Source organism: Schistocerca piceifrons, chromosome 4 (assembly GCF_021461385.2).
Source record: "Schistocerca piceifrons isolate TAMUIC-IGC-003096 chromosome 4, iqSchPice1.1, whole genome shotgun sequence".
Classification (NCBI taxonomy): Eukaryota; Metazoa; Arthropoda; class Insecta; order Orthoptera; family Acrididae; genus Schistocerca; species Schistocerca piceifrons.
In genome coordinates, this window is record NC_060141.1 from 428,842,892 (window position 1) to 428,987,070 (window position 144,179).

Genomic DNA, 144,179 nt, shown 5'->3' on the forward strand with positions numbered 1-144,179 from the left:
AGTGTGAGATGAGCAGACACAGAGAAGTAGGAAGAGATCGATAGAGAGAGGGGGAAGAGGAAGAGGACAGAGAGGGAAGGAGGTAGGAAAAGATGGACAGAGAGTGGGAGATATGGATAGAGAGAGGGTATAGGAAAAGATGGACAAAAATGGGGGAGGAGTAGATGGTCACAGATAGTGGGGAGGTGGAGATTTATAGAGTGGGAAGGAGTAAATGAACAAAGAGAGAGGAAGAGGAAGAGATGGACAGAGAGAGGGGAGAGTAGGAAATGGCAGAGAGATGGGGAGTAGAAAATGGACAGGATGAGTTGGAGGAGGAGATGGTCAGAGACAGGGGAACTAAGGGATGGGCAGAGAAATGATGAGGAGTTGTTCCGAGAGGGGGAGGAAGTGATGGACAGACAAAAAGGTGGTGGAGGAGATGAAGAGTGGTGGCAAGTAGATGGGCAGCTACACACACACACACACACACACACACACACACACACACACACAAACACGCACACACACACGTTTAAATATACAGTAGACATCCAAGTACACTGAAAAGCCAAAGAAATTGGTACAAGTGCGTAGTATCATGTAAGGCCCCCACAAGCACTCAGAAATGCCACAACATGGCATGGCATGGCATGGACTCGATTTATGTCTGAAATAGTACTGGAGGGAACTGCCACCATGAGTCCTGCAGGGCTGCCCATAAATCCATAAGAGTATGAGTGGGTGGAGGTCTCTTCCGAACAGCACGTTGCAAGACATCCCATATGTGCTCAATAATGTTCATGTCTAGGGAGTTTGGTGGCCAACGGAAGTGTATAAACTCAGAAGAGCGTTCCTGGAGTCGCTCTGTAGTAATTCCGGACGTGTGGGGTGTCGCATTGTCCTGCTGGAATTGCCCAAGTCCGTAGGAATGGACAATGGACATGAATGGATGCAGGTGATCAGACAGGATGCTTGTGTACATGTCACCTGTCAGAGTCGTATCTAGATGTATCACGGGTCCCATATTACACCAACTACACATGCCCCACACCATTACAGAACCTCCACCAGCTTGAACAGTCCTCTTCTGACATGTAGGGTCCATAGATTCATTAGGTTGTCTCCATACTCTTACACGTCCATCTGCCCAATACAATTTGAAAAGAGGCTCTTCCAACCAGGTAACATGTTTCCAGTCATCAGCAGTCCAATGTCGATGTTGACAGGCCCAGGCGAGGCCTCATTGTGTCACTGTAGTTTGCACGCTGACACTTGTTGATGGCCCAGCACTGAATTCTGCAGAAATTTGCAGAAGGTTTGCACTTCTGCCATACTGAACGATTCTCTTCAGTTGTCGTTGGTCCTCTTCTTGTAAAATATTTTTACAGTCGCAGTAATGTCATAGATTTGATGTTTTAACAGATTCGTAATATTCATGGTACACTCGTGAAATGGTTGTATGGGGAAATCCCCATTTCATTGCTACCTCGGAGATGTTGTGTCCCATGGCTCATGCGTGACTATAACACCATGTGCAAACTCACTTAAATCTTGATAGCCCGCCGTTGTAGCAGGAGTAACCAATCTAGCAACTGCGCCAGACGCTTGTTGTCTTATACAGGCATTGTCAACCGCAGCGCCCTATTCTGCCTGTTTGCATATCCCTGTATTTGAATACGCATGCCTATACCAGTTTCCTTGGCGCTTCACTGTGTGTATATATATGGATATCACATAGCATTTATTGTTCTCACCATGATGCCAACAAGTATTGAGATTTGCTGTGACTGTGTTGTGTGGGTTTGGGTGTCTAAGGTCATATGGGTGAATATCGTGTTTTTGCTAGAACTTGAAAGCTGGTGTGAATACTGCTTACTGTCGCATGCTTCTATGCGCCACTCACCAGTCTACTATAGGTGAGTCGTTTCCTTTCCTTTATTTTGTGTATTAATCCATCTAGGAATTTCTATTGTTGTTATATACACTGGCAGACCTGATAATGCTTCACAATTGCTTGATAAGTATGGGAAGTCGATATACATCCATATCTCCTTTCACTGCATATCTGTGTTCATCATCACTCCCCCTTTCCCTCTCTCTGTGCATCTCGTCCTTCCCTCTCTCCGTCCATTTCCTTCTCTCCTCCTGACTATCTTCTCTTTCCCCCTCTCTGATCTTGAATCTTGTTTATTGTTATTGTAAACGTAACACTTAATGTGATTTTAAATCGTTTAAAATGAGTGGAAAAATCGGTCGAAATCATTATGAGAGCGAGAGAGCTCTCCAGCTGCTGAATCTGTGAGGATAGTAGCGTCAAAGACATAGCATAGTTTTAATCTGCAAACATGTAGGATTACTAAGTTTTGGACAATTCAGATTCTGTAATAGTACTCTAATCATAAGCCAACAAGCCATAACCACAACTTTCCTATATTTCGTTAAAACCGACTGTATGGAAGGAAACAAAACAGTACATTGCTGTGTATACATTTTTTAAGTTATATGTACTGAAAAAATATACATGAGAGAAACTATTTCTGTAATGTTTGAAATGGCCTGCTACTGTAGTTAAAACCAACTATGAGAAATAAAAAAAACTATGAATATTTTCACAGCACAGTGCTGCATTTTTCTTCTTGCAGTCAGATTTAACTAAACACCTACACATTTTTGTTTAATACAGTATCATATAAAAATCTGAAATCTATATATATGTGCATACACATATTACCAAAGCACACTGGTGCAGGAAAGATATTAACAGAGTGCTGATGGTCAATATTAAAACTCAATGTATTAAGATAAATGCTTCATAAAATTCTTTTAAATGAATATTCAAGCATAACATTCCACAACGACATACACAGCTTGCGCATCATTTCACTTGGGACATATCGAAAGGCTTACATACTTTGGCACAAGTGCCACACTAAACTTAACATGTTCACAGAAAACCCTTCATAAGAACATACATTATGTACGTCGCTTCAATTGAAACACATCGAAATGCTTGCATACTGTCGCACAACTGGCGCACTATTCGTTACATATTCACAGAAAGCTCTACAGAAGAACATACATGGCAGGTCCAGAAGTTATTTTGAAACATGTGGAAATCTTTACATCTCAATAAAGCATTATAGTTCTCTGCAGCACTTAAATACATGATTACAGACATAAACACATGACAACCAAAACTTAACACTAATTTTAACAAAAAGAAGCGAACGAAAACTAAACTTGACATGTCATAACAGGACGAATGACTTATGCGAACTGACGTACAGTTTAACGAGTCACTAACTCTTCTGCAGTACGCAACACCAGCACAGTCCATTAACAACACGCACGTGATATACACTGAAGAGCCAAAGAAACTGGTACACCTGCTAAATATCGTATAGGGCTCCCGCTAGCACGCAGAAGTGCCGCAACACAATGTGTCATGGACTCGGTTAATGTGTAAAGTAGTGCTGGAGGGAACTGACACCATAAATCCTACAGGGCTGTCCATAAATCAGTAAGAGTACGAGGGAGTGGAGATCTCATTTGAACAGCACGTTGCAAGGCATCCCAGACATGCTTAATAATGTTCATGTCTGGGGAGTTTGGTGGTCAACGGAAGTGTTCAAACTCAGAAGAGTGTTCCAGGAGTCACTCTGTAGCAATTCTGGACGTGTGGGGTGTCGCATTGTCTTGCTGGAATTGGCCAAGTCTGTCGGAATGCACAACGGACATGAATGGATGCAGGTGATAAGACAGACGTGTCACCTGTTAGAGTAGTATCTAGACATATCAGGGATCCCATATCACTCCAACTACACACGCCCTACGCATTACAGAGCCTCCACCGGCTTGAACAGTCCCCTGCTAACACGCAGGGTCCATGGATTCATGAGATTGTCTCCATAACCATACACGTCCATTCACTCGATACAGTTCGAAACGAGAATCGTCCGACCAGCCAACATGCTTCCAGTCATCAATTGTCGTTGTTGACAGGCCCAGGCGAGGTGTAAAGCTTTCTGTCGTGCAGTCATCAAGAGTACACAAGTGTATCTTAGGCTCCGAAAGCCCATATCGATGATGTTTCGTTGAATGGTTTGCACTTATTGATGGCCCAGCAATTTTGGGAAGGGTTGCCCTTCTGTCACGTTGAGCGATTCTCTTCAGTCGTCGTTGGTTCCGTTCTTGCAAGATCTTTTTCCGGCCGCAGCGATCTGAGAGATTTGATTTTTACCGGATTCCTGATATATACGGTACACTCGTGAAATGGTCGTACGAGGAAATCCCCACTGCATCGCTACCTCGGAGATGCTGTGTTACATCGCTCGTGCGCCGACTCTATATTTTGCCTGTTTACATATCTCTGTATTTTTTGAATACGCGTGCCTATACCAGTTTCTTTGGTGCTTCCGTGTAGAAGACAGCTAATCCCCCCACCCCCCACCCCCCACCCCCCACCCCCCAAAAAAAACAACGCACGGCTGTACGAAGCATAATGACCGACAGAACGACGTTGCTCACCACGTGATTGTCCTGTAGCAGCCTCAGCTGAGCACCAGATTAATGTTCCGAGGGCGCCGTACTCCAGAGACACAGCAGCAGCTCCTGGTGAATCCACAGCATCCATCTGGCACATAACGATAGTCCTACAGCCTCCTGCCGATGCCTGTTGTTCATCCACATGACCCCCATCCTCTGTGCCTCACCGAGAAGTGGCAGTTGCGCTCAATGAAAACATATCGTGTGTACCCTCAATGCTCACTAGCGATGGCCACACCCCAAAATACAGACCAGCCGTTCACCAAGGCACTTCAGGGTACCATATGCTTCCTTCCTTGATCGTAGCAGACTCGTGACTGGGGCTGTGCACAAGCCGACATTGCTCGACTCCCGCTCGGCCACAGATTATCAGCACCGAAATGTGCTTACAGCAAAACTCTGTGATATCACTTGCCAGGGACGCGCAGGCATGGCTCACCGTCCTCTGTCCACCTCAGTCTTCACCCAGCCAAACACATCTCCACTCGTAGCGCCTGAAAAACATGTCGATGAAGCAGGGCAATACTACTCCCACAACATCTCATCCAGCGGAAACAATGTTCCTCCAAGTTGAGCCATAGGCTGCGAAAGATTAATTTTGATTTGATATTTAGTAAGGAAATCAAGCCCGAGAATCACATAATACTCTCATCTCATTTCTGGCAACACCTCCATATCCTCAAAAAAAAAATCTTAGCCCCAACGGTGAAATTTAACTGTGTTGTCCCCAACGAAGCTACACCGTTGTTACCCACTCCAGGTAATCTATAATGAGGAGCTCCTAATCTCCTTCTACCCAACAGATCTAGTGTGATGGACTAGTAAATGCACCCTTGAATCAATTAAAAACTTATGTTCCTTGCTGCCAGCAAACCTCACAGTCAACATTCTGTCTCTGTATCAAACTGTGCAGGCGCGCAAAACTACATCAAGAACCATATTTTCAGCTTGTCAGTCTAGCACCATATTCACTTCTTCACTTCGTGTCAGCTCATATGTCTGAATATTGAGTCTTTGGATCCTATCGATGAGTGATCTCACAGACTTCTGAGTTAATGTGTTTAATTTTTTCCTAAATAAGTGAGTATTGTTCTGTTTCCAATACCTCTGCCATAACCACTCAGCCAATTGTTCAAATGTTTGTCCATCTCGCAAGATTTCCTAGTGTGTGATATACACTTTAGCATCCCCAATCAGTCATAAATTGGACATACAAAGGCATCTTTCGTCAGACCAATCACCCAGGTTGGCTGAAGCTAACATGTCACTGACAATTGCCTTTATGTCCTGTGTTGACTTGCCAGGATGGTTCAAATGACTCTGAGCACTATGGGACTTAACATCTATGGTCATCAGTCCCCTAGAACTTAGAACTATTTGAACCTAACTAACCTAAGGACATCACACAACACCCAGTCATCACGAGGCAGAGAAAATCCCTGACCCCGCCGGGAATCGAACCCGGGAACCCGGGCGCGGTAAGCGAGAACGCTACCACACGACCACGAGCTGCGGACACTTGCCAGGAGAAGGTGTTAAATTTGCTATTGCAGACTCGATAGAAGGAGAGGGTACACTCTTCATGATATTGACATCCTGAAGTTGTCTCGGTATCTGTTCCTCGTCAGCCTGCAGTGCTTCTGCCTCGATTCTGTAATGTTCAAGTTCCCCACTTAAGCACATCTTCCAGTATAACAATCTGTTCCATCATAGCGGCAAGAGAATTATTATCGCAACGTGTTTCCATCGGCATATTGCTTGCTCTACTACTGCCTAACCAAAGAAATATATAAGGGACTTGAACACCAGGTTCAAATTATAAGAGACACAATACAAAAGAATTACTCTAATTCTTACGGCATATCATAGCCCATATACAGTACATTCATTACAGTCCCATGCCTAATGACCCCAACGTCAGCAAGTAAAACATCTGGCTGGGACAACCTTTGCGCACAGCAACTCGTACCAAGAAATATTACAAAATGTACGCCTGGCAGGTGTCAAATGCGATTTGTGACAACTGTCTCAAAACTTGAACACGTCAGGAGGTTCACAATGCTATACTAGAATTACTTCCAGATTGAAATGAGTGTCTCTGCGATCTGTCAAGGCAAACAAATTATACAATGAAACAAAAAGGTCAGCTGCAAGGTAACCAAACAACTTTCACTCATCACCCTTCATTCTGAAGTGCAGATGCAGGACGAGTAAGCCTGACTGAAGCGATGTCAATGTGACGATCAGTTGCCGCGCGGAGTGGCCGTGCGGTTAGAGGCGCCATGTCACGGATCGGGCGGCCACTCCCTGCGGAGGTTCGAGTCCTCTGTCGGGCATGGGTGTGTGTGTCTTGTCCTTAGCATAAGTTAGTTTAACTTAGTTTAAGTAGTGTGTAAGTCTAGGCACCGATGACCTCAGCAGTTTGGTCCCATAGGCATTCACGCACATTTGAACATTTTTTGACGACCAGTTGTAACGATGTCGGGAGTCGTGAAGACCACTTATGACACCAGTTACAACAAACAACCCTGAGGTCAGGAGGTTGGTGGGCGTGGCGGTTGGATAGGTGGAGCAGTGACTTTATAAGTCTCGCAGGCCAAGCTTTGAGAGCTGATGAGTGCTTCGGTCTTATGCCCAAAGATGTCAGTTTACCAGCGGTATCTCTAATAACATTTTATTAACGTGATTGCTACAATGAATATTGCCTTCTTGGGAAGACATTGGTGTGGAATGCTGGACATAGCACTCCCACAGCTCACATAGCTTGTAATAGGTTGGTCACACTGTGTGATAGGGAGGCAGCACAGCTTGTGGTAGCAGTGGCCAGCGGGGTGGCCCTTGAATGTGCCTCAGTGGATACGATGGGCCTCAACACTCTCAGAGATGGTGTGCAGGGAGACCTGTACCCAAAGCATCTTCCCGATGGTGGTTGTCATGAAGGTAAAAGCTCTCCCTCGCTACACGCAGCATACAGCCAGGAAGGCGATGCACTTACAGCCTCGGAGGTGGCAGCTTGCAGTCACTCAGTTTGGTCCTTCACTAGAGAAAGGCCCAATAGGTCCGCATCTTCTATCAGTCACAGCTGTGACCCGTCGGTAGCAGCTTTGTGGAGCGGTGAAGTCCAACCACAGCCGGCAGGCTGTAGTCTCGTAGTTGGAGTCTCCAAACCGGCAGCAAACAGCACTTCGCAATTCACCAGCAGCGCTAACCTTCACCTAGCGAGACTGTCATTTCGCCGGGAATGGTGATGCAAACGGAATGATCAGACACAGAAATCGAGATATTTGAAACTAGGGTATTTACAGCCAGATATCACGTCATTGCATGTTAGGCAGCCATTTGCCCTCTTTTAACCAGAGGTGCCAGCGGTCCTGTCCATACTGTGGTGTCTCAATTACGGACGATTTTCCCTGCCTCTGCATTTCTCATCAGCACTAGAGCACCTTGGAGTGATGGAGCTTGGAATTTGCATGTCATTAGTCCATATTGTAGAGTTTGCAGAACGGCACTCTTCGTGTTGTCCCACTGCACCGTTTGCGCTCCTTGCTGCGGCTCTGCCAGCTGTGTGGCAATGAGCTACGAGCGTTGCCCAGCTTTAGTATTACTTGCACTTTTCGCTTGCTCTAGATTATGATTGTGACAGACAGTCTAATCCAGACTTTGTTCTTTCACTGTCTGTGTTGAGCAGTAGTTTCGAAAATTTATCAGTTCAAAAAATGGTTCAAATGGCTCTGAGCACTATGGGACTTAACATCTATGGTCATCAGTCCCCTAGAACTTAGAACTACTTAAACCTAACTAACCTAAGGACATCACACAACACCTAGTATTTATCAGTGCACCGGGGAATAGGGTTGCTGTGCAACAGCACTCCCTTCTTCAAAAAATTTACCCCGAATTTACTTTTAGCAGTTACTATGTAACAACTCACGGGAATGGTTGTTAGTGCTCATTACCACTCCGTTCCTTAAAATCTTATTTTTCTCTCTAATTCTATAAGCTGATAACAGTTGCTACGACAGGAAAGTATAGTTCTTATTTTTTTACATGTGGTGTCAATCCATTCTATGGGAATCTGATGCGATGGTAGGGGTCTGAAGAACTGTCAGCCTCACGCCTCAGAAATACAAGTTGCTGTAAGAAAGTCGGCTATACCAGTAGTAAAAACATTTATAATAATACCATCCCAACGATGTTGTTTTCGAAAATTTTGAATATGCCTGACGACAATAATACGCTCTTTTCCTTTCGTGACTAACTCATCAATCAAGTGTAGGAGTTCTAGATTCAAGATGACGTCAAGAAAGGTTAGATTCTAGACAGGTAGACTACCCAAAGACTTATATGGTCGGTACAGCATTGGTGCTGACAGCTTAATCATGGTCGTACCAGTAATCGTTGCTAGTAAACGATAGTTACCCCTTTTTGTATCACAAGTCGTGTCATTGATCAAAATACCACTGTTCTGTAGTTCCATCCTTTACATCCCCATAGGTTGCCCATCCTCATAACAGTTGATTATTACAGTTTCTGGTGAACAGACTGAGTAAATCTGTGGGTTCCTATTTTCTGAAAATGTTGTTTGGATTCCAACACTTTTCTGTGACACTGTATTGCGTAATGTTCGCCTCTGAACAGTTGTACCTTGCATAAACGGGTATCGTCCGACAAACAGTAACACTCCCTGTTTCACACTATCACAAATCCTTTATCGCCATCAGAGTATGTGACCGCCTCGGTCCGTAGTTATAAATACTTCTTTGGTCCGTAGCCACAGGGTGACAGTTATTGCACTATATGAAAAAAAACGTAAATTAGTTACAAACTACAGCGTGCACACACTTTATTCAACATGTAAACGTCACTGCAGATATTCGGATTCATGATACTATATGTTCGACATGCCTGCCATCGTTGGCTGCGATGTGATGTAGAGAAATAGCGATACTCTGCATCATCCTCAGAAGCGTCGGAACATTGATGCTGTCGATGACCTCCTGAATGGCTGCTTTCACTTCAGCAATGGTTTTGAGGTTACTGCTGTACGTCTTGTATTTAATACACCCCCACAAAAAGGGCTCGCATCCGTTCAGATCCGGAGAATATGGCGGCCAATCGAGGCCCATGCCAGTGGCCTCTGGGTACCCCGGAGCCGGAATGCGGTCTCCGGAGTGCTCCTTCAGGACATCAAACACTCTCCTGCTTCGATGGGATCGAGTTCCGTCTTCCATAAACCACATCTTGTCGAAATCAGGGTCACTTCGGATAATGGGGATGAAATCATCTTCCAAAACCTTCACGTACCGTTCGGTAATCACGGTGCTATCAAGGAAACATTGACTGGACATTGCACACCACACAGTCACCCGTTGAGGGTGAAGAGACTTCTCGATCGCAAAATGCGAATTCTCAGTCTTCCAAATGCGCCAATTTTGCGTATTGACGAACCCATTCAAATGAAAGTGGGCTTCATCGCTAAGCCGAACCATAACGCGTATACTAAATCCTATCATGCCCCGCATCCAACCGTGCAGTTTGAACGTCCTAATGCAAACCGTTCAAAGTTATCACAATTTTACTTCGTATTGTTCAGCAATTGACACCCTGTACATCTATTTATTGGTTCAAATGGTTCTGAGCACTATGGGACTCAACTTCTGAGGTCATCAGTTCCCTAGAACTTAGCACTAACCTAAGGACATCACACACATACATGCCCAAGGCAGGATTCGAACCTGCGACCGTCGCGGTTCCAGACTGTAGCGCCTAGAACCGCTCGGCCACCTAGGCCGGCTCCATCTATTTATTTATGGTTTCCCACTTCATTGGGCACGGATGAATGGTATGACATTGATAAGATACGTTTTGACTTAATCCCGGAAATCGGAGCGATATGAGTGAACTTGGCTTTTCCGTTGTAACCTCAACATTGACTATGTTACAAAATAACGCTTAATTCCTTTGTGTCAATTCGACTCCTTGCTGAAGTTATTTCGGGAAGCCTCCCTGCCCTTGACGTAATCCTCCAAAAGTTGTTGTTGCGGCATTAAAGACGAACTTATTTGCCCACGTACTGCATGATATACAGCTTCCTGCATTTCAGCAACTTGAAGTCTAGAGTCGTTAATACCGTTTGCCAGTACCCGTAACAGTCTAGCGATAGACATCTCCCCGTCTAAGGTACTAAAACTTGTTTAAACGACTGCTAGGTTATTACTGACTGTTGCTCCTGCATTACACACGTATGCCGTGAGTTCATTAGCTACCTCTCATATCACACTCGTATTGTTCAGTACATTACGTTCTAGGTTCGTTAGTAGAGTGGTATGCCATTCCACTGTCTTTTGCGCACATTCTACTGTACATTGCACCTTACTTATCATTGTATTAGGTTCTTGCACACCTTCTTCGTTTGCTGTCCCAAATGAGTTTTTAACCACGTCCCATCTGTGTTAAGTCATTCACCCTTTCTATGTATAGCTAGCTAGCTATCTGAGGTGTCCTGCCCACTCATATCTTATAGGGCACCTAAAGGATGTTGCTTTCGCAAATATCTTTACAACAATTCAAACAAATCACATTAATGGTTTTTATTACAACAAAGTTGATTAACAATACTTAACTTTGGTTTACAATGTCGTGTCGCAAGCTATTGGCGACATGTTAGTAACCAATGTCTTTTGCTATATAGAATGTCCATGTAAGTAATATATATGGATCACAAGTAACAGCTCTTCTATTGATCTCTTCTAGTCCGGGTCTCCTAATGTCCGTCTTCTACTGTCTGCCCTAGGCTGGCACAAGCGGCGCTTATATTCTCTCCGCCTAGAGGCCGCTCCTGTCGTGGTGCGGTCCTAGTCAGCGAACTATTGGCTGACGTCGTCTCACAGCCTTCTCTGCGGTTATATTCTTGACCTGCTTGTCGTTACGCCAGAACATTCCTCCCCCCCCCCCCCCCAAAGCGACGACCGTCCTTGTGTAGGGAGTGCGATCATGGCGGGGGAGGCAGGACCGTTGGCGCATCGCTGGACCGGAAGTTGTAGCTGCAGGGGACTTCAAGCTTCTGGTCATACCCTGGAAAATGGCCAGAAGGGTGCACGTCTACCTCCTGATGCCATGAACCAGATGAAGAAGGCGACGACTGCTGTGGTGTGGGTGGGTCCAGCTCTATCGGTAGGACGAAAGGAGGCGGAAGAGGCGAAGGCTCTATCTCCATGGGATCGTCCCACGGCGTCGTGATGACATCCTCTGGCGGCTGCTGTGGCCGCGCTGTCCTCGGGATCAGTGAATCTGGGAGAAGAGACACTGAAAGATCATCGTGCACATGACAGAGGCGAAGTTGATTTTGAAGCAGCGCTGCAAGCCATTGAAGCATCCCCACCTGTCTTGTGGTTCCCTTTTCAGGTACTCCACGTCGACGTCTGCTGGTAGATACGTATCGTCTGAAGGCTTTCCGGCTTTACTTCCCTATGTGACAGCGACGACTCTCCAATAAGGTGTGGGCCTTCAGTTTTGCTACTACTGCGAGCCTTGTAAATATCGCTTTTATTTAGTAATTAGCGCGGCTAAAACTCTCTCCTTTTATGATTAAGACAGCCTGCGCCACCTTTCGGAGGGAGTGGGGCGTCAAAGAGTCACAAAAGTTCATATTAAGCAGTCCGTGAAACACGTAAACGTTCACTTGAATTAGCGTGTTAGTTAATGCCTACGCTTTCCGCTAGATGGTGCTGACTTACTGCTGAATAGCTTTGGTTCCGTAAAACCTTCACTGATTAGTACTAGGTAAATGAAATAAGTACAACACTTTTGTATTTCACTTGCACTCTATATTCAAGGATTAAGATGGTGATGGATGATGGTCTATTTAAAAGGTTCCTAGCCTGGAGGTATCTAAATAGTCTGCAACTGCCGATATGAACGCGCTCTACGTCCAGATTCGCAACTAATGGCACACGACACTATCAAAAGTCCACACGTTAATACCTGAATACCGGTACCTCTGAATTCACTCGTATCAACAGATAATTTGAGTTTCTGTCGTCTAATATGTCCGTAAACTTCCAATCTAGCACTAAAGTCCTAAAATCCCCTTAATACTCCGTTGCTGCCAACAGTCAGAGATCGTACACTACATCACTTTTAATCTCCGTAATATTTTAACAGTTTATCGTGAATCTTAACACGATAAAGTCCAATCTAATTATTGTCTCGCTGACTGACACGGGTTCCCCGCCCTTTAACGAAACACTCAAGGAAGAAAAGGCAGCAATAATGACGATCAGGTCTTCTTATAGGTTTTTCATCACAAGAGTTTACCGTCACTGCCTTCTCCATGACGGAGCTTCCGTGGCTTTGCTGTACTTAGACGTTAAACTATTCCTGCAACTACCGAACTCTGATTCTACACTATTTTCCCCTCTTAAAATTCTATTCTTAATTTTAAATTATTCTTTCTATAGCTTTTATCACTGTAAACTGAACCGAGGTGTTACACCATCTGGACCTGAAATAAGATACACGGGAGCTCCAAGTCGACTAACGATCTCGCCTCGCGCCCACTGTCTGCTGCCGCTAAAAACCCTGTAAAAGACAGTATCATGTGGCGCGAAGCGATACTTGCGGCCTTCCTTCGGCGCCGGATGCTGTGGAGGGTGGAGCAGGTGTGCGGCGGGCCGTGGTCGATCTTTTGCGTTTTTGTTAACGCTACCGCTCAGTCCACTTACCTCGATAGGATTCTTGCCGATGTCCCTTCACTCTGTGGTGGCAGATACGTGCTAGGCAGTGTAAAGCAGCGTTGATGAAACCACCACCTAATACCTACTACACAGTGGCTATGTAACTCTAGTTCAAAGTCCGCTCCTGAAATTTCATGATAAATAAATCGGGCGTTCGGGATCATCAGTATTCTTGCAGAAAAGCGTCCAAAATTAGATTAACTCTGCTTTTTATTCATATTGAAACATACGAAATGGCTATCAAGTCCGTATATAATATCTGGTACAGCACGCCGCGGAATTTCAATCCGCGCCAGACGTCATGGACGTCGAAGACCCATAGAGGTCTCTGCACCATCGCGCCGTAAGCTGTGGCGGGGCGCGCCTCCTGGCCCGCTTTTAGTCTGAGGGCGCCACAGTGGAACACGTGGTCCCAGTGGCCAATAGCAGCGCCCCCGATAACCTATTTAAGCGCCTGCACTCAACTCAACAACAAAGCGCACAAAGCCACAGCGGTGCCCACACAACACTAGACTGGTTTCCCCCCAGTCGTAACATAAAACTATGGGAACCTTAGTGCCCTTAACACCGCATTCGCGGAAAGGCACATAAACAGTACATTACATGCAAAGTACTCGGGGGATAGGGCCTCACTGTACGTTGCCACAGACAACGAATATAAAGATCTTCTGACCTTCCTCAAAGATCGGAAGATCGAACATTACACGTACAGAACGCTGGACGAGAGAACCCAGCAGTACGTGATCAAGGGAGTGGATCCCAGTACCCCCAACGAGACAGTACAGGCGGCACTTTGTTATCTGGGATTCGACTGTAAAAGTGCCTCCCGGATGACAGGGTTCCGTACACACGCACCGTTACCACACTACATAGTTGAGTTAGCCGTCCTGCAGATAAAGAGCTTTCTGCGGATGGACGTACGTGTAGAACTTAACGAACCATCCAACGTCCCCCAACAATGTAACAACTGCCAGCGGTTCGGCCACTCGGCCCTCCGCTGCGGCCTGGCAACTCGTTGCCGCGGATGCGCTGGCAATCACAGATCCAACACTTGCACACAAACACAGCCAAACCAGCGACGCTGTGCCAACTGCGGTGGACCCCATGCGGCAAACTTCAGACAGTGCAGTGCATACAAACAGGCGCTGAAGCGTAAACAAGACAAGAGCAGGGTACAGTACGACATTCCACGCCCAAGGCCAGCGCCGAACCCAGTAAGGAACGGCGTAGCGTTTGCCACGGTTGCACGCCCTGGCGGAACGGCACAGGCCGCGGAACCTCAGCGCCCTTCACACACACGCGAAACAACCGCTGCAACAGCTACACAACAGCCACAGACAACACCTGAAAACCAACAAGCATCGGTACCAACACCTATGCCCCTAAACAACACGACCCCACTCCCGGAAATCACGCGTTGCGAAGAAACGCACCATATACAGGAAAACACATCCACACAAGAACCCCCAGAACCCCAAGCCCAGAGGAGGAATAGACGTACACGTAAACACAGGGCGGGGAACACGAAATCACCACAACAGGCCACGCAGCAACAACAGATCAGCAACACACAGGAAAACAGTCAACAAGACACCGAGACTGTAACTCACACTACCATCCCCCTCGCCACAGACGTAACACAAGCGCCACAACCTCTGTCACAGAACAAAAACACAAATGCCACTCCTAACAACACACCAATACCCGCACAAGTGGCCGCTAACTCCACAACAGCACCTCAGGCTGCCACACCCAACACCAACACATCACCTGGGGGAACACTGGAAACACAATTCCCTCGACACACGGCCGTTCAAATCCTTACCAAGGTACTGACGTCCGTCACTACACTCATCACCCAGCTCACGAGCGCCGAACCCGGGCAATACTGGGCTGTCATACACACTGCCGTCACAACACTCTTTCACACTCTTACATGAATAATATACCACACCCGGCCCATAACGCAAACCCGCACACACTATCACAGATCCTGTTCTGGAATGCAGACTCGATCCACAACAAAAGGGCAGAATTTGCCGCGTTCATGGAGCGCAAGGGAATCCTTGTCGCGCTACTTCAAATGGTTCAAATGGCTCTGAGCACTATGGGACTTAACATCTGTGGTCATCAGTCCCCTAGAACTTAGAACTACTTAAACTAGGACATTCATGCCCGAGGCAGGATTCGAACCTGCGACCGTAGCGGTCACGCGGTTCCAGACTGAAGCGCCTAGAACCGCACTGCCACACCGGCTGGCTGTCGCGCTACTGAGCGAGACTAACAAGGGGAGGCCGCCAATTGTGAAATTCAGATTCGATTCATACTGCGCATAATAAAAGCTCATGGCCAGAGGTGTAATGTGGCAAAGCACCAAGATGCACTTCTCAGCCGTTGTCGAGAAAATTGACAGTTAAAATAAACCGTTGCGGTGAAATGCCCTCTACGGTTAATAATTTTATACAGCGTCGTGGCGCAGCGGTAAGCGCTCGGGTTTGTAATCGGAAGGTCGCCGGATCGAATCTCACGCAATGCAACATTTTTTTTGTTATTAGGTTTTTGTAATTCATATATATATATATATATATATATATATATATATATATATATATATATATATATAAACTATTAATGAATTGCTTACGCATTTTGGTGAACGCGGATAGCTCTCCAATTATACCGCCTCCATTTTTCCGTTTGTTTAACAGGGTGTACCAAAGCTCTCACGTCCGCACTGATTTTCGACGATGTTATAAGTTGCGCTAGGGACCGCATCTACCTTCTTTCGAAGTTAGCAGGCAACTACGCTTTTATGCGGCGGCTCGTTTCGGCCCATTCAACATCTGTCCTTCAAGTGTAACGAGCGAGTAACGGAGCTTATATTTCATACCTGCCACAGCAAATTTGTGTTCGTGGGGTTTCTATTCTAATTCGAACATTTGACTTACGCTATACGTATTCGTTCTGGAATATCGTTTCTACGTCTTCCGTTAACTATACGTGGTTAACATTATGAAGACAATTAATAACATTTGTGAAATACAACTTTGTTTGCGGAAAACATAATGATGTTCGAAGTCGCCAGTTTTTCCACGACAAACGACCTTCAACAACTTATTATATGCATAACTGGTGCAACTGATTGCCGGGAATTATATATATATATATATATATATATATATATATATATATATATATATATCTGTGTGTGTGTGTGTGTGTGTGTGTGTGTGTGTGTGTGTGTGTGTGTATAGACACATTTGAATAACAAATACTAAAAAAAAAAATTGCATGGCGCGAGATTCGATCCGGCGACCTTCCGATTACGAACCCGAGCGCTTACCTCTGCGCCACGACGCTGTATAAAACTATTAACCGCAGAGAGCATTTCACCGCAACGGTTTCTTTTAACTGTCGATTTTCTCGACAACGGCTGAGAAGTGCATCTTGGTGCTTTGCCACATTACACCTCTGGCCATGAGCTTTTATTATGCGCAGTATGAATTGAATCTGAATTTCACAATTGGCGGCCTCCCCTTGTAAGCTTAAACCGCACAAACAATTAAACTTTCCTGGCTACTGTGTCTATCGTACCGACCGACCGGGCGACGCCATGGCAGGTGGAACTGCAATCGTCATACACAAAGACATTGAGCACACAAACATAGAGCTCCCTGATCTGGAAAAAATCGAGGCTACGGCCGTCAGAGTCAAGTTCAACGGAGCCTACACCACACTGATATCGGTATACAACAGTCCTGTAGGCATTTCAACACGCGATATCAGCACATTACTCAACATTTCACCGCGAGTAATAGTCACTGGAGATCTGAACACAAAACACCCAGAATGGAATTCACGCATACGAAATCCCAACGGCAAAAAACTGTACGAATATTCACTAGGCAGAAACTACATTATACTAGCGCCGACTGAACCGACGCACATTCCCTATCAGAGGGGACACAGGCCAGACGTGATAGACATGGCCCTCATCAAGGGCATTACATCGACACTCAACGTTGCCGTTGAAAACGATCTGTCCTCAAACCACCAACCTGTAATACTATACATTGAGGGAACACTGCAGCACATGGAACAACGCAAGATGTTGGACTACGGGCGTGCGAATTGGACATTTTTCAAGCAAACGCTCGATAGCCACATCCCACCTATACACGAAATTAATGAAACAGCACAAATTGACGAGGCAGTAGAAACCCTCACTAACGCCGTCCAGGACGCAATGGCAGGCGCCATACCTGATCGCACCTCAAAACAACGAAGTGCGGCCCTGCCCCATGAAATCCTGGGCCTAATCGCAATGAGGAATCGCCTCAGGAGACAATGGCAGCGCACCAGGAGTCCGTACTTCAAACGGCACATTAACAGGCTACAGGGCATCATACACGATAAAATACAAACACATAGAACACAACAGTGGAACCAAAAACTCGAAGGGCTGAACACCGCACGACCTGTCGTGTGGCAACTAGCCCGACACTTCACCAGGGAGAAAATATACACCCCAACGCTTCAAGGGCCTGACGGACCTGCATACTCAGCGGAAGAGAAAGCAGAACTAATGGCCCGAACACTCGCAGCGTCATTCACACCGAACCTGGTACCATCAGATCCAGTGTTCACACTTGCTACTGACCAAGAGGTTACACGCATTTTAGCCCAACCATCGCGCGACGACATTCGACATGCTAGCACAGCCGAAGTCTCCTGGGCTATAATGCATTTCGCTGCTAGGAAAGCCCCTGGTCATGATGGCATCCAAAACCGTGTCCTCTAGGAGTTCACGGATAAAGCAACTGAGTACCTAACACACATAACGAATGCCATACTAAAACACCAACACTTCCCCGCCTTTTGGAAGACGGCTAAGGTCCTGATGTTCAGGAAGCCGGGGAAAGACCACAGCTCCCACAAAATTATCGACCCATCAGCCTTCTGAGCTCGCTCAGTAAGATTGTTGAGAAGGTGATTCTCAAACGTATCACCAGGCACTGCATAACAAATGACATCCTGAGACCAGAGCAATTCGGCTTCAGGAATCACCACTCCACAACACAACAACTCCTACGGGTCGTTGAACATATAACATATGGCTTCAACCTAAACAAAGCTACAGAGGCGGTGTTCCTGGACATCGAAAAGGCTTTCGACTGTCTATGGCACAACGGCCTCATCCGCAAACTCAGCGACGCGGGATTCCCCGACGGGCTGCTGCGTCTAATACACTCATACCTCACAGACAGGAGTTTCAACACTGACATGTAGGGAAAACAATCAACACGACACGGTATACACGCGGGAAGCATCCTAGGGCCCCTACTGTTTAACCTCTACTTAAACGATCTCCCAACCACACAAAACACAGCGATGGCAATCTACGCGGATGACACAACCATCCTTGTGCAAGATTGGAAACCATCAAACATTACGTCACGCCTACAGACTGCACTCAGACTGGCTGAGCCTTTGTTGGAGAAATGGCGTGTTAGAGTAAACGTCGACTAGTGCGAAGCCGTTCTGTTCAGTAGAAGACCGAAGCAACTGCGCAAGCACCGCTACTGCAGACTAATAACTCTACATGCACGGCCAATACGTTTCCGCGAGAAAGTCAAATACCTCGGTGTCTGGCTGGACCGGAAATTACTCTGGGGGGACCACATACAACACATGACCAACTGAGCTAGCGCGAGGCTCAGACAGCTCTATCCTATGCTCAACAGGCGTAGCACACTGAACAGAAGGGTGTCGAGGTCCATGTACATGACACTTATCCGACCCCTGATGACGTACGCTGCTCCTGTCTCTGGATGCGCTGCGCCTACACGCCTGCGCCGTCTGTAGCTCATACAAAACAAAGTACTCAAAATCATAAGCAATGCTCCACCACACACACGCATCGCGGACCTTAACCGGGAATACCGACTTGAGACTCTCACCGAGGTAATCCACAAACTCACCACAAGACTATAAAGAAACTCCAGACATTCGCAGAACCCGTTTATTCTGAATCTGGGGAACTACGACCACAACCATAGATGGAAACATAAAAGACCAAAAGACATACTTGTAAGGACATAACATCTATGGCCAAGCATACGCAAACATAACGATACAGGCGGGCCCCTGCTAATCAGACGCCATTACTGGATATCCAGCTGAAATACACTGCCGAATAACTGGCACCACACAGGGAAGCCGTACCGTACACTGCATGTAGACAAGCTCCACACATCCCCCACACAGTGAGATGATCTATGGCCGATCTCCCACTACTGTATAATGATCTTGATTGTTCCAGGAATGTAGCAGCTGCAGCAACTGGGATACATCGCCATCGCTTGTCACGGTAACGATGCATGATACCTATACTAACAAATCCAACCTTGCATGAACTATCGCAGCTAGTAAGCCACTACTGCTCTTACTACCCATCCCACTGTCGCAGAGGTTTTTTTCCCACGGCACGTGTCATGGCACTTTTTTCCCTCTGCTCTTCAAATCGCTACCCTCACTCGCGTTTCGTCCACTATCTATCACCTGATGGACCGTGTTAATCCGTAGTCTTACCCAGACGCACGGACAACATCACAGCCCAGCATCCTGTGATCCACTTACTAGATAACTAACATGTTTACGGAGGTGACAGTAGAACTTTTGGTTTGGTCACCACGTTGGTGCGGGCGTGGAGGGGCCCCATCTCTAAACTCAGCCAGCAGTCTAACATCGCGTGCGTCTCAGGACATATCGCCTCTGACAGCGTATTGACTTTCGTGTTTCTATTCCAGTGGACGTGGTTGTCTTGTTTGGTTCGTTACTCTGTTGTCTGTTCTTGTTGTGTCATAACGTCCTTCGTTGGTCGTGTCCGTTCCCTCCCGTTGTGTTGTTGTTCGCGGGCCGCTCCGCGGGTCCTGCCGCGTTTCCGTCACTACTACCCTGTGACCGTTCCGGTCGCCGTTACAACATAATATGGTGACTAGGGCCTCCCGTCGAGTAGACCGTTCGCCGGGTGCAAGTCTTTCGATTTGACGCCATTTCGGCGACTTGTACGTCGATGGGGATGAAATGATGATGATTAGGACAACACAACACCTAGTCCCTGAGCGGAGAAACTCTCCGAATGGTAAAATGCTATCATTTAAAGTTCACTGTCGGTATAACAAATATTCACTCGAAAAGAAGACAAAATTTTAGTAAGTCCGACCCGACTAATTTTCACATTCTACCAGTCACAGACCCACAACTATTCGCGAGTTAAACATTCAATCGTTTCAGTGGACTTCTCTGTAAGAGGTGCTCGCCAAAATATTCGGTACAGGGCACGAAACACGCCAAGCGGAGTTGTTACTACGACCAGAAAGTTCACACGCTCATATCTTTCAAACTATTTAATTTAGAAACACCAAACTTTCATTAAAATGTTCGTAACTCCAGTCGCTCCAGTCATGATATGTTAGAACAGAAAATAGCTCACTATTTCCTCACCTTACAGAGTATTTTTAAGGAGCGATCTGACATCGTGTTATCCGCAGACTGGCTAGCAGGCGACTGCTCTCGAGGTACTCTCCCATATGCCCGCTCCTCTTTTCGCGCGAGAATAGCTTAATTCTAATTGGCTGTTGATCCAAACGACCAATCAGAACGTTCCTTCCACATCATTCTCGCGGGAAATCTTGCCTTATCCAATCAATAATTTGATAGTAATTAATGTCAGCAAAACTTCAAACTCTTGTATTTTGTTTAATCAAAATAAACGAAGTGCAAAATATTCTTCAAATTGATAAATAAACTTATTCCGCCTCTAACTTCCATTCTGCCTACTTTTATACAAAAGCAAGCACACACCGACATACATCACCTGAATCGTGGTTGCAACATAACTTTCCCATGGTTCGTTTGTACAAGGTTTTAGGTAAAATGAAATGAATTTTAACGTATGTCCCACATACACTCTCCCAATCATTCTCACGGACTCACACGACAAAATACAATCAAATAATAATTTTGACCGATTTACGTATTATGTAATGCACAGTGACTAAAGTTTTAAAAATAAAATTCCAGTTAATTTTTTTTATGCACTTTAAACTTTGGAATGGCTTCAAATGATAATGAAAGTCAATATGTTATTGTTCCTAACTTGGTTTTAAAAAACAAGCATAGATTTTAGGACTTTTAGTAGTTCTCTTTATCTCCAGAACGACAATAAACAAAAATCTGAAATGTTGACAACTTCATTCCATTAATAACAAAAGGCTGTGTACCAAATTTGAACAAAATCGGATAATAACTAATATGGATTATTTAGATTCGTAGAGGGTATGAATCTTCGTATCGACTGACTGTTAAGCTAGGCGGCTCTCACGGCAGGCAGCGTCAGCTGTGCTGTGAGCAAAGCGAAAACATAGCCATCCTGCACCCACCGCACTAGACGACTGCGTGCCTTACTGCAACGAATGTCATCTCGTAATAACTTGCTGCATTACAGGTGGAGCAGAGTCTGATGGCGGCGGCCGTGAAGCAATTCCGCCGGCGATGGTCCATTTCGTGGGTGCGAACGATAGGAGGCGCGAAAAACAGTTGCAGTGCTTGATCCCTGGTGTGTGCGGAGAGAAATTTGACCATCTGCTGCATGAAGTTTCTGACAAAACATTCTGCTTCGCAGTTTGGCTGGATGGAACGGTGCACTAGTTAGATGCTGTATGCCATTGCGTTCATAGAAAGTTTCAAATTCATTTGACGTGAAATGAGGTCCGTTGTCTGACACTGTGACCTCAGGTAAGCCTTCAAGGAAAAAAATAGAGGACAACACCTGACTTGTGCTACGTGACGCTGTCGAGCACATTGACACAGCAAAAGGAAACTTGTTATATGAGTCAGCCACAATCAACCAACGAGTATTCCAAAAACGTCCCGTAAAGTCTATGTGGACACATTGCCATGGTGATTGCGGCTTAGGCTAAGCAGAGAATTTTTGCGGCGGAGCTGTCTGATTTGCCGCACATGCGTGACACTATGACGTCATCTGTTCTATTTGGGTGTCCATACCCAAGTACAGTGTCGACGTGCTGTTTCGTACGAACAATCCCCCAGTGTCCTTGATGAAGTAACTGCAGCACTTCTTTTTGCAAAGCTTTAGGGATCAACACATGTGACTGTCCACTGTCATTTTGAACAAGAATCACACCTTTCTGTACCCAAAAGCTATGCCGACGGGCAAAGTATCGGCGCACTACAGAGTTCTGGAAGCTATGCAAGGAACGAGGCCAAGATGTGCGAATGTATGTTGGCAAAATGTTCAGATCTTAATCAGCGTCCGTGGTCAGCGGAGGAGGCTGAAGCAATTCAGAATCTTGAGCATCGATGTGACAACAAGACGCAGCAGAAACGTCAACGTCTGTATCAGGACCAATCGGAAAACGTGAAAGTGCGTCCGCATTACCATGTTGAGCCGTCGGACGATACACAATCTCGTACTGGTACTGAGACAACAACAAAGTACATTTTTGCAATTTTTGGGCAGTTCATACAGGAATCGTTTACGTCGGATGAAACAAGGATTGCAAAGGCTTGTGATCCGTTACTAAGTAGAATTTTCTGCCATGCAAATACTACTGGAATTTGGTGACACCATACACAATAGCCAAAGCCTCTTTCTCTATTTGTGAATAGTTACACTGAGCTTTCGACAACACTTTTGATGCGAAAACAATAGGCCTCTCTTCATCACCAATTCTGTGCAAAAGCACTACAACCGATTCCGTAAGAGGAAGCGTCAAGTCGCAACACAACTCGTTTGTCAAGATAAAAGTGAACTAAACGTCGATCACTGAGCAATGCATCCTTAAGTTTTTGAAAAGCTACTTGGCACTCATCTGTCAAAACAAAGGGGACATTCTTGCGATGCAAGCGATGCAATGGAGCCGTTATTTGCGCAGCATTTGGTATGAACCGAATATAATATTTCATTTCCCTAAGACTGACTGCAATTCTGTGACATTGCGAGGAACTGGCAAATCTCGTATGGCAACAAATGTGACAGAAGACGATGTACACCATGACTGCTTATGACATGACCAAGACACTCAACTCAGGATTTAAAAAAATCACACTTGTGCAGTGTGCACTTTAGTCCTGCAACAAATAACACACGAAACAAAGCACGTAAATTTGCAATATGTTATTCAGGTGAACGACCTGCTACGACAATATCGTCCAAATACTTTGAACAATTTGGTACTTGCGCAGTCAGCTGTTCCAAATACCGTTGGAAAACAGCTGGTGTGGAAGCACTGCTGAAAGGCAAAGGCAGATATTTAAACAAACCCAAATGAGTTTTCACTACACACACTTTTTGAGATTCTTCGTCGAGTGGTATTTTAAGATACTCGTCACACAAACCAATTTTTGAAAAATAGTGTCTTGAGCCTAATCTGCACATGAGATCCTCTGGGTGTGGCAATGGGTAAGTATGAACCACAGTTTGCAGGTTGACTGTAGACTTAAAGTCAACACAGAGGCGAATGCAACCTGAAGGTTTGGGGAACAAAATTAGTGGACTTGCTCACTGACTAGCTGATAAGAGAGTAATAACTCCGCTATCTTGCAATTCTTTAGTTGCTTTCACTTGGCGATTTCGTCGCCGCGATTCAGCCGCGCGATTCGGTCGCTGCAATGCACGAGTATCGCGCTGCTGAACCGTGCGACTGAGTCGCCAGGCACGCGGCTCAACCGCGCGGCAGCAGCTCTGTGGTGGGAGCTGTCTGTGTGCATGTGCCAGCCAGTTCTGAAATGGACTCTGACGAGGAAGTGTTGCTTTTCGCTCTGTTGTTGTAAAGGAAATACAGACGCCGCCGACGTCAAAGAAAATACTGGATTCATCCTCTACTGCATACTCGAGAGAAACACGGACATTTTTTCACAATTTATTGCAAATTAAGAGAAAACCCTGCAAAATTCATGAACTATTTCAGAATGTCTGTGACTTCTTTTGATGAATTATGTGCTATGCTGAGGCCAAATTTCACAAAGCAAAATACGCAAATGAGGAACATATTTCACCAGAGGAAAGAATAATGATTACTTTAAAGCAAAGAAAATGCTTATTTTACATATACTTTTATTTTTAAATATTAATTTGCTCCAATTTAATAATTTGCTTATTTTACATATTTCCTCATTTTACATATTTGCTTATTTTACATATTTGCTTATTTTATATATTTCCTTATTTTACATATTTGCTTATTTTCCATATACCTTTATTTTTAAATATTAATTTGCTCCAATTTAATAATTTGCTCCATTGTGTAATATTAAAATACAGTAAGCCAAACCTGGGATATTTCGCTACCCAGAGAATAAGTCAGTGACCACTGATGAATCAGATGATACAGGTGAAAATGTGGCATCACGGTTTGATGTACATGGGCTTGGATTATATGCAGGTACAGCTATGGGTGAATTTGAGTATACAGGCATTGGTATTTGTGAAGTGAACTGAAAATTATAGTTGTCTAGTGAACTGTAAGACCTGCTGTACTTCCTTAAAACTGACATTATTTCAAATTTAGCGTCCATTTTCAAATGCTGTGGCACAGATTTCAAATTATCTAATAATGATAGTAGAAAATGTTCGTCAGGGTCATCTACTTCGGCCATTGACGCGTTTTTTTTTTCTTGATGTTTGCTGCAAGCACCTGAAATAATTTCTCCTCGTCTGTCATCTTTTGTCTCTTACGGGAATTGGAGGCAACTCCATCCTGTACATCAGAGTTATTTGCCTCATCAGTATGTGCATCAGCTTCTTCCAACTCTGGTGGTTTAGTGGCAGTTACAGGTGATAGGAAATTAAGCATATCGAAATATACATTTTTTTTTTTTTTTTTGGGTTTCTGCAGGAAACCACTTTTTGAGGCTTTTCTCTTGTTGAGTTGTCTTGTGTAACAGTCCACTTCTTCTGTATCTGTGTTGCTGAAAAAACAAAACTCTCTGATTTCGGGTACCTTGCTACAGGCTGTACATTCACAGAGCTACATTATTCCTTCAAATGTGGCATTTCAACTATATCAAAAATCGTGCGAGACACTTGACAGGAGATATGGGATAATCTACAAAGCGTATGCATGCCACCTGCATCAGAAGAAGGTTGGATTAATACAGCACAAAAATTTAAAGTGTATGCTGATTTTCCGAACTGTCTTGGTGCAATTGATGGAAAGAATGTAAGACTTGTTAAACCTGAACACAGTGATTCTCTATACCATAACGACAAACATTTTTCTCAGTAGTGTTACTAGCAGTTTGTGATGCTAATTATTACTTTACATTCATAGACGTGGGTTCATATGGCAAAAGTGGGGACTCACAAATTTACAAAAACAGTGAACGTTACAAAAGAATGAAGGACAATAATTTAAATTTGCCAGAGCCTCGACTTTTGACTGACTCGGGTGAGCCTCTTCCATTCTGCTTTGTTGGAGATGAACCATTTGCACTTGAAGTAAACATGCAACGTCCATACAGTGGAAAAAATTTAACAGAGAAAAGAAAGGTTTATAATTACCGGTTATCGAGGGCGCGACGTTACACTGAGTGCACTTTTGGAATCCTATCCAACAAATGGCGATTTTTTCATCGCCCTTTAAATGTGAATTAGGACTTCTGTGCAGTAATAATTCAAGCATGTTGCGTTCTGCACAACTTCGTTCGCAAAAGAGATTTGTTCAAACTGGATGAAACTTTAGAAATAATTGGGTTGGATGATGTACAGAGCACCACGCCTGTAAGAAGCCACTATTCCGCGAGTGTACAAGACAAATTTGCTGATTATTTTGTCAGCAGTGAAGATGCTCTTACTTGGCAAATGAGCAAGATATAAAATGAATTCCAATTTTTATAAAAAACAGTCTAGAGTGTAAACTTTTTAATTTATTAGCAACTAGTTTCAATCCATAGGTGGATCATCTCCAGCCATTACCACAGTTGGCGTGGAGCGGAGCAGGTGCTATGGATGCCTCAAGGTGCTGTTACTGCTTATGAAAATCGAAACAAAGTTTGCTCTCTAGACTGTTTCTTATAAAAAATCTAAGAGGAAAAGAGAGCTGTTTACCCAAAATGTTCCCCAAAATATAAGATGTATTCTAATGAGAAATAAACAGAATAATACATACCACTTTCGTTTTTCTCCAATACTGTTTTATTTTCGAAGTCAGGAACAAATTTCTTACTCATCTCCTCCCAAATATTACGTTTTTCGATTTTATTACTGTAATCCTTCTTTCTTGAATCCCAAATTACAGGGCGACGTTCTACTTCAATGATGAAAAGCTCCACGTCGAAAGTCATTTTTGTAGCAAAAATAGCACAGTAGCACGCTAGTCGACAATCACACTGGCGAGGCGAGGCGTCAGCTGTTTACCCCCTCACCAGCTGCGCAGCCACGCTGTCAGATCGCCGCGTGTGCAAGAGTCAAACGCGGCTGAATCGCCGCGATTGGTCGCGGGGACCGGCGGGCGCACAGCGGGTGCGCGGCCAAATCGCCAGTGTGAAATGCCTTATGGGAACTGCGTGTTAAAGGACGGACAGGGTTCCGCCTAGCGGGCAAGTCGTGCGACCAAATCGCCAGTGTGTAAGGGACCTTTAAGTTCAGCCACGACTTTGCCCTGTAATGCAATGGGAACAGATCTGGCCCGGCAAAATTTCGGCTGAGCATTGTCTTTGAGAGTAATATGTGTGACAGAATTGTTAGCCTTGCCTAAACCTTCAGAAAAGAGTTCGGGGAATTCTTTTAGCAAGCTAGCTACACTGTCTTTTGCTTTGATGCAGACACTGACAATGTTAAAGTCAAACAAATCAAATGAATCAAGACCAAATATGTTCGCCAAATTATATGCCTTGTGCAGTGTCGACAAGTTCCATACAACTGCATACCACTGGCAGAGCAACAGACTTGTTCAACATTGACACTGTACACTTAAAGCGGCTATCATATGCCACAGCAGCTCCTGGTCAGAGGCCCTACTGTCGGTCTTAACATGGAATCTGCTCAAATCACAAAGACGACCTGAATGACTCCCTCACTGGTATCCTCTATCACAAGCATCTAGTGTTACTAACAGAATTCAACGAGGACACTGAACTCCCATCTCAGGAAGACATTCCTACTCTAGTTGAGCACATCCACTTGCATATCGCTACTATATGCATGCCAGCCCCGTGTCCTCACACCATGCCACAGGTGTTCGTACATAGTGATCTGGCACATGACGAGTTTGTCATGCTGCATGATGATATAGTCTGTGTGGCATTTGAATCTCTGTACTTCAGTCTGCATAGCAGCCGAGCAAATAATACAATGGACATCCTTCTCAGAGGAAAACAACAAACAGTTTCTATCAACAGGGTGAAACCAGCTAGGACACTGAACGAGTACCCTCCTACAACCCCAGATTCAACTCAGGAACAGACACATGAAGAGGTTCTTGCTGCAAGCAATGATGACTCTATCCAATCTTCTACCCCTCCCACTGCACAATGCAACACAAATATGGCAGAGATAAATCAGGCTACACGATTCCCCTGTGTCCTCCTGGCCTTTACAGTCGGCCTCTCGGATTTCAGCGTCATAGACTTCTCTATCCACCTCCACAACAGCACAATCTTCATGTTAACCACTCCCCTTCAGCCTTATGACGACTTGTCTACCACCGACATTATCCTCAATCATGCCTTTCAGATGCTGGGTGACACCAATGAGGACAACTTACAGACACTGTCAACGAGGATGGCAGTATGTCTATTACTGTCACACTACTTCCACCCCAGTACTGCTAAGCACGCCCACCAGAGGTCTTCCTTCCCTGCAAAGGCCGATGCCTGCACCCCTCCTTGTTGGCTACAGGACTAACATCCACATCTCCAACTTCAGCTAACATCCACATCTCCTACTTCACGCAGTCTCCAAGAAGTGGTTTGCAGTCATGCCTCCCTCAGGGACTGGCCATGAGACAGCTCACCATGCAACATTGCACAGTGGTCCCATTAATGTCGTCTGAGCATCCAATGCCTCCACATGCCTTCCCATCAATTTTGTGTGTACTTCCTCTTCCCCATGATCTGCACTGCCAGTGGTGGGGGGGGGGGTGGGGGGGGAGGGGAGGGAGAGGAGCGGTGGGGCGTCTGTGAAGACTATCAATAACAAAACAAACTACTCCTATGATGAGCTAGATCTTTGACTTCAGTCTCTGTTCTCATGTGTTAATTTTGTCATGTGCTCCTGTTTACATGTTACTTTTCTTTGACAGTAAAGTAATTCTATATCTAAAGTGATGTCTTCTCATATCTTCATCGAGCATAGAGTGAGATAATCCGCAATGTATCCAGGGTTGTAAGTTCTGTAGTCCTGACATTATTCCCTTCTCAATTTATATAAAGGGCAGTACACAGCACAACCAATTTTCATCATGCTGTCAGTATAATCCTGTCGCCAACCACCAGCATTAACAGGTCCTCAGTTCTTTATATTGACCCTCACCAGTCACTGTAAGCTTAAATTTGGTAACACTACACCGTTTCTGGCATAAACATCATCATTGCTACCAAATTTTTCATGCCCATAGCCAATTCAAAGTTGGATATATTATTTCTTTGTTTTATCTTTCAAACCAGGAACTTACTCAAGACCTATGTTAGCCAATAGTTTTTAATCACTGCCTTCATTTAATTTGTAATCTGAAGTAATGTATGAGTTGTCTTATACCTTTATAAATCTGAGATGGTCAGTTTTGCAAACATCGCTATCAGTTGTTCAAAGAATGTAACACAACTCAGTTGCATAACTGAGGTTGGAATTCGAACTACTATTTGCAGATTTAATAATCACATCACAGTCTTCTTTGCCAGTACCTGGTATCTTTCCCCATATAATTCTGACCACAGATGACATTGGCAGGTGTTTACTTGCTTTAAAAATAATGGTTTCATGGTAGTCATAAGTAAGGGAGTTCAGTGCTAGTACTGCCATTCCTCTTCTATGACTACCATCTAATGAAAAGAGTGTCATAACGTTCTTAATCTTGCAATTTTTAGCCTTATCTTGTATTTTCTGTCATGTACTGTCAGATTCCTGTTGAATCTGTAGGGCTGTATGTATACTTTTACTCACAATATCCAAAGCATTGTAATTACTGGACATGTTTAGAGTGCAACCATCAGCCCTTTAACCTTTCAAGAGCCTATCTTGAACTTGGTTATAATCCACACATCTGTTTCAATCCTAACACTACTGTTAAAAACTGTAGCTTAGAGAAATGTTCCTACAGGAAATTTGCACAAGCATCCCCAAATATATTCTTCAGAGGCCAGTAGGTATTTCCATCTGCACATTCAGAATTTCCCCAGGCACAGTTTTCAAGATAGTGTCAACTGAAGTGATTTTTGGATGCAATAATGTTGTTGTGTGCCCCCCCCCATGAACCATGGACCTTGACGTTGGTGGGTAGGCTTGCGTGCCTCAATGATACAGATAGCTGTACCGTAGGTGCAACCACAATGGAGGGGTATCTGTTGAGAGGCCAGACAAACGTGTGGTTCCTGAAGAAGGGCAGCAGCCTTTTCAGTAGCTGCAGGGACAACAGTCTGGATGACTGACTGATCTGGCCTTATAACACTAACCAAAATGGCCTTGCTGTTCTGGTACTGTGAGCGGCTGAAAGCAAGGGGAAACTACAGCCGGAATTTTTCCCAAGGGCATGCAGCTTTACTGTATGATTTAATGATGATGGCATCCTCTTGGGTAAAATATTCCGGAGGTAAAATAGTCCCCCATTCGGATCTCTGGGTGGGGACTACTCAAGAGGACATTGTTATCAGCAGAAAGAAAACTAGCATTCTATGGATCAGAGTGTGGAATATCAGATCCCTTAATTGGGCAGGTAGGTTAGAAAATTTAAAAAGGGAAATGGATAGGTTCAAGTTAGATATAGTGGGAATTAGTGAAGTTTGGTGGCAGGAGGAACAAGACTTTTGGTCAGGTGAATACAGGGTTATAAATACAAAATCAAATAGGGGTAATGCAGGAGTAGGTTTAATAATGAATAAAAAAATAGGAGTATGGGTAAGCTACTACAAACAGCATAGTGAACGCATTATTGTGGCCAAGATAGACATGAAGCCCACATCTACTACAGTAGTACAAGTTTATATGCCAACTAGCTCTGCAGATGATGAAGAAATTGATGAAATGTATGATGAGATAAAAGAAATTATTCATGTAGTGAAGGGAGACGAAAATTTAATAGTCATAAGTGACTGGAATTCGAGAGTAGGAAAAGGGAGAGAAGGAAACATAGTAGGTGAATATGGATTGGGGCTAAGAAATGAAAGAGGAAGCCGTCTGGGGGAATTTTGGGCAGAGTATAACTTAATCATAGCTAACACTTGGTTCAAGAATCATGAAAGAAAGTTGTATACGTGGAAGAAGCCTGGAGATACTAAAAGGTATCAGATAGATTATATAATGGTAGGACAGAGATTTAGGACCAGGTTTTAAATTGTAAGACATTTCCAGGGGCAGAAGTGTACTCTGACGACAATCTATTGGTTATGAACTGTCGATTAAAACTGAAGAAACTGCAGAAAGGTGGGAAATTAAGGAGATGGGACCTGGATAAACTGAAAGAACCAGAGGTTGTAGAGAGCTTCAGGGAGAGCATAAGGGAACAATTGACAGGAATGGGGGCAAGAAACACAGTAGAAGAAGAATGGGTAGCTTCGAGGGATGAAATGGTGAAGGCAGCAGAGGATCAAATAGGTAAAAAGACGAGGGCTAGTAGAAACCCTTGGGTAACGGAAGAAATATTGAATTTAATTGATGAAAGGAGAAAATATAAAAATGCAGTAAATGAAGTAGGCAAAAAGGAATACAAACGTCTCAAAAATGATATTGACAGGAAGTAGATTAGATTAGATTAGATTTACTTTCATTCCAATTGATCCGTAGTGAAGAGGTCCTCCTGGATGTGGAACATGTCAGAAAAACAACAATACATGACAAATATTTACAACTAAAACAAATAAGCTAATGTACCATTCCACAGGTCCCAAGTGGAATGATCGTCATTTTTAATGAACACTAAGAGTCATTTTACAAATACTAATGCACTGAATTTAAAATAAAAAACGTTTTTTATTTATTTATAAGGTAATAAACATGTAATACAACTACTGTAATACTTATTTACAATGAACACATTACTGCACTGAAATTGTGCAGAAGTTATGTTGTACTTATATACAAATCAGTTGGTTTTACTAAGAAATTCATCAATGGAGTAGAAGGAGTTGGCCACCAATAAATCCTTTAGGCTTCTCTTAAACTGAATTTCATTGGTTGTTAAGCTTTTTATGGCTGCTGGCAAGTTATTGAAAATGTGTGTTCCTGAATAATGCACACCTTTTTGTACAAGACTAAGTGACTTTAAATGCTTGTGAAGATTATTCTTATTTCTAGTATTGATTCCATGAATTGAGCTGTTGGTTTGAAAAAGTGATATATTTTTAATGACAAATTTCATTAAGGAATAAATATACTGGGAAGCTGTAGTTAGTATCCCTAGTTCCCTAAACAGGCTTCTGCAGGATGTTCTTGAGTTCACACCACATATAATTCTTACTGCACGTTTTTGTGCCTGGAAAACTTTAGCTTGGCTTGATGAATTACCCCAAAAAATAATCCCATATGACATTATGGAATGAAAGTAAGCATAGTATGCCAGCTTTTTCATTTTTATATCCCCTACGTCTGACAAAATTCGCATTGCAAACAGAGATTTGTTAAGACGCTTCAGCAGTCCTGTGGTGTGCTCCTCCCAATTGAATTTATTATCAAGCTGTAATCCCAAGAATTTAACACTGTCCACTTCTTCTATCTTCTTGTCATCATATGTTAGACATATACTCTTGGGACACCCCTTACAAGTTCTGAACTGCATGTAGTGTGTTTTTTCAAAGTTTAGTGACAAAGAATTGGCTAGGAACCAGTGATTAATGTCCACAAATATTTTATTGGTTGATCTTTCTAAGACTACACTTGATTTGCTATTTATTGCAATGTTTGTATCATCGACAAACAAAACAAACTTGGCATCTGGTAATGTTACTGATGAAAGGTCATTGATATACACAAGAAAAAGTAAGGGCCCCAAAATGGAACCTTGTGGGACCCCACATGTAATTAGTTCCCAGTTGGATGATACCTGATAGACATGTATCAAGCTCTTTCCTAATAACACCCTTTGTTTCCTGCCAGAGATATAAGATTTGAACCATTTTGCAGCATTTCCTGTTACACTATAATATTCTAGTTTACTTAAAAGCATATTGTGATTTACACAGTCAAATGCCTTTGATAGATCACAAAATATACCAGTTGCCTGCAATTTTTTGTCTAATGAATTAAGCACATTTTCACTGTAAGTGAAGATAGCCTTCTCAATATCAGAACCTTTTAGAAATCCAAACTGTGACTTTGACAGTATGTTATTTGAGATAAGATGGTTATAAAGACGACGGTACATTACTTTTTCGAAAATTTTTGAGAATGCTGGTAACAGTGAAATTGGACGGAAATTTGATGCTATTTCTTTATCTCCCTTCTTAAACAGTGGCTTAACTTCAGCATATTTCAGCCATTCAGGAAATATTCCACTGATAAACGACTGGTTACACAGATAGCTTAATATGTTACTTAGCTCAGAATCACATTCTTTAATTAACTTTGTTGATATTTCATCATACCCACTAGATGTTTTTGATTTTAAAGATTTTATGATGGACATTATTTCTGTTGGGGTAGTGAGGGTCAAATTCATATTATGGAAATTACTTGAAATGTCTGGTCTAAGGTAATCCATAGCAGCATCTACCGAACCTGACAACCCCATCTTTTCAGTAACAGTTATAAAATGTTTGTTAAAAAGTTCTGCAACACTATACACATCTGTCACCAATGTATCATTTACTCTTAATGCTATTTGTTCCTCTTCATGTCTGGTCCTACCGGTCTCCTCCTTCACTATATCCCATATTGTCTTTATTTTGTTATCTGATATGACTATCTTTTCCTTGTAATATATTTGCTTTGACATCCATATTACAGTCTTTAATATTTTGCAGTATTTCTTATAATGTGCTATAGCATCAACATTGGAAATGTTTCGGATTGACAGATACAGTTTTCTTTTTGTTTTACAAGATACCCTTATTCCTCGAGTAATCCATGGCTTCTTTGTAGATTTTCCTCTAACCTTGGTAAGTTTTGGGGGAAAGCAGTGTTCAAATAAGGTAAGCACTTTATTAGCAAAAATGTTATATTTTTCATTCATGCCATGAGCACTGTAAACATCAGTCCAGTGAATGTCTCTGAGGAGTGTCCTAAAATAATCAATTTTTGGCTTACTGATTACCCTCTTGAGCTCAGATTTAACAGATTTTATATCCTGTTCAGTATTAACATTTAACAGAAGGAACTGCATGTCATGGTCTGAGAGGCCATTGGCTATTGGTTTTGTAATATAATTTTGTTCATTAGACTTTTCTATAAAGATATTATCAATGGCTGTTTGTGAGCAAGTGGCTATCCTAGTGGGGAACTTTACTGTGGGAATTAAGTTGAATGATAGTGTTACTAACTCAAATAAGTTCTTATTCGGAGAGTCTTTAAGGAAATCTACATTGAAATCACCAGCAACCACTATTTCTTTGTTTTTGGTTATTAAATGGGCCAGTACAGCTTCAAGGTGGTTTACAAACAGATTAAAGTTACCTACAGGTGCTCGATACACACTTAATATTATGAAAGATTTTTTGTGAAAATCTAATTCTGTTGCACATGCTTCCATATGCTGTTCTAGGCAAAACTTATGAATGTCTATGTTCTTAAATTTATGACAGTTCCTGATGAATGTGGCAACTCCTCCTTTCTCCATTTCTGATCTACAAAAGTGAGATGCTAACCTAAACCCTGTAACACTTAAAAGTTCTATACCAGTGGTCACATGATGTTCAGAGAGGCAGATTATGTCAGCTGGGTTTGAAGACTCTAATTCATCTATGCAAAATGGCTAAGCAGGGATGGCTAGAGGACAAATGTAAGGATGTAGAGGCTTATCTCACTAGGGTAAGATAGATACTGCCTACAGGAAAATTAAAGAGACCTTTGGAAAAACGAGAACGACTTGCATGAATATCAAGAGCTCTGATGGAAACCCAGTTCTAAGCAAAGAAGGGAAAGCAGAAAGGTGGAAGGAGTATATAGAGGGTCTATACAAGGGCGATGTACTTGAGGACAATATTATGGAAATGGAAGAGGATGTAGATGAAGATGAAATGGGAGATATGATACTGCATGAAGAGTTTGACAGAGCACTGAAACACCTGAGTCTAAACAAGGCCCCCGGAGTAGACAACATTCCATTAGAACTACTGACGGCATTGGGAGAGCCAGTCCTGACAAAATTCTACCATCTGGTGAGCAACATATATGAGACAGGCGAAATTCCCTCAGACTTCAAGAAGAATATAACTATTCCAATCCCAAAGAAAGCAGGTGTCGACAGATGTGAAAATTACCGAACTATCAGTTTAATAAGTCACAGCTGGAAAATACTAAAACGAATTTTTTACAGACGAATGTAAAAACTGATAGAAGTCGACCTCGGGGAAGATCAGTTTGGATTCCGTTGAAATGTTGGAACACGTGAGGCAATACTGACCTTACGACTTATCTTAGAAGAAAGATTAAGGAAAGGCAAACCTACGTTTCTAGCATTTGTAGACTTAGAGAAAGCTTTTGACAATGTTTATTGGAATACTCTCTTTCAAATTCTGAAGGTGGCGGGGGTAAAATACAGGGAGCAAAAGGCTATTTACAATTTGTACAGAAACCAGATGGCAGTTATGAGAGTCGAGGGGTATGAGAGGGAAGCAGTGGTTGGGAAGGGAGTGAGACTGGGTTGTAGCCTCTCCCCGATGTTGTTCAATCTGTATATTGAACAAGCAATAAAGGAAACAAAAGGAAAGTTCGGAGTAGGTATTAAAATCCATGGAGAAGAAATAAAATCTTTGAGGTTCGCTGATGACATTGTAATTCTGTCAGAGACAGCAAAGGACTTGGAAGAGCAGTTGAACAGAATGGACAGTGTCTTGAAAGGAGGGTATAAGATGAACATCAACAAAAGCAACATGAGGATAATGGAATGCTGTCGAATTAAGTCGGGTGATACTGAGGGAATTAGATTAGTAAATGTGATACTTAAAGTAGTAAAGGAGTTTTGCTATTTGGGGAGCAAAATAACTGATGATGGTCGAAGTAGAGAGGATATAAAATGTAGACTGGCAATGGCAAGGAAAGCGTTTCTGAAGAAGAGAAATTTGTTAACATCGAGTATAGATTTAAATGTCAGGAAGTCGTTTCTGAAAGTATTTTTATGGAGTGTAGCCATGTATGGAAGTGAAACGTGGATGATAAATAGATTAGACAAGAAGAGAATAGAAGCTTTCGAAATATGGTGCTACAGAAGATTGCTGAAGATTAGATGGGTAGATCACATAACTAATGAGGACGTATTGAATAGAATTGGGGAGAAGAGGAGCTTGTGGCACAACTTGACGAGAAGAAGGGATCGGTTGGTCGGACATGTTCTGAGACATCAAGGAATCACCAGTTTGGTATTGGAGGGCAATGTGGAAGGTAAAAATCGTAGAGGGAGACCAAGAGATGAATACACTAAGCAGATTCAGAAGGATGTAGGCTACAGTAGGTACTGGGAGATGAAGAAGCTTGCACAGGATAGAGTAACATGGAGAGTTGCATCAAACCAGTCTCAGGACTGAAGACCACAACAAAAACAACAACAATGTTGTTGTACAGGTTTTAGCTCGAGAGATTATAGGAATATCAACAAAGAAAACTCATGTCTTAGTCTGGATATAAAACTAGATTCCCCTTCGAAATCTCTTGTGTGTTTCAAACAAGCTAAAAGAGAGTTATTGGCAAGGAATGAAGTAATGGTTGCAAATCAGTTTTGAATGAGAAAACTAATTTGTATTTATTTGTCTATACAAAAGATGTGTTAAGTTTAAAGTAATGGCTAGATATTTGGCAACTATCATTTTGGTATCCTTGTTTCATTAATAAAGGCTGTTTACAATACTGTGAAGGTACTTCCTAAAGTAAGGCTCTCATCTCAACAGTTCTGTTTTATTTTTACTATCAGTCAGTGTTCTCAGAGGCCAGTGATGTTGTAAAAGTAACTATTTCTACACTTAATTTGGTAACAAAACTTTGTATGATGGCGCAGACTAGTTATCACTCATTGATTGCAGCCACTACCAACAGTGTTATATTTGTATGGACTTTTATTTTAGATCAAAAGCAGCTTCAAATCTCTTGAATGTAATATATCCTCTCAGTGACTAAAGCAAAACTTTATTATCATTAAAGTAATATCAGATTGCCTTTAATATATTAACATTCCAACAGTAAGTTAACACTGTAAATTACAATACTTTTTGAATATGCTTCATTACTGCAAATGATGTTAAATTACTTCAGTACTACTCTGGGATCAAAGGGAGTTGCTGAAGGCTGGAATAAGAGTCCTATCACACATTTTAATAACATTTTGTCACTTAACAAACTATTTATTTACATAGGTGAATACGAAGTTCATTTTGGTCATGATACTAACCATTCATGAACGAACAAAAATGCAAATGTAGATCTACCTAGCGGCTGTTCTTGAAGCTCTTGGATGGTAATGGTTTGTGGAGTGGAGGTTTATGAATCCGGTAAATTAAACAGCCTTTAAGCTTTGACAGTCATGTCATCTAGCGTTCTCACTTGTCAAAATGAAATGGGGAGGAATGAGATGTCAGCATTAAGGTTTATGGAGAAATGAGTTTTAACACTGGTATTGGTAGGGGACTAGAGGATGCTGAGACGAGGGGAGGGCACGTTGGCATTATCCGCTAGCATCAAGAGTTAACTTATTCTTGCCACACTCAATCATGTTATGGTAATAGATTATGTGCATGACATTTTCCTTGGATGTTCTTGCGCATAGAGGCTACATACCTGAAAGCAAAAAATTATTTCGGTTTTTTAATACCTAGACCTACAAAAAGCCTACTTTATGTGCAAATGAGAAGTTAAATTGATGAAATAACTGTTATTAAATAATTTTGTTTGAAAAGTAAAAACATCAGCTCTGTAAAAAGAGAAATATACAGTTCTTTTTGACCGTTTTAGAAAAGAAAGACACAATAGATAAGAAAAAAGTTCCAAGTACTACCTACTAAATATTGTTGTGTGTGTTTCTGTTTCCTCTAGCTAATAAAAGTCGATGATTAGAAATACACCCCTGGAAATGGAAAAAAGAACACATTGACACCGGTGTGTCAGACCTACCATACTTGCTCCGGACACTGCGAGAGGGCTGTACAAGCAATGATCACACGCACGGCACAGCGGACACACCAGGAACCGCGGTGTTGGCCGTCGAATGGTGCTAGCTGCGCAGCATTTGTGCACTGCCGCCGTCAGTGTCAGCCAGTTTGCCTTGGCATACGGAGCTCCATCGCAGTCTTTAACACTGGTAGCATGCCGCGACAGCGTGGACGTGAACCGTATGTGCAGTTGACGGACTTTGAGCGAGGGCGTATAGTGGGCATGCGGGAGGCCGGGTGGACGTACCGCCGAATTGCTCAACACGTGGGCGTGAGGTCTCCACAGTACATCGATGTTGTCGCCAGTGGTCGGCGGAAGGTGCACGTGCCCGTCGACCTGGGACCGGACCGCAGCGACGCACGGTTGCACGCCAAGACCGTAGGATCCTACGCAGTGCCGTAGGGGACCGCACCGCCACTTCCCAGCAAATTAGGGACACTGTTGCTCCTGGGGTATCGGCGAGGACCATTCGCAACTGTCTCCATGAAGCTGGGCTATGGTCCCGCACACCGTTAAGCCGTCTTCCGCTCACGCCCCAACATCGTGCAGCCCGCCTCCAGTGGTGTCGCGACAGGCGTGAATGGAGGGACGAATGGAGACATGTCGTCTTCAGCGATGAGAGTCGCTTCTGCCTTGGTGCCAATGATGGTCGTATGCGTGTTTGGCGCCGTGCAGGTGAGCGCCACAATTAGGACTGCATACGACTGAGGCACACAGGGCCAACACCCGGCATCATGGTGTGGGGAGCGATCTCCTACACTGGCCGTACACCACTGGTGATCGTCGAGGGGACACTGAATAGTGCATGGTACATCCAAACCGTCATCGAACCCATCGTTCTACCATTCCTAGACCGGCAAGGGAACTTGCTGTTCCAACAGGACAATGCACGTCCGCATGTATCCCGTGCCACCCAACGTTCTCTAGAAGGTGTAAGTCAACTACCCTGGCCAGCAAGATCTCCAGATCTGTCCCCCATTGAGCATGTTTGGGACTGGATGAAGCGTCGTCTCACGCGGTCTGCACGTCCAGCACGAACGCTGGTCCAACTGAGGCGCCAGGTGGAAATGGCATGGCAAGCCATTCCACAGGACTACATCCAGCATCTCTACGATCGTCTCCATGGGAGAATAGCAGCCTGCATTGCTGCGAAAGGTGGATATACACTGTACTAGTGCCGACATTGTGCATGCTCTGTTGCCTGTGTCTATGTGCCTGTGGTTCTGTCAGTGTGATCATGTGATGTATCTGACCCCAGGAATGTGTCAATAAAGTTTCCCCTTCCTGGGACAATGAATTCACGGTGTTCTTATTTCAATTTCCAGGAGTGTATTTCTATGGTACTTTTCTTACCATTTTACTTAATAGCGGTTTATCACACAAAATTTTGTCAAGAACATACGTTATGAAATTTAATTTCATCATTAACTAACTTCACCATTGTTATTTTCTTAATTCTAGAACAATTTTCCAACTTTTTGTATCACAGATGATTTCTTTTGACCTAGAGTCACTATTCAGTACTGGTGTAAAGGATGTGTCATCGTGTCAACGATCCACCTGTTGTGTGCGTAGACCATAAATAACATAAACTGCCATACCCCTATCTCTTCCCTGTTTAGTTTTGAAACCAACATCGAAGTCACATGTTTTGGTCAGAAAACAGAAATTCCATCATTAAGATCTATGTGAAGCAGAGCTGACAGTTACAGTTTTCCACATTTACAGCTGCAACCAAGTATTGACTTTAACAACAAATCAATAATTTGTATTGCTGTTCCACGTGCAGTACAATGGTTATTACAATTTTCGCGAAATTCCTAATATTAATGCAGCATTACCGTTTACACATGCGTTCTGGTGAAACATACTGACAGTTCTGTTTTCAAGCAACAGTATTACAGTTTTTCAGTGAATTCCTGTTTTTGTTATACTGTGAGACCTTATGTTCACTGCTTCACAGGAGTAGAAGACAAAATATCAATATGGCAAAGAGCATTAGTTTTCAGAAGATACCTCAAAAATACATGTGAAATGTTTCATTATGCTTTCATAAGACATGAAATCCGTTTCCCCAAAATAAGCATTGATATTTTATGAGTTTTGCTTAATCCAATATAGATACCAAAACAATGTATATCATAAAATATTAGAAAACGTCGATTATAGAGGTATTAATGTTTGTCGTTTTAAAATCATTAGTCTGTCGTAGAGTTTTACATCTATGAACCAACATACATCGTAGCTCTCAACTCATGGAAATCCCTCTGCACGGATTTTGAAATAGTGCACTTCCACAACTCGGATTTTCGTCACATTGTCTGACTTTTAGGATGTAAAACAATACTTCTCTGAGCATATATGGATGTCATTACTTCTGTTTCCAGTACAAAGCACAAAATTCGATCTGAGACAAAATCCAATTAAGAAGGAGAGCATTCAGGGTTGAAGAAGAGTCACATTAAGAAGAGTTACATTAAGAATTGGCAAATAATTTGTAGGCCTTAATCTGTACTGGTATTAAAAGTAATCAACCTGCTGTTGTATTGCTCAGCATTATTCATGCTTACACCAGCTAAATTTAATCAAGGAAATTAAAAAGAAAGTTGCTACTTTGAAAAAGTTGCTGCCTCCACAGTTATACTAGATACTTACTGTTTATCTCCTACTAATAGCTTAATATTTACTTGATTACACCCAAAAAATAGCTGTTTCCATTTATAAATTCCTGTTTTACATACAGCTTTTCAGTGTGCTCTCTTACCTGCCATGTAATTAACAGAATATTTTTAATTTTTTTGTCTAGATCTTAAAACAAATCCTAGAAATAGAATTTCTTTTAAATTGGTAGGAATTCCCAATTTCTTGCTTTACATTAGACAGGAGCTTGATGAATACCATACCTTTGTATCAGAATCTATAACTCCACTCTCAACACCGGGCAAAAAGCCGAAGTTCATATGAAAGTTATGTAGTATGTCATACATTGCGATTATGTACTTCACAGTTCATCTGAAGCTTGTTTTTGCTCGCTTTGAGAAGAACCATAAATGAGTACTTATATTTGGATCTGAGTGAAGAATTCCAAAGGTCTTAAAAAGCATGCTACACACAATAATCTCGCTGTTAACTTCAGGTGGAAAAACATTTGATTCATTTTAAGTGCTCTGGCTCAGAGAATAATTTATTATTAGTTACACAGACTCTATTTACCACGATCATTATCAGTGTCATAGAAATGCATTAACTTCTTTAGGACCTGCAATAGGCTATATGATATATGCTACAAAATAAATGCTTCTGCCTTTTCTGGTACATTGCTAGGGGGAAAATGGTTTCTGGTGACTGAAATTCTACTCTTCCTGGCCTGGTGCCAAAAATCTCAACAGATTTCTTAGGTTAGAAGCGAACGAGGCAGAAAAATGAAAGAACGAGCGTTTAATTTACCACTACTGGTGTAATTGAAAACAAGTATTTATGGAGAATTTATGCCCTTGTATTGTGGAAATTTATTATTGTACCACTTAGCACAGATCTTTTAGAATCAACTTTATTTAATACAATTTCTTGTTGCTGTGGAAACACTGTATGAGGTGGAAGAAGGAAATATTATTCAGGTCATCTTAAAAGTTAAGATAAAACAGTACTAAGACATAGTATTCTTGGAAACTGATATTCTGAGTTACATAACAAAACAAATATAAGTTATTAATTTCTTACTTGTTGGCAACAGAGTTTAAGATACAGAATGGCACTCAGCTTCACTAATTTATTACACACAAACATTTACAAAAACTACAGCTCACGTGAAGGTAACTTGATTTATGCAGCTGTAGTTGCCACCACATGTATACATGATCCTAATTTCAAAACCAAAACAAAATCGTTGGTTGTTAAACAAAACTATTTTCCTGTTGAAATTCCTAATCAGAGCATGTTGTAGATACTCACTGCAGAGTCTCACTTCATGATGCAGCATTGGTTTAAAATATTCAACAAGTGCAACTTTTTTCAATAGATGTATCTCATTATCAATGGGAGGGCTGTTTGAAAAATATTGATTCAGATGAAGAATAACATCATTCCTTATGTCCCAAAAAGCTGAGGTAATTGATTTTTTCAAACGGTTTTCTACACTAAAAATGGACATTTTCTGAACACAGATAAACATCATCACTGGATACAATAGACAAGCCACCTCTCTTTTTCCATTCAAGATACTGAATATTCCCACCCCCAAACGTTAGATTGTAGTGGAATTCGCCAAAAGTAGAACTCCAATTTTTGTTCAGTTATTTAGTCAAATACAAAGTTAAATAAACTCGATGAGATAAATAAAGAAATAATTATTATTTTAGCGTTGTGCAACTTTTAAAGCAATAGATAATGTTGGGTTACAAATGTACATAAATATACAGTATATACACAAAAAAGATCGATTCATAAAAGTTAAAATGGCTATAAATTATAATACATTTCCAATAAAGTACAATTTCTAAGCTAAAACAATATGAACCAAGTGTCATACATTAACAATGTTCAAGAATTTATAGTACACTCTCCAAACAATTATCACTATGCTGCCACATTTCCACATTCCTAAAATTCATTAATGTAGTAAAAAGGATTAATGAAAACCAACTGCACACTCTACACTTAAATAAGTCAAATTGAGCTTCTACCTATTCTAGAAGCAGCAGTGATCATTTTTATACTTACCACTTCATAGCTGTACAGTGATTTAGATAGTCTACGTTAAGATATTGATAAAAAATGCTATACAAATAAATATTGATAATAATGATTATAAAATTTCCAACATTCCAATAACACTTTCACTTTCTGTTTTTTTCCTTCTTTTCTTCCTTTTTAGAAATACTTACCATAAAGCTATGCACAGCACAATACTAACACCTCTTCCTCCTTCTATGCTCAACATTTCACTCATTATGGAGGGATGCAGACTCAGTTTTTCAGGATAGCAAATGGGAAGTTTCCAGAATGAGATTTTCATTCTGCAGCGGAGTGTGCCCTGATATGAAACTTCCTGGCAGATTAAAACTGTGTGCCAGACCGAGACTCAAACTCGGGGCCTTTGCATTTCGCAGAGTGCTAGTTCTGCAAGGTTCGTAGGAGAGCTTCTGTAAAGTTTGGAAGGTAGGAAACGAGGTACTGGCAGAAGCTGTGAGGATGGGGTGTGAGTCATGCTTGGGTAGCTCAGTTGGTAGAGCACTTGCCCACGAACGGCAAAGGTTCGAGTCTCGGTCCGGCACACAGTTTTAATCTGCCAGGAAGTTTCAAATGGGAAGTTGCATTACAGAAAATGGCCCAGAGATCACAGTGTGTATTTTTTGTGTATGTGTGTGTGTGTGTGTGTGTGTGTGTGTGTGTGTGTGTGTGTGTGTGTGTGTGTGTGTGTGTGTAGTGAATGAAACGTTATGAAACAATGTGTGTATAGTGTGTGCAATGACTGATAGTGAGATATGAGTGAACAATGTGGCATTACATTATTTAATAAGTTATTTGTAAAAAAAGTATTGTATACCAGGAGTAAATCTAATGATTGTCTCTAACTAGAAGTCTGTAAATGTATGTGTATACTTATTTTAAATTGATCTAAATTTGTAAATACTTTGACATATCCTATATTCTTGTAAAAAGAGATCTACAGATGAATAAAGCTACTACTACTACAGTATGCCTGTGTCTACATTAAGATATGGCAGTATGTCTATTATTTCTAGTGTCATAAGAGTGCAACTCCTGTCTAAGTCAGCATTCTGATAAGTTATTCTTCATGTACAAGAGAACAGTCTAAATGTGCAAGTTTATTACAGTTAACATTTTTAGTTCAATAAATAATGGTCTGTAGTAGGGAAGGTTCCCTGAGTTTGTAAATGAGTTTCCTTTGAAGTACCAAAATATTATGAACATGCGTTATATTGTCTCAAAATAAAAGCCCATAGCATACAGTACTGTGGAAAAAAGCAAAAGAAGTTGATCTTATAGAAGGCAAAGATACATGAGTGTTTTTTTTTAATTTCTTAACATGTACACCACTCGAGACAACCTTGCACTAACTTATTAAATGCATGGATCCCAAGACAATTTACTACTCATGACAATACCTGAAAACTTAACACTACCTAAACAGACTTCTACTGGCAAATTTCTTAAACTAAATCCAGTTTGCTGAGTTTAACTCTCATTGAGCAAAAATCCATTAGCGCAAAACCAAACCAGATTGTTAGAAGGACTAACCATGAAGTAACAGTTTTGGTCTATTGCAGCAATATGGAGGGCTACAGCCACCTTCTTGGTGCCTACACTCAATACACATCCAGCTGTGGACAGTGTCTCTATTTTGCTTTCTGTGGTGTTCTTCTCCTTATAAGCACTAATCACTTCTTTAATTAAAAAGACAGTAGATTTGCATTCCTAAAGCCCAGGAAGAATGTTATTGTGTTCCAAATAATCATATAACTGGCAAGAGACGATGAATTCTACAACTTTAGATATATATAGTGTCAGAGATACTAGGCGATGACTAGAGGGCAATAATTACACTCTCCTTTCTTATAAGTGTGCAAATTTCTAGTTAATTTTAATGCCTCTGGAAATACACCTTAATTTAAACATTTATTTATACAATAAGTAAGGGGAAATGATACACAACCATCTATCTTTTTTAATATATTACTACAAAGCTCATATATATCTACACTATCAGAAGATGTAAAATTACTTACAATACTTAAAACAACATCTGACGTCAGTTCACAGGAAAAAACTGTTTCTCAATGCATAGCTTACATTATAACATTTTATGGTATCAAGATACAGTTTCATAAGGCCTAGCAGTGCTTTCACAAATTTCGTTAACTGACTGTATAGAAAAGTTATTAAATTCAACTCATTATACATCTACAGCCTCTTTTTGCTTGTCTTTGACCACTGAGATTTCTACTTGCCATGTTTTATTGCGTTTATTTCTGAATGACTTTGTACTCAATAAGTTATGTTGTTTGTTAGCCTCATTGATGCATATTTATAATCATTTTGAGCTCTTAAGTGTCTTGGCTTAGCCATATCTGTTTTCTGGAGTCTATAAAAATCTTAATACATCAACGATATGTTTTCATATTGGCTAGCTGAAAAGTATACCATGCATTCTGATGCCTATGGTTATTTGTGTTACATGTGTTGAGACTAACTTTACATTTGTACTGAGGAAAGTTGGCCTCAAAAGTATTTTAAAAAGATGAAAAAATCATATCAAATACTATATTAGTAGAACAATGACTGTTATTATTAAGGAGATCTTTCCAATTGTAATTATTAAGTAAACTTACTAAATATAGATCCTCACTGCAAAAACTCTTCAGAATTACTAAGAAAGGTTATTAAAAAGTCAAGGAACATGCACATTTCAACAACAGACTTACAGGTATTGAATGTAATGGAACAAGAGACAACCAGCCACAAGACAGGATAACATCACTACTGAACTGAATAAAACAGCTGCAAATGACGAGGTACAGGTAGCATATATATCTAATGATCATTTCTTAAAGATAATAGGAAGTATATAGACAAACAATTGAAGAGTAAAATCACAGAAGTCTGTTGAAACAGTAGCTCTCATAAAATTCACTCATATGAATGTATCGCCAACTAAATTAAGAAACTTGTACATTCTCTCAAAAATAAAATGTTCTCTGGTTTTCATTATATTTCCAGTACAATTTCAAAGATTTGTATTCATATAACAAGAATAGTCTGTCTGGAATATGTAACACATCACTAACTTGAGGCATTTTTCCTGAGAGTCTGAAACCCCCCATAAGAATGGTGATAGGAGAGATGTCAATAGCTACTGACCTGTTTCGCTGCTAACATAGTTTTCCAGAAATTTGGAGAAGCTGATGTATTCTAGAGTACCATCTCACCTTAGCAAAAATAATATTCTCTGTAAATCACAGTTTGGATTTCAGAAGAGTTTCTCTAAGACAATGCTTGTTATATGTTCACCCACCATTTTCTTTTACAAACATTAAATAATAAAATAGTTCTTCTTGGTATTTTCTGCGACCTACCTAAGGCAGCTGATTGTATGAATCACAGTTTTCTCCTAGTTAAATTTAAAATGTAACCAAAAGAATGCAGAAAGTTCTTCTTAGTAAATTAAGCAATATAATCTGGGGGACATAAATCTGACTGGGGAGAAATTATGTATGGGGTTCCCCAAGAGGTCCTGGCAGAGGTTCGGATCCTCCCTCAGGCATGGGTGTGTGTGTTTGTCCTTAGGATATTTAGGTTAAGTAGTGTGTAAGATTAGGGACTGATGACCTTAGCAGTTAAGTCCCATAAGATTTCACACATATTTGAACATTTTTGATTTCTGTTCCCCAAGATTCAGTCTCAGGTCCACTATTGTTCCTCACACATGTAAATGATGTTCTGTAAACAATCCACACATACATACAGAAACAGAAGAAATGGTAAATAATGTTCTTAAAAGTGTGGACTCGTTTCCTGCAAGTGCTCTCGCCCTGAATTTCAAATAGACACAATGTATTCAGTTCTAGGGGCACTACACCAATGATAAGTGTGATACCTGCTGAGGAAATAATAAATAGATTGGAAACATCAAAATTTTTGCAGATCCTTTATTGAAGAAAATTTGAACCAGAAAAGGCGCATTTTGTAACTCCTAAAACAACTTAGTTCAGTAACATTTGCACTTAAAATCATTGCAAATACTGGAAAGAGTCAAATCATTTAGTCGATATATTTTGCATATTTTCATTCAGTAATCTCATATGGAATAATGTTCTGGGGTACTCATCTTTAAGAAAGAAAATCTTCATTTCTCAAACATGTGCTGTAAGAATAATGTGTCGTACTCACCCATGATCATGTTGTGGGCATCCATTGAAAGAGTTACGTGCTCTGACTACGGCTTCACAACATATTTATTCTCTAATCAAGTTGTTTGTAAACAGTCCTCTATAGTTCAAGAGGAGCAATGATGTCCATAATTACAATACCACAAGGAAAAACGAGATTCATTAGTTCACATTAAGGTTTTTCTTACAACAAAAAGGGGTGCACGGTGCTGCATTAAAAGATTTTGATCAGTTACCCAGTGATACAAAATGTGTGACATACAGGAAAGTAATATTTGAGAACAAACCGAGAAGGTTTCTCCTTGATGAGTCTTTCTATTTCATTGAAGGAAATTATTATTGTAATTACCAAAGGGTGGCGGGTAGGAATCACTAACTCATATCTGCATATTCAAAAAATTAATAAAATTAAAAAAATCTTATAAATGTTCAGCACGTAGCCATATTTACAGATTAATTTGCGATGTGAATGTAAAATGACTCGTTCAATATCATTACAATTTATAGTGCAAAATGATCCATAGGTTGTGACTCTTAACTAACTAAGAAACTAACAAACTTCATGTATCGTAGGCCCTACTACATTGGGCTTACAAAGATATGGAACGAGTCAGTTTTTATATGCAGAGTACAATTCCTTTCACAATGGTGTAACATTTATAGTACATCTGAATTCATATCGGTACTGAATTTATTTTTTAAGAGACACTTTACGACCATACAGAGAACCAGATAGAGAGTCTAAGGTAAATAACATTGTTAATAACTAGACTACCGTAAATAATTTTAAAATCATATATTATTTGATTGTATTAATATTATATAATGTTAAATAACAAAAAATATGTAGTTTACTGGCTTATTAGGAAGTAAATTATAAAAATCATTTTCCAGCAGAAATATTTTATAGGAGTCTCATTTTTTTGCTGATCCATGGCCTTATTTGCAGAGGAAAGGCTTTGAAAACGTCTTTTCCGATGACCAGCCGTATTTTCCAGCCTTGTTGACAACCGAGGCGCTTAGATTCTATATTCTAGCTTCTTGTTGTCAATGACCAAGAAAACATTTTGTAATATCTTCGGTTTTTAAAAATAAATACAGACGATAGTCATCTTTGGTAGTGTCGTGTGCGTGTGACTGACGTCTGTTTATGGAGATTATGCGAAGAGATAAAGCGTCTGGAAAAAGCGAAGATAAGAGATTCAGCTAGACAGTGATTTAACTACAGGTACATATACTCAAATCTGAGTTAAGTAATCATATTTTTGGGTGCAATTTTTGCGACATTGCCGTTCCGGTCAAATGTTTATTTTAGTAATAAGATATATTTCGATGAAATAAATCATTAATAGAATTATCTCAAATAGATTCATTCCATTATGCCAGTGAAGAATGCTGACAGTAAATAGTGTGGATCTCAAGACGAATGTGACTTAATGAATATTGCATCTTATTCCAGGGATCAGCGATTGAAATGTTTGCACAAGACTGTAGTTACAGATTGTAGTCGTACTTGTATGCGCCTGTCAACGCCCAGAACATAACTGGAATCCATTGGCGAGCACATAGTACTTGTATTAGTGCCTTCACGTGAGCGTGCTATTAAACGTATCACTTCTGTTTGCGAATCAGCCCAGAAAACGCGACAAGATCATGAGATCAAGTTACAGTAGTACTTTTACGTTTGGCGCAGTTAACTTAGAATTCCGTTTAATTGTTAATTTTTTTTTCTTTCTAGGAATTGAGTAGGACTTGGCCATTCACTATTATGTTAATTTTTCTGGAAGGTAGTTTAAATCTGGAATTGTTTCATTTAGAAAGTGTTGCAGTAGTAGTTTGTATACATACTGTTCGCGTACGACATTACTGTAACTTCTGTACGTACAGCATGCTGGGTTCCTTTTTGATTTGGAATAATGTAAGTTAGTTACGTCCTCCATTGATCATTCTTACGGGATGTTTCCCTTCAAATTGTTACCAAGTAATTGTTCTGCATTACACCCAATTCAGTTCCTTAAGTTAAACATTGGAACTGAAACCGTCGTAGGACGGAAAAGGTACATTTCCGGGCATGGTTCCTATTCAAAATATTATGTACTCACTCCCTCTGCAAGTTCGGAAATTTCCAAACACCCTGTACCTCAGCCTGAGAGAGTGGCACCACTATAAAAATACTGAAACAGATCGCACTATACAAAACGAAAACCAACACACAAAATAAAAAGTCGTGAAAATCAACTGGTATCGACAATACCACTTGAGCTCTATAGCTGAACACCAAATACCAATAAAAACGTCACAAACCAAATCACACTAAAAAATAACCGTAAGCAACGCCAATACACATACACAAAAAATTGTGAAGACCAACAAATCACATCATCATTGTCAATTGACCCGTTCAGAGTACCACAGAAACATAACTAACACCAATGTAGGTAAATCAAACTCCACAATTTCTACCACTCACAATCCCAGACAATTACCAACAGATAACAATACAACAAAATAGTTCGTAAAAAAACTTCATTAATACCAGTTTCGATATACAAGACATGCACGTCATACATACTACAGTTTACAAAAATTGGTTAACACCCCCCGATGATGCCACACATAGCGATCCCTGGTCCAGGATTCAGCAACTGTGTCAGTCTGGTACCTTCTCACAAACAGAACACGTCACTTCCTGGGCACTTAAACCAAATAAAAATAGGAGTATAATTGTGCTCAACATGTTGCCCCTTTGTGACATGCAGAGACTTATTGGTGAACATTGTTGTCTTATCCCTAACAAAGAATCAGATACAAAATTAAATCTACAACAATAAACAACATATGGCAATAATACTTCCAAACCAGAAATGAATCTGTTGCCCATAACTGCCAACCAATAAACCACCTCAAAGTCTTCCAATATTATTATCAGAAGCAGCACTCACAGAGTCCAATATCACTAACAACGCTCATAAACAATTTAGAAACATAAACATCCCATACTAGAATGTGCTGCCACATACTCCAACACAACCTATTCAAACAGGATACATTTCAAGTACACTGCTACACCATGATGTCACCCAACACAGTTATATCACAGAACAAAGCAGACTGTTGGAAACGAATGCCTGAGTTGATCCCAGTCGGAGGTGTAGGAACTTGCAGATTGTTTGAACTGGTCTCAAAAATGTATGCGAGAGTAGACTTACCATCAGAATTTAAAAAATATTTTCATTGAGCTTCCAAAATGCATGAACAGATATATGAAAACTTATCGAATGTTGAGTCTAACATCTTACACTTACTAATTGTAGACTACGGGGTTTGTTCAACCAGCATTGGGATGAAGTCATAAAAATGATAGTTATCCAAGATACATCAACAGAGAGTTAATATTCTTCAAATTTGCACTACTGGCAGCACTTTTTTCTTCTGTAAGCTGGCAACCACAAGGCTGGTCAGATGCTTCTAGGAATGTTGCTCATACCAGCTCAGTGATTGTGAAATGTTTTTCAGCTTCATTTTGCTCTGTACTAAACCAAGAACTATATTAGGCCTATTGACGGTGGATAGCTCAAATGTCAATGAAAATGGTCACATGGTGTTCCTTCTGCAGTTTTTGTCATATCTTCAGCACTAGCTTTGCACACACCAGTCACATTTGCAAATCATCAATCAAAATGGAATTTACAATTGATTTGATAAGTATAATTTTTATGCTGTTAAACTTAACTGTTGATCACAGTCAAAAAGTTCGTGCGCTTTGGTCAAAGTTTCATCTTTTCAAGTTGATATCAGATATCCACCTCATGCTATAGTTGAAGACCACATCAGAAGTCACTGTAGTGGATTTGTTCAATTCAGTGTAAAAACTGAGGACACACTACTGCTTGGTGGTTTGCTGCATCTAGACTCTCGACTGTAGCGCTTAACGTACTGACACTTAAGAAATGATTTTCACACTGAAAAAGCTTTGAGGCAAATAAATTGGGGTCTCCTTACTCATGAGAGACAATGTCTTGCCCGTAGAGACCATGCATGCTCCATCTATTATTAATATTAGCTGGAAAAAAGTCAATCCTGATCACATCCTGTGTGATAAAATTCTGAATATGGAAAGAAAAATGGAAGACATTCCAAATAAATGGTGCTGATTTTTTTTGTGGATCTTCATAAAGTCTTTGACACTGTCAAGTTCATTAAATTGTACAAAATTCTGAAATGAACAAAGTAATGCATAAATAAGATAGGTTTTCCTTCTGAAAGTAAGAAATGGCAGCACATCTAATATGCTGTGTTTAAAGGATCTATGTCTATGCAATGCAAACTACTTTGAAGTGCATTATGGAAGGTACTTCCCATTGCATCACATTGGGTTTTCTTCCCATTCCATTCAAATGTGGAGAGCAGGAAGAATGCTCTCTTGAAACCATTGTATGCACTGTAATGAGTCTAATCTGGCCTTCATGATCACTATGGGGGTAATATGTAATGGCTGTAGTGTATTCTAAGTTCCCTCATTTACACGGGTTCTTGAACTTTTGTAAGCAGGCTTTCACCAGATAGTTGACATCTCTTTTAAAGTGTCTTAGTTTTTCAGCATTTGCATGATACACAGCCGTGATTCAAACAAACCTGGTCAGCATTCGTGCTGTGCTTCGTTCTTTGTTCTTGCTGAATACCCACTGTCAGCCCTATTTGGTATAATCCCAAACACTTGAATAGTATTCTAGGATGGCTCAGCAGGTATTTCACGAGCAGTCTCCTTTGTGTACTGCATTAACTCAGTATCCTACCAATGACCCAAATTCTGACACCTGTTTTACTCGAAACTGAGCCTATTTACAGCAGAGTCCCACTAATCCAAACCATGGTAATCCGAACGATCGGTTAATCCAAACATGAGAAAAATGTTAGTCTGAGTATGGAAAACTGTGCGGTAAACTCCTGTACATACACACTATTTTAATTTACACCGTACAGTAAACATGTATTAGAAAAATTGGCAAGAAAACATGAGGTTTAAACAATGCATAGCAATGAAAGAAAAGCTTTCAAACTTAGTAAAATACAGCAGACATTTTATCCCTACTTTTTAGATGACAAAAACACTTTTTTTTTTAATGAAGACAGCTATTATATGCACTTAGTTGCACCATTGTCTCATACTCATCAAATCAGCAGGTGTAGCAGTGGGCTGTTCCCCAAATAACATAGTGCGAGGTCAAGGGCTTCTGCTGCATCACTCTCTGGCACCAGCTCTCCTTTGTCGCTTTCAGGCTCATTGTCACTTCCGTCACAGCAGTCCACTTCTTCCTGGTCTCGAGTCACAGCAGCAACTAAATCAGCATCAGTAAGGTTCTCCACACATGCCCCATCTGCTGCCATCTACTCATCTGCATCTCCTTCTCTAGCTTCTTCACATCCAGGGATTGTCTGTATCATTAGCAGCAGATTTTAGTCTTGATTTCAGCTAGGTTGCCCTGAAATTCAAGAGATGTCCAGTTTTCTCCACGATTTTCTCAGAGAATTTTCTGAAATTTTCTGCCGTGCCTCAGCGGCCCAATAAACAGCATCCTTCACATTGTCTTTTTTATTTTGTCCACTAAAGGAAAGCTATAATCTTGGACCAGTATTCTTAAAAATTGTTTTCTGTAAATCAGTTTTAATATTTGCAGTACATCCTGGTCCATTGGCTGTAGAAGTGGTGTAACATTCGGTGGCAAAAACTTTGCCACATAATTCCTCGGTGCTGGGGTGAGATGGCATGTTATCTTTCAAAAGGATTGCATGGGGAGACAAATGATTTTCCTTAGAAAACCGTTGAACAGAGGGAACAAACTGGCCGTGAAAGCATTGTTTGAACAGCTTACCATCCATCCATGGTTTTTTCTGGTTACAATAATATACAGGCAGGGACTTTGTGTTGTAGGTTTTAAAAGCTCTGGGCCTAGCAGATTTGCTGATAAGCATTAAAGGCAGCTTGTGATTACCAGCAGCGTTCCTGCACGCTAATAAAGTCACACGATCATTGCACATTTTAAAACCAGGAACATGGTCTTCTGCTTTTGATATCAGGCTTTTTGTTGGCAGTACCTTAAAATTAAGGCCAGTCTCGTCAGCGTTATAAATTTGTTGGTGAGAATACTTTCCTTCTCATCATTTTTCCAAACTCACCCAAGTATCCCTTTGCTGCATCACGGTCATAAGAAAGCTGCTCTCCAGTAATTGTTAGGTGACGGATTCCATGATGTTATTTGAATCTGCCCAACCATCCCCTACTCACACTAAAAGACTCATCATCATTCATTAACTTGTTCAGGTAAACAGCCTTCTCCTGAACCAGTGCTCTACTCAAAGGAGTTCCCCTTTCTCTTTCCTGCATAAACCAAAGGAAATGAGCTGCATCCACTTTATCGTACTGGGGCTGTTTCAAAGTCTGCTGAATTTAGTGTTTTTTCCTGAAGACGTTGCACAGGACTGGTCAAGCTTCACTTGGTTCTTCTCCCAATCACAAATGGTTGCTTTACCAACACTCATTTCCATTGTCAGCTTAGATACATTCTCACCATTGTCTATCCACTTCAAAGCATTTAGTTTTTCTTTGAGAGTTAACATTGTATGTTTCCATTTACTCATGACAAAATACATACACCACTATATCTGAGCATATACAATACAACTGTTACGCATGCTAGCGATTAATAACTAACATAACCATGTGCTTTGCAAGGCAACTGGTAGTGCACCGACCTCAGACACTACAAAGGTCTCAACAATGCACAACAACAAGGGCAGGGAGTGAAAGAGCCATTGTCCCCACACTTGTTCCTATTTGTTACCATGGTGTACCTGCTTGGTATACTTCATTCTAGAAACTAATCACCTTAATTCTGGCTAATCCAAACAAATTGGTAATCCGAACAGTGTCTGGTCTCAATTAGTTCGGATTAAAGGGACTCTGCTGTATAGTTAACTGCATCATTTATAGGAGATATAAGGCTAATATTAACCAGCAAAGAAAATGCTCTTCTTGGAGCATAAAAAAGGTGAATAGGTCTATGTTCCTCTTTAGGAGACTCTGACAAAAAGTGGGGAACCTGCTGCCCCAATCCTCTTTCAACCTTCCTCACCAAAAATTTTAATACGGAAACATATTCACACTCTTTTAATACAGAACTTTCTAAATCCTTTTATCCAGTCTAGCTTTGTAGTTAAGCCTTCATACTCGGCACCTCCCTCTCACTGTGACTGTGTGTATATGTCTCTCTCCCACTGTCTCCTTTTTCTCTCATAATTTCCTGTACAGTCCACTCCGAAATGCACCCTGTCCTATACCTGTGTATTAAAGTTTGCTGAGAGGTTGGATGTCATCAAGACACCTGCATCCCCAAAGAATACATATAGTCTCCACTCATCTGTATTTTACATTCTCTCTCTCTCTCTCTCTCTCTCTCTCTCTCTCTCTCTCTCTCTCTCTTTGCTGTTGTCTTCATCCACCTCTTTCATTGCCACTTCCATTGAAAATGCCAACTTATGATTTGTATTTTAGAAGGGTTAGAAATGTTTTACTCAAGTTGCAGTTTTCCAGTTTTACGTAATTTTTGGCAGTCCTTTATTTTTGGGTATGTGAAGACCCTTTCAACCCATTTTTGGTCAGTGCAGTACAATCTTGGAGATATTTGTATAGGTTTGAAATGTCCATTACACAGAGACAGTGCTTCATAAAGTTTTATTTGTGAAAGCATCTTTACTAAAAACATTGTTTGGTGGCCTCAGAACCCTTGCCATGACTCTGGAGACCTCACCATGTGTTCACTATGTCAGTTAAAACTACATTTACCCATCAGATTGGGTATTAGGAGCACAAGTGCAGTGAAATTAAAACTCTGGATCTCAATAATGGATAATGATATTAAAAAAAATTAAGTTCCCCAAGAATACCTTCTTAAGAACATATGGTAAAAATTTCAACAATGTGCCATGAATAGACATTACAGTAGTAGCCATCTCCACGTCTGGTACTTTTCATACCCAAAAATCATGGTTTTTTGGGGGTTTCCTCAGGAACCACCCATGAATGTATACTGCTTTTACAAGATTCTTGAGGTTCACCCTTGACCACATTTAATGCAAAACAACCAATTAATTTGCCTGGGCTGAAGGATGTGTATAATGTTTAAATTTTGACCCTGTACTATAGGATAGCTACAGAATGTCCATTCTTTTGATAGGTATGCAAATGATTGCTAGGCCAAAGGCTACCCAAAACACTTGACCCCTTTCCTCTGTGGTCAATAAAACCTGAAATATGACTGCCTAAAAATTCACATTTTTGTATGAGGTTTTTTTGGAACATATTGGTACTTCATCTGTTGATATCTGTCAATCCAAAATAACAAGCTTTTTTCTTCCTACCAATAAATCCCCAATCCACAGCTTCATTTGCTGTCCAATATGATTTTAGTTATATTCATAAGTTTTGGTTTGGTAATGACTCACAAGCTTTCCAGAAGTTGAGAAATACTGCATGTACATGATTGCATTAATTTTCATTGATCCGTTACTGTCGTATCATAAAAGTGCAAGTTGGGTTTCATGTGACCAATGTTTTTGAAAGGTAATTCTGTCATGGAAATCTCACTACCTGGGAGTTTAAATATTGGTGTAGGATTCTATGGCAGATGATGCCAAGGATATTTGGCAGTAGTTTTAGTGATCACTGCTGCTCAGTAGTCTTCCCTGATGTCTTGAGATATCGACCTCCTGGCCAGATTACAGTTCTTAGTGTTGAACTGTATGCGACCCTAAAGGCACTGAAGCAGGAGGTATAATTGAAACAAGAATCTGCTCTGATTCCATTGGCACCCTACAAGTATTGCAGCAAATGTACCTAGCAGAGGCAGTGATCTAATTAATACAGGATAAACTGCTACTTCTCTGAAGAGGAAGGTAAGCAGGTATCATCCTGCTGTGTAGCATGTGGGAGTTCGGGGATATATGTTACCAGATGGAGCAGCCATGGAGGCCTGCAGGAAACTCAGTGTAATTCTGTGTGCCACACCTGTGCAGGCTGTCATTGCGCTGTTTAGTCAAAAAGCCATCCAACTGCGGGAGGAGGGGAGGCAAGGCATAAGGGATGATAAATTGTGGTCAGTGAAGCCAACTATTTGGCTGTCGTACCTCAAACCACTTATTCTGATGGGATGAAGCCATCCTGACCCACCTCCAAATTGGACGCTGTTCATTAACACGTGGCTTCCTACATCAGCAAGATGATCTTCTAGTCTGTGGTGTACAGCTGACCATAATTCCAGTTTTAATAGTGTGTGTTTCATGTTCATACCAGAGGGCAGTGACTAGTGTAAGTGGGAACCTGTCCTCTGTCTTAGCTAATGGTGGGATGAGTGTCACAAAGCTTTTAGAATTGTGTCCATTTGTCTGAACTCTGGCCTAAGTCTTAGATGGAGGTTTTGGTGTGGCACAGTGTGTCTGGTTCGTGAATATTTTAAATTGATTTAATTATTTTTGAATGTGTGTCACAAAATAACTTCCCAGAAAATTTTCCTTTTTCCCAGTATAGTTTCTAGTTTCTTTTTAACCTTCAGCAATTTTAACCACACCAGTCCCATCATATTTTCGCACAAGCCCTGAAGACCTCGATGTCATTTGCTCACACTATTCCGTCATCATCAACTAATATCTATGACACACATTTTGCAGTGGTGTGATAATTAAAGTGGTGCAGTAATCCTGAATCTTAGGAAAGGAAGTTGAAAATGGAGTTCAGTTTTACTGCTTTTGCTTTACTGCCCTTAATTTCAGTTCCTGTTACTTGAGTGTTTTCATCAATGGTGACACCAACAAGCTCATTGTACGACCAGAATTTCTTGGATTTTAGGAGAGATCCTTCAGTAAGATTCAGCTATGCTTGTTGTTGAAAGCTCCTCCCATTGCTGTTTCGGCAGTCAAAAATATGTTCCATTCAGCATCTCTCTATCCATAGGCTTATGATTTGTCTTACATCTTTTATGCAGTTGTCACAATTTTCTTAGGATATTCTTCACAGACTATGTACCATGTACTGTTTCTCTCATCGTAAACTATTCTACAAGGTACACACCTAAACCGTGCTTAGTCAGTTATTATTTTAGATGTGAGCACAGTTCCTGTACATGCTCTTGCCCAGGGCAAATGTTTAGAGTTCCTCTTGAAGGTTTGGCATCACTGGCTCCTTATTTGGCTTATGGGGCAGCATGCAAATATTTCTGCTTGTTTTACTTGCCCATTGTACTTTAATGATAATTGTTGCTACAAATGTCTCTTTGTCATGTAAACCAATTTCATAGTGGACATGCTCAATGTGATTAGGCCTGTTTCCATCATGAGTGAGCTTCCAAACTAAATCTACATCTATATTCTGCAGACCACTGTGTTGCACAGGAAGGATGATTAAGTGCCTCTGTGTTGTAATTAGTGTAATCTTGTCTTCGTGATTACTGTGGGAGCAATATGTAGAGGTTTATGATATATTCCTAGATTGACCACTTAAAGTTGGTTCTAGAAACTTTCATATGATAGACATACGCTATCTTCAAGTGTCTGCTAGTTCAATTCCTACAGCATCTTCATGACTGTCTCCCTTGGGCTGAACAAACATGCGATCATTTGGGCTGTCCTTCTTTGTATCCTTCAATATCCCCTGTTGGTCATATTTGGGACAGGTCTGCTCTACGCAGAGTTCAGAGAAAACATTCAGTATTTTCACAGGACTTTTGTCATGCCCTCCACATACAAAGTAATCTACTAGTGAGATGATGTTTACTCTAAAGCTTACGATTACATCTGGTTCTGGAATTTTTTCCTTTGTGAGAGTAGTGGATAGCAGCAATAATTTAATAATGGAAATAATCAAAACCGTATGTACATGCAATCGTGATCATGGTATGCTCTCATCCTTGGACAAAGGAAACAAGTCTTTTGGTTGTGATTGAAAATAACAAATCCAAGTAATATGTGAGACATAGCAAAATTCTGTTAAAGTTGTCAGTACATTACTCAAAATAATGTGAAACGCAAGAAAATCTTAAAGCTCAATTATATATGACAGATAAACAACTGCAGAAATATATTAAACATTGGTATTATAACATTCTTTGTTCAGAAATTGTAATTATAAATTAAAAGCAGTTCAGAACATGGAAATTATGTCTGAAGTTAACATAATCAGTAAACATTATTATGTCATGGAACTAACATCAGAATGAACTAATATTGCAAACACATTATTCACTAGCAAGATAATTTTGCCGTACTTGGGGGTGTGTGTGTGCGCATGCCGTAACAGTATATAAATAGTTTTACTTACAGTGGTTGGAAGACAAACCTAATAAGCAAAGCAAATGGCACACTACTTACAATCTACTAGAAGAATACACTTTAATCTCTTGGTGTGTAATATTTTGATTGAGAGATGACAGAAAGATACAAAATCTAGCTGGGATAAAAGAAATGAAGCACTTATGTGACTGTTTGATCATTACACTTTGGGAAAAAAAAGAAAGAAATATTGCTCTGCTTTGCATCACATCTGTGAGTACGTAGAATGTAATTATGTCACATTGAAATTTGTGACATTTTGAACAATGACATTCTGACATAAGAGAGACAGAGCTGTGTTACACTGCAGTCAGTGAGAGGAGGGATGATATAATTTTGATCCTCTATGGCAGGGGACTTGTCACAGCATTAGAAATGATGCATCAGCAGTGTGACTCTTACCATGGCCAGTTGTAAAGTGAATGAGGGTGGATGTAATAATCACATTCAGTGTTTGAGACACACGTTGTAACACATTCATCCACAGCAACTGAATAATGTTTCCAACATTTAAACCCAAAGACACTAAACACTGTTATCATCAAACGACTCCGACATGTTGCGTTAAAATTTCCTTACTAACAGACCTATTGTTGATAGTTTTGCACACAAGGTTTCATGCAAATCTGACATATCTGCACAGGACTATGTTCTGGTAACCTCTAAAAGAAAAATATATGTAATGCAGAACTTTGTTAAACAATACAAAATGAAAAATCAGTTGTCATTAACACAGCCTCTGTTCAGTTTGATTATACACATTCACATGTAGTGAATTAAGGAGTAACGCTAAATTGACAACTCAGGACAGTATTGCTATTTATGTTCAATACCTCTTTAAAAAATAATTTTTATGTCTTTGGTCATTGAGTGTCAAAAATTTTGATTTTAAACTTTTCCTGATAGACTTAAAGCATATGAAATCACATTATTGGATAGTATTATATATTTAATTTGGAAATCATAGCCTTGCATTGCTAGAGCCTGCCTTGTATTAGGTTGTGCATTAGCCCGCACTGCAACAGAAACAATATGGTGTTCTGGTCAGGGGGTGCCAACCAAACAAACAAAACTGCAGTTTCTCAATGTCCCAGGCAATAGCAAGAGCTTCTTGTTTGACTATGTTCGTTGCAGTATCTGGTTCAGTTTTGTTTTTCACAGGATTTTTCTTGGTGACCTCTGGTGATATTAATCATCTGAGAGGCTTCACTTATTTGCACACTCCAACTTATGCAAATTTATGGTAACTCATAATTCCTGAAACCTTCAAAAACTTATCAAACATTTTAAATTTTTGTGGGATGCTTACTAAATTTTTGGGTTGATCTCTTTGCAGCAAAACAGTATGACCTTTGACTCTCGCTTCAGTTACGGCTCTTACAGATCCATCTTTCACGTCCACAACACGAACTGGATTGCAATATTCACTCTCAGAACATTCTGTGACAGTATTATGTAGCATGCAGTAAATTTCGTCATCAACTGTGCTGTGTTCTTGAGTTTCGAGACTTGTGTGTCAGCATGCATTGTCATCTTTTGGTTTCTTATCAGACCAAACATGATGGAAATTTGAATTAGTGGTTCACCCTTTTGGCAACACATCCATGAGAGTGACACCATCATTGTCCCGAAAGACTGTCACCATTACTTTGTCAGCAGATGGAACTGCCTTGAATTTCTTCTTTTTTTGTTATTGCAAGTGCTAGCAATCCAGTAACTGCCACCGAGCGAGGTGGCGCAGTGGTTAGACATTGGACTCGCATTCGGGAGGACGACGGTTCAATCCCGCATCCGGCCATCCTGATTTAGGTTTTCCGTGATTTCCCTAAATCACTCCAGGCAAATGCCGGGATGGTTCCTCTGAAAGGGCACGGCCGACTTCCTTCCCCATCCTTCCCTAATCCAATGAGACCGATGACCTCGCTGTATGGTCTCCTTCCCCAAACAACCCAACCCAGCAACTGCCTTTTTCTTTCTGGCTGAAAGTGATGCTCCTATGTTTTGTCAGTTGTAATGATTTCCTGAAGAAACACACTCTATTAGCATCAAACTGTTCCAGCAGTTCAGATGAAATGGATTGTCTTTAAATCTTATGGTCTGTTGTGAGCATTCATGGATCCCACCTTGAGCACATTTCTGAATACCCAAGATTGTCCATCATCACACATGTGCTTCCAGTGCTCATCAATAGCTGTAGCACCAATTGCCGAGTTGTGATCTGCTGGTCTGCGTGAACTATGACATCCACATAATTCACCATGTTGGAAGCAGTGGTTGAGATGAGATGTCCTGTATGTGGCCGATCATAGAGCTCAGTTTCTTCACTTCCTGATACTTTAACTTTCTACCCATCGCTGAACAATACTCATGTCAACTGTATCATTACCAAACACTCCACACAAAAAATTTATGGATGTACACAAAGCTTTCTTTTTCTGCAACCAAGAATTCAGTTGCAACACTTTGCTTGTAACGCATGTCTTGTGTAGATGCCATTTTGGTGGTTTATTGAAGCTCTGCCAATTCTCAGTATTGTTCAAAATTTCACACACATGCGAAGGGGATTTGAACCACCTACAAGAATGTTTTCCTTGGAATTATGAATGACAATTCATGGCATCTATCTCTATAACTTACTCATGTAACAATTCTATGACTCATATGAACACTTTTAGTGTTCAGTAATTGTCTTTTGAATTTGTTGTACAGTGGTTTCCAAAATTGTGCATTGTTGTTGGACACAGTAACCAGTGTAATTAAAGTGTTCTTATTTTGCAAACTTTCCCTTTCTACATAAAGTTTCATTGCTGTGCATTTTCACTTGACCAGAAAGGTATTGGATCAATGTTTGCATTTGTCACTGATAGTTGGGAACTTGTTTTAAATTCAGTAATCTCAGAGTTAATTATCTTTCTTGGTCTGAAATTCTGAGCACAGTACCCTTTGTTTTTAATTAATTAAATTATTGATTTCCTTTTTGAACACCACTAATCATGCTCCTTAATTCATTATAGCTTTGTTCAAACTTCTTATCGAGAGAATCTTTGGGTCACCTGCTGAATTTATCCATGGTGCTGATGTTCTTGTTCACTTCTTGTAGACTCCCTCCCCCAGGAGCACCTCTTTCCTTTCCGTGCTGTGTGTCTATCTTCCTGCTGTTCTTTGTCTCCTCCCTTGGGGAACATGTCCTGGGTAGTTTCAGGAATGTATTCTGAAGTTTCAATAGCCTGGCATTAGAACAGTCCCTCATTTGTTTTTCTTTGTTCTCCATATCCTCCACTTCTCTTGCTTTGATGATTGATTTTTCTCTTTGTTTCTTTTTCCTCCCTGTGCACTCCAGAAGGCCAGCCCATGCATTTGTTGTGTAGCGGGTGACAGGGTAACGCTTAATTCCCAGCACCAGGTCAATGGTGGGGTTTGCAAGTACCCACTGGCACAGGCATCGGTGATTGCCTGAACTGTTACCTTCCCAGCTGCCAGTTGGTCTGTCAGGAGTTCAGGAGGTTGAACAGCCACTTAAGGCAGGTGAGCCCCCTCTAAGAGGGCCTCCAGTTGAAAGGAGCACACCATCGAAGAACTGACAATCGTGCAGATTTTTTCGCAATGAGCTAATCACCATCTCAGTCCGCATTTACTAAAGATAAATAGAATGAGGCTACAGAATCCAAGACTCTCACAGCTGCACCTTGGTTCCTCATCATATTGCATACTGAAGGAGATCAGTCCTTTGCTACCGCTAATCAATTTATTATTCAGAAAGGTACTGATGCAATTGCAGGCCTGTGAAATCCTGCTTTCACTTACATAGTGGGTCTTTGCTTCTAGAGACCAACTGTGATTTTCAACCCCAGCATCTGCTTACTGCATCACTCCTCCATGTTTATCCTGTTCATGTCGAGGCCTATTGTATACTGAATTCTTTGCATGCTGTTATATACACTTGGCTGCTTGATGGTCTGACCAAGGGAGAAATCCAAACTTATCTCTCTGATCAGGGCATCACTGCAGTCATCGGGTAATGAAAAAGGTGGTTGCAAACATAGTGCCTACTTGCACTCTTTTTTTCACATTTGATTGATTAGTTCTTCCATTGAAAATTAAAGCAGACTGTGAAGTCATCATGGTCCAACCATAAATTCCAAACCCGATGCATTGCTACCAGTGTCAACACTATAACCACACTACCTAGGGGGCTCACCACTCTCTGGTGAGTAGCGCCTGGCTAACACGGGGCCACAGCCTTCACAGCACTACTTCCTCTTTCTGTACTGCAAACCTACACTTCGATTATCTCTTACTTCCTCTGCCTTTCTATTGGATGGTCCTTTTTGTGCAGCCCCCACTTTGGACTTGGTACACGAGTATGGTGTTGATTTCCAGTTTCACTCCTGGCATTATCTTCACCTTCCATTAACAATTATATGGTCTCCATTATTGGATTTGACATGCCATCTTTTTCATTTTAAGGAAGTATGTGTTGTGCAGGGAAGGTTGCCCACTGTGATGTATGCTCCAAGTCTGTGCCCTTCCACTGTGGCACCCTTCCTTCCTGTTGTCATAGTATGCCCCAAACCCAGCGCAGTAACCATCCTGTTGGGGGAGGGGGGATCTCTTGTCCATGTATACCAGGGAGTTATTGCCAGTTATGACTGGGGCAAGGGGACTCCCAGCAACAGAGTACTGGCCAGGTAGCCATTTCGGATGCTGGGTGGCACTCATGGGAAGAGCCCCCTTTCAGAATAGGCGGCACCACAGCAGATAGTTCACACATGAAGCAACTTTTTGCTTTCTCCTGCTGTTGATCACGTGGCCCCAGCAGTATCATCTAATGGAAAGGCCTCATGTGATGCAACAAAATATGATCCCAGTGTGTTCCCTTCCCATGCCTTGCTGTGGGAGGAACATAGGACTAGAAGAAAAGGACAGAAATAATTCCCCCCCCCCCCCCCCTCCTCCTGTACCAGGACCAATGGGGACACCTTTTTGTCCACAAAACCTTTATTTTTTGTCAGGCACATTGAAGAGAAATTGGGGGAGTTGCAGCCATCTCTAAGGTGAAGAGCGGTTCCCTCCTGATTAAAATGTCATCTCCTGCCCAGTCACAGTGTCTGCTCTCTTGTTAAAAGTTGAGACACATTCCTGTGACTGTCATTACCCACAACAGTCTCAATATGGTCCAGGGCATCATCTTTCACCATTATCTTCTTTTGGAATCTGACAATGAGTTATGGACCAACTTAGAGGGACAGAGTGTGCACTTCATTTGTCATGTCCATGGGGGACCAAAGTAAAACAGAGTTGCCACTGGGGCCCTCATCTTGGTTTTATAGGGTGACATGTCGCCTGAGAAGGTCAAGGCGATGGTCTACTAGTGTGATGTGGAATCCAATGTTCCTCCTCCTATGAGATGCTTCAAGTGTGTGAAGTTTGGACATAAACCTTCACATTGGACCACTACCCTGTCTGTCACATTGGACCACTACCCTGTCTGCAGAAATTGTGAACATACATTGCACGCGAACATTCCATGTATGTAAACTGCAGTGAGCTCGATTCTCCCTGCTCACCAGATTGCTCCATTTTTAAGCTTGAGGAGAAAATCCACTGGAGAGTCCATGATGACCTTTGTGGTAGTGACAACTTCCGAATCTTCCTGTCCCTTCATCAGCATTGCTTCCCTGGACAGCCACCCAGATGGGTTCTCCATAAAGCTGACTGGGATAGGTTTTTCTCTGGTGTCCTCCTTAGCGCCTGATTACAAGGCAGTATCGTTACGCTGTTCAGCATGCAACAGCAGCCATTCCTTTGGCAGCCAACCAAGCCACCCCCTCCTCCTCGATATACTCCCCCTCCCCCTCCCCTCCGGTCAAAAGACTGTACGCTGGTGGACTACAGAGATTGCTGCAGCCATTAGAGATCGTAGAGAGGCTCTCTAACACTGTAAGTGGCACCCTTCACTGGAGCATTTCATTGCCTTTAAATGGATCCATGCCCACATCTGCCACCTCATAAAACGATGAGAGCAAGAATCCTGGGAATGTTGGATCATGTAGCTTTCCATGTCAGGTGTGGACCTAATCAGACACCAAGTATTTCCTTAGATGGTGCCATTGTACTGATCCAGATGCTGTCGCCAACATTTTACAGAACATTATGTTCATGCATTTGCATCTGAGAACTACCATCCCACCTTTCACCTCATAAACAGTGGGTGGAGCGATTGCACGTATCTTTTACTACCCACTAGCTGGAGCCATACAATGCTTCAGTGAGTGGGAACTAAAAAATGGTTCAAATGGCTCTGAGCACTATGCGACTTAACTTCTGAGGTCATCAGTCGCCTAGAACTTAGCACTAATTAAAACTAACTAACCTAAGGACATCACACACATCTATGCCCGAGGCAGGATTCGAACCTGCGACCATAGCGGTCACCCGGCTCCAGACTGTAGCGCCTAGAACTGCACGGCCACTCTGGCCGGTGAGTGGCCACATACACAACCAAATGCTGAAACATCTCTCAGTGAATTGCCAGTGTCACATTCTTGCTCTCTTTAATCGCATCTGGAACAAGGATGAGTCCCCATCTTAGTGGTGAGAAAGCGCAATGGTTCCAGTAGCCTACTGAAACCAGTAAGAACCCGCTGGAATTGGACAGCACCAAGGCCACCCATTACATCCAGCAACTCATACTTTTTAATTGCCATATATTCAGATTCTCTCAGTGCCCTTCAGAACCTCTGTGAGCAGTACAAAGTCCATCCCTTAGTGCAATGGGTCCAAGAACGCTTCCACTTGCTCACTGTTGAGTGAACCACCTTGACATTCATGTGGCTTCCTCGTCCTGTCAATCTGACAGGAAATGAGGCTGCCGCAGTCGTCCTACCTTGGCTTGCTAGCTTTTCTTGTCCTCTCTTCACAGGTACAGGTTGTGGGGAGCTAAACCTCTCCCAGTGGCATGGCTGACCTCCTCTCAGCCCTCTCATCATGAAGAGGTCATTTTAACTAGATTGCAAACTGGACACTGTCTTTTTAGCTATTGCCTTTGTTAAGGGGTGATCCCCTACCACTGCATGCTCATTGTCATCAATCTTTGACTGTTTGCCATTTCCTGACCGAATGTCCTTTTTAATTAACTGCTCACATTTCAGTGTATGTTTTCTGTCTGAGTTATCAGCCATTTTAGCGAATGTTGTTCGGGCTGTTGACCATGTTTTACTATTTGTCCATTGTAGCAATATGGCAAAGGACACTTTATTTTTGGCTCAGGACCTCCGCTGTCTTTATGGCGTATTTTGTGGACTTTCCTCCAAGGAGAAGTCCTTGGATTTAGCTGTTTCCTTTCATTGGCAGAGCGAGGTGGCGCAGTGGTCAGTATACTGGACTTGCATTCGGGAGGATGATAGTTCCAACCCACATCTGGCCATCCTAGTTTAGGTTGTCTGTGATTTCCCTAAATTGCTTCAGGCAAGTGCTGGGAAAGTTTCTTTGAAAGGGCACAGCCAACTTCCTTTCCCATCCTTCGATAATCCTATGGGACCGATTACCCCTCTGTTTGGTCGCCTCCCCCAAATCAACCAATGAACCTTTTGACAGTCAAGCTTAACACACATTCGCTTTTAACTTCTTTTATTTATTAGTGTTGTAAGGTTACGACATGAACGCTTATGAACTCAATTGTTTTTGCGCCCTAAAACACAACCAAAAATCTACTTCTTGCAGAAAATAAAATGTCATTATTAGTTGCTGAACCTCTAGACAGTGGTGTTGCAATCTCCAGTGTTGAGCTTGGTATTGGCTTTGCGATTTGAAATAGTTCTGAAAGTTCATTGCTTTGATTTCAGAATTGTTACTGGTGTCAAAGTTCACAACCTTTTCCACAACCGGTCTTACACCCTCAATCACACTAATATTTTCATTGGCATAAAGCAGTTCAAAATAAGCGCTAATAATGTTGAACAGTTCCCTAGTGTACTACGATAGGAAAGCTCAATCCACACAATCTTCTGCAGTTCTCCAGCACACTTCACCCAACTCTACATGCTGTAAGCTCTGTTGAAGCTCACCCTGTGTTGCTGTGAAGATTGTCAGCTGGGACATAAAGATTTTCTTGGAATAGCATCCTGAAGCACATGTCACCTAGCTGTCTGTTTTCTGGTGTCCTGATAACTGTGACTAATGTTACTTTTATTACCAAAATTATTTGACTGTACTAGTTATTATGAATTGAAGCTAGAGGTTCTGAATAATGATAGCTGAAGGTTCCTAATAAAATGATGAACAAAATTTAAGCTTAGCCATGTTGATTTAGTAGATGATGGACTTCTATGAAGTTCACTTTTAATAAAAAGTCATATGAATGAAAATGCTGTGCACTAAACTATAATTGATTAGTTTCACCGACTAATACACAATATGGAATCATTTGATATCAGAATTTCTTCTATGTGCACAATAGTGATCATGAGTGCACACAAGATAGGGACCGACAACCATTTTCTCACCCTTCACGGCCTGCATTGTTAGTAAAAACAATTTGCTGAGGTTATTGGTTTTGCTGATGCACTACTGTTCCTGCCCAACATTAACGAACATACAGCTATAATTAAATAAAGAAAATAAACAAAACAGTAACTAAATGCTAATGTGAGTATGGTATACTCACACTGTACCTAGTATTATGAAAGTCCTACTGCTTTTTAGGAATGCTTAAAATGCTGGGCCTTTGTTGTAAATGCTTCACTAGTTGATCATTAAGATTTTAATAGTCTTCTCTGTGAGGGTGCAAAGACAAAACAAACCTAGACAAAATTGTTAAACTGTAATAATAAATAATAGTAGTGAGTGCTTTGTCAGCATTGTGAAAGACAGTTAACAGTAGTAAAGAAAGAATTCTCTTTATATGAAGAAGGAATATGCAGTGTGACTGAAGCAAATGAGTTATCAGTAGAAACTGGTACATGTGACAAAAGCTTTGTTCAAGAAAAGTGTTCTTGTGCTGTGGAATTGTGAAAAAAGTTTGTTATTGTGTACATCTGAAACTTATTATTGTCTAAAAGTGAATTTTAACTGTGGGATATCCAGAAAAGAAAATATTTGAAATTCTGTACTGTAGAAAAATGTTCACTATTTACATTAATAAGATAAAACTCAAAATGAACTACTGTAATGAGGGCTGATGTATGGCCCATGCCGAAATCAACTGCCGCTTGGAGTACCAGATGATATAGAGGAGACAGGGGGAGGGGGAGGCTAGATGCAACACAGGCACAAGATTTCGGTACATGATACATCACAGGTAGTAAGTAGTAACAGCCACATGAGGCACCAAACTGAGAGGGGCACCAAGTGCAAGATTTATATACAATATGTATCACAATTAGTAGCAGAAACTGACATGGGTGATAGCGTGAGATGGGAAAAGGGGAGGGGGAAGTGGGGGGGATGGCACATTATGAGTTGTGTGGTAAAATGTTCTCGAACTGATGCTGACTAATTAGGGCATTACTTTTCAGCATGCACTCATAATTGTCCACTAGCAAATTATGAATCTCCTCAAACAAAAATAAAGGTATACAATTTTAGACACACAGAAAACAAATTAAATAAATATCTGTTCCAGCTTTTTTTTCCCTAAATGTATCCACAGTGTAATGAATAATGTACACATTCCTAGTAACATGAGGTGTTGTCCTTGCAGCACAAAGGCAAACATTATTCACACAATATCCAGCTAATAATTACTGATATTACTAAACATAAAACAAATACAAATGAAAGACCTTGGCATATTATTGTTCTGATGCCAGCAACTCATTAGCATGTTTAAAGATATGTATATTATAACATTTACAGCAGCAATATTGGATCATGATGCCATGTGGATTGGTGCAGAGGTAACATGCTAAACTCGCATTCAGGAAGACTGGTTCAAACCTCTTCCAGCCATCCAAATTAAGAATTTCCATATTTTCCCTAAACCACTAAAGATAAATGTTGGCATTGTTGTCTGAGACCATAATTTTGATGTAATACTGTTTCTTCATAAGAAGTTTCTTATATTATAACTAATTTTATGTTCTTTGTATTTTCAGAGTTCACAAACATGGGCCAGAAGCGAGAGATCCCACCTGCTCTGCAAAAGCTCCTGGCCTTAGATGTTCATCTTACTAATCAGTTTTGTATCTGGGCTAATCACTTTTTACCACTTAAATCACTGAGAATACATTACAAATTTCTTGAGGTAAATACTGTGTTACAGAGTATTATTTAATTTTAGATATATTTTACTTTTAATTGCTTGCTAGTTTTGGTATCTTAGTGTCTTGACGAAGTTAAAAAAAATTATTTGGTTCTACATAGGTACTTTTACCCAGCATTTTATATCCAAAATCATCATCACTTTATTATATCTCAGTATTGGTTCACAAGTTTTATCAAAATCTCCTTTCCGTGATTTTCTTCATCTGTTTCTTGTAGGACATGCACTTTATATTTGTCTCCACCAAAATCATTGGGATGACTCTCTCCCATACCCAGATTTTCATCATTTCAATTTCATGGTTTTAATCACTGTCCAGGTACTGTCAAAGTGGCACAGTGGTTAAGTCACTGGATTAACATTCGGGAGTACAGCAGTTCAAATCCATGTCCAGCCACATAGATTTAGGTTTTAAGGCAGATGCCAGGATGGTTCCTTAAAAAATGACACAACTGATTTCAGTGTTGCTGTATATTGCCTAATTGGAGCCACAACGCGTAGATGTTTTGAAATACCCCGCTGCATCCACTTACGTTAATCTTTCTTCTTTTCCATTCTACTATCCAAATCTCCGTAGAGCAGGACACTCCAGACAAGATTCAGAAAGATCTTTAATGATCTGGTATTCATTGAATTGGTAATTGAGATGTCCATCCTTGTTCTTGAAAATTTTTCCATGAACTTTGGTGCATGCAGTGTGGTGTGGTGGTTAATATTGGTGGCTGGTCTGCAGCAGAGCATTGGTCCAAACAGGACCACCACCAATTATTTGTTGTATATTATTTGTTATTTCTGGAAGGTCTCAAACTTTCTTATCTTTGTAACGTTTCTATATTCTGAAACATTCTGTTTGTATAAACGGCAGCACTCTCTTGCCAGTAGTTCAGTTCTATATTGACTGTTTGTAACAAACATGGTTTCATTTGCAAAAGGTTCTACTCTGTCATTGATGAGCCTGCTTTTGAATTTGGACTTGATTCTGGTTACATCATCACATTACAAGTGGAGGGTACACCGTGTACCCTAACATCTACATCACCGTGTCTCCAGTTAGGCAGTGTAAAAGCTGTTGCCTACAGACAGGAAGTAGAATACAACCAGTGCATTGTTCCTAAGATCCATACATTCAGGACACCAATGTATTCCTAAACAACAAGAAGTCCGTTGCACATCAACTCTTTAGAGATTTACAAAGATACTGGTTGGGACTCGACAGAATGGCTGAAAGGAGTCGGCTAAGTTGCAATATGACAGGTAGGACGACCTGATATGTTTGGCAAATGTGTACTTTTACTAGATGGCAGAGCCAAGCAGTGGTTTGATGCAAATGAAGATAAGCTCAATAGCTGGGATAAATTGCAGGCCAAACTAAGGAATCATTTGGTATAATCAGCAGCAAGTCCATTTAGTGGAAGAATAATTGAAGAACAGGGCCCCACATCACGGATAAAGGACACAGTCCAACATTACAGAATGTTTTGGCCCTACATCCCACTGTGAGTACACATATGACAAAACATCTCACAGTTTATGAAAGGGGGTCACAGAAGACAGGTACCAAGCTATTCTGGTAATGGATGTCACAAACTGTGGTATTTGTGAAGTGCTGTCAGTGCATTGAGAGAATGGAATAGAAAATAGTGAGAAGAAAGAAGTATAGCCAACTCCTGAATGTGGCCTCTATGGCAGCTTTGGAAGATTAACACAACTTCTCCTCCCTCATACACCAGGTAGTAAAAGGAGATGCACAGCATTTTGTGGCATCCAGAACTGTTGGACCAGTATGCAAGAGCTAGTAACTATGAATGTTGATTCCATGTGTAGGAGGTAACAGAGAATGTTGAAGAGGAGTTGCGTTGTTCTTTAGCATCAATCTCTGTCACCAGTTGAAAACACTAGGAAGAATGGACTTGGCCAACTTGGACTTGTGCAGCAGCCGTTAAATGAGTCCTGCACCTGACCAATGCAGATACAACTAACTCCTCCACCAAGTTTAATATCCCGCAGAACAACACACAGTTGCAAGACAAAGGACAACACACCAGCATGTTTCCTCTGTGGATATTCAGAACACATTGTACATTACTGCAGAGAAAGAAAGGTGAGTTTTTGACAAGTACTATGCTGCCAGACATCAACTGTCACAACAGTTATATTCATGCCAGTCAACTTCAATAGGATTGTAGTCAACCTGTGACAAAGTCCACTGCCATACCGTGGACAAGATCACACTCCAACACACTGTAATTATTCCTCGTGGCCATGCAGAGGTACTAACTGCTCATTTAGCTGTCAAATTCAAGGAAGCTAAGTGAGGTGGGAGTGAAGCCACAATAGGTGAAAATCGTCCAAGATGTCAGGAAATCTCCTTGGTGTCATCGCTGTTGGCAACATATCTGGGTGTTAGTTACCTCAAGTGCTTCGTTTCGTGTATCTTCGCCATCTGAATGAGACTATGTTCAGTGATACAAATTGATTGTGCTGAAGGTCACAAATAGGAAATTTGTCCAGTTGACAGGAATATGTATTGCAAGAATAACTGTTAATAACATACAAAATTCTCTTCACATTTGTAATTTAGCAGAATTTAGTCATAAATGGGATTTCTCACAGGCATTACAAGCAGTCGTGGACTGTGCAAGGTCAGAGGTCCAAATTGGTGAAGTTATTCCAACAAGCACACATGACAATGATTGCTGTGGGCAGCTACACGGAACAGCCAAAGAAACTGGTGCACCTGCCTAATATCGTGTAGGGTCCCCACAAGCATGCAGAAGTGCCACAATACAACATGGCTTGGACTCGACTAATGTCTGAAATAGTGCTGGAGGGAACTGACACCATGAATCCTGCAGCACTGTCCATAAATCTGTAAGAGTAAAAGGGGGTGGAGATCTCTTCTGAACAGTATGTTGTAAGGCATCCCAAATATACTCAATAAAGTTGAGTCTGGGCAGTTTGGTAGCCAGCGGAAGTGTTTAAACTTGGAAGATCGTTGCTGGAGCCACTCTGTAGCATTTCTGGACATGTGGAGTGTCTCATTGTCCCACTGGAATTGCCCAAGTCCGTCAGAATGCACAATAGACATGGATTGATGCAGGTGATCAGACACTATGCTTACGTGTACGTCACCTGTAAGAGTCGTACTTTGACATATCAGGGGTCCCAAATCACTCCAACTGCACACTCCCTACACCATTACAGAGCCTCCACCAGCTTGAACAGTCCCCTGCTGATGTGCAGGGTCCACAGATTCATGAGGTTGTCTCCATACCTGTACATGTCAATCCCCTTGATACAATTTGAAACGAGACTCGTCCGACCAGGCAACATGTTTCCAGTCATCAACAGTCCAATGTTGGTGTTGATGGGCCCAGGCGAGGTGTAAAGCGTTTTGTTGCGCACTCATCAAGAGTATACAAGTGGTCCTTCAGCTCCAAAAGTACCTATTGATGATGTTTTGTTGAATGGTTCGCGTGTTGACACTTGTTGATGGCCCAGCATTGAAATCTGCAGCAATTTGTGGAAGGGTTGCACTTCTGTCATGTTGAACGATTCTCTTCAGTCATCATTGGTCTTGATCATGCAGGATCTTTTTCTAGCCACAGCAATGTTGGAGATTTGATGTTTTATGCGATTCCTGATAGTCACGATACACTTGTGAAATGGTTGTACGGGAAAATCCCCACTTCATCGCTACCTCGGATGCTACGTCCCATCGCTCCTGTGCCAACTTTAACACCACTTCAAACTCACTTAAATCTTGATAACCCACCATTGTAGCAGCAGCAACCAATGTAACAACTGCACCAGGCACTTGGCTTATATAGCCGTTGCCGATCGCAGTACCGTATTGTCTGTTTGCATGCCTGTATTTGAATACGCATGCGTATACCAGTTTCTTTGGCTGTCATCAACAAGAATAATTTTCCATCAGTCAAGATGCTCAGGTAAACCATGAAGCTTTTGTCAGCTGCAAAAAAAGTACTGAGGCTCACAAAAGAAATCTGCATGCCAGTACAGTCATGAGCTTTCAAGGTGGCCGAGTAGAACTTTGGTTCCCTAATAGACTTGAGCATCCACAACTCATCCCTAAAAGTAAGTGCATCAGGTCAGCCAGATCAGTCCAGGGAGGGCAGCTGAGAGCATTAACAGTGATGCTCTGCTGCCACTACAGACGACGCAGGGGACAAAGGTTCTATCAAACTAATAGGTTCTGACCTGACCAAGGAACAACTTCGTGAGTGGTAGCTGTTTTACGCTAATTTTAAAGTGTTTTCAGCTCTGAATTGTAGAGGCAACAGACCAAGTGGCCCATGCTAAATCACCATATCCACACTGGGGTTCATCCATCAATTATCTAGTACTGCTGTGGGGTATCACTGGCTGAATGACGGATAATCCAGGAGGAAGCAGGAAAAGTGCTGCAAGATCACATCATTGAACCCTCAGAGAGACCTGCATCCTCTCCTGAGTTCTTTGTGAAGAAGAGGAAGAAGGACTTTAGCGTTTCTGCATTCACTACCAATGACTGTACAAAATCACAAAAAAGTTTACCCATTGCTGCAAATTGATGACACCCTAGGCGAATTGAAAGGTGTAAAGTATTTCTCTGCTATGGATATGCAGACAGGCCGCAGGCAAATCAAGGTTGACAAGGCTGAAATGAAAAAGACTGAGTTCGACGTTATGCCATTTGGACTGTGTATCGATCCAACTGTCTTCAAACATATGGTCCTGCTTCAACACCTTAAACGGGTGATGTGTCTTTACTATCTGGATGACATTGACATTTTTTTAAGACATTTGAAGAACTTTGAAGTCACCTGATAACCATGTTGAAGTGTGTTCAGACTGCAGGCCTCTGCCTGAATCAGAAAGTGTCTTTCTGCTGTCCAAGAAATTAAGACCGTGGGGCATGGAGTGAATGGTGGATAGAGGCTATCCTGATTCAGAACAAATAAGATTAGATTTTCTGACTCCTCGGCACATTCGTGATAAAAGGTTTCTCAGAATGTGCTTGTACCACTGCGATTCGTAAAGGACTTTTGTACCAAGGCATGTCCCTTGCAAGAACAGCCACAGGGAGATGCCAAATTTTCCTGGAACAAGGTGCAATAAAGATCTCTCCTTATCCTTAAGGCGGCAGTAACGTCTTCTCAAGTCCTAGTATTGTATGATGATGCACACACAGAACTTCATACCAACACTAGCAGTTATGGTATAGATGTAGTTCTAGTACAAGTTCAGAAGATGCGCAAAAGCTGACAGCTTATGCTTCCAGAGTACTCTGTGAAATGACATGCACCGGCCGGAGTGGCCGTGCGGCTCTAGGCGCTACAGTCTGGAACCGGGCGACCACTACGGTCGTAGGTTCGAATCCTGCCTTGGGCATGGATGTGTGTGATGTCCTTAGGTTAGTTAGGTTTAATTAGTTCTAAGTTCTAGGCGACTGATGACCTCAGAAGTTACGTCGCATAGTGCTCAGAGCCATTTGAAATGACATGCTCTACAACCTGGGAGTGAGAGCATCACAGTTATTTGAGCCCTTGATAGTTTTCAGCCATATTTATTGGGCAAACTGTTCAGTTGTAATGAACCATCATTCTCTAAGCGACAAACTAGCCTGCAGGATCCCTAGAGTTGTCTGGTGAGGGGGGTGCACTGAGGCTTCAGGAGTACAATGTACAATGGTATACAGAAGGAAATGCAAGCACAAGTATGCCAACTGCCTTTCAAGGAATCCTCTGATGTCTTTCCACAATGTCCCAACACCTAGTCACCTGGAATTAGTGAAGACTCCAGCGGAATCAGACATCAGATCTTCTTCGACCCATTAGACTCTATGTAGCAATTGTAAGGAATATCAGCAATGGAAACACATGCTGTAATTACTTCAGAGCATCTGGTACTCATTCTGCCAGCAGTATCGCCATTCTACTGAACTGTAATTTACCTCATGGGAAGGTTCATGAAGTCGAGAAATGGGAATCGATGAATAGTTGTGTACACGTGTAATCTCCCCACGGAAAATTACCCTCTACCACGCAATAATTAATAATGATCAATCAAATCATCCACATTTATTTACGTTTGAAAAGTATCTGATCAGATTTTCTAGTAATATATGCGCCGACAACTCGTCGATGCCAAGGTATTTTTCTAGTACGTTTATTGTTTGGAACAACAGAGGTACAGAAATGTATGCTCCATGGTTATTATAGAGAGAGAGAGGAACAGCTTCGGAAGTATCGGTTGGAAGATTGTCGGATTGCTAAAGGAGATTTATTTACTCTTCTTCGCGCTAAAGCGAGCTAGGAAAGTTTGTGCCGCTAGCGTGATCGATAAAGAGAAAGAAAAACCTGTAAAAGAAAATTACATGAGACTTGGAACCAACAGAAAACGGAACATGTACGGAAATGGATTCAATATACAATTTTCCTCAGAAATAAGGTTTGTGACCATTTTATTCTAGAGTGAATGATGAATGAGTTCTCTGTCTGAATCACTGATGATTATCTGGGCCCTGTAATTAATTGGGAAGTTTCAGCTGTGACGAAGAGAGCCTGCAATCCCTGAGTTTTTATAAATCGTCCAAAAAGGCTTCGTCCACATCTGAAATTTTAGATCTGTCGTAAACTGAACGAATTGTTCAAACGATCTATTTTCCCAACTGAATGCAGCGCTTAATAATAATAACAAATGTAAAGATCTTTTCCAGCAAGCCAGCCGCTGAACATTAAGACGAAGGGCTCCACCAGAGATTCTACTAGGCTGATTTCACGTAATTAATATATTTAAACTGTACACAGATAAAGGACAGAGAGAGAGAGAGAGAGAGAGAGAGAGAGAGAGAGAGAGAGAGAGAGAGAGAGAGAGAGAATGGAATTCGAGAAATTACTCAGAATCTTCCATTAGCATAATTGTTTGTCTGTCTTTTCACGGATCAGCCTAACTAGAAAACACGAAGCCCTGACTTTATTGTACCGATTTCTGTGTGAAAGGGAAAGAGCGATAAAGGCGACAGATACACTTCTGTACAGACAAAACATTACACCAAGTTAGCGGCAAGCTGCATTCACATAGACTTTCATCATTTACAGAGTAGAATTCATTATACACGGACTACCTCATAAGCTACATTGTCACCACAGCTGTGCCGACTGACAAGCTGCATAAATTGCTAAGTTTTTGTAAAAGTTATTATTTTGCAGTGTGGAGCACACCATGTGATCTGTGATCATGGAAAAATTTTCCAGTCGAGACAAGTATCGGAGGAAATTTCCACAGTATGACAACTGCCTACCACCCACAGATGAATGACCTCACAGATTACTTAACAAGATGTTAGATGATATGCTCATGATATACGTTGATGTTGAAGAGAGAGATTGGGATAAAATGCGGCCGGTTGTGATATTTGTGTATAACACAGTGAACCATGACACAACAGGCTTCGTACCATTCTTTCCACTCCACGGTCACCAGGCAAAAATGACAATGGATACAATGTTCCCATTTCAACCAGATGGCACTCGGGATGACTACATGAAACATCTCTTATCAGAATGAAAGAAACAAGACAGCTGCTCACGTACAGACGCTGGATGCTCAGGAGGAGGAACAAGAGCGCTATAATGCCATGCACCAGCCAGTTAGATACAACCTGGGAAACTTGGTAAGGATTTGTACACCTGTGTGGATGGTGTTCTCGGAAACATTACTGGAGCATTACTTTGGTTCATATCCTATTGTTCATCACTTGTTGTATGTCATATACGAAGTCAAGGACTGTGAAACTTCATCAAGAAGAGAAAAGTGCAGAGATGTTATCCATGTCCTCGCTGTGAAGCCTCGCTACAGTCCTGAAGTATAAATTGACAAGAGCTTCTTGTTCTAGGAAAAAGACACACGTGAGAGTCACTGAACTTTGACAAAAGGGTTTACCTCCAATGCTCATCATAGTGAAGGGAAGACGACAACATGACCATAGAGAGGACCATCTCTTGTCAGATCCACTTCAAACTCCTGAAACAGCAGGTTGCTGTTGCTACAGAAGAGGGAGCAATGCCGTGAGTTGTGGTGCATGCAGTGTGGCATGGTGGTTAACATTCTTGGCTGGCAGGCTGCAAATTGCAGGTTGCCAGTTCAAGTCTGACCACCAGAAATTGTTGTTTCGTATTTATCATTTCTGGAAGGTTCTCGAAATGTCGTATGTTTGTATTTTTTGTATATTCTGAAGTTTTCTGTGCTTGTGTAACTAGCAGCACTATCTGGCCAGGTGTTCATTTCTGTTCTGGTTTTACATTGGTGTTTATTATAAACTTGCTTTCAGTGCTACCAAGCAACACCCCCTTATACAGTGCTGTAGATTAAGATCCCAGATATTTCCCAGTAAGATCCTGTTTGTAAGAAATTGATGAAAAAAAGTTCAGGAATTTTGCACAACACTACGGCTTTTTGAAAAGAGTGTGTTAACTAGGTACATAGCATAATGGTTAAGGTACTTGCAAAAGGTTGTGGTTTCAAATATCATCAGGTGCTTTGAAATTTTTCATTTTCATAACTTTATCAGAATGACTTTGATTATTACTTTTTTCAATTAATTGACGTAAATGTATTTTTCACATCATTTTAAACATTGTGTTAACTTTTCCAAGTGTTCTTTTCTATTTCGTCCTACCGTTCTTTTTCCACTTGTGCATGTGAATTATTTTTGTGCCTCATTTATTTAAATGTTTGAAAATGCCAATCTGTTGGTTAAAAAAAGACAAAAAAATTATTTATATTGACTGTGCACTAGTGTCAAAAACGTATTTTTCGTTAAAAGATGTAGTTTTAAAACATAAATTCTTATTGTAGGGTTCAAATTAATGATATTAATATAATAGAGGGAAACATTCCACATGGGAAAAATTTATCAAAAAACAAAGATGATGTGAAAGATGATGCAAAAGCGCTGGCAGGTCGAAAGATACACAAACATACACACAAAATTCAAGCTTTCGCAACAAACTGTTGCCTCATCAGGAAAGAGGGAAGGAGAGGGAAAGACGATAGGGTGTGGGTTTTAAGGGAGAGGGTAAGGAGTCATTCCAATCCCGGGAGCGGAAAGACTTACCTTAGGGGGGAAAAAGGACGGGTATACACACACACACACACACACACACACACACACACACACACACACACACATGTCCATCCACACATATACAGACACAAGTAGACATATTTAAAGACAAAGAGTTTGGGCAGAGATGTCAGTTGAGGTGGAAGTGCAGAGGCAAAGATGTTGTTGAGTGACAGGTGAGGTATGAGTGGCGGTAACTTGAAATTAGCGGAGATTAAGGCCTGGTGGGTAACGGGAAGAGAGGATGTATTGAAGAGCAAGTTCCCATCTCCGGAGTTCAGATAGGTTGGTGTTGGTGGGAAGTATCCAGATAACCCGGACGGTGTAACACTGTGCCAAGATGTGCTGGCCGTGCACCAAGGCATGTTTAGCCACAGGGTGATCCTCATTACCAACAAACACTGTCTGCCTGTGTCCATTCATGTGAATGGACAGTTTGTTGCTGGTCATTCCCACATAGAATGCGTCACAGTGTAGGCAGGGCAGTTGGTAAATCACGTGGGTGCTTTCACACGTGGCTCTGCCTTTGATCGTGTACACCTTCCGGGTTACAGGACTGGAGTAGGTGGTGGTGGGAGGGTGCATGGGACAGGTTTTACACTGGGGGCGGTTACAAGGATATGAGCCAGAGGGTAGGGAAGGTGGTTTGGGGATTTCATAGGGATGAACTAACAGGTTACGAAGGTTAGGTGGACGGCGGAAAGACACTCTTGGTGGAGTGGGGAGGATTTCATGAAGGATGGATCTCATTTCAGGGCAGGCCATGTGTTAAAGCACCCACGTGATTTACCAACTGACCTGCCTACACTGTGATGCATTCTATGTGGGAATGACCAGCAACAAACTGTCCTTTCGCATGAATGGACACAGGCAGACAGTGTTTGTTGGTAATGAGGATCACCCTGTGGCTAAATTTGGCATAGTGTTACACCGTCCGGGTTATCTGGATACTTCCCACCAACACCAACCTATCTGAACTCCGGAGATGGGAACTTGCTCTTCAATATATCCTCTCTTCCCGTTACCCACCAGGCCTCAATCTCCGCTAATTTCAAGTTACCGCCACTCATACCTCACCTGTCACTCAACAACATCTTTGCCTCTGCACTTCCGCCTCGACTGACATCTCTGCCCAAACTCTTTGTCTTCAAATATGTCTACTTGTGTCTGTATACGTTTGGATGGATATGTGTGTGTGTGTGCACGAGTGTATACCTGTCCTTTTTTCCCCCTAAGGTAAGTCTTTCCGCTCCCGGGATTGGAATGACACCTTATCCTCTCCCTTAAAACCCACATCCTTTCGTTTTTCCCTCTCCTTCCCTCTTTCCTGATGAGGCAACAGTTTGTTGCGAAGCTTGAATTTTGTGTGTATGTTTGTGTTTGTTTGTGTGTCTTTCAACCTGCCAGCGCTTTCGTTTGGTAAGTCACATCATCTTTGTTTTTTGATAAATTCTTATTGTAGTATGGACAAAATAATACAGATGAAGATTTAAATGACAGAAGAGGAGATAGAAAAAAAATTCAAGCAAAATGAGAAGAGAAATAATAAATGCAATAACATAGATGAAAATATGGGATGATAAAACAGAAGAAATTAAATCAAAGTTAACACATAAAAATAGATAAAATCACATATACAAGTATTCCAAGTGGAGAAAGAATGATTGGAGAAAGAATGAGAGCAATTGAAAAAGTTGTCAAGTGATTAAAATGATGTGACAGAGGAATAGAAATTTAAGAAATTATATTTAAACCAATCAGGTAAATAAAAACAATGATCAAAGCACTTTCATTAAAGATTTAAAAATAAAAAGTTTCAAAATGTGTAACAAGATTCAAATCTGCAACCTTTTGCTTGTAAGGACTGCACCTTAACCGCTACACCACATATCCAGTCTGTATAACATTTCTTTTTTAAAGCTGTAGAGGGCCATGGGAAATTCCTTCCTTTTTTTAATTACTCATAAAAGAGGGCCCAACAAGGGGTGAATGGCTGTGTGAATGGCTACAGGTGAGATACCTGGGACCTTAGCATACATCACCATATAGATGGTTCCCAAGAGTTGATCCCACCACTTGGGACTTCTCCTTGTAAGTGTTTAATTCATTGACGGCTCTGCTTTGGAATTTGGCCGTGATTTTAGTTGAAATATGACAATACATTTAGAAACACTACCTGTCTTCTCTTTGCTGGAGTGCTTCCTTGTAAGTAGAATTGCCGAATTGCCTTACCTGTCCTTACCAGTTCAGTTTCATATGTTCAGAATATCGTGTATATTGCACACACTTACCTGTTACTAAATGTCAGCTGCCACTATTTTCAGTAATTTGTTCATATTCTTCCTTGAATTGTATGGAACAAAAATACTATGAAATGGTTGAGTCCTCATTAGTTATTCCCTTCAACACTTACAAGAATGATACTGACATAGCTCGTACATAGTTTTTATTACAATCATATAGCTGCCCCTTTAAATACAATATTTCCAGAGATTGCAACTACATATTTTCATACAGTGGTGTTTTTATATATTGGCTATATCATTTCAGGTTTCACTAATAAGTACCATCAAGTATGTAACCGCATTTTTAAAATACTATCTATCAATTTGAGGTTGCATGTTTTAGTGAATGCTGCCTTTCTAGATGAGCTAGATTAATTGTAAAACTGTGTATTGATAATAGTTTTCTGCACACAATCCTGGGCATTATTTTAGGCTCGTGAATTATTCTTAAGAGAGAAAGGTTAACCAAACACATACATGTTCTTGAAAGGAATTATTATAAAAATACATACACACATGTGCATTATAACAAAATCTTAAGAAGTGAAATATTACCTGCCGGCCACTGTGGCCAAGCGGTTCTAGGTGCTTCAGTCCAGAACCATGGGGCTGCTACGATCGCAGGTTCAAATCCTGCCTTGGGCATGGATGTGTGTGATGTGCTTAGGTTACTTAGGTTTAAGTAGTTCTAAGCCTAGGGGACTGATGACCTCAGATGTTAAGTCTCATAGTGCTCAGAGCCATTTGAACCATTTGAAATATTATCTGTTTACCCCTACAATAAGGCCTGCTCTACATCCTACTCAAATGTTATTTGTTGTCATTACCATTAGCAAGGAAAGGGCTGTAGAGACCTATGTTAGTAGTAGTTCTGCATATAGCAAAAGTTGAACAATGTTTAAAAAAGATCATTTCAGTGTGTTTTAACAAATAAACTCTGACAGTGTATATCAGTAATTTCATTTTCCATTGAAAAATATTTTAGGGCATATTTGGACATGCCAGTTTCCACCATTCACTTATCAGGTAACAGATCAAGAATAACATCAAAAAATCTGATTTGATTTTCACATGCGACAAATTAATTGCTTGAGACACACTGATTCAAATGAATTTTTATCAACTTTCATTCGGAATGTGCATGTAATAGAAATGTAAAATGTTGTCACCTTGTAAAGATAATGATAATCAAAAAACTCTGTAATTTGGAGCCCCTCGCCCCCCATCCCCCCCCCCCCTTTTCCTCTTAGGGAAATAAGTCCAATGTACTCGAACAGTCCACAGGTGTACTGCCAGTCCATAGTGTCCAATGGGCACAATATTTTGGCAATCAAACATGATGCCATCGTCAGGTGTGCAGATGAACTGAGCTCCTGAGGGCGGGCGGCCATCTTAAATCCCCTCTGGAGTAGGGACTTAATTTTGCTCCCACACCTAGGTGCACGCTGGTAGCAGACATTATCAGTGCAGTTGAAAAGGTTGCTGCATGACTACCACCTGAAGCAGCTGAAGAAGTATGCCAGGAAACCTGCCGTGCTCTGACGAGAACTAAACCAGTCAAGTCGAATGTTACCAGCAGAGAGGCCAGCCATTTGAGCCCTGAGATTGTTGTCTTACCAGCTGACAAAGGCAATGCTACAGTTGTTAGTTCCCATAAGGACTACACTGAGAAGATGTAGAGCATGCTAAATGACGAATCTTACAGGAAGATCAACTCTGACCCCACAAAGAGGGTGGAGAACAAGACTAGGGCTCTTCTCAAAGACACGGATTTACCAGAGGGTGTTGCCAAGAAATTGATACCTCAAGGACCTGTACCGCCAAGACTTTATGGACTCCCTAAAGTCCACAAAAAAGGGGTACTGTTACGCCCAATTGTCAGCAACATTAGGGCACCTCCATATTTGCTGGCCAAATACCTGGCAGAATTACTAAGACCTTATGTGGATAAATGCCCTCATCACGTTTGTAATTCTGTGGATTTCGTAAAATGTCTGGACAACTTCAAGCTGAAAGACTCTGATATTCTGGTGAGTTTTGACATTGTTTCATTATTCGCCAGGGTGTCTCTTCAAGAGTCAGTTGAGCTTATTGCTCAGGAATTGAAGAGAAGACGACTGACCTTTTCCGGAACGTTCCGACCTCCACATATTTTCTCTTAAATGGGGAATACTATAAACAAACAGAAGGAGTCGCAATGGGGCGCCCACTCTCGCCTGTGGTCGCGAATTTCTATATGGAGTTTCTTCGAGGAAGAAGCTTTGGCGTCATCCAAATGGAAACATACTTGTTTTCTCTATTATGTGGATGACACATTCGTGATCTGGCCCCATGGAAGGGACAAGCTCTTAGACTTCCTTGCACATTGAACTCCATACATCCGAACACCAAATTCACGATGGAGACCGAAGCAGAAGGAAAATTACCATTCCTGGACGTCATGGTCAAAAGAAGAGTGGATGGCACCATGGACCATGGGGTATACAGGAAGAAAATGCACACTGACCTGTATTTGCATGCGGATAGCTGCCACCACCCTTTGCAGAGGAATGGGGTGCTAAAAACACTGGTGCATAGGGCGCACACCATCTCTGACACAGAGTGTCTGCCCCATGAGGTGGAACACCTCAAAACTGTATTCAGCCAAAACTCAGAATGGCAGATCAGACGCACTCTCTGCCCCACCTTTACAGTACAGTGTGTGGAGATGGAAGAAGTCAAGGATGAAGAGAGAGCCACTGCCTATATACCATATACTGGTGCACTATTGGGGAAAATAGGGCGAATATTCAGGAAACACCAAATATGAACTGTCTTTTGCCCGCCCAATAAAACACAAGCATTATTAGGAAGTGTCAGACGATGTCTGTTTTCAGAAGGCCAGCATATACCAGATCCGTGTCAGTGTGGGAAGACTTATATTGGACAAACAGTGCGCACCATCGAAGATCGTTGCCGAGAACACCAGAGGCACACTCAACTTAGATACCCCAACAAGTCAGCGGTCACAGAACACTGTTCATCCAAAAATCACGAAATGGACTACCAACATAAAAGACACCGACGCCAGTTTCTCAGCGACCGCCGAGGCGCAGCCATGGGCGCGGACCACGAAGAGAACGCCTCACAGGGGGAGGGGATTTAAGATGGCCGCCTGCCCTCAGGAGCTCAGTTTGTCAGCGCACCTGATGATGGCGACATGCCTGATTGCCGAAATATTGTGCCAGTTGGACACTATGGACCAGCAGTACACCTGAGGACTGTTCAAGCAAGAAATTGAAAAATGCTCACTATTTTTTATTTATTTAAATTTGGCATATTTCGTGACAGTACCTTTTCCATGAAATGCTTACAAGGCGATATTTGTCTTGGCTTCAGTTGTCTAGTGAAAGTATGATTCCACAATGCAGCTTCGTCGGCTGCAGAAATGATCTGGTTCAATGTGTTTGCCTCATTTTTGGTGCTTCAAATACCATTTCTTCGAATGTGGTTTCTTCTTAAAGTTTATATAAAAAAAGTGGTAACATAATTCGTTTTTTTCTGTTCACTTCCAAATTATTATGACGGCGACCTGCACATTGTTCTGCCGTCAACACACACACCACGAGTTCACTGCCGACTGAGTACAGTCAAAGACCACTCCAGCGTCAAAGACATTTTACACAACACACGATCTTCCACTTGTAATCAGTCTCTTTGATATTCTTCGTCACATTTACTAATAGTAATCAATATGCTTTCGCTCTCAAAAATACAAGTAAACTAGCGTATAATAAGACAAATTACAATAAAAAAATTCTGACAAAAATATAAGAAAACATTTACAACTTGATATCAACAAATCCAGCAGAAAACAACACATCTCCCAGATCCATTACAACTGCTCCCCAGGGCTTTTGTTGTTATGAACATAAAAAACAAAATCCCGACCACACTCAGTATGTTGTTGTTGTTGTGGTCTTCAGTCCTGAGACTGGTTTGATGCAGCTCTCCATGCTACTCTATCCTGTGCAAGCTTTTTCATCTCCCAGTATCTACTGCAACCTACATCCTTCTGAATCTGCTTAGTGTATTCATCTCTTGGTCTTCCTCTACGATTTTTACCCTCCACGCTGCCCTCCAATACTAAATTGGTGATCCCTTGATGCCTCAGAACATGTCCTACCAACCGATCCCTTCTTCTGGTCAAGTTGTGCCACAAACTTCTCTTCTCCCCAATCCTATTCAATACTTCCTCATTAGTTATGTGATCTACCCATCTAATCTTCAGCATTCTTCTGTAGCACCACATTTCGAAAGCTTCTATTCTCTTCTTGTCCAAACTATTTATCGTCCATGTTTCACTTCCATACATGGCTACACTCCATACGAATACTTTCAGAAATGACTTCCTGACACTTAAATCAATACTGGATGTTAACAAATTTCTCTTCTTCAGAAACGCTTTCCTTGCCATTGCCAGCCTACATTTTATATCCTCTCTACTTCGACCATCATCAGTTATTTTGCTCCCCAAATAGCAAAACTCCTTTACTACTTTAAGTGCCTCATTTCCTAATCTAATTCCCTCAGCATCACCCGACTTCATTAGACTACATTCCATTATCCTTGTTTTGCTTTTGTTGATGTTCATCTTATATCCTCCTTTCAACACACTGTCCATTCCATTCAACTGCTCTTGCAAGTCCTTTGTTGTCTCTGACAGAATTACAATGTCATCGGCGAACCTCAAAGTTTTTATTTCTTCTCCATGAATTTTAATACCTACTCCGAATTTTTCTTTTGTTTCCTTTACTGCTTGCTCAATATACAGATTGAACAACATCGGGGAGAGGCTACAACCCTGTCTTAGTCCCTTCCCAACCACTGCTTCCTTTTCATGTCCCTCGACTCTTATAACTGCCATCTGGTTTCTGTACAAATTGTAAATAGCCTTTCGCTCCCTGTATTTTACCCCTGCCACCTTTAGAATGTGAAAGAGAGTATTCCAGTCAACATTGTCAAAAGCTTTTTCTAAGTCTACAAATGCTAGAAACGTAGGTTTGCCTTTCCTTAATCTTTCTTCTAAGATAAGTCGTAGGGTCAGTATTGCCTCACGTGTTCCAGTGTTTCTACGGAATCCAAACTGATCTTCCCCGAGGTTGGCTTCTACTAGTTTTTCCATTCGTCTGTAAAGAATTCGTGTTAGTATTTTGCAGCTGTGACTTATTAAGCTGATAGTTCGGTAATTTTCACATCTGTCAACTCCTGCTTTCTTTGGGATTGGAATTATTATATTCTTCTTGAAGTCTGAGGGTATTTCGCCTGTTTCATACATCTTGCTCACCAGATGGTAGAGTTTTGTCAGGACTGGCTCTCCCACGGCCGTCAGTAGTTCCAATGGAATATTGTCTACTCCGGGGGCCTTGTTTCGACTCAGGTCTTTCAGTGCTCTGTCAAACTCTTCACGCAGTATCATATCTCCCATTTCATCTTCATCTACATCCTCTTCCATTTCCATAATATTGTCCTCAAGTACATCGCCCTTGTATAAACCCTCTATATACTCCTTCCACCTTTCTGCTTTCCCTTCTTTGCTTAGAACTGGGTTTCCATCTGAGCTCTTGATATTCATACAAGTTGTTCTCTTATCTCCAAAGGTCTCTTTAATTTTCCTGTAGGCGGTATCTATCTTACCCCTAGTGAGATAGGCCTCTACATCCTTACATTTGTCCTCTAGCCATCCCTGTTTAGCCATTTTGCACTTCCTGTCGATCTCATTTTTGAGACGTTTGTATTCCTTTTTGCCTGTTTCACTTACTGCATTTTTATATTTTCTCCTTTCATCAATTAAATTCAATATTTCTTCTGTTACCCAAGGATTTCTACTAGCCCTCGTCTTTTTACCTACTTGATCCTCTGCTGCCTTCACTACTTCATCCCTCAAAGCTACCCATTCTTCTTCTACTGTATTTATTTCCCCCATTCCTGTCAATTGCTCCCTTATGCTCTCCCTGAATCTCTGTACAACCTCTGGTTCTTTTAGTTTATCCAGGTCCCATCTCCTTAAATTCCCACCTTTTTGCAGTTTCTTCAGTTTTAATCTACAGGTCATAACCAATAGATTGTGGTCAGAGTCCACATCTGCCCCTGGAAATGTCTTACAATTTAAAACCTGGTTCCTAAATCTTTGTCTTACCATTACGTAATGGATCTGTATTACACAATTAGTACATTAATGATGCAGTCTGATAACCTCTTCCAAATTTGGACTCTTTGAATCTGTGGACTTGTTACTGGCTGTTGTTGCAATGATACTTCCCCATCAATCTCATACACAAAAATTCAAGTGAAGAAATTATTTAACATGACAAATATACATGGTATAAAACATACATAAAAAATATTCTAACATACAGCATACAGATTGAAAATAATAGTAAGGTAAAACTCATTTCCTAGAATAAGATTAAATTTTTTTTTCCATATTAATGTTAATTTCATTATGCTTACATATTGTACAGTAAAAATGATACTGGACATATATAGTGTAGTTTTTTTTCTATATATTATATTTTTTTACTTCTGATTTTTTTTAAATTTTATATTTTTTTTACTCATGGGTTTTTTGCATTTTTTTCCTTATGATTTATTTTTAGTACAGCTAAAGATACATCAGTATTATCTAAATGTTTTGCAATTATTTATGTACACTTGCCTCTCTACTACAATATTACTACAAGTTACATTCTTGTGAAGAGTACTTTCGCTCCCCACAACATTAGTATAAAGAATAATTAATTGCTCATATATCATGAGGCTTTATCTAAAATTGGTTTTGAAACTTATACCTTTGCATGCATGTCCTCACATGCATGCCTTCACCCACAGGGAAGACTTAGCTTCCAAAAATTAGAAAAAATTCATAAATGTTCACTAGGGAGACTTTTTTTTTGTAAAAAGGTAGAAATAAATCTTTCTCTCATTCTTTGTTACAATAGTGTTTTTTCATCAGTTTCAATTAACATGTGACTTCAAATTATTAATTTATACATGCGAATATACATACTTGGTTGTACAGGTAGTTCTGTTCTAACAAGCATATTCCAGTGGAGGAGTTTTGTTTTAGATGATAATAGGTTATTTAAATTTTCAAATTATGATTTCTGATTATATAGTTTCAAAGAGAACATTCCTGAGACCAAATAATTTCTTTGACTTAGGGTACACCAAACGATAAGCATTAGGGTGTAGATTTTCTATGACTTCAAAAGGCCCAATATAGATATCAAAGAATTTTTTAATTTCTGAAGTTAACATTTTTGATTTTTCATGAGATTTGACCAGAACAAGATCCCCAATTTTGAAAGTGGTTAATTTTAGCCTATTGTTATGTCTTTTATTCCTCTTTTCCCATTGTTTCCTCATAGTTTCCCTGACAATATCTTCTCTCTCTTGCATAGTTAAAGGTGTACATTTAGGAAAGTCAGTAATTTCTGATATGAGATTTGGAGGTCTAATATTAAACATCATCTCATACGGTGAAAATCCTGTGGAACTATGTTGTAGGCTATTCATAATATCTTCAAAATTTCGAATGTGCTCAAACCAGGTTGGATGTTTATGGCTGCGATAGGTTCTACAAAGTCTCTCAATTTCCCTCATATATCTTACTGCAGGATTGGTGGATGGAGAATAAACAGATATAAGTATATGCTTCAATTTTGATCTTTCAATAAACTTTTTCCAAATTTTAGAGGTGAACTGTTAACCATTATCTGATAATATAGCTTTTGGTTTACCCACCTGTGCGAAATTATCTCTTCCAATTTTTATTATAATTTCATGACTAGTAGCTTTTTTCACTGGATATAGTTTAATTTTGAAAATACATCTACCATAACAAATATGTAACATTGACCACCTTTACTCTTTGGTAACATTCCATATAAGTCCACTGCGATAAGATCTAAAGGTCTTTCCGGAATTATGTTTTGCATCTCTCCACCACATCTTTGATTGCTCACTTTAAATCTCTGACATTTGTCACAGGTTGCCAATTCTTTTCTTACCTTCTTTCCAATGTTGTAAAAATAAACATTTTCTTGTATCTTTTGAATGCACTTCTGTATCCCACAATGACCAAAACTTTCATGTATGTAAATGATCAGCTTTTCAGCATCTGCCTCTGGCCAACACAGTTTCCAATTATCAGAATCTACATCTGTTCTTCGAAATAAAATCCCCTTATGTAATTTGTAAAATTTATCAAGTTTCTCATACCCCTTCTTGCCTAAACATTCTTTAATTAATTTCCAACTTTGAACTAAATTTTAATTTTTTCTAATTTTGTTTCACATAGCTTTAATTGTTTTCTCATTTTCCACCCCTTTCAAGTATCTAATTTTAAATTGCTTTTCCTCCTCTTGTTCAAAAATCTCCTTTTCTCCCCCAATTGGTAACCTTGAAAGTGAATCAGCTACTACATTCTCAGAACCTTTTATGTGTTTGATTTCAAATCAAACTGTTGCAGAAATATTGCCCATCTGGTCAATGTACTGTGGTATAATTTGCACTCTTGTAAGTAACTCAAAGCTTTGTGATCCGAAAATACTATGGTTTTATGTCCAGTAAGGTAAATTCTAAATTTTGTAAAAGCCCAATGAATTGCCAAAAGTTCCTTCTCTGTGACTGTATAATTTTTCTCATGCTTGAGCAACATTCTGCTTGCAAATGCTATGGTACAATGTATTTTAACTCCATTCTCTACTCTTTGTTGAAATAACTTTGCTCCAAGCCCATAATTACTGCTATCAGTGTTCAAACAAAATGGTAAATTAAAATCAGGTCTGTGTAATAAGTGTTGCTTCCTCAACTCTTGCTTAATTTTATCAAACTCTTCCTGACAACTTTTATCCCAAACCCAAACAGTGTTTTTCTTAAGCAACTGACTTAAACATGGTGCAATCAGACTCTGATCACTTATGTGTTTTCGGTAATAACCGCATAACCCAAAGAACGACTTTAATTGTTTTTTTAATCTTAGGAACAGGAATTTCTGAAATTGCTTTAATTTTTTCTGGATCTGCCAAAATTCCCTTGTCTGTGACAACATGACCCAAAAATTGTAATTCAGAAACTGCAAATTTACATTTCTCTAATTTCAATGTCATCCCCCCTTTTCTAAGTTTTTCACAAACTGACTTCAAAATCGAAAAATGTTCCTCCCAATTTTGCTCTGTAACCAAAATATCATCTACATAAATTATCAGTTTAGATGCATGTTCTTGCCCCAGTACATGATCCAAAGCTCTTATAGTTTCGGAAACAGAAGAATTTAACCCAAATGGCACAACACAATATTGGTAACTCTTACCATTGTACAAGAAAGCAGTATATTTCCTAGAATTAACCGAAGTTAGATCCAAACTTGACATATATTTTATATCTGTAAATTTATAGAGTAACTCACCAATATTTTCGGGATGGTCTGTCTGCTTGAACAAAATTTTGTTTAAGTGTCTAGAGTCCAAAACCAATCTTACTCCACCATCTTTTTTCGAAACTACTACTAGTGGATTATTATACGCACTGATACTCCTTTCTATTATATTACATCCTTCCATCTTTTTCAGCTCTTTCTCAACAACAAGTCTTTTTGATATTGCAATACTGTATGGTTTTATGAAAAATGGATCATGAGGTTTTACCTGAAGCTCACACTGATAACCCTTTACCCTACCAGGTATGTCACTGAAAACATCACTGTATTCCCACAGCAGATTTTATAACTGTTGTTTTTGCTCCCCAGATAAATTTTGTGTTTCTGAAATTTTCAAATTTACTAAATTCCCAAATTCAACTTTATCAGTATCAAATCTATGAGTTTCAATATTCTCCAATCTATTTTCTTTTAGTAAATTGATACTGTCAAAATTTCCATTACTCTGATCACCAAGTGTGTTCACAAAATTTGTCTGAATGTATTCACTTTCACTAGTTTCTATCAAAAGTTTTCTTCCAACCCAATCAAATGCTATATTTACTTTTACTATAGAATTCACACCCAAAAGAAAATCCTCATTAAATTCCTGAATTACAAAACATCCATGTGTGAACAACTTGCCTTCAATTAAAAATGTCACTAAAGCCTGGCTTTTTACCAATTTACTGCTCTTCCCAGTAGCACTTTTTATCTTTACCCAACAACTGGCATTTCAACATAATCTTTCCCCACTTTCAATTTCTTGCTTAACCTTTCAGATATTCCCGAGATCTCACTTCCTGTATCAATTAAACATTTACCAATCCGTGACCCAATTTGAACTTTATATAAGGACTGCAAAATTGATCACTTTTCTCAGAACCTGTATCCTCATGTAATAAATCACTTTCAATTTCCCAAAACCTATACTTATCAGAATCATATGGTATACCATTATATGTATTATTTGTCAAAGTTATAAAATGTGCACAAGATACAAAATTGTCATTAGTACTCTCTATTATCTCAAATAGCCAAGAATTTTCATCCAAATCACATTGTATACTATTGAAGTACTTATCCTTCAGCTTTTCAAAAATAAAATATCTCATCTTTTTCCACCACTCAGGACATACAGTTTCACATACATTAATAAGCATCTTTCTAAAGTTCTTGTCAAAAGAAATAGTTTCCCTGTTCAGCCATATATTCATGAGAAATGTGTATGTTTCATTAGTATCTGTAAAAGTTTCACTTAGGCTAGAAGTTATACATGTGTTGTCATTATTTGTGTAGTCAGATTCTTTACCAACAACATCAAAATTCACACTTTCACATACACCCAGCTTGTGAGCCTTATTCATCCTGGTAACATCCCTGGGAATTTCTATAATATTCTCACTATTTAATCTATTTTCAACCATGTGTATACCCAACTCCCTATTTAAACTAATGAAACACCTTTCCTCAACATCATCATCAATACCATTGCCATCATTATCAACTTTATCATCAACATCATTATCATTATACATATTCAGGTCATACACATTCAAATTATCCCCTAAAATATTATTTCCCCTTTCTAAAGTTACCAGATACCTTTCACCAATATTTTCATTCTCACAGCATGCATTCTCTCTTTCATTCATACACGTCTCTGAACTACTACAAATTACATCATCTGACAAAGTGTTGTTCTTTCTGCCCAAGTGTAAAACTCTGTCAAATTAAATGAATCACAATTACTTTTATCTATTGTATGTTCTTGTGTACTGAAAATTTTATCTTTATCAATATCATCATTATTTTCCTCTTGAAATTTTTTCAATAAGTAACAACTAATAACCTCATGTGATAGCTTAGGTTTGGAACTGTCATGTTTGGGTTTATGATAGTCACATCCATTGGTCCTTTCATCATGCTCACCTTCTGCCTCAACCTTGCGGACCTTCAAGGGGGCGTCTACTCGTTTTTTATTTCCTGAATTACAACTGGTTCCTGTTTGAACTGCTGATTGTGGTTCTGCCAATGTCTCTGATCAACATTTCTGTTTCCATTCCTATGCTAAACATTACCTGATTGTTGGTAGTTTCTATTGTACTGATCTCTAGCAAAATTTCTGTGATGTTGATTCCTGAAGTGTTCTCTATTGTGTTGATTATTTCCGCGAAAATGTTGTTCTTGTTTTGGATGAAAATTATGGTCCTTCTTTTGAAAATTGTTATATCCCCCTGAATTTTGACCGACACCATGATAATTGTTTTGTTCTCTTTTTTGAAAGTTATAATTTCCCCAATTTTGACCATTACCTTTATGAGTAAACCCACTGTGTATTCTTGTTGTTACCCTATCCAACTTTTCAATATAATTGAGAAACTGCTCTACATTACTATCAGGACAATGAACTAAACTCAACTGCATTGCTGATGGTAATCTTCTCTTTAAGGTATCAATTTTGATAAAGTCATCCAAAGGTTTTGTTAAATGAATAAGTTTTTGAAGTTCACTTTTGCAAAATTGTTTCATGCTCCCATCTGATTCTCTCTAATTTCTCCCATTCAAAAATTCACTTTTGATTCTAGTTTGTTTATGATCATCCCAAAAATTTTCCAGAAATTTTGATTCAGATTCTGAAAAGGTCATCCCCAAAGTTACAATCTGGTTTGCCCAAGTCAAAGCTTCCCCTTCCAAGAATTTTTTCACAAATTTAATTTTCATATCATCTGGTGAGTGAGGTAAAAAACAATCCTTACAATAATGTATAAAATCAACGGGATGTAAGGGTCCATCTACCGAAAAGTGCTTCACTAGAATATTAGATACAAGATTGCATGTGTTGACATTGTGATTTTTGCTTTGAAATTTAATGTCAAAACTTTCGATTTTTTCGCTAAGTTCTTTGACAATTTTTTGTTTTCTAAATCATTGCACTCTACTTTTTTTTCTAGAGTAACCAAATGATTGTCAGTTTCTTGTTGTACATTTTTTACTAAAACTTTTGTGTTCTCATACAAATTTTTAATTTCCCCTTTTATCTCATTAAAATCAATTAAATTTCTTTCCCTATCTACCAGTAACTCATTTTTTTACAGTATTAATTTCATCCCTCAATTTAGCATCAGTTTCATTTACTTTTGCTTCCACAGATTCAATTTTTTCCTCAACACTGCCACCTCTGTTCGAAAGATCACCCACTTGGGTATTGACTGCTTGGACTTGCAACAAAATGTTATCAATTTTTTCATCCCAGTAAGTCTTATTGTCGTCAACTGATTGTTTAATTTCTTTCGTGAAATTTACAAGAAAACTTTTTAAATCAAATTGATCGGTTCTTTCTGTTTCATTTGACCTGTCCTGATTTTCGAAGTCTATTAAATTACTACTTTCTACTTTAGGCACAATACTCTCAAAAATCTCATAAGTCATTGTGAAAAAAAAATTATACACAACAATACAAAACAAGATAAAAAGATTGTTTTAACAAAATACGAGGGTTTCGTGACTTATCTGGAACACTCTTCTACTGTTGCAAATCCACGTTTTTCATCCATGTGATTGTTGACCAAAATTCTTGAAGTATTTTCTTCTGTTGAAAATTATATTTTTTGCCGAAACATTTCTTCTCCAAAACTTTTACTTCCCGATGAACACAAATACTGTAACACACTTTCTGAAAAAACTGGTATTAACACACACAAATTTTCTTCCTCGTAGCACTGTTGAAGATCTCGTGAACACAATATCCCGGCTACAGTCCCCAGTAGAAATATGGTATCCCGGCCGAGCCCCTAGTTGAAAAATGCTCACTATTTTTTATTTACTTAAATTTGGCATATTTTGTGACTGTACCTTTTCCGTGAAATGTTTACAAGGCAATATTTGTCTTGGCTTCAGTTGTCTAGTGGAAGTATGATTGCACAATGCAGTTTCGTCGGCTGCAGAAATGATCTGGTTCAATGTGTTTGCCTCATTTTTGGTGCTTCAAATACCATTTCTTCGAATGTGGTTTCTTCTTAAAGTTTATATAAAAAAAGTGGTAACATAATTCATTTTTTTCTGTTCACTTCCAAATTATTATGACGGCGACCTGCACATTGTTCTACCGTCAACACACACCACAAGTTCACTGCCGACTGAGTACAGTCAAAGACCACTCCAGCGTCAAAGACATTTTACACAACACACAAGCTTCCACTTGTAATCAGTCTCTTTGATATTCTTCGTCACATTTACTAATAGTAATCAATATGCTTTCACTCTCAAAAATACAAGTAAACTAGCGTATAATAAGGCAAATTACAATAACAAAAATTCTGACAAAAATATAAGAAAACATTTACAACTTGGTATCGACAAATCCAGCAGAAAATAACACATCTCCCAGATCCATTACAAAATACACTGGGAGAAACTGAAGAATCACAAGTCCAATATAGACTTGGTAGAGACAGACCTAGGCATGAATTCAGTAAGCAGGTTTAAGTTAATGTAGGTTGCAAGTGTTATTCAAGGATGAAGAGGGTTACACAGGATAGATTAGCATGGAAGGCTGCATCATATCAGTCTTTGGACTGAAGACTACAAAACAAAAAAACGTTCTTGCTGGAGTTCTCATCAGAACTTTGGAATAAGCTCTGATATAAACTGCCAGTCACATTTGTTGCAGCCAGCTGTAAATTTTGGCTCATGCTGGCATCTAAGATGCCTGTCACCTGTATTGAAAGGACCTTCTCAGGGGTTTTTTGCAGTTGACTGAAGTTGTGCAGATTGCTAACTTCACTTACGGGGTGAAAGCACAATTCAAAATAATTTGTAGCATAGGCCTCAGTACTGACAATGGCACTTTCCAGGTGGGCAGTTTAGCCCTGAGGTTCTATCAAATCTGTGTAGATTTCTTGACCTGTATTATCAAATTAAGAATTGTAGGGCACTCTTCCACTATGTCAGAATGCATACTACCCTCCAGCAGGAGCTACTGTGATAGCAGTGTGTGTGTGCCATGCACATGAGGGTTTGTTTACTGGAAGTGCAGATAGGTGTTGTACATCTTAGAGCCATGAGCATTTCCATTGTAAATATAGGGTGGTTCTAAAAGGCCTTTACAACTTTATTTACATACAAAATTTTATTGAGAAAGACCTATACAGGTAGTTGAGGTGCCACAGCAAAATACTGCAAGTTTCATCCCATGCAATTACTTTCAGTTCAACTTTCACTTTAGCTGAATGTGACTGACATTGGTCATACAGCAAATGTTCCATCTGAAGTCAATTTCTTGCCACACTTTATTCAGAATATCCAGTGTCACTTCTGCAGTGCCAATTTGTATGGTCTCAGCTATAACTTTTTTGTGACACTCTCCAGACAGCCAGACAGTTGATTGAGGAGCTCCAAGAACCCTTGTTGTTGCTGATGTTTCTTTCATTCAACACGATTAGCGTGTTAAGGTCACGCGAAGTCTGCAATTTTGATTTTCAACTTTGTCATTCCTAATGGCAGAATTTTAGCATTGGAGGGCAGCGTGGAGGGTAAAAATTGTAGAGGGAGACCAAGAGATCAATACATTAAGCAGATTCAGAAGGATGTAGGTTGCAGTAGGTACTGGGAGATGAAGCAGCTTGCACAGGATAGAGTAGCATGGAGAGCTGCATCAAACCAGTCTCAGGACTGAAGACCACAACAACAACAACAATGGCAGAATTCAGTACTATGATAGCAGGTGAATGAAATTTCGCTACAAGATTGTACCTTAATCATATGTCTATGTCATCTCAGTAAAATTCTGTGTGTAAATGAAATTTTTAAGTCCTTTCAGAATCGCCCTGTATTATGGAGCATCACAAAAAAAAATTTTAAAGCTACTGTAATTAATGGCAGAAATGTCCAGAGTAAGATCTCAAAATTTCTCTTACTTATTATTAATGGTGACAGTGTACATATGAGACTTGGTACAGAAAGTTTTTTTAATCCATACATAAATAACAGCAAAATAATAAATTCTGAATTGAATACACGCTACAAGTATTGCTTGAACACCAATTGTAGCAGCATGTTTGTTGCCATAAGGAAACTCCATAATAACTAAAATGACCTGTGTGAAGATGATAATCAAAACCAATCCTAAAATATTAACTAGATCTTTTCATCAGCCACCTACATCAAGTAGCAGTGTGGAGAATGCTTCACAGAAATCTTTGAAAATTATACAATCATGCCATACTGAGAAGGAAAGATTACAGTTTGCCCTCTCTGCTCTGGGAAGTGCACACATTTATAACAGGACAGACTGACAACAGATAATTTATGAGGGTATAGATATTTATTGCATCAGCTTGATGATGCTGTTCTCAGTGAGTTTCAAGAAGTGTGCAACAGTGTTGCTAATTCGTAAGTGAGCTATGGTAGTATGCTCTCCCCACGAGTACACTAGTAAGTCTCTGACATCAGGTTTCAAAGCATGTTGGAGATACAACTTGTAAAATGTATTTTGAAATTTACTGGATTTTGAAACCTCAAAGTATGTGTTATTACACATTTCTATCAGCCTATAATTTTTGTAACACTGAAATGTTGGATCTGCTAGCAGAAATTCTTTCAGCACCAGTTTTCAAGAAAGTGAAGTAGTGCTGACTAAAATGTGTAACACTGTTAATACTGTACTTCAGAGTGCAATGAGTGTCATCCTCCCACCACCTTTTCCCCATCACTCTAGGGCAGATCACTTCTGATGTTTGCTCAGTATTTGCAGTGCATATTTTCCTGGGTGTTCTAGTGATTTTACATGTTCTGAAACATGTTTTTTTCTTTCAAAAGTGAAAGTGTAGGAACCTAAGCCCCTTAAGCGAAGTTACTGTCAAGCAAACTCCAATCAGTAGGCAGAAACTTGACTAAATTGATTATTCTTAGGGTTTGGGCCGCTCTTTGCAAGACATCTCACCAGAAAATCATTTCACTCTGCACTTCCTGTTTAGCAATATGTACTGGGGCTTGTGCAAGTTTTTGAAAGTAGGAATGGAAGCTTTGGAAGCAGTCGTGAGTCATGTCAATGTGGCTCATTTGGCAAGAGTACCACATGCAGAAGGAAAGGACGTGGTTCAATTCAAGGTTTAGCATGCAGACCAACACATTTAATGCCACGCAAAGTAAAATCACATGATGATGGTGTCCAGGAATTCAGTTGTTACAAGAAATCAATTAGGTGGAAAGATTTTGTAACTGATCTTGTATCGTCACTGGTTAGCGTGTGTTGAATAAATTTGGAAAAATGTTGACTTTAGTGACAGAGCTTATGACCAGTATGTATTTTAAAATCATTATAGGCCCACTCATCAGCTCTGGACATGATTTGTAGCATACTCAAGTAAAACAGTAATTCGTTATACTATCCAGACCTCCAGTATTTCAAGCATCATTTTTTATGTTATAGGCTGTATCTGAAATGTTGTAAAGAAATTAAAGCTGAATTATTTGATTACAGGAGGTACTACAAAACTTACTTCAGTGATTAGATATTGGAAAGATGATTCAGGAGTGTCTTACTTTATATAGTTTGAGACATATCAGTGATACTAAAACTACTCACATCTTTAGTGAAGTATACATTGAGCAGCAATTGAAACAAAAGGAATAAATTTGTGAAAAGCAGAAATAACTCTTCACATGCTAGTTAAAAAGTAAATACAACAAATTTTCCTGACCACCTTGACAAGAAATTTTTCAAGATTCCTCTGTTGTCTTTACATTACGTTCAGCAAATTTTTGGGTAACTTCTATGACCTCTTGAGTCACAGTTGGCCCCATCTTTCCCTGTGTTTCTTTTCGTGTTATTTCAAAAATTAGTCAGCTGATTTAAAGATTTTTGTTTGACGTTTTCATTGGAGTTGCTGCTTTGCTTGCAAGTAAGACCCACAATTTTATATTATTTGTTGTTATATTTCAGTTTCATATTGAGTATATGTGGTTCTAAATATGCAGACATGCAGTGATTACATGTAAACTACTATTACAATTAACTAGTGAGGGAGAGAACCTACACAAAAAGGTCACAGCTTTGTGCCTCATTTTTCACATGTTGTACTGACGTCATAAGATCATACATTTCACATTCCCTGCCAACTACAGAAGATATACGGTATATATGATTTGCAGGTATCGTGCCACGGTGTACCATGGATAGCAGCATGGCTAGCCTTTATTTGGCTGTGGGATCATCCATCACTCTACCAAATGCAGATGAACTTTCTCATTGGTATGTTGTTGAATTTTAAGTTTTTATCGTAATGTCATGAGTTGCCCACTGTTTCTTATTTAACCAAGATTTAATATCACAGTGCCACTCATGTAACAAGACCCCTTAAAACTAAAACTCCACTTATTGAATGTATTTAGATGAGAATTTAGGCAAGAAACCATGTTTGTACTTCACTTGCTTGTCTGCTATGTTCTGGTTGTTGCTACTAATCACCACCCTTTGGAAGTCAACAGTAAAAAGTAGTTTCTCAGTCTTGTACTGTTGATTACATAGTGTGTTCAAGAATGGATAGTGAGGAAGAGGTTAATTTTGAATTTAGTGGTTTATGAAGTGTAGCATCTTTGGAGAGCGAAAATTGTGAGTGTTCACCATAAGACTGCGTGGAAAATGCTCTCCATTTGTATGAAATAGGTATATCTGCTGTATTACTGTCAGTCCTTCCAAGCTTCCCCTTCTAAATAATATGTTCAACTATGAAGATTATCTGATTAAATATGTTAAACAGTTTATTGATGATACTCATTGAGATATTGTCAAAGAGACTAGCAAGCAGTTACACAAAAAACAAACATTTTCTCGGTGTAAAGACATGATCAGTAACATATTATAAAATTTATTGCTGGTATAATGACAGTATTAGGAAAAGGATAGGTGGCTCTTCACTATGTAGAGGGGACATTATATCACAGACATGCACAACAAAAAGACTGTTATACATTTTAGCTTTCAACAAGAAGGCTTTCGCACAAGCACAACTCTCACTTGCATGACCACTGTCTGTGACTGCTGAGGGCTCAGCAACTAGAGACTCTCTCTCTCTCTCTGTGTGTGTGTGTGTGTGTGTGTGTGTGTGTGTGTGTGTGTGTGTGTGTGTGTGTGTGTGTGTGTGTTTTTCCTACTTTAGAAGGAGGTCTTTTGTCTCAAAGCTTAAATGTATAACAGTCTTTTTTTTGTGTTTGCCTGGGACTCGGTGTCTCCTCCATGTGGCAAGTAACAATCTATCCTTTTCATAATATTGTAATTATTCCATAATGTGTATTCCGTTGTTTATTGCTGCTGTGTTACTTCAAAGCATTGTAAAGAAGCTGAACTAAACAGTGTATTACATCAATTCAAAGAAAATGTAGGAAAGATATATTTGACCACTATTCACAAACTCTGAATGATAATTGTGAGTAGATGATGTGGAGAGTTTTTAAAATTAGGGCAGTTGTGACATATTGTGATGCTATGAGTGGTATGGACAAAGTAGATAAACAGCTAGCAAACTGCCCATGAATTTACTAAAGAGGGAAAAACATATATGAAAAGAAAATATATTTCTTTCTTGTCAGACTTGCTTTGTGGAATGCATTTATTTGTTCTGTTGAAGAACAAGCACTGATAAAAAGGAGCTGTGGGAGTTTAACATAGCCTTCATCAATTTTGACGCATTAAAAATATGAATTCAGTACAAATCAGGTAGATTTTTTTTATCTTAAGGGGTCATGTTCTGGCAACTAATTTGTCAACAATAAATATGTCAATCAGTCCATTGATGATATTCATTGAGACATTGTCAAAGAGACTAGCAAGCAGTTACGCTAAAAACAAACATTTTCTCATTGGAGCGACATGATCAGTAACAAATTACAAAGTTTATTGCTGTTATGATGAGAGTATTATGGAAAGGATAGACTGCTACTCACTATGTAGAGGAGACACAGAGTGGCAGACACACAACAGAACGACTTTTATACATTTTAGCTTTCAGCAAAAAGGCCTTCTTGCAAGCACAACTCTCACTCGCATGGCCATTGTTTCTGACTGCTGAGGACTCAGCAACCAGAGACAGTTTGCATCTACACAAAGATACAACTTCAATAAGAATTTGTGTAGAGTAATTGAGTTCCACACCAAAGGTAGAAAAAGGAAAAGAGGATCAAGGTGTTGTTGCAATGATCATCAAATATCATCTTGTGCTCTGTCTTGATTCCGTGTATATCAAATTGCTACAAAAATTGAAGGCAAGTGGTAAATCCATGGCTTGGAAACAAGGTGGAAACCCAATAGGTACTAGGCAACTCATTATATATCCATATTTAGGCTTAGGAAACTGCACTAAAGATACTTACCCCTGACAAACTTTGCTTAAATGTACTCCTTTTGGTGGTGTAAATAATTATAAAGTCTTATGTCATTTTAAGATAGGTTGCATCAAAAATAGGCAAAATTCAGTAATTTCAGGGGCTGCTAACAAAGTGAATTCATTTCTAGGAAAGTTCATAATTCACTAATTTTCTGACGGGCAGAATAATAATTCACGCTGACAAATGACTTGGGTTCACAGTGCCTTTTATCAGTTCCCTATTCCTTGTCAAATTAGCAAAAAAATTGCCATGACAAAATTGTTCATCAAGTTTAAAGAGAGATTGTGCTATAAGCATTGATGTACAATTATCATTTGTTGTTTTATTGGTGTACACAAAAAGTCGTCAAGATGCCAAGTTGCAGGATCCTAACTTTATTAGGTTAGGAACAATGGCTTCCAACACTTGGATTTTTTTGCATGAAACCGGTTCTGAGAGTGTGCCCTTGTGCAAACAGTTCTAGTACCCATGCAAAGCTACAAATGAAGCTGAAGTTCATGTATTTTGCTTTTAGGTTCATTCTACACAAATTTCACTGAAACTGATGATGATCGAGATGGGGCCCCTGGGTTACTTGACGTGGGGTGACCTAATATAATCGTTATGTTGAGGAGTTAGTGGTTAGCCTGAAATGTGGTAGTTAAGTATCGTAGGTGTAAAACCATAGTGTAACTAGGGAATTTTTTTTATTTACTACCATTTAACTGCCTAGCTCTACATCAGTGGAAAAGTTGATATGAGCTTCTGGCAATCGAATACAGTATTAACAGGGCTCTGTACAATGCCCCGCAGTTACAATGTACTGCCCAAATTAAGACCATGTATGTTGCTGAATGAGGCTTATTAGTAAGTAATACATTTGCATAGGGTGGGCAAAATAAAATTTGCTTGGAAAATATTTATAAGACTGATGCAGAATTGACGCTTGTTAATGCACAGGAGAACTGTCCATCATGTACATTTCCTGATCACATCCAGATGAACTATCACATGTTTTATTCTGCTGGCAGTTTTTGTCTTAATGGGTTCAGGGCTTTTGGATCCCAAGTTTTTTATTTCTTCAGAGGAGCCGTGGTTCAGTTTGTTAGGGTATGTAGACTCAATAAACATGTGCCATCGTGCATCAGAAAATACCCATTAGTACTCTGAAGAGCCATTGCATAATTAAGATTTGTGTTTGGTGCACAATATCTATTGTCCACATTATGGCATGATTCTTCCACCAAACTGTTAACGCTAACCTGTATGCACAGAAACTGTTTAAACCAAGAAGGAGAGGACAATCAGCAGAGGTAGTGTAATGTCCTGGCCATCTCAATCACCTGATCTCTTTTCATGTCAGTGTCGACATGGTGAGTTGAAGAGTCAGCTGTACTCAAATACTCCACACACACACACACTGGAAGAGCTGTAGAAGAACATCGAAAATGTTATTGCTGCTATCCTTCAGGAAGAGCTGCTACATTTCTCGTAGTTTGATAAATCAAGCAAAGCATTGCATTAATGTCAATTGTGGCCATTTCCAGCATTTTCTGTGATGTTCATCAAGGGTCAATCCCTTGTCAATCTTATTGTAAATATTTTTTGGGCCAGTTTTATTTTGCTCACCCTATACTGGTGATTCAAAAGTAACTGAAGGGTACACCAATTTTTCAGCCATGTTTTGATGTAAGATGTATAAACAATTCTTCAGTCTCTGTTGCAGTAGCATTTCTGTGTCAGTCACCACCATGCTTCTCACTCTGTGATAAAGACTCATCAGGTTAATAACACTTCCCTTTTATGTAATGTATTTTCCAGTGTGGAGCACTTAAATGTGGTTTTTAGGCAAAAGGGCTGGTATGTATGATTGTTAATTACATTTGTGGTAATGTTTTCGATTTGAAAGTTCACTTTCTTTTGAAAATCACCCACATAATAAATAACCAGTACAACAGCACTCATTTCTGATTTTTAAAAAGCTAAAATTTTGTATGTTTACTTTGTTATATGTATCACCTACACCACTTCTGTCATATACTTTGTGTTTACCACAGATTTTCCAACTAGGGCTTGGAAAGTGCTTATAAAAATGAAACATTTGTACTACCTAAATAAGGATTTTAGGTGATACATTGCATTTAATGCTTAAAAGAAATATGTAAGCATGAATAGTGTTGAATGTATTTTAATTTTAACACTATATTTGTGCCATTATATGTCCAAAGGTTGGCATTCTTCAAAATCATTGTGTAAATGAAATCAAAGTAGCACGGAAAGCCAATTATAAAATGTAAATGGCTGAAATAATCTTGATCATGTTGTGCTTCCATAGCTGATTTCATTCTATATGAAACTCTTCAGGTGACAAAATGGCAGAAATGTACCACTGCCATGATTTAATATGCATAATCGCCCAGTGAAACATTAAAAGATACTTGTTGGAATAAAAGTACAATGTGAATTCGTTGATTGTACTTCGTATAAACACAGCCAGCATTATGCATTGGGTACAGGACATCACCTTTATCACCAAAGGATGTTTGTGTAAAATGAAACCATTGTTGGCTTCATAAATACACCTAAAATAGCAGCTGTGGTGGATTTTTGACATTTGTAAATGAACAAAGTGACAAATGTAATATGCGCTGTTTATGAAGGCTGAATTTTGTTGCTTAAGGCTTTACTGATGAAGCAAATGTTGCCAAGGATACCAGCTGTTGCTTTACATGTTGTCAATGAAACTTCAGATTACTTAAACAGTGCATATGTTCATTGTCTTCATTTGGTGGTGGTGGTGGTGGTGGTGGTGGTGGTGGTGGTGATTGGCTGGGACGTGGCAGAGTAGTTTAATTAACAAAAGCAGAGGATAGGGTGACAGATGAGACTGTGGCGTAGAGTACCATGTAGGTGTACACAGAGGATGTGGATAGCATTTCTGTAGGGCCACAGGGGATATTATAGGAGGACATTAGGATTAATAGGAACATAATAGTGTGTTGGCTCATATAACAAGATATTTACTATCAACATTTAATGAGCATAGCATACAGAAAAACATCAGTGAGTGATATCTCTGGTAATCTTTGACTAGAAAAACTTTGTGCCACAATAATTTTGACCATGTGCACTTGTCATTACAAGTACAGCAGGTGGAGTTGGTGGATGATGTCCCTGTCCATTGCTAATCCTTTTCTCTGTTTGGTAAAATAGTAATCTATTCATGTAGATATTTTTATATATAAAAACAAAGATGAGGTGACTTACCGAACAAAAGCGCTGGCAGGTCGATAGACACACAAACAAACACAAACATACACACAAAATTCAAGCTTTCGCAACAAACTTTCCTGATGAGGCAACAGTTTCAAGCGAAAGCTTGAATTTTGTGTGTATGTTTGTGTTTGTTTGTGTGTCTATCGACCTGCCAGCGCTTTTGTTCGGTAAGTCACCTCATCTTTGTTTTTATATATAATTTTTCCCACGTGGAATGTTTCCTTCCATTATATTGATATCATGTAGATATTTTATCATACTCAGTAGTTGCCAGAATCCAGTGATCAGCAAACTATACTACTGGCCAGAAGACTAAATCTGTGCATCTTAGGAAAAGAATTTGTAAAACACCATATTAAAAAAATGTATCTTCTAATGTAAATATCTGACTGTTATAGTACTCTTTTAATTTGTAGAGTTGGGCCATTAGCTAATTCTTATTGGTGGCATAATTTAAGTTACGTTTATCTGCTGCAGCAGAGATCAAATGTTATTTATTACATACTACATTTTGTACATTTTTGACAGCACAGTATCATTTGGCATGTCATTAGTTGGGTCTGGTTGTGCATCCCATTTGATATTACTGTAATCAATGGTGTAAGAGTGCCCACCCATGGGCCCATTACATAAAGTTTTGCAAGTGTGTCATCAGATGTGACTGTTGTTCAGTCTTTGTGTTTTGATCAAAGTGAGAGCACCAGTTCATTTCAGTTTTGAAAACACACTTTATTTCATAGCTTCATACAGTATTTTACTACAGCAGAATTATGCTCTTCCCATACACACTTTAAACAACATATTAAGTATCACTAAACAAGATATTAAATGTCACTAAGGCTTAACAATGTTGCACTGAATGGTGTAACTGAAACTTCACAGTATTTTATAACAGAGCACCTCATATTTTCAGGTGATAATATGAATTGTTGGTACCACTTCCTTCCTTTCTGATGCTCTTATCCATCTAATGCTGGGTCAGAACTGCTATAGTGTTTCTCCAATTTCACAGAAAATCAAATGTACCCATATACGGGCTATTATCATTAGGTTGCCACTCCCATAGATATTTTAAAGCTTCTGCCAACTATTCCCCTGGGTGGAAGTAATCTGTGTACCCCCTTCTGTCTGTATGTAGTGTATCTGCATGGTCAAATACAACATCTTTTCTCAGAATGTTTAAACATTGTGTTGCTGAGGCATGGATGTGTAAAACTTACTAGAAGCAACATCCAGGCTGGGCGGCAAACCTGCCTCCATCATTAATCCTCAAGGGGAATTTGATCTGGGACCAGCGCGCCTCCTAGTGTCATGGAATGAGTGCTTTAATGCACTTAGTTATCAGAGTGTGTTATTGTTATCCCAGAGGGCAAAAATTGTAATGGCATAACTCAATACCCTGACACCTAGCAATTCTCTTCCATCATACTATGAATAATAGTGCACTGTGTTGGTGGAAACTGGGCATCATTAGTCTCATTGTTGAAACTGAAAATAACACATACTAGACATTGCTATCACATGTGTCTTTGGCTTGAAACTGTATACCAGAACTTGGTCATACACAGAACTGGCAGTAAGCTTGCTAATTAACCATAGGTAATTCATAGGTCACAGATGAGGGCAAAACTAAGAGTCTGTATGTGGAAGGAACCACACAAATGCAAGGGAAAATAAAGAATTGGTGCAGAACTTCAAATAGGAAAGAGGGGACCAGAAGACTATCAAAGAGATGGAAAAGAGCAAAGGCGAAAATTATTTTAATGAATGTTAAGTGTAACAAGTAGTTTTGTTTGAAATCCAGTGCCTGCCACTGAAGTTCGAAGAGATGTTCAGAATGAGATGAAGGAAGACCCAGGTCTCCGCTGTTATATTGTTGCATGACCAGTAAAAGGGCAAGTAATGCAGATGTAACAGTTTGTCTGTGGTTTTTTATCTTGACTTAGTTGTACCACATGTTCCATACCTACTTTTACCACTTGAAAACTATACATAAACAAGGACAGACATCCTTAAGGATAATAGTTGACCACTATACTTTTCTCCTAATTGTCCTGTCTTTTTGTATATTTCATTCTTTGTGTATTGAAGTAACTTATGTACAGTTCAATTGTGAATCCTTGGCTGCTTCATATACAGTTTCAAAATTAGTCTTCCTGTTCCATGATTTGGTTACTTTCCCTTCCATCCAACATCTGGGCAGCTCATCCTGTTGTTTTGTTGTTCCCTGGAGCATTTTGTTTCAATGAACTTCAGAAATTTATATAGTTTGAGCCAAAATTAACTGCCTTCAAATTTCCAGTCACTAATCATTCCCATGTAGCAGATTGTCTTACTAAGCAGACTTTATTACTGTCATCTTAGCCTGACGGCAACATCACAACTAAAGTAATGTTGTATAGTTTTCACTTAAATGACAGACAACATTAACACAATCCATAGTAATATCATACTCTGTTTCCAACAGTCCCAAGTAAATAGTTGCTTCGCAAAACAGGTGGCCATTCTACTTGTGATGGTCTTAGATGGGATACATTTTCTCTATTAAGCATTCAGTTTCTGTAAACAACCACATGCACATGGTGACAGTTCTTCATACAGAATGTATCACTTATCATTTCAAAGTGACAATGTTGAACAGATATGCTGTCTTGACAGTACAGCTTTAGACATTAATAAAAAGACTCAGTAGCATTTTGCTACTCTGTGTGTATGGGGAGAAAGTATTGTAGTTCAAATATGCTGATTTGAAAAGTTATTTCCTAGTTTATCACTAATTTGTTGTTTATTTTTGTAGGACTGCTGTTGGACATAGTTTTGGTAGCTGTGTTAAAAGCTGTGACACGCCGAAGACGTCCTGTGGCCAATAAATCGGACATGTTTGGAGTAGTTGGACCAGATAAATTTTCATTTCCATCTGGACATGCATCCCGAGCTACAATGGTTGCGTGTTTCTTCCTGTGGGTGTGGCCTGTGCATTTTCTTTTCCAGGGACCTATTCTAGCATGGGCAGGCAGTGTCTGCCTGTCAAGGTTGCTGTTGCAGCGACATCACATTTTGGATGTAACAGCTGGTGTGCTGCTGGGTGTGTTTGAGACTTGGTTCATTTACAATATTGTCTGGTTGTCACAGGAGTCTGCCACTTGGGCAGTCTCGTGGCTTTCAGATGAGCGAACAGATGGAGGCAGCTACCATGTCTAGCCAGGTGCTACTAATTTCTGTCCGTGAGCCTGGATATGTGTGTGTATGTGCGTGCAGTCCTGAATTTAGCATCTAAACTATTAGCTTGTTTAGTTATTAGAAGGAGAGGTAATAAGCAACACTGACTTCAGAAATACACAAAGGATATAATTTAAATAATTGTATGGAAAATCTATTTTTATTACATCAGGAGCATTGCTAGGATATTCTTGTTTTAGAGAGCTTCAGCTTTTCTTATTTGATTGGTTAAGTAAAGGTGGACAGTATACTTTTAAAAAATTTGCTCACACTCATTGTTTTATATGCATTATTTTAATGAGGGGCTTCCGTGAGAGGAGGCTTGGTACAAATACTTGAATCCATTAGGTTAAATTACTCCAAAAACTGCAACCACTGTCATATAATTGTTAAATGGGAGTTGCTGCTGCTCATATATTCTGTGTTGACAGTGAGAAAATGGAGCATCTGCTCATTGTTTATAAAAGTAGGAGCTACTGAGCAATACAGTGATAAAACAGTTGTTGTTTGAGGCATGGGTTTCACAATAACCAAGTTTTGTTTGTTAGAAACAACTAAAAATAGCAAAACTATAAAAAAGTGTGTGTGTGTGTGTGTGTGTGTGTGTGTGTGTGTGTGTGTGTGTGTGTGTGAGAGAGAGAGAGAGAGAGAGAGAGAGAGAGAGAGAGAGAGAGAGGGGGGGGGGGGGTTGGTGCACTGCATTTATTATTAAGGAATATATAGGTCTCAGAGTTAATAGTAAGGTGCTGTCCACTTTGTACCAATTCAGTTTCTGCAGCTAACAAGGATTGCCTGGACAGAGTTGATATTTTACTATAAAGTTGCTTTGCCATAAAAGCAAAGTATGTATGTATAAATGTGATGAAAAGAATTCATTCTTCCAAAATCTTGAACGTATAATTTGATATTGTTTCATATATTACATGAATGGTCGTGCATATTTTGTCAAATTACAATTGACATGCCTTCTTGTAGATAGAAATAGCATTTTTTTTAATTGTGTGATGTAAATAAGGTTTTGTCAGTGAATGCATGTATATATATTTAATATAAGACTGTAAAAGTCATCTCATTATAAAACTGACACTTGAAAACCAGGTTTGCAATCAAGTACCAAAGTATTTCAGTAGTTTATCTACACAGAACAACAGAAATGATAATGTTACATACTTTTTTGTTATGTACTGTAGTCACTAAAATGAAAGTACGTGGAACTTTTGCAACAATGTTCAAAAGAAAGTGCTGTGATGTTTCAGTGTAATACACTTAAACCAGTTCCTAATAAATAATTACAGCTATTATCCTATGATAGGTCACTGAGCTCATCAATTACAGAGGAGAAATTTGCTTAAAACGACAGCATCTCGAATTTAAGTTTTTAAAATTTAATTTGTCTTTTCATCTGTTCCAACGGAGACAGAAATGAAATGATCAGTAGTAAAAAGAGAATTTTACACATGCTCTATTCAGATTTTCAGAACAAATCATTTTTATTGCAACTGATCTACGCATGAGGAATGTATTTAGATGACATGTACACTCTACCTATGTCCTCAGTACAGGGCGGCCCCTCTCATCCTGGGGTCTGAGTGACTTGCCTTTGACTTTCAACCTTCCCCAACATAACCCTCTGTCCTCCTGGAGGAAAAAACTAATAGTTCCAGACCCTAGCATAGTTTCATGTCTTTTATTTTCAGCACTAAACATTTCACCACCTGAAGGTAAGTACTGGTCAGCTATTTTGTCTCATAATTTATTAGGTATTTACATTTTGATATGAAAAAGCTCTTTTTTTTAACAAAATGTAAAATAGCTAGCACTAGGATTGCATGTATTTCAGAAAATTGTGTAAATATTTCTGTCACGTACTTCATAATCCTACAAAATGATATAAACCGTCTAAATGTTGTTGCAACTTTTGGTAACAGTTGGCCAAGTTTCTTTGTTGGATGATCTCCCCCACTGCTTAGGGCAGCTGCAGACATTTCATCTCACCTAGCATTAATCAACTATAATGTAGATACTGTTGACATCTTTGCTTGCACAGAAATGATTCTAACTTACAAAGAAATGATAACATTCCAAGTTAGAAGAGGTTTGATTTTATGTAAATTTAAATTACTGCCCTACGGAAATTAAAACGCAATTAAAATCAAATTTTCACTGCGAAGAAATGACTACTTGGTAGTAGCAAAACCCAATGGGAGGGAGTAATATGATTTGAATTTACGTGTTAACAGATGCAAATTTACACAATAGAATTCAAAGATCTAACAAACACAAAATGGGGATATAAAATCACAAAATAATTACTCGAGATGTTGCTAATGTGTGCAGCATCTGCTTGAATGAAACGTATAATTTTTTTTTCCTTGAAAATTATGTAACTGTCTTAATGTACAGTGGTATAACTGCATAGAAAGATAATCCCCAGTTGATCAGAGATATTCAGTTAGAAGCAGAGCTGTCTTAACTACACAACATAAATTGATTTTTAATCAAGGTTTCAATTTGTTGAACTATGGGACATATTATATATAAGAAAGGAAGCAGTCAGACTTTGTCTTTCTGTAAATAGTAGTTATTAATAAACCTCAGGTCCGGCCTTAAATACCATTTCAATATTTTTAATTTATTTATTTTTTTGTACTAGTATTTGTGTGCAGTGATCACTGGAGCTTGCCACAGATCTATTGGTCTGACACCACTCAGTTACAAAATTTTTCAAAAATTAAGGTAATTAGTGTTAAAAATATTTCACTTGTCAAACAGTCAGTTACATCACGATTTGTTAACAAGATTAAGCAAGAATCTGGTAAGAAATTAACACACTTCATCATTCATAAGCGAGCTGGACAGAGATAAAATGGAAGAACTGGTGATGATTACAAGTAAAATTACTTAACGCAATGAATAAAACTAATGTTGTAACAGAAACATGCGAAACACCATGTGTAATACTGAGAATATGAACATGAAAAATTAACTCGTGACACCAAGCATACAAGCAATTCAAGAGTAAAATGGCTAAAATCAACCACAAAATATTCCTGTTAATCCAGAAAGGGAGATCAAATTATTCAGCACCTAAATGGAAATAAAACTGATAACTTGAGAAACGAGGAGCGATATTTCTATAAAACATGAAGCAAATTTGTACTGTATTAACATTGTACTCTTCTTAACATCTTGTAGCAGAACTGAAGTACTTCAGACAGGATTTAGACTTAATAGGTTGTGCCCAAGAAAACTCTGCACTCAAAACTTATTTTGATGCACTGGAAAAAATACTATCTGGTTGTTTGTTGACTTCAATAAAACCTGTCCTCCAATTTATTGCAAACCACTATTACAAATTCTAAAGGTTAATTGGAAATGTCAGTGAGGAAGAAAACTCCAGCCACACACACTTTTTTAAAGAATAATTAGAATATTTCTGGAAACAACAACATAGTTCTCAATCCACCTTGGATAAAATAAGATCTACAATTGTTTAGGCTCAAAAACACTTGAAATGATAAACTGATGATAAACAAGAAATGCAACAATGAATTCTTACACAATGTTACAGAATCTGCTGCCATAGCCTGAGCAATGTCTTGAAGGGTGGTGTGGAGACTTCCATTTTTCATCACAGCAGTCACTGAGTACCTCCCACCTCTCCCAGAATTGCCTTCCATACAACTGTACTTTTAGTGAAACAGTTTATGGTGGTCATGAACTGTTGCAACAATCTCTTCTTGCTCTCTCTAATAATTTGAAAGCATTTCAACCCCACTGTCCGAAAAGCTGCCAGGTTCTCTCTAGTTGGCTGGCACTGAAACAGAGCCACTTGTACAGACCCGATTGTAATGCGGCATTCGTCACTCCACCAAGAGACACAGCCTTTTCGGCTGGCGCAAGCACTGGAATGCATGCTTCAGCAGTGTGGTGGATCATTTGGGTAACACGATATCCCATTCCTCAAAGCTGTTGTGGTGTTTGAGCACTGCAAGTTGACTGTAAAGCATCCACTCTGGGCTACAAAGCATCCATCATGGCAGATGTCTTTTGAGCATCACTCTGATTCAGATTGGCGAGTGGTCACTTGAATGCACGTTGTTGACACAGTTCCCATTGTGAAGTGTGCGTAAGGGCTAGGGAGCATACTAGAGATAGATGGCAGTGAGTGACCTTGTAATAATGTTGACGTTGACCCATGTTCAACAGACATAAATGTGAAGACAAGAGAAGGCTCTCAGTTGCTCTACTCCTGGGGCAAGTTGGTACACATCCTCAAAGCACATTATGTGCATTAAAATGACCAGGCTGGATGAAGAGGTGGGAGAGCGGAGTAAGCTGGTCTTAGAGAGCCTATTCATCTAGCACCTCGTGGGGGCAGGTGAAGTGCACACACAGATAACTGATATGCCTGTGTACTTATATAGTGACTGCTTTCGTCTTTAGTGAGAGAGAGAAGCAAAGAGTGGTAGCTGTTGTTGACGAAAATAGCCACTCGGCCTTTAGTTCACTCTCCACTGTGGGGTCGTCCTTGTAGAGAATATAGCTGTATATCTCAGGGAATCAAAGAATTTAAAATGTCTTTCTTGAAGACACACAAACTGTGGTATACCCTGAGCTAATAGACGTAGTTCCTCTACTTGTGCCCTGAAACCATTCACATTCCACCACAGAATGGAAGCTATCTTCACTTCCACCACAGATGAAGAATACAGCTGCCCCTCCTCAGTGTAGGTTCCGCATTCTGCGTTAGCTGCAGCTTGTGACATGCTACTTGGTCACGAAAGGATCCATTACAGTATGTTATGGCACATCTTGGGGCACAGTAAAGAACTCATCCTTACTCTTTTTAACCTCAAGCAGCTCCATGAATGGTGTTTCTAAGAACGCTGTCCCATGTTTATGCAGTCCTTCCTTTCATCCCACTATTTCAGGTATTGTCAGTGATGTCCTCTCTGACTACATAGAGCAGAAGAACAGTGTCCTTCAAGGTAGTGTTTTAAGTATCTCTCTTTGCCACTGCTATTAATAGTATCATGTCTGTTGTTTAATGTCTTGTACAGTATTCTTCTGCCTTTTTTCCCTTCCGAACCTTGCCTCAACAATTCATCAGTTGCAGCTGACACTTCGTTGGTTCGGCGACTGGACGGGGAAGAGGGGTTCCAAATTCTCGACATACTTTTTAACAGTTACCATTCAGTGTTAAATGTTCCTGAATTGCAGGAATTTTAAAGACAGGGTGAGGTTTCTGGACCTCGCATTTCACTCAGAACTTGCACAATTGCTACATCTTATGGACCTGAAAAGACGCTTCCTGAAAGCACTCAACATTTTCAAATGTCTTATCCACAGTTCATGCACATGGGGAGCAGATCACACTTGTCTACTCCAGTTGTACAGAGCCTTTGAGCAGTCTCAGCTTGATTATGGGTGCACGGTTTGAGTCTGCATGACCGTCTTATTTAAAGATGTTGGACTTGGTGCACCATGAAGGACTTAGGCTGACCACTGGAGCCTACAAACCAGCCCCATACTTCGTTGAGACTGGTGAGCTGCCACTTCATATCAGGCAACATATCCTCATGGTGCAACGCACATATGACACTTCATGCCATACACACCTGCGTACTGTACCATAACATAACATTCCATTCCATTGCTCAGCTATTAGTTGGAAGGCTAGTTCGTACTTGAAGGGTAAGAAGTCCCTATGGGATTTGCATGAAGGACTGCCGTTTAGAGGTAGGTGTGGCTAGCTTCAACATTTTACACTAAGGTTGGAGCAGATCTAATCTTGGCTCCTACAGAGAGCAGAAATTACTTTAGATTTGATGAATTTTAAGAAAGATTGCACTCCAAATTTTACTTTTCAGTCTGTGTGGTGTTTTTTATGTAAGGAGATGGGGGGGGGGGGGGGGAGGTAGGTTCTTGAAACAATGGGGGAGAGGTGGAAGGAATGACACTTCTGACTGAGACTACCATGCAAATCAGCTGTTCTAGAGAACTTCCTTGAATATAATCATGAAATGAAATATAAGAAGACCATCATAATCAGGTGTTTGTCAAAATAAAGATGTCAGAAAACCTAATAAGCCACTACAGAGACTTTAATTTAAGTGGGGTGTGGCACTCAATTTATTAAGATCTCACTAGGCATTTAATCCATTAGAGTTGTAAAATGCTGAGAGAATGTTTGTTTCACAGACTAACAGTGCAGGTTCTCAGAAACAAATGAGCATGAAAGAACCAAAATAGCAGTGTGACACCACAATAGTTCAATCTGGTTGGAATCCAGGAAGCATGATAATGCAGCTTACAACACCTGAAGAAAACTGGATTGTCGCAGAAAAAATGTAAAAATAGAAACAACAATTTGGCTGCACATCCAAAAGTACAGTGAAAATCAATTCTGTCAAGAAAACCTGAGAGATCATATGAGTAATATTACTGGGAAAGTGTGTAAGTCACTGTAATATCTACAATAGTATGAAAAAGGTGGATCGCTACTCCCCATGTAGAGGCAGCTTTGAGTCAGTCACAGTGAAAAGTAATGCACTAAATATTTAAGTTTCGGACAAAGTCCTTATCCTGAAGTAGGAAAAAGTATGCACTTGCGCGCGCGCTCACACACACACACACACACACACACACACACACACACACACACACACAGAGCCCGTCAGTCACTCACTCCCCTTCCTTAGCTGCTCTACCCACTCCAGCGAGATTGCTGCTCACATCAGATGCAGTGGTGGACAGGCTGCTGCATCCAGTGACTGGCCATGTGTGTGTGAGTTGTTCTTTCTACTTCAGGAGCATTATGCAGACTGTGCTACTCTTCTCCATCTTTACTGTGCTCTGGTTTTGTCCAGACTAGATTACAGTCATCAGGTTTAAGGCTTGGCAGCTACTTCCACTCTGAAACTACTTGACCCTGTTCATCATTATCGGGTGCATCTGACTACCAGCACCTTTCACACTAGTCCTGTCGACGGCCTTCTCACAGGAGCAGAGATTCCCCATCTACAAATATGACAGAGCCAACTCCAGGTTTCTTATGCAATTACCATTCGACGATTCCTTGACCATCCTACATGCCCTGTCCTCATCGCAGATGAGGGATATCTGCCTGCTGATACCCAGCCTCGGGTGGGATTGCTTGTTGGAATGGGTTTAACTTCCCCCTGACAAGATCTCCGACTCCACTCACTGGAATGTGCCCTGTGTATTTTGTCCCACACCACCCTCCATGGATGTTCCTAGACCATGGATTATGACTAACCTGTTCCAGGATTCTAAGGTCTCTGTCACCAACTATGATACACCAGCGTCTTGTATGTTCCTTCCTTGAGGTATTCCAGGGTGCTACCATCTTCTGCACTGATGGTTTTAAAATGATAGGTAAGGTGGGATATGCCTTTAAATCTCCAACTGGTGTGGAACATCACTTACTGCCGGGACCATGTAGTAAGTTCGCAGCAGAGCTGTTAGCCATTAACAGGGCCCTCCATTTTCTTACTCAGGCCTCCCTCCATGGTGTCTCAGTATGTACAGACTCAATGAGTAGTCTGCAGGCTATATACCAATGCTACTCTCATCACCCTTGGGTCTCTGCTATCTGTGAACTTCTCTGACCTTGGCCAGCCACCTGCCCAGTTGTCTTTCTCTGGGTCCCAAGTCATTTGGGAATCCCAGGATATGAACTGCCTGACTGTCTGGCTAGAGGGGCAGATACTTATCCCCATTCCCCTTCATGATTCCAGGTGCAGATACGCAGATTCACATCTAATCTCTTTTTGCCCAAACGTGGAATGACAACTGGTGCTCTACTGCTTTCACTAATAAACTTTGTACAATCAAGAAGACTACTGCAATTTGGCACTCGTCTTTCCACTCCTCTCAGAAGGAAACCACTGTCTTATGCTGTCTACACATCGGTCATATTAGGCTCACCCATTGTCTTCTCTTGCATAACGAGCCACCCGCATAATGTGGTTGTGGAGAAAAACTTGCTGTTTCCCATATACTGGTGGAATGTCCCCTTCTTTTGGCCCTTCATACTAAGTAACGCCTTCCAAATTGTTTTTCTTTAATATTAGCAGACATTTCGTGGATGAATGAACTTGTCCTCAGTTTCTTTCGTGAAATTGGTTTTTATTTTCGGTTATAAGCTGTTTTGCTTTCCTCCTGGGGCAGGGGCAGTGTGGTTGTGTCGGGGCCTCTTCACGTTTTCTGGGCCTGGGAGCGATGACTAGTTCCCGGTGCAAAGACCGCTCTTTTATCCCTCTGTTTTTCCAGTTTTTAGACTTCACATACCCTTTCATGCCTTCTACGGCATGTGTTTTTAGCTTCCTCACTTTATAGTTTGACTTCTCTAACTGAATCCGGCCATTTTTCACAGATGAACGTGCTGTTTAGTCCCATAACCTCCCTCAATCAATCAATCCCCTTCACACACACACACACACACACACACACACACACACACACACACACAGCCTCACCCCTGTCATCCCCTCGCAACGGCTCGCAGTTGCATCTCCTCGTGGCACACCAGAATGGTGAAGTCATGCCAGTAGGCTCTGAAGCAGATATTGATACGAGCCAGCATGGCTCATATAGATTATTCTTAAGTTAGTATCCTTGGTGTAACATAGGTAATGGCAGGAGTAAAGGTAGCAGTACACTGTATTGCTGAGGCTTTGAGTGTTTGATGAGCACATAAACAAGACTGAAAACATTGCTAATCTTTAGGTCCTCCTTCAGAATACTCTCACACCTCCGTGGCTACATTTTCCTGGTTAGCTATACTGTGTTGCATTGTAGCTGCACTGAGATTAGGGATTGTGTTGGGTGTAATGGGCAAGGGGTGATTCGAGGGAAGAGTAGCTAACAGTGAATAGGATGAGGCAGCTCACACACAGTATAGGAATTTCACTGGTGCGATTACTCTGGTACAGCAAAGGTAGTAGTGTATAGCACAAAATGCCTTGGAGGAATGGATGGAACTTAGAATAAACTCTGTGGCAAGGAAGGTAGGAGTGTAGAATGAGTGAAAGGAGGGGGAGGGGGGGGTGAATATGAACAAGTTAACAGGTGAGTGTGGGTGCAAATTTGTAGTTTGGCGTGATAAATTGAGGATTAGCCTGAGCAGAACTTGGCAATTCAATCTGATCCCTAACAATACAGATACACATGGCTTCGGAAGTGCCCATTCCCACTTTCATCAAATGTTTTTTCTACTTACACTTTTTTTTTAGAATCCAAGATTTATTTTCCTGTATTTTTGTATCAGCTTGCTATTGCCACTATTCAGTCTATGGTTGATGCACTGCTAAAATTCTCTTAACAGTTTTAGGCTCTGAATGACTCTTTCCATATTAGAAGAGTCAGCCTTCTTTTCAACTATAACCTGCCATAGATCCCATGAACAAAAAACTGTGTGCAGTAGTTGGGAGAAAGCACAGACCATGGCTGTCTACAAGATCAGTAACTATTGTACAATATTATTAATATACATTTGTTGTAGAATATTAGAACATACTCTGAATCAAAACATAATGAAGTATCTTGAAGAGAATGACCTCCTCTATGAAAGCATCAGTCATGTGGAACCCAATTCACACTTTCCTCACATGATATCCTGAAAGCCATGGATCAAGGCAGTTTGATAGATGCAGTGTTTCACAAGTTCCGAAAATATTTGAATTGGTACCACATCGACACTTGTCCAAAGTACTATCATATGCAATATCAACTTAAATTTGTGACTGGTTTGAGGATTTTTTGACAGGGAGGTTTAGCGTGTTATCTCGGATTGAGAGTCATTGACAGGTGTGGAAGTAATTTCAGGTGTGCCACAGGGATGTGTGTTTGGACCTTTGCTGTTCATGTCACATATATTAGACATTGCAGACAATATTAATAATTGCATCAGTCTCTGAGCAGATGATGCAGTTATCGGTAATGAAATATTGTCTGAAAAAAGCTGCACAAATATTCAGTCAGATCTTCATAAGATTTCAAAGTATTTCAAAGGTTGGCAACTTGCTTCAAATGTTCAGAAATATACAACTGATCTCTTCATAAAAAGAAAAACCATAGGGTTCTAAAACTATAATGTCAATGAGTCACAGCTGAAATCTGTCAGCTCATATAAATACCTGGCTGTAAGGTTTTGTAGCAGTATGAAACTGTACGACCATATAGGCTCAGCCATAGGTAATGCAGGTGGCAGACTTTGGTTTATTGGTAGAATGCACTCAGTTTACGAAGGAGATTACTTACAAATAATTTGGGCAACCCATCCTAGAATATTTCTCAAGTGTGAGACACTCATATCATGTGGTACTAACTGTGTATTGAATGTATACGGAGAAGGGCAGCACAAATGGTCAGAGAGATACTGAAGAAAGTGAACTGACAGACAGTTGAAGATAGATGCTAATTATGTATTACAAAGTTTAAAGATCCAGTTTTAAATGATGACTCTAGGTGGTATATTACATGTATTGCTTATGTAATGATCGTGAAGACAAGATTGGATTAATTACAGCACACACTGAGGAATTTCAACAGTCATTCTTCCTGCACTCACTATGTGAAGGGAAAGAGAAGGAGCCCTGATGACTGATAAAGTGTAAAGTACACTCAGCATTGCACTTTAGTGGTTTGCAGAATGTGATGTAGATCTAGAAAAGGAGGATATCTAATTTTAGATTCCACCAGGAAAAAAAAAAAGAAGCACATACTTTCCATTCACATATGCAAGAACACCTCACGCACCGACCGGCACCTCAGGCCAGAATGCAACTATGACATGGGATGGAAGCAGCAGTTTGGATGGTGCAGGGAAGGCTGAGACCAAAAGCTTTTGTGCAAGTGCCTTTCAATTGTGCCTGTGTGCAACTTAGCATGTTATCTTTACAGTAAGTAGAAATCTCTTCCTACATTGTTGAATTCCTACCTGCAGTTCCATTGTTTAATTTTAGGTTTGTTGATTTCGAAATAGATAACTACTGAGCTCATCCATTACAGATAAAATTCATGATATTTCTGATTTGTGATAAAAGCACCTCAAGACAAATGTATTTTGCTCTCACTGTCAGTTAATGTTAATAAGATAATCCTTTCACCTAGGAGGAGGTGAAATCATTGTAAAATTCATAAAAACAGTTTATAGCAATCTGAATGTAGGCTGTTTGGAACAAGTACTTGTAATATTGTCATTACCATATTCTTAACTTTGCTTTGTACAGTGCCATTTTTTGGTGCTAAATGCTAGGGTGCTGTATTTGAAGTGTTTAATACCATTCCAGGATTCTTCAAATGCCGATGGATATATCTGCTGTTTTCGTAGTGCAATGTTCATTCCAGCAACAACAACTTGCAAAGGCATTCTAATACCAATCATCCAAAGAACAGAACTCTGATTTTTATGTGCAATATTTGTTACTACAGTACTTCAGGAGAGAGAATCTGAAACAGGGCAGGGTGATTGAATATAACATCTTGCGTTCACTGTGCAAAGGTAAGTGTGCAGAAAGACGTCAGATATGTTTACATTAGTATATTCACTATGAGACAGCCAATGGCTCATGAAACTCTTGAATTTTCTAATGCAAATGAATTTGAAACATGGGAACTTGGAACAAAAAGAGAGTTGATGAATCTGTTCATGTGCAACATGGGACAGCACTTTAGACTTGCAAATAAAGGAGAGAATCAATAACAAACAATGAACTGCAACATTGTCACTTGATGTTGAGAAAAGATCTGTGCAAGGTAGCTTAAGACTAATTCTAAGTTTGAAGCAGTGATATACAAACAACAGCACTAGTGTAGAACTATGGGTACAAGAGAGGGTAGTCTATAAAGCATTTTCACAGACCTTGGGAATTAAAATTGGAAACGAATCCATAGCTGCACAGTTACATATACTGAATGAGGCTCAGACAAGAAATGGCTTGTCTGAAAGTAATGCGGTCTGTGGTACAAATAGAAATAACAGAGAAAATTAATGCAACATGATTTAACATGAACATATTTTATTAGTTTACATTAATTATATGACATTTGACATACAAATAGTAGATAATGAGATACTTAACTCATTACTCGAACAGTACACCATGTTATTGCTCCATTATCTGCTCGATATGCCAGTAGAATGTCCTTGGGCTCATTTACTGTTTATCCTTGCGCTTGTAATGTGCAAGGGAAATCTAATAGGAGTGATTCACTGAAGGTACAAATTTTAAATTTCCTTATATGCTGCATCTCATCATAAGTAAGCAAAATATCACAACTTTCCATACATGGTGTAGGGTTCTGTGAGGAATCTGTGAAGTTCTGTAAGTTTACAGATATTTGTTTTAGATCAACTGATTTGATTATGCGATCAACGTTGCAGTGCATCATGGATTGTCCCTTGACAAATTTTGCTTTTTGGAACTTTGAAATCATACCATCCACTGCTGAAGTCTTTTAATTCTTGAATACCTGGTTTCATTTGTCAGATGACACAAACTAATGCATTACATTGTTAAACCATTAACACTTATTTCTAAATAAAGTTTAGTATTAGTTTCACTTTTACACACATCTCTGACACCACAAACATTAAGGCACCAATGTTGGTACATTCTATTTCATTTATCAGTAGTTTTGCCAACTACATGTAACAGTAGTAATAAACGTTGTTACCGCAATAAAGGGCAAATATTTTTTTCATGAAAATGTTGTTATACATATAATAATGTTGTCCAAGAGTAACCTGGGAGTTACAGTATATCACATAGATCAGCTTAGTTTTAACTAGTTTGACATTCAGACTGGTCTGTGAAACACAGTGCAACTTAGACCAGTTAAGAATGGTCTGCCACTCAAAACAGAAGCCAGTTCTAAAGTGGTACTTTAACATTTGGAGCACTTAAAATGTGAAATGACACACACACCACTTTAGAGTGTACAGATAATTACTTGTTAGGTTTAGATTTGTGAGTGGCACAAAGAACTGGAAAACCAAGGAATTAAAAATGCTGTCAGGCTGGGTTACAAGAAACAAAATCTTGAAATCGATTGTCTCACTTTTGCAGATCTTGCAATTTTTTCTGATTCCATGGAAACAGCTGAGAGACAGATTAATGAGCTTAACGTACAAGCACAGAAGACTGGCCTCCAAATTTTATTTGAGAAAACAGAGTTTATAACAAGCATAAATTCACCACCAAAGGAGCTTGTAGTAGGTCAAGGGAAAATTAAGAGAGTTGAAAAGTTTAAATATATCAGAGAATGGATAACAGCCACCTTATCACAGAAAGAAGCCTTCATATCCAGCATGAACAAAATGGAAATGGCATTCCATTTAACCAAAAACATCTACAACAAAAGATCAGTATCATTCAAAGTTAAGGCATTACTGCAGTGTTATCCACCCGGAGGTCTTGTACACTTTTGAATGCCTTGTAATGAACAATAAAGGCCCAATCAAAAAACTGGAGGCCAAGGAAAGGAAGATTTTGAGAAAGATCTTAGGACCCATCAGAGAGAATGAGGAATATAGAAGATGTCATAATCATAAACTGTATTCCCTCAGAGAGAAGATAACTGATACCATCCAGAAAAGGATTATGTTTTATGGACATATGACCCGAATGAGCCCTAGAAGACTCACCAATCGCATGATCACCTACTTTCAGGAGAAGAAAACAAAATGGTCCTGGTTCACAGAGGTGGAGTAAGATCTTGAAGAACTGGATATCACCTATGATGACATCTTGGAGTGTGTCCCACTCAAGGAGAAACTTATGGTGTGGTAGGGTTTCCAAGAAAAGCCAAAACTAAAAACAGGAAAGACTTTGACCCAGTAGAGGAAGGAGCAACATAGAACGAATGCCGGAGCACTGGGTAAACATCAGAACACGGAAAGCAAGACAGTAGAAATAACATAGTCCAAAGATGGCCTATAAAGAAAGAATGAATGAATGAATGTTAGGTTTAGATTTATCATAAACTGCTTTTTGACTAAATGTTACATAGTCCTCTTTAGTTCCAGACCAGCCAAAATATCATTAAACCTTTATTGCATTAAGTTGTTAAATAAACTCTTGTAACTTTAAGTCATGGCAACTTGGCATACCTGATTCCACACCATAGTCTGATTAAAATTACTTGATAGTTGACACTTCACACATTGGAGCTACCTTCCTACAGTCAGAGCACTCAGTGTCACACCTGAACTGTACACTGTTGCCAAACTACCACAACAAATGGTCAGTTCACTTCCACTGTTTGTCTAGTGCTGTGTATGAAACATGTATTTTGTTACCATCATTGTGCTTGTGTTGTTTTCTGTGTGGTTGTCATGTTTGATGAAATGCAAAAGAAAAGGGGCAGATCCAGAATATGAGATGCAAATACATCAGGAAAGAAAGGCAGGCAAGGAATTGTGTTTAGACGCAGAGGCAGAAAACGGGGGACTTCTCTTACCGATTTCCAAAGTAGTCACATAAACTGACTGTACTTCATATTGGTAAAGAAAAATACAAGAAGGAAAGAAGTGAAGCAGGACCCTTTTGTCTTTATATGCCGGACAAGTAGTGAAATATTCAGAAATGCATTACAAACCTGGATCCTTTTCCACAAGAAACAAAGCCTACAATTATCCCAATGGAGACTGACCTACATTAGATAAGCTTCATATGACATTGCATGAGGTTAAACTTTTTGAATGTAACCAACACAGTCCTAAGACTACCACCTCATCACTGCCACTTTAACACAACTGAACTTAATTGATTGTGAGTGAAAGGATGTGTTGCTCATGAAAATTAAAAGTTTCCTGAGTGTGAAGCTGAGAAACTGACTATTTAAGGCCTGGAAAATGTCACCAAAATGGACTGGATTGCTTTCATGAAGAGTACAAAGCAAGTAATTGAGCAGGAATGTAATAATGAAGATTTACTTGAAGATAATCATGTGGAATATAGTATTTCTTCCAGCTGCTCATCTACTTCAGAAAGTTCCAGTGACTCTAAAATGAGTGGTATCTGCCCACTATCCAAGGGCACCCATGCAGTAATTTATAGGGAGGGAGGGAGTGATATTGAGTATTTTAAAGTTCTGGAAGATGAATGCAACTTGCAAGTAGCCATAAAAAAAAAATAAATAAAAAAAAGGTTACAATTCCGACCCTGTTACAAATCTGAAATCTGCATAATAGGCCTACAGACTTATATATTTAAAAACAAAGATGATGTGACTTACCATACGAAAGCGCTGGCAGGTCGATAGAAACACAAACAAAAAGGAGTGGTTTTAAGTCACATCATATATATATATATATATATATATATATATATATATATATATATATTTTCACGAAAGTGCTGGCGGGTCGATACACACAAACATACACACAAAATTCAAGCTTCGTGAAGCAACTGTTTGTTGCTAAAGCTTGAATTTTGTGTGTATGCTTGTGTTTGTGTGTGTATCGACCTGCCAGCACTTTCGTTTGGTAAGTCACATCATCTTTGTTTTTATATATATTTTTCTCACGTGGAATGTTTCCCTCTATTATATACACACACACACACACACACACACACACACACACACACACACACACACACACACACACATTCCACATAGGAAAAATATAGCTAACAAAGATGATGTGCCTTACCAAACGAAAGCGCTGGCACGTCGATAGACACAAACATACACACAAAATTCAAGCTTTCGCAACAAACTGTTGCCTCATCGGGAAAGACCAAAGGATGTGGGTTTTAAGGGAGAGGGTAAGGAGTCATTCCAATCCCGGGAGCGGAGAGACTTACCTTAGGGGGAAAAAAGGACGGGTATACACTCGCGCACACACACATATCCATCCACACATATACAGACACAAGCAGACATATTTAAAGACAAAGAGTTTGGGCAGAGATGTCAGTCGAGGCGGAAGTGCAGAGGCAAAGATGTTGTTGAGTGACAGGTGAGGTATGAGTGGCGGTAACTTGAAATTAGCGGAGATTGAGGCCTGGTGGGTAACGGGAAGAGAGGATGTATTGAAGAGCAAGTTCCCATCTCCGGAGTTCAGATAGGTTGGTGTTGGTGGGAAGTATCCAGATAACCCGGACGGTGTAACACCGTGCCAAGATGTGCTGGCCGTGCACCAAGGCATGTTTAGCCACAGGGTGATCCTCATTACCAACAAACACTGTCTGCCTGTGTCCATTCATGCGAATGGACAGTTTGTTGCTGGTCATTCCCACATAGAATGCGTCACAGTGTAGGCAGGTCAGTTGGTAAATCACGTGGGTGCTTTCACACGTGGCTCTGCCTTTGATCGTGTACACCTTCCGGGTAACAGGACTGGAGTACGTGGTGGTGGGAGGGTGCATGGGACAGGTTTTACACCGGGGGCGGTTGCAAGGGTAGGAGCCAGAGGGTAGGGAAGGTGGTTTGGGGATTTCATAGGGATGAACTAACAGGTTACGAAGGTTAGGTGGACGGCGGAAAGACACTCTTGGTGGAGTGGGGAGGATTTCATGAAGGATGGATCTCATTTCAGGGCAGGATTTGAGGAAGTCGTATCCCTGTTGGAGAGCCACATTCAGAGTCTGATCCAGTCCGGGAAAGTATCCTGTCACAAGTGGGGCACTTTTGTGTTTCTTCTGTGGGAGGTTCTGGGTTTGAGAGGATGAGGAAGTGGCTCTGGTTATTTGCTTCTGTACCAGGTCGGGAGGGTAGTTGCGGGATGCGAAAGCTGTTGTCAGGTTGTTGGTGTAATGGTTCAGGGATTCTGGACTGGAGCAGATTCATTTGCCACGAAGACCTAGGCTGTAGGGAAGGGACCGTTTGATGTGGAATGGGTGGCAGCTGTCATAATGGAGGTACTGTTGCTTGTTGGTGGGTTTGATGTGGACGGACGTGTGAAGCTGGCCATTGGACAGGTGGAGGTCAACATCAAGGAAAGTGGCATGGGATTTGGAGTCGGACCAGGTGAATCTGATGGAACCAAAGGAGTTGAGGTTGGAGAGGAAAATCTGGAGTTCTTCTTCACTGTGAGTTCAGATCATGAAGACGTCATCAATAAATCTGTACCAAACTTTGGGTTGGCAGGCTTGGGTAACCAAGAAGGCTTCCTCTAAGTGACCCATGAATAGGTTGGCGTATGAGGGGGCCATCCTGGTACCCATGGCTGTTCCCTTTAATTGTTGGTATGTCTGGCCTTCAAAAGTGAAGAAGTTGTGGGTCAGGATGAAGCTGGCTTGGGTAATGAGGAAAGAGGTTTTAGGTAGGGTGGCAGGTGATCGGCGTGAAAGGAAGTGCTCCATCGTAGCGAGGCCCTGGACGTGCGGGATATTTGTGTATAAGGAAGTGGCATCAATGGTTACAAGGATGGTTTCCGGGGGTAACGGATTGGGTAAGGATTCCAGGTGTTCGAGAAAGTGGTTGGTGTCTTTGATGAAGGATGGGAGACTGCATGTAATGGGTTGAAGGTGTTGATCTACATAGGCAGAGATACGTTCTGTGGGGGGCTTGGTAACCAGCTACAATGGGGCGGCCGGGATGATTGGGTTTGTGAATTTTAGGAAGAAGGTAGAAGGTAGGGGTGTGGGGTGTCTGTGGGGTCAGGAGGTTGATGGAGTCAGGTGAAAGGTTTTGTAGGGGGCCTAAGGTTCTGAGGATTCCTTGAAGCTCCGCCTGGACATCAGGAATGGGATTACCTTGGCAAACTTTGTAAGTGGTGTTGTCTGAAAGGTGACGCAGTCCCTCAGCCACATACTCCTGACGATCAAGTACCACGGTCGTGGAACCCTTGTCCGCCGGAAGGATGACGATGGACCGGTCAGCCTTCAGATCACGGATAGCTTGGGCTTCAGCAGTGGTGATGTTGGGAGTAGGATTAAGGTTTTTTAAGGAGGATTGAGAGGCAAGGCTGGAAGTCAGAAATTCCTGGAAGGTTTGGAGAGGGTGATTTTGAGGAAGAGGAGGTGGGTCCCGCTGTGATGGAGGACGGAACTGTTCCAGGCAGGGTTCAATTTGGATAGTGTCCTGGGGAGTTGGATCATTAGGAGTAGGATTAGGATCATTTTTCTTCATGGCAAAGTGATACTTCCAGCAGAGAGTACAAGTGTAGGACAGTAAATCTTTGATGAGGGCTGTTTGGTTGAATCTGGGAGTGGGGCTGAAGGTGAGGCCTTTGGATAGGACAGAGGTTTCGGATTGGGAGAGAGGTTTGGAGGAAAGGTTAACTACTGAATTAGGGTGTTGTGGTTCCAGATTGTGTTGATTGGAATTTTGAGGTTTTGGAGGGAGTGGAGCTGGAAGTGGGAGGTTGAGTAGATGGGAGAGACTGGGTTTGTGTGAAATGAGAGGAGGTTGAGGTTTGCTGGAAAGGTTGTGAAGGGTGAGTGAGTTGCCTTTCCGGAGGTGGGAAACCAGGAGATTGGATAGTTTTTTGAGGTGAAGGGTGGCATGCTGTTCTAATTTGCGGTTGGCCTGTAGGAGGATGCTCTGAACAGCCGGTGTGGATGTGGGAGAGGAAAGATTGAGGACTTTTATTAAGGATAGGAGTTGACGGGTGTGTTCATTGGCTGAGTTGATGTGTAGGTAAGGATTAGGTGGGTGAGGGCAATGGATTGTTCAGTTTGGAACTGGTATAGGGACTGATGGAAAGAAGGGTTGCAGCCAGAGATGGGAACTTTAAGTGTGAGGCCTTTGGGGGTAATGCCAAATGTCAGACAAGCCTGAGAAAATAAAATATGCGATCGTAATCTGGCTAGGGTGAAGCCGTGTTTGCGGAGGGAATGTAAATAAAACTTAATGGGGTCGTTGTGGGGGTGTTGTGAGGGTGACATGGTATTAGAAGGTGGAAAGTGTAACATGATGTTGAAATGAAAATGAAAATAACTGGAGACCTGTTTTTCAAGTAGTCTTTCAACACAAGACAATTTTATTAGGACTATGCAGTAGGGGTGTGTTTACCACTTTGTGGTGGTAAAGAGAGGATTCACTGATACGAGTAATCATACGGCTATAAAATAATTAGGATATGATCACATCAAGTTGTTCCAAAATGCACACTGTATGTAGGCATTGACAGCTATTTCAGTAGTTCAGTATCCCTCTACTTAAACAGTAATTACTAATTCAAAATTAAATACCTTTCTTTGCCTTTCCCTCTTTTTTGGGGGAGATTGGATGTAGATGACATGGTCTGTGAAGCAGCCACTCAAGTCTTGCTCAGTAGCACACATTGAGCCACTGAATGGCCAGCTGTGTTGCCATTCATTCAGGTGGACAGCTGATTGGGAGGTCATGTCCACATAAAATCTTGTGCAAAAGTTAACAGCATAGCTGGTATGTGATACGACTGCTTTCGCAGATGGCCCTGTTTCTGATAGAATGTGATATGTCTGTGACTCGGCTGAAAAGTACATGCTGGGTGGGCAGTTAAGACAAGTCTTCCACCAGTATAATATCGATATGAAAGGGGTTGGAAGTAGGTGTGTCCTAAGTATGGGCCAGGATATTTTGTGAATCGACTGGGTGGCAGAATACCATTTGGGAGGGGTGTAACAAATTATGGGTATAATGATTGCTCATTTCTGTGCATTGTGGCAAGTAGTCAAAACCCTGAACAAGGATACTGTTCAGCACTGTTCCTGTCTGAGAGAATATTGGGTAATGACAGACTGTGTCCCTTTGCAGCTGGTTCATGTGGTGGTCAGATGAAGAAGAAAATGTGTGAATGTGGCAGAGGAAATCTGTTTGCAGGCTAGTTTTGGAAGGAATGGCTCCTTCTTCTGACATATGGGTTGAAGGAGAAGGGAGAGGGATGAAGGAAAAGCACTGGTGAGGTTTAAAAAATGGGGAGAGTGGTGGAAAAATTGCCAAGAACCCCAGGTCAGGGAGACTTAGCAGATGAGATGTAAAAGAAAGTCTGATGGTTGGGGAGTGCACCAGTTGAGATTTGAAAACCTGGGAGCTCAAAAGATGGTAGAGAGCATCATAAGCAACACAGAGATAACTGAGACAACATCATCAGAGTTAATAGGAGCAGAAAGCTAAGGGCATTATATGTAGTAGACAGGTCAGAAAACTAAAAGGGAGTGAAGAACGGAATAGTTACTGAGAAGAAATACTGAAATTGACGTAAATTGACAGGTGGAGGTGAGAACCAAAGACACATTGTAACACCAGTTCTGAGAAATTGATGACGGGGGAAGAATGCAGATGAGACGTGTGGTGAAACAGGCACTGAGATCATGACTCTCATGTTGCAGAGCATGCTTCACAACAGGATATTGTATGTTGACTGTATACACGCTCTGTCTACACCCACTCACCCTAACTGATAACTTGGTGGTAGTTATACCAATGTAGGAAGTTGTACAGTGTTTACATAACAGCTGGTACATGACATGTATTGTTTAAGTTTCACAGATGGTTCTCTCTTTAATAGTATGTTTTGTCAGTTACAGGGTACATAAGGCAAGTCTTACAGCAGGGACATTCACAGGGGTAAGAGCCATAGAGTAGGGAAATGGGTGCAAAGTGAGCATGGGTTCTGGTCAGAAAATTGATGGAGGTTGAGGGGGGGGGGGGGTGATAAGCTATTTTAGGTGCAATGGGAAAAATATCAGAAAGAATTTATGGATGAAGAACACCGTCCATCACATATTACAACCAGTCCTTTCAAAAATATGCTCAGTATCTAAACTTAGATCCTTCATTGTGTTTCTTGAAACCTGCTTGGCCCCTGGAGGTACCCCAAAGGACTAACATTGAACATCCCTGTTTGTGAATGCAATTCTCCTGTACTCCAGCCCATTTTACTGTTTCAAATACAGCAACCTCTTGCACTTACACAGCTATTCTGTCACCTTTATGCCTCATCTGCCAATTTCCACTTCACCATACTTCTCTCCTTGTACAAAATCCTGCAGTTATCTGCCCTTCATGTTTCCTCCCCTGCAAACCAAGCTTTGCCAACCTTCTTAACATCACCCAACGTCCCAGAGCAATGGTAACTCATGATCACAAGAACCAGCCACAACAGTACAGTGTTCTGTCTCTCATCTATGGTTCTTTCCCCTCTGGTTAGGGGCTTACTTTTCCTCATGCATAATGTCAATTGGAAACATCACTTTGCAACTCAATGCCAAAACCTTTCCAACAGTAAACCTGGTACTGAACCCTGCGTTTAACATTCCAACCATGATCCTAACTTGATCCAGTACCTCATAATAAAAACCCCTTACAAGGATTCCTAATATCAAGCATTGCTTCACAACCCTCTTCGAGGGGCTTACAACATGACCCTAGTCTGTCCTCTGCAGAACTTCAGGTTCTTCATTTCCTAACAGCTGATGACTCGATTATTACCTCCTTGGTGGACAAGGGATCTGCCAGTAGGGTACAAGACCAATGAGAGTATGTAAACAGGGATCTACGCAAGCTTTCTGACGCTTGTACATACAACTCTTGCCGTCAAGATCCCATCCCTTCGATACCCCTCCCCCTTAAAATCTCAGGCCCCTCATGAGAACTAACACCTCAATCCATAAACTTATTACCCCATCCAAACCACACACTCCCACCTTTTAGCTTCTAATTAAGAACCACAAACCCAATCACCCTGGCCATCTCGTAGTTGCCGACACCAGAGCACCCAATGAACATTTATCTACCTTAGCTGTTCAACACCTGCAATCTGTATACAAAGACTCCCCTCCTCTATTAAAGACACCGAGCATTTCGTAGGTCATCTGATATCTGTGCCCATTCTACTCCCATGTCCTATCACACACCTTGCTTGTCATTTACTCCCATGCCCTACCACACACCTTGCTTGTCACAATTGGTGCCAGCTCCCTCTATACCCACATCTCCCATTACTTTCACTAGTGCCCACCTGATTCCAAACTTATGGAGACCTTCCTGCTTACCTTAACCAACTTCATATTTACAAACAAAAATACTTTACCTTTGAGGGGCACACACAAACAGATCAGGGGTACACACATGGTAACCAGGATGGCTCTGATCACATAAAAACCTACTAACAAACTACTGTACTTACATTTTGACGGTTCCCATCCTTTCCACATCAAATGTTCGCTCCCGTACTGCCTTGGCATTTGCATTTGGGGCAGATGTATTTCTTCAGGTGCAGACACTCTACAGCAATACACCACCATTCTTACCTCAATCTTCTCTGGATGTAGTTACCTCACTAATCTAGTTGTACAGCATATTTCCCCATGCCATCACATCCAATCCTGGTACTGCTGATCCCTCCAAAAAACAACTTAAGGTTACACCTCTTCTCACTCAGTACTATCCTGCTCTTGAATTATTAATCAGCTACAAGGCTATTACTCCCTAAGATCATACCCTGAAGTGAGGTCCATTCTGTCTGACATTTTGCCCACCACACCTAGAATAGCTTCTTGTCACTCCTCCCGCCTGCATAATCTCTGCAAAGTTCTGGTCTGACCCTGTGCTCCTTATGCATCATTTCCCTATACTACGGCTCCAACTCCTGTAAGTGTGAGTGTACCCACTGTAAGACTTGCCCTATGCACCCTCTACAACCACCTATACCAGTTCTGTAACTGACAAAATATATACTGTCGAAGGGAGAAGCCACCTGTGAAAAGGCACATCACGTACCAGCTGTTATGTAGACACTGTGCACCCTTCTACATTGGTATGACACCATCAGTTAGGATGAATAGGCGTAGACAGAAGCTGTATACTGACCTCACACACTATCCAGTCACAGAGCATGTTCTACAACATGAAAGTTGTGACCTCGGTGCCTGTTGCACCACATGTGCCACCTCGATTATTCTCCCTGACACTGGTTTCTCAGAACTCAGCTGGTGGGAACAGGTGTGACAACATGTCCTTGTTTCTCACCATGTAACTAGCCATAGTTTACATTAAGTTTTTCAATATCAGCATTTCCTCTTCCACACTGATTAATTTGAGTCGCAGCAGTAAATTGTACAATGGATATTTTACTGCCAATTAATAAAAATAGAACTGACAAGCTGGAACAAGTTTACTTAGTTATTAATAGTAGCTAAAATTTATTATTGGCAAATGGTTTCATCATTGTTATTGGGAATTAGCTCACCTTTCTGTGGGTGTAATTGGTTTTCACATGACTACTTAATTTCCCCTATGGAAAATTTAAATGAAATTATTACAGTTTTGAGGAAGTTGTGCATTCATGTTATGAGATGAATACTGTCAATTCGCCTGCAAGAGAGCTTAGCACTCTTTGCACTGTGGATTTACTTCGTGAAATGACAATTTACCACAAAGGAACTGAGATAGAGTAACTTATGCTTGAGAGCTTGGACTAGATGGTCAATGTTATTGTGACTTGATTCCTTTGTAAAGCTTAGGCATCATTGGCAGCTGCTATTGCACGATTCTTTAATTTTTGTTCACTTTATGTAATTACTATGAGTAAATTATCAATGTGAATGCGTAGGGCAAAAGTGTATTGCTTCTTTAACAATATACTTTGTCAATTTTTCCGAAAGGTTTGTAGTTGTTCTTATTTTGTGTACTGAACTTCATGCATTCCAAATATATCAGTGACTAATAGATCATGCAGATAAATGAAGAATAGAGGGATGGTTAGAACCTGCACACATGGTCATATTCAATATCTCTACAGATTTCTTTTTTATGGCACTATGATGATCATCATCCACTGTCCATTGGTAGTGCCATAGTAGCACATGAGCAGAACCTGGACTGTCTACAAATGTAAAAGTAATGGTTTTATGAATCTTGTAAGAACAGCTGACTCATAATTTCTGAACAAGGTTGTAGAAAAGTCATGGGTAAGCTAAAAGAATTCATCAGAAAAGTAAAACTGTAAATCCAGTGAGAATCAAATACTATTTCTCCTGAATTTTCAAGGGAGAACATTTAACTGAAGAACAGCTTTAATTTTCTGAATTACAGAAATCTCTTAAGTGTGCAGTCATTAAAGAGAATACCTTCTCTGTTAATTGCAACAATTTGCAGTTCAAAGAGATTAAATATATGTACTGTTCACAGTATTTCACTTTGGATTAGAGGTGTTATTGTAGTTAACTGATATAAGGGCAGTAGGGAGACATTTCAAGTGAAAACTGTGAAAGGACTTTATTGTATTGTACTGGTTATATGTGTATCTTTGGTGAAGTCCAATCATTGGCAGTAGAGCAGCCCATATCCATCACATATGAATCTTGGAGCACAGCAAATAGGCAAGCATGCACAAGAATCCACATAACTTGCTAAAGCATGCCACTTGACCTGTTAGCTTTCTCTTGAGTAAGTGTATAGTATAATTTATAAATTCTGTCCTCTTGGATGCATACTAGTTTTCATAGCTAGTTTCTGCGTACAATCTTCAGAAGTTTTAATTTGTATGCATTCTTTCCAGGAATTTTTTTATTGAATTGTGTTTAGAATAAGTAATATGTTATTTGTAAGTGCATATCCCCATTAGGAAGGAATAATTGTTTGTTAAGTGAACCTTTGTGTGATGTTGATAACTCGAACCCAGTTTGAAATGGAACACAAACAGGAAACTAATGTTCACCCACTCCATGAATTAGAGGAAGTTGAGGAACTAGAGACAGTGACTCAAGCAGTAATTAATCTTTTAGCTGAGATTCTGTATTTTGCACAGGTCACAACATGACGCATGTTAGCGAGACAGTTCAAAAGCAGAAAGACATTGCAAATGAGACCCCTAACTCATGGACGGCTCGAGCAATTCCTACATAAGTTGCAAATGCCACCCACAAAGTGCAGGGACTGTGAACAAGACGAGATACGCTTGAGACAACTGCAGAGCAATTAGCCAAAACTGTAACCAGTTTGTCCACAGTAGTGAACAGCTAGCCAGACAGAAGTTAAAGGAGCATAAAACATGGTTTTCAACCAAATTAGATTAATGGGCTAAGGCTAAGGAACAACAAGTTGTCCAGTGTGTTTCAGGATTCAGTGGCAAATCTGTCTTGTGATAATTTGACAGCAGAAACTCAACTCAAATAAGATCTGCAACAAATAACAAACAAACTGAGATCAGACTTCTTACAGTGGTGAACAAAAATTGTCAAACCAATTGAAACTGTCACACAAGGAATAGGGCAGGTCCAGGGGGGCAATATAAGAGTGTCAGAGTGACTTGCACGGACCAGAACGACGACATACCTCAAGCCCCAGATCTGAATATGGTAATACGTGTGTATTGTCTGCAACTTGTGGTCTAGTGGCTAGCATTGCTGCCTCTAGATCACGGGGTCCCGAGTTCGATTTCCAACCAGGTTGGGGATTTTCTCTACCTGGGGACTGGGTGTTTGTGTTGTCCTCATCATTTCACAGTCATCATCATTTGTGACAGTGGATAGACTGGACTGCATAAAAAACTGGACTGTGTAAAAATTGGACTTTTTACAGGTGCTGATGACCATGCAGTTGAACACCCCATAAACCGATCATCATCATCATCAATCATCAAACGTGTGTATCAGCTGTCTGACAACAACTCAAATTCCGCAAGTGGCATGCTTCTATCAACAAATGTTTGCACTATGACGTTGATGGAAAAAGAATTTCAAGAACACTATCAAATCAAGACATTTTTGCCAGATAAGAAAATGGTAAATGAGGAGGAGTTTTTCAGAAGTCAAAAAAAGCAAAAAAATAAATTTTCGAGAAAACACATTTCTGAAATATCATACCAAAATAATATTTATATAAACTTAACATTTACACTGTTTTTTAAGGCAAAATTCTGACTGTATGTTTGGCTTTTCTTAAATTTTAATTTTTTGTTTCAGAGTGGAGGGCAAAGTGTCAGAGCTTTTTCAAAAATCAATAAATGCAAAGCTGAATGTAACAGTTTTGTTCATATACATATTCAAAGCGATTTTTCTCTGTTTCTTTTTCTTAATTTGACATTAATTAAGAAGAAAGTCACTTTATTGTTCATTATGCATAGAAGTACAATAATGTTCTACAGTATAATTAATTAGTATCACACTTTTCCATAGATTTTTGATAAGCATAAGTCAAAATAGCAACAAATGTTATTAAAAAAACACTAAAATACTAGTTAACAACAATACCAAACTGGAACGTACTGATCACTTTCAATAATGTCCTTATAAAAGTCTTTTGCTACGTTAAAATGCCTCGTAAATTACAAGATATCCTTTTTCTTTGCATTGCTGAACCTCTACAGGACGTCCATTATGAGTGTTGGATACTGACAATGATACCTTCTTCATAGACTTTCCATAAACACTCACTTGCTGAGCAGTTAATTTGGAAGGCATCTTAGATTGTAGAGCTCTTAGTGCACTGGACTTGAGATCTTGTGCTTCCCAGTCTTTATTTAGAATCTTGATGATGCAGTGTTGTTCCAGCACTTTATAATAGCCAGTCGCTTGACATTTTTACAAAGTATCTGAAGCTATATCCAACCAAGACAGCCACTAGTCCACCAGTTCTCAACTGCTTGCTGAACGACTGCATTCCATGTATTGACTAACCATGTGTTCATCTGACAGACAATGAATCCAAATTTACCTGTTACCATTGTAGAAGTAAATTGGTACAAAACCAAATCACACAGGTATTGACATCCCATTACTACCCAGAAGCTAACTCAGTTAAAAGTGTTTCCGAGAAGTAAACAGATTTATGCAAGCCTACTTTCATAATAAGCAAACATTATGGAATGACTATCTTCATGAATCTGAAGAGAGAAAGAATTATCTCCCACACACATCAACCCAGTTTACACCAGTGAACCTGATGTTTCAATGAGAGGAGAGAAACAAGTGGGTAGATTGAATTCCAAAAGTACCAAATGAATATTTTCAGTGGGAATACACATTTAGAACCGCTTTAGCTAATCTCACAGATGAAGCCAGGAAGAAGAAAATTGACTATAACAAAAGATGTCTGCATATTCAAGGTTTCCAAGTTTGAGAGACAGTTTTGGTTACAAAACACCTTTATCACTACTCGAAAGAAAGAATAAGAAGTGGCAACTATTATATGTTGGACGTTTTGAGATTTTATGGATATCCTGTACTGGATCAGTATCTACTTGGGTATCCAGGCACACACTGGATTGAGGGACCATACCACCATCACAACATTAAGAAATATTGTGACTGACTGAATAAGGGAATATGATTGTCCAGTGCTAGGGCTCTAGTTATAGTTTCAATTTCAGTTACACATTGTGTCAGTTGTATTATAACAATTTCTTATGATTATGGTTTTTATATACCCATATGTAAAAATAAGGGATTTGCTGTAAACAGGAAATGTTATTTATATTCATATCTTGTTCTGTACTAATTGTAGTGACTGTAGATTCCACACCCATGAGTGCTGTTGTATAGTGCACCACAAAAATTGGAAGACTCTAGCAGCAGCAGCAGAGGCCTCCAGTTTGTATTCATGTGCAGCCTCTCCACAGTGCACTCTACTAGCCAGTTGATGGCTAATAGAGTTGTGCCCAGCCAGCCTCGCCATGTCATATGTTGAAATTCGGCCTATGTGTATCACACTAGTAGAGCAGCCACTCTGTGTCAAGCATTTCTTGAACAAGTATTCTGGAAGTAATAAAGTGCTGTCTGTTGTTATCTGTGTGTTCTTGTAGTCAGAACACATTGCCTATGAGCAGGGTTATTTTTCATGTGTTTTGTTGTGCGTTCGCTTTTCACATCTTGTGATATGGAGTCTCTGCTTCAAACTTTGGTGCAACTCCTTACGGCCATGTGAGAAACTGTGCCAACATTGCTCTCTCCCCCTTTATCTCCGGCTATGTTTCTTCCTCTGTTGCCACTGTTTGACGAGGCGGCAGAAGACTGGAAAGTGTATGAACACAACCTATGGCAACATTTCCATGTTACGGATGTTGAGATATGTCATACACTGTTTTTGTCCTAGATTTCTCCCACCCTGTATCAGGTGTTGTGGCAGTTGGTCCCATTGCAGGAACCTTCCTCCTCATTTGACAATTTATGCTTGTTGTTGTCTTCCCATTATTTCTGCTGAACGTGTGTCATAGTCGCCATGCAAGAAGCAGTTCCATCAGTCTTATCGTGCTTGGGCTGTGACTCTCCATGGCCTTAGTGCCATTTTGTCATGGCCAAGTCAAAAGAGTCATATGCAGATGTCATTATTTGCGTTGATCCTCCACTCAACCCTGGAAAAGAAGGTCCGAGTAGGCCCTCCAACTAGAGTCCCCCTCTGTTGATGAAGTTTTGTCAATTGCCCATTGTATGAGGTCTCACACACCACTGATCGATGGCTGGAAGCATAATGAGACATCAAGGTGGTTCAGGGCGACCCAGATGCATCCACTGTGTCCAGGGAGGACGTGCAGTGCAAGCTGGCCAATCTGGCAGCTTCCACGCAGCACATAAATAAACAGTGTTCCGGCAGCTGCTCCTGTCTTGTTAACTCCAACATGATAGATCAGAGTTTCCCCAGCAGTGGACCACCTATCATGTCAGAAAAAATGCCACACTGCGGTAGTCTGCCACTCAGCTGCACAAAACACAGCATCAGAGAGCATGGATATGGATATACAGAAAGTGTCATCGCCACAGCCAGTTCCTGAACATTATTCCAACCTTTACAGTGAGGTTTTGGCTCTCTCACGATATCTGCTACTGCTGGTAGACACTGGTGTTGCAATTTCCCTGCTTAACACTCATGCCGGTAAACAGGCACCTACGAGGATATGGTAAACAGCAAATCTCCTTGCTTGGTCAGTTCTAGCAAATGTTACCCATAGATCAGTGACCGGGCCTATTACCTTTATTGTCGTCCATGATGCTCGTTTAACAAAACTTTTTGGATTTGATTTGATGCCTTTCCGGACTTCGGCTTCTCAGTGACAGACTCCATACAGCTGGTATCTGCCCAAGTCTTCTATCAGTTATTGGAATCTCTGTGCTGTGAATTTCAGGACATATTTGCAGAGATCTAGGGTGCACCACAGACCTTCAAGCTCACATAACCTTGAAGCTGTCGACTCATCCTAGATTTTTTCATGCTCGGCAGATTCCGATAGCCCTATGCTCCCAAGTCAAGGCAGAGCTGGACTGGTTCCCATCTCACAAGGTTTTGGTTCCCATTTCCTCTAGTAAATGGACCACATACCTTGTCATCATGATGAAATGCTCTGGTAAATCGCAACTGTGTGACGATTTTAAGGTCATTGTCAATTCAGTCTGTGTTCAACATGTACCCATTGCCATATCAAGATGAGCTGTTCACATGCTTAGCAGCGGGTCACTTCTTCTCCAAAGTTGATCTTTCTGAAGCATATTGCTGGTTCCCTGCGGATGAGAAGTCCAAGCGTATCCTGGTTCTTAATACGCCTTTCAGCCTGTACCAACAGTTTATGTATGGCGTATCAAGTGTCACCACAATTTTTCAGTGCTATTTTGAACAGGTCACGTCCAGTATTCTGCTCTGTTTCAACTACCTGGATGACATTCCCATTGCTGGAATACTAAAGTGACCACTTGCAGAACCTTCAGGGTCCTTTTTTAAAAACTGCAGGCTGTGGAACTGCAGTGCAGTCCACAGAAGCCTAAACTTTTCCATCCCTCTCTTGAGCATCTGGGAATCACCTTATTATGGCAGTGTCCAACCCCTGACAAGTCTGGTCAAGGCCATTACGGACCTGCCGCATCCCTCTTCATTGCAAGAACTACATGCTTTCATGGGTAAAATTGCCTATTTCCACCAGTTAATTCTTGGGACATCACGGCACACCTGCTCTACCTTCTTCTCTGCGAGAGTACTTCCTTTGTCTGGTCTCCAGTGTGTGACCAGTCCTTCACCACTCTGAAGGATCACCTCAGGTTGGCACCATGACGCTACTTTTGAGCCCAACATACCACTGGTTTTGGCTACAGATGCCTCCCAGTACAGCATGCAGTCCAGTGCAGGTCCACTACTCTCAGGATGAGGAGGTGGTTCTGGCCATTGTGTACGCAGTAACCAAATTTCACACTTTCTTGTACGGCACTGAATTCCAACTCATCAGAGACCACAAACCATTAGTTTCATTATTCAGTCTGTCCATCTGGAACTCCAATAAGGTGGCCCAGAAGTTGCAGCAGTGGGCCTTGTTCCTCTCCAAATACCACTATGACATCCATTTCCACCCCAATGGGTGCCATGACAATGTGGATGCTTTATCCCGGCTGTCCATTGGCCTGGACCCTGAGTTTCAGTGAGACAACCTCGTGTGTTTTCATTTGGATATGACCTCCCACCAAGCGGTACGTAGATTTCCGATCACTAGTACCCGAGTTGCCAAGGCCACAGCACCTGCTGCTGTCCTCAAGCAGATCATCTGCCTTGTCCAGCATGGTTGGTCTTCTTGTCCTCGAGGCTGTACTTCCAATCCATTTCATAACTACTTTGTCATAATGATGACGCAGCTCCCAGATTGGTTTTTCCCAGGAGTTTGCGGCTGGAGGTCTTACAGTTGTTGCATGAGGGGTCACTAGGGTGTTTCCTGTACCAAGGCCTTGGCTCCTCTATGTGTGTACTGGCTCGGTATTGACTGGGAGCTGGAGCATTTAGTTCCTGCATGTCCACAGTGTGCTAGTCAACAGATCACTCCCAAGGCTTCATTCTCCCCACGACCTCCAGCAACCCAATCCTGGGAACGTATCCATGTGGATTTTGCAGGTTCATTTCTGAATGTGTTTTAGCTGATTGTCAGTGATGCACTTTTCCATATATGGTCCAGTGCTCCTCAGCCGCTACCAAAGTCACTAATCAGGCTCTTTCAGTTTTCCTTTTCTGTGGAATGTCTCCCAGTAACTCTCGTCTCTGACAATAGACCTTAGTTCCTGTCCCAGGCATTTCATGATTTCTGTATGCAGTCAGCATGTTTGCTCCCCTCCCTTTCACTCCCCCCGCCAATCTAACATGGAGGACGAGTGCATAGTTCACACCTTTAAGACACAAATGAAAAAATATCAGCTGGACTTTCCCACAGAGAAGGCTTTACTGTTTTTTTCTGATGGCCTACCAGACAACTCCTATTGGTTTCCACAGCCCTGTTGAGCTTCTCCATGGGCGCCAGCCATGGACCTGTTTCACCTCCTCCACCCAGACTCTCATCCACTATTGTGTTCCACTTTACCACATTTCACACCGGGGACAGCAGTCTGGATGCATCGTTTTGGTCATTGCCCCCATAGGTTACTTGAAAATCATCATGTGACAATAGCTGCATCTGTATCCTCTGCATGGGAATCTGGAAGGTCCAGCACCATCAAAATCTGTGCCCTGGTCGTTGGGTGCCACCTGTCTGCCAGTGTTCCAGGCGCATTTTCCACCTGCCCCAGCATTGCCTGATGAGCTACAACATCAGCAACACTCTGCCCCCCCAGGGGAGAGGGGTGTAGTAATGGTGTTGATTCCACATCTGCTCAGGGTGCATAGTTGTAGAGCATACCACAGATATTGGAAGACATTAACCGCATCAGAGGGAGGTCACCAGTCAGCGATATGCACGGCTTCTCTGTAGTGTAGTCTACTGGTTGGCCAACAACTCACAGTCAGACCAAGCCAGCCTTGCTCTCATCATATGTTGTCATTCAGCGTATGTCTATCCGACTAGTATTGCACCCACTCTGTGGTAAGTGTTGGTTGTACAAGTATTCTGGAAGTCATAAAGTGTTGTCTGTCATTTTCTGTGTGTTCTTGTAGTTAGAACACTAATGACATTTGTTTCAGAGACTTCGAGATTAGTTGATCGATCTTTGCATCACTATGTGACATGAATAATGTTTGACTTTTAATTTTCTTTCTGAAGATTACTAATGATTATTTTGTACAATTAAGTTGGTGCACATTAAGGGATTCATGATGCTTACATAGCACTAAAGTTATGCAGATTAATAAAAGGTTTAAGACTCCAGTTAATAAGACAATTCTCAATTGAAAGAGCAGACAACACTTTTCCCTACCATGCTTAAGCTTTCATGTATGACATTACTGTGTATGACATTACCAAGGCAAATGAAGTCACTCGCAGTTAGAGTATTGTTATGAGAGGTTTTCCAATTGGTTTTCTTACATTCTGAGACAGATCAAGCAGGTACAGGTGAGGTGAGTTTTGGGATTGTTGTTATATGCTTTGCACTTGGTAATTCCAATCCTTCATCAGAGTCATTTAATAGGCTTCCAATTATGTGATGTCACTCGTACACGTCATTACCGAGTTGAATTCAACAAGATTCAGATGCTGTAACTTTTCATGTAGGTTTTGGAAACTATGTGTTGTGTAACTTTATATTTGGGAAGTCCGTAAAAGATAATGAGTAATGGATAACAATCGACAATGATGTAAGTTGTGTTACAAGGAAGTTTAACAAATTCAGGTACAGGTTCATCAGCGGTATCATGTGAAAGTTCATGTTGTTATGTTTTCATGTGTTTATGATTTTCACACTTGCAGCCACCAAAACTATTTCAAACCAATTCATTATTTGAACTGACTTTTACACACATCATTAACAGTGTGTACAGACCAACATATTTGACAATATCTAACAACACACCAATTAACAAACAAGTACAAAATGATATAGCTATTATTACTGATATAACTGGACTTTTGTTGACCATACTTAATAAGTAAGTGAACCTTTTCAAATGTTTCTTATCAATTTCAATGATTCTCAACTAATGAACAAATATATTTCTGCAAATTACTGAATGTGAACTGAGGTTGAATGGGATTTGTTCCAGGTTTTCCATGGTTTCCTTGATGCTATTGCTTACTACCCAGTGTTAGAAAAATTGAGTAAACCAGCTGTAGTTGTTTTTCTGTGCAGACAAGTTAATAACCTTCTGCAATAACTAGTAACACATTTTCAAACTTAAAGATGACTTGATAATTAGTGGTAGCAACAATGTCGATTAATTAAAATTTCGAGTCTCGGCCTGGTGCACAGTTTTAATCTGCCAGGAAGTTTCATGTCAGCACATGCCCCATGCAAAGTGAAAATTTCATTTTGGAATTTAAAAAAAAGCTAGCATGAGGAGCATTGTAATATATCATGTACTCTGTCCTAATTGATAAACATTATTTTGTTCCCTGTGGGGAATTTAAATGATATTATTATGATGTTACACAAGTTTTGTACCAAAGTTACAAGATGAATACAGTCTATTCACCTGTGAGAGAACTCAGTGCTCTTTACATTGTGGCATTTACTCTGTGAAAAAACAATTGACCAAAAGGAAATGAGATAGACGTGTTTATGTTTGAGAGCCTGGACTGGTTTGTCAGTGCTATTGTGACTAGATTCCTGTGTAAAGCTTACGCATTGTTGGCAGCCACCATTGCATGATTCTTTAGTTTTTATTTACTTCATGTAATCACTGTGAGTTATTAAAATGAGATCAACTCATATGTGCACAATAAAGGTGTATACCACTGCTTCTTAAAGGATATACCTTGTTAATGATTCTGAAAAGTATGTTGCAGTTCTGATTTTGTGGATTCAAATTATATGTATCCAAGATACTTTGATGATCAGGGATAAATGGATGGATGGATGGATGGTTATAACCTGCTCACAAGGTCTTCTTCTTCTTCTTCTTTTTTTTTTTTTTTTTTTTTTTTTTTTTTTTTTTTTTTTTTTTTTTTTTTTTTTTTTGGCAATACAACTATTATTCACTTTCTGTCAGCAGTGCTGTATTAGCATACAAATGGACTCCAAACAGTCTATGAAGGTGAAAGTAATGGTTTTATGAATCTTCTAGAACCATCTTACTTACAGTTTATGAACGAGGTTGCAGAAAAGTCGTGGGTAAACTACGAGACTTAATGAGAAAAGTTAAACTGTAAATCCAGTGACAATCAACTACTATTATTCCTGAATTTTCAAGGAAGAGCATTAAACTGTAGAAAGGTATTTTCTGAATCACAGTAGCCTCAAAAGTCTGTTGTCATTAGAGAAAATATCTTCTCCCTTAGTTGCTACAATTTTAAATTCAAGGAAATTAATTATACAGACTGTTCACAATATTTCACTTTAGATTAGAGATATTATTGTAGTTAGCTGATCTAAAGACAATAGTGAGATGTTTAAACATTATTTACATGTAATGTCAGTTTTCACTCATTTGCTATCGTCTTGGATGATAGTCATTTACTATCTGACAATAGCAGAGTAAGCTGAAATCTCATTCACAAGATAAATAAATATTGTCGAACATCCAGTTTGTAGATTAATTGATAAATATGAGAATACTGTGATGGAATAATACACATGAAATGAAAGACAAGCAAAACTTCGTGTAGGTTGAGCCTGAAGGTACAGTGGAAACCGCAGACTCCCCTAGTAAAATTCAGTGAAACTCAGGCTGCACAAGGTGAGGGCAAAATTATGGAAGCTGTACCAGATATTATTCAAATGTCAGGACAAAGGTGTATTTTTTCTACATGACTACATAATTATAATTGTAAAGTTACAAGGAGACAGACTCGCTGTCCAGCACTTCAACTGTTAAAATTACGAAAGTTCTTCATATTTGCCTTGTGAGGCAATTGCCCTGCTCCCTCCATCCCCCCATCAAAACCATTCTGTCTTCTCGCAACTGGGAATTTCATAATCTGATGTCAGTGTTGAAACAACAGTAGGCAGTACAGGTGAATGAGCAATGTAAATTTTGCCAGAAGAAGAAAAATGTATGTTGAAGAAATCAAAGATCAATAACAGAGAAACTGTGTGTACATGACAGTCTGACAATAATACAGGGCTACTACAAATGTTTCATTAATTTTCGAAGTTCTGTGCTGTAGCTCATCAATTGCATTGGCTATCATGTAGTTGCACGACAGTCTCTTGGAAACCCATGGCAAGATGTTTTCAGTGGGTGAGAGATCTTGAGAATGTGCTGGTCATGGCAAGAGTTGAAAGCCTTCTGTATCAAGTTAGCTCAAGACAGCACAGGCCAAATGCAGTCTTGCATTATCTTGCTGAAAGATAATGCCACCAGCCTAACATGTAAAAAATGGCTGCTATCAACACTACCGCCTGTGCATATCAGAGATGATTGTTTTTGTGTGCACAATTGTATACCATACCTTCATGACGACTGCTATCTTCCAGTGCTCATTGTCTGCCGATCCTCTACATGTGAATATGTCCATTGCGATGCTGCACATAGAAAGGGGGAGTTCCTTGAAATTACAAAGTGGTGCTGTCACTCCTGTATCCAGTTTTGTCATTGGACAACTAATCGGCATGCATCTCTCTCTGCTGCTGTGTCAAGTGAAGTTGCTACAACAGTTGTCATAGTGACAGTCCATGTGGTGCTCCCCATGTCATTACACTGTCCGTGCTGATACTTGTCTTGTTGCAAAGAAGACCATTTCCTGATTTGGGGTATATTATATGAATGTACAATCCTGAACAGCAGAGTAAACAGTATATTGTTCCCTTGTCCATTAGTTGTATGGAGCCTTTGAGATCACACTTGCCATTGAGTATAGCCCCCACTCGGCCTCTCAATTCAGTATTCACTTGACGATTGTGGGATCCTGACCAACGTGAGCACCAATATCGCGGAATAATAAACTGCAATCTCAAAAGGCTTTGGTTCTGTTGCTGTTGAGATTCAACGTACGAGGGTGGTTTGAAAAGTTCTCGGAATCGCCACGAGAGATCAGCACTAGTGCAATGAGTTGTTCACGTGATATTCATTGGACTGTTGCCTGTAAACATGTGCCACATCAGTGCTCTTGTAGGAGAGCCGTGGCGTTGACATGGCTCTGTTGTTGTTCCCGCATAGTGATTTGCGAAGATGGAAAAAATCGAGATTCGAGCAGTGATTAAGTACTTTGTAAAAAAAAAAGTATAAAAGCAAAGGACATTCATGCCAATTTTCAGAATACACTGGGGGACTCTGCTCCTTCATTTTCAACTGTTTCCAAGTGGACAAACGAATTTAAATTTTATTGGGAGAGCTTAGATGGTGATCGTCACAGTGGTCGGCAAAGATGTGTCACTATTCCAGAAATAATAGCAAAAGTGCACAAAATGGACATGGAGGATCGCCGATTGAAAGTGCGTGAAATTGCTCTCACTTGCTGGACGTCATCTGAAAGGGTATATCACATTTTAACTGAAGAATTAGAAATGAAAAAATTACCTGCAAGATGGGTGCCGCGACTCTTGATGCTGGATCAAAAACACATCAGAACAGATATACTGGAACAATGTTTGGCCTGTTTTAGGAGAAACAAACAAGGTTTTTTGCACCAGTTTGTGATCACAGATGAAACTTCGGTGCACTACTATACCCCAGAGAAAAAACAAGTCAGAACATGCTGGTTCTCTGCCACCAAAGAAAGCAAAGACAATTCCTTCAGGGGGAAAGGTCATAGCATCAGTGTTCTGGGATGCGAAGGGGATTTTGTTTGTAGATTACCTCCACATTGGGCAAACAATTACTGGAGAACACTATGCTAACTTCCTGGACAAATTGCAACAAACTATACATGAAAAAAGCCCAGGTTTAGCAAGAAAGGAAGTCCTCTTCCATCAAGACAATGCACATGTGCTGTCGCCATGGCAAAATTACATGAACTATGGTATGAATTGTTGCCACACCCACCTTATTCACCTGATATGGTTCCGTCAGACTTCCATCTCTTCCCAAAACTGAAAATTTTTGTTGATGGATGAAGAGTCACTTCAAACAAAGAATTGATAGCCAGAGTTGACACCTATTTTGCAAGCTTAGAGGACACTCATTTTTGAGATCAAGGCACAGGAACATCGTTGGACCAAGTGCATTAATCTACAAGGAGACTACATTGAAAACTAAAAAAAGTTTCATTGATGTAAGTACTTTTTTTTTCTATTCCGTTCCAAGAACTTTTCAAACCACCGTCATTTGTAGATAAATGATGTTCTTTTTATATAAAGCAAAACACAGTCTTCTCACACATAAACGACATTCAAATGTGATTTCTGAGTAAGAAACCTACAGTGTAATCTTATCTCATATACAGACTGTAGTTGGTGTTACTCTTACCTGCTTTGTGCGGTTGTATGAAATGCTAATTATTCGTATTGTAATGACTGATTGTGATACAAACACTACAGAGAGGGAAGGAGTGCTAGTTATTATCTGTCAGGCTATCATTCTGCTCTCCCATCTAGACATTATGGGTTCAATAAACTGGCAGGGCTACAGGGATCTTTTGGGGGTGGCCACAGTAAGATAGATGCATTCTGAAAAATTTATTATTCATTAAGATAGAGTAGATATAGGTGTGCACTTCTGTCCAGTGAGGAAATTGTAAATAATGTCTTTCAGAAAATTATGAAATGGTTCTCTGCAAATGGACTCTCACTACATTTTGAGAAAACACAGTATCTACAGTTCTGGTACAGTAAATGGCATAACACCACTGATAAATATAACAGAAGTCTGTTGCTAAGGCAGAGTGATCAAAATTTTGGGGCGTGTGCATTGATGAGGAATCGAATTTGAAGAAACACAATGATGATCTGCTGAAACGTTTGAGTTCAGTTACTTATGATATTAGGGTTATTGCACATTTTGGTTATAAACATATCAGTAAACTAGCCTACTATGCTTGTTTTCAATCATTGCTTTCATGTGGCATCATATTTTGCAGTAATTCACCATTCTGGAGCCCATCCAGGTCACCTCGCAGACATTTATAAGAGGATGAAATGGCAGAAGACCATCCGATTCGAAACAAGGAATTAGGGATATTCACAGTACCTTCACAATACATATACTTGCTTATGAAATTTGTTATTAATAACCCATTGCAATTCAAAAATAATAGCAAAGTGGATAGCTTCAACGATAGAAGAATCTGACTTTGGCACAGAAAGGGATGAATTATGCTGCCACAAAAGTCTTTGGTCATTTACCAAACAGTATTAAAAGTCTGACAGAAAACCAAACAGCATTTAAAAACAAATTAAAAGAATTTCTGAATGACAACCCTTACTAA

General features: G+C 40.2%; 1 protein-coding gene across 2 annotated transcripts; it reads left to right on the forward strand.

Moving 5' to 3' along the window:
- Window positions 1-47,775: 47,775 nt before the first annotated feature.
- LOC124795028 (polyisoprenoid diphosphate/phosphate phosphohydrolase PLPP6) lies at window positions 47,776-107,383 on the forward strand. 2 transcript variants are annotated; one of them, XM_047258799.1, is made up of 4 exons: window positions 47,776-47,928; window positions 68,174-68,322; window positions 97,370-97,469; window positions 105,654-107,380. In XM_047258799.1, exons 2-4 carry the CDS (start codon window positions 68,185-68,187, stop codon window positions 106,055-106,057), a joined length of 642 nt encoding a protein of 213 aa, XP_047114755.1. In that variant the 5' UTR covers window positions 47,776-47,928; window positions 68,174-68,184; the 3' UTR covers window positions 106,058-107,380. The 2 variants fall into 2 exon arrangements, with proteins under 2 accessions (XP_047114755.1, XP_047114756.1); XM_047258800.1 differs by lacking the exons at window positions 47,776-47,928; window positions 68,174-68,322 and adding an exon at window positions 76,241-76,412 and having other exon boundaries at window positions 105,654-107,383.
- The last annotated feature ends 36,796 nt before the right edge of the window (window positions 107,384-144,179 follow it).

Coding starts and splice junctions, on each gene's coding strand:
- LOC124795028 (XM_047258799.1), top strand. CDS start 68,185: ATGGGCCAGAAGCGAGAGATCCCACCTGCTCTGCAAAAGCTCCTGGCC. Junction 68,323..97,369: donor TACATTACAAATTTCTTGAG/GTAAATACTGTG, acceptor TATGATTTGCAG/GTATCGTGCCACGGTGTACC. Junction 97,470..105,653: donor GCAGATGAACTTTCTCATTG/GTATGTTGTTGA, acceptor TTATTTTTGTAG/GACTGCTGTTGGACATAGTT.